At 40.6% G+C, this 144,179-nt stretch overlaps 1 protein-coding gene across 2 annotated transcripts; it reads right to left on the reverse strand.

Moving 5' to 3' along the window:
* Positions 1–4,442: 4,442 nt before the first annotated feature.
* On the reverse strand, positions 4,443–109,682 carry SLC9A2 (solute carrier family 9 member A2). 2 transcript variants are annotated; one of them, XM_063078633.1, is made up of 12 exons: positions 109,131–109,682; positions 80,059–80,522; positions 70,935–71,185; positions 54,635–54,852; positions 48,582–48,784; positions 31,706–31,795; positions 31,115–31,185; positions 24,696–24,854; positions 9,963–10,059; positions 8,615–8,746; positions 7,323–7,413; positions 4,443–5,944 (listed from the first exon to the last, which is right to left on the reverse strand). In XM_063078633.1, the coding sequence occupies exons 1-12, from the start codon at positions 109,423–109,425 to the stop codon at positions 5,574–5,576; spliced, it is 2,442 nt and encodes an 813-aa protein (XP_062934703.1). In that variant the 5' UTR covers positions 109,426–109,682; the 3' UTR covers positions 4,443–5,573. The 2 variants fall into 2 exon arrangements, with proteins under 2 accessions (XP_062934703.1, XP_062934704.1); XM_063078634.1 differs by lacking the exon at positions 4,443–5,944 and adding an exon at positions 6,035–6,755.
* Between the last annotated feature and the right edge of the window lie 34,497 nt (positions 109,683–144,179).

Here is a 144,179-nt window from a genome sequence, read left to right on the forward strand (position 1 = left end):
GTTGGAAAACCACTGGCCTAATGAACGGTATTTGTATCGCTTACAGATTGCAGTCTCAGGGAAATTAAATCTGCTCAATTAACGTTTGTGTTTTTCAAATTCTCTTGAGTAACTTCCGTACTTTTGAAAGTTACCAGGTTGAGCTACGTGAAATTGCTGTTTTTGTAAGTCAAAAATATCTAAATAATGGTTCGACTTAATATTATATGGAATCTTATCTTAGAGGTGGTATTCACCTTACCTGAAGTGTTTGTGAAGGAAATGTCCCCCTTCCCAACATTTTGCCAACCGTAACTGGTAAGTGCCGAGGAGCAGGTCCTGGGGCTTGGGTTCCAGGAGACGTGGCTTTTCCTTGAGCAGAAGGCACACCTCTGCCCTCCCATCTGGGGCATGAGCAAAGCTCGGAAAGGGGCAGAGTGTGCCTGGCACAGGAGTAACGTGCCAGGCTGCAGACCCAGGAGGTGGCCTTCTGACCAGTCAAGTCTGTGAGAGTTATGCCTGGAGACCATGGAAGGGGCTGGAATCCCTGGTTCTGTGCCCTGCTGCACACCCAAGACCACAGTAACCAGACTCTGCAGCCCCCGCTGCAGGAGTTTCTGTGCACGCCCGGAGTTGGGAATTGCTGGGCTAGGTCATGAAGGGCTCATCCTCCCTGAGCTGGGGTTGAGGTTTTATTGACAGGTGAGGGTGAACCACTGAAGATGCGTGCTGGACAGTGCTTGAGGACATTCGGGTTTTAGAAAGGTCCCTCGGGCTGCAGCAGGAGGATTAATTGGAAGCCGAGAGAGGAGCAGTCTGAACTTTGGGGCAATTTATCCAGATGAACAGGGACAAAGAGGTGGGCATGGGGATGGGGTAATCAGCTGGGAGAGGAGGGTGGGCCAGTGACACAGGTTGTGGCCCTTGGGGTGACTCTGGGAGGGCCTGTGGGTGACCCCAGATGTCTAGTCTGACAGAACTGGGGGCGAGATTAGAAAGGCTAATGCACCATCCCATATTAACTGGCAGAGAATATGTGTGGGTGTTCATGGGAGCTGTTTCTGCAACACTGAGGAATATGTTTCAAAGAGTTGCTTGGCATCTTTTCCTAAGGACACTTCTGTAAGATATTGAGAATCTATCAAGAGTGAGAGTAAGTACAGTAGGGAAATTTTCATGTATTTAGGCAGCTGTATTCAGAGAACACCTGTTTATTTGGAAGGCATAGTAAAAGCTGTCAGGGTGAGTCTTCACACCCCATTTCTCCCAAACTTCACAATAGCCTTTAAAAAGTCTCTGAAATAAGGTTATGCAGATCTAGCCAGGATGATGTATAAGGCAGCTGTTCTTGGAACAGAGTGATGGATTGAAAAAACTTTTTTTCAGTCCAAATTTTTTTTTCTGAATAACTTGCTCATTACATGATTATTTCTTTAATAATGAAATCCCTTTAAAATTGTAATGAAGTAGTACTGTTTATTCTAATAGTATTTTTAGAAGTCATTGTTGTATCCTGATGTATATTTCTATTCAGGGTCCAGAAATGCTTGAAAAAATTAATTTCCAGTATGCTAAAACATACCGTAATAGTAAAACTTCTGGCTTTTAAAACCATTATTTAATACCAAATTCAGTCGCATGTCCCCTAACGATGGGAATGTTCTGCGAAATGCTTTGTGAGGTGATTGTGTGTGGACATCATAGAGTGCACATCACAAGCCTGCATGGTATAACCTACGACACACCTGGGCTCTACGGTATACCCAGGACAATCTTACGGGACCACCGGCTTATACGCGGTTCATCATTGGCCAAAATATCACTAAGCGGTACATGACTGTATATACATAATCTAAAATTCATGCTGTACTCATGGCCAGTAAGTAGTTTTACAATAAAATCTCCTCAGAAGTAGAATTTATTTCTAATTAAGCCCATGCACAAGTATTAATGTATTTTAAAACATTTACTTTAGATCTCTCATTTTTCCCAAACAGGTCATATAACTCACCAGCCATTTTATAGATAGCTCTCTCTGAAAATAATAAAAATAAAACAAAATTCCTGTTTTCTTGATTCAATACACTGTAAGAAATTGTGCTAATTCTTATTTTTAAAAGATACTTATGGATTGTGTTGCCCCTTGAGAGGAGAAGATAATTATAAACGTTAAGGATGGAGTGTTAATTACTACTAACTTACCCAGCATTAAAGTGAACTATAAGGATTTTGTTTGGACAAAGAATTGTATTTTAATTAGTCTTGATTTTGATAAATAAAAATCCTTTTTTCAAAGCATCCACTGTGGGGGAAAAAAGTTAAAATGCCTATTAATGGTAGCAGTTAGCAACGCGGATGGGAGATAACCTTTCTTCGGGCTTATCAAAGAATCTCTTCCATTTTGAAGAGTTGAGGCTCAGGCACTTATCGAGACAGAACGATTTTTTGGTGTGATAGCTTACCTATCTAAACCTATCCTGAGTTTACTTAATGAAACTGAAACCATGTGCAATATCCGAAACAAACCTAATGTAGTAAATGCGCTCTGCTGCTGATCCCAGGGCCCGGCCTTTGTGGGTCTGTAGCTACAGGACTGGTTACGGTTTGCCTTAAGCGATCTGTTCTATGTGGCTGAAGCCCAGCCTCTGGCAGTGCCAGTCTGTGACATCACTGACAAGGGTGAGCATTTTCTTTGGGTCACCTTCACAGTGCCTGGTTAAAAAATGGGGTACAAAGTAGCGGCAAGCCACACACTTTGCCCCAAAAGGGAAGAAAACCGAAAAAAGCACAGATCACCATCTGCCCTGAGTCTGGCATGTTCTAGTTCAGGGTGACAAGGGAAGCCACATGCGGTGTTCAGGCCTCACCAGGAAAGGCCCACAGCTACTTCATCTGGTCAAGGGGATCTCTTCAGTCCCTCTTTAAAGAATAAGTCCAGTGTGCACTCTGAACTAACAAAAATATGAACGTTCTCATAATTGATTATGAAATGCCAGTTTTAACATAAATGTGATCTGGGCAGTACATCAAAAGTAAAACGTGCTGAGACGTGTAACAACTCTGCTGCTTTGTGCTCTTATATAAACAAACACCCCTACTTCCCAGTTAAAACAGCTCAGCAAAAGCTGAAGCAAGAAATTTCTCCCAGATATTTTGGGGGCATATACACAAACATGCTTTTAAAAGTATCACACTTTGGGGCCAATTTCTAGTTGTTTGCTAACTGGTGTAACTGTTTCCAGTACTCAGCCCTTAGAATTACATACAAAGCAGTAAGCCCTGACTTTTCACTTATACATAGTTCAGATCAAATTTGGCACAACACCGACGACCTATCAAAATTCTGTAGCCACGTTAAGACTTTGGTTGGATCAAGTGTTGTTCGCACTAAGGGAGTCATTTCCAAAGGGCTGGGGCCCTTTCTGTATACAATTTAGGTTGTCATGGTATTTAGTTAAAGGATCTCACCTCCATACTGTCTTCTATAGTGACTAGAATTTAATAGTTAGAAAAACTATAGAGAAAAATCTAAAGTCACTTATTTGTACTGCCTTTGCCATTCAACAAATAAAAAATTTAAACCAATAAGATGACTTAGATGTTCCTTTTCAGAAATTTACACAATGTCATCCAAATACTTTGACTCTTAATTAGTGAAAACTGAATTTGGTTTACCTGCTTAACAAGAAGTGATTTTAAAATATTCATTTTTTCTCCTTCGGTTCCAGAAAGTTAAACTCCTTATAAAAATGTCCAGTAATACAGAAAACCAGGAAAAATCAGGAAATTTACTTTTTAAAGTCATTTTCAATTTCCAACTTCCTTTTCAGATGTCATAAACCGTAACTGTCCTGAATATCTACTCAGCATTCTCAAGAATACCCACCACGTCTCTTGATGAATCATATTCCTATAATAAAATTCTATGTTAGTTTTAATTTCTTTTTGGCAGAAGAAATATATGTATTTATATAAATATCTTCATTTAAAATAGAGATTTTTGGCCCAGGATCCTAAGCTTATAGTTTTCAAATTGCATTCTGCACTGCTTTCCACTGAACAGCCTGGGAGAATTTAGAAAAGAAGCTGTGCTCTTATGAACTTGCACCTTGTGTGTCAGTCCTTCTCTCTGCCTCATGCCAACAACCTAGCAAGATCTTAGGACAGGAGAAAAAAGGGTAGATTTACTTTTCCACCTCAGTGGGGACACTGCTGGGGATTTGTGTCTTTTTGTCTGATTTATTCACGTCGTCTCCCCAACAGCACAGTGGGCACTTGTATCCTTTGCTGTATCTCTGGTGTGAAACCAAGAGACCACGAGTGGCTTCTAATATCCAAACCCAGAAATTTAGAGTTTTGTTCCAGTAAAGTTTTAAAGAGGTATTATTCAGGAAAAAAATTAATCTACAGTTTAGGAGACAGATTCAAATATTAATCTTTAATGATTATTTTCTTTCTGCTGTATTTTGAAAAACTATTCCAATGAGTAGAATCCAATTTCATATGAAGAATTTAAGTTACTACATAATTAAAGGGGGAGAGGTAACAAATTACAGACTAGTGCAAAAAAAAAAGAAAAAAAGAAAATAGGATTCCCACATTCTCCAAAGGGCTTCCTTAATAAAATTTAAAACCTGTGATCGCTCCAATTTGTTAAATATTGGAATATATTTATATAAATTGTCATCATTATCTGCCCTGAGCCTCTGACCTGGAGGCTCAAAGTTCAAAGAATGTTCTACATAAAAATTCTACTTAAAGCAGGTGGTTACAGACGGATATGAAAGGAATCACCTGCCTCCTCCTCCCAGTATTGCACAATATAAACCCCACCAAGTCGGGAACTTCCAATGCTGCCACCATGTCTATCAAACACCATAAGCTGGTACTGTCCAGGCAGACTTTCTCTTTGCACAATTTAAACGAGAAGGGGAGATGGCACTTATATGTCACCCCCAAATGCACAGTAGACAGAGAAACAAATTAAAAACCAGCTGACCCTCATTTCATAGACAGGAGTACTGGGACCTCCAGTATCTGCATTTGGGGAGGCAGGTCACTGCCTGGCACTCTTTTCCCAGTGTGAGTCATGAGCTGCCTCTGTCTCGGGCTGTACTCTTCCTGCCCTGAGCTTATGCCCCTCCTCAAGGAACCCCTTTATCCCTTGGAAAGATGTGCTCGGTACGTAGTGCCATTCTCTTAAAAACTGATTATAGATATGTACATTTTTTTCATAAATAAAATTTGAGGCATATATGTAATATATTAAAATTTTCACCAACAAGGGTGTGTTAAAAATTTCAAGTTCTATCATTCAAGTTCAATAAAGGCACACATTTTTTTTTCTTCAAGCCTGAAAATAATACAATGGCTACCAACAAGTCACAAGAGACATTTGGTGGGACTTTTTTCTTTGATTTTCTTCTTCTTGGGATAAAAATTCATCCCATGAATCAGTGGCAGGACTGTATCACCCAAAGAAAGTATTCATATACACAGAGAATTTTCAGCAAATTCCAGGGCTGTGTCAGGTCTCGGGGTGACCACCACGGCTGTGCCAGGTCAGCCACCCAGATCTGTTTTGGCCGTTTCCATCAAGGCTTCTCAGTCCCTGGTCGGGCTTTCCTGTTTCCAGGTTCTGATGCCCTCCGGACCAGCCTCGGTGGCGGCTTGGGTCGGTCACCTTCAGTCAAACTGTCTTCCCTCCCTGGGCCAAACTGGCCTTTGGAGAGAAGGGGCTGTCGTAGTACACCTGGCGTCTGGGTGCCCCCATCTTTGCTGCGAGGTGCTGGGGGGGTGCTGGGCTGCCCCCGGTCAGAATCAACATCTAACTCGTTCTTCCACTCCATTTTATAGGCCTGGGGGGCTTTCTTGGAGAACTGTTCAGGCAAGAAGCGCCTGGATCGGGGCTGCAAATTGAGTACGGTGGTCCCAGCATCTGCATCTGAGTCACTGCTATTGCCATCTGCCGCAGAGCAAGAAAAGGACAATGTGGGCAAGAACTTTGAAGAGAAGGCCTTACAAGCGACTTCAGCACATGGAACAGGCAACCGCTACACCCTGGGCCTCTGGGGAGAAGGGAGGTGAGAGGCTCACGCTACCTCCACGGAACGTCATGAGCCTCTTGCGTAATCTCTGAGATCAATCATTCATGTCCACAAGTGTCCATTCATGCGAATTTTGAAGAGCTTACTGTGTGGCAGACACTGTCCCAAGCACTGTTAAGTCCATTAGTCCATTGAATCCTGACAGTCACCCATTCTATGGATGGGGTAACTAGGTTCCAGGGATATTAGTAAGTGGTGGGGCTGGAATTCCACCTGAGACCTGCTGGCAGTACCGCCGTGATCTCACCTGCCCAGTATAGGAATGATCCCAGCAGCGCCCAGCTCAGCGTCGGGCACACAGTAAGCAGGGAGATGATTAATCACCCGCTGCGATGAGGATTCATGCCTTGATTGGAATCTCATACACAGCTGATTTCCTTTATATTTTCAAAAAAGGACCCATACACCAGTGCGCACTTTTCAGACAAAAGCAAGCCTGTTAAGAACCTGATTCAGGTGCCGGAGTTGTGTGGGTAAGACAGTGGAGGGGACGCTTGCCCAGGAGGGGAGACTCTTGGGAAGTGACAGCAGGTGGGCTGGACACAGGGGGCAACTCGGCCCACTGTCCTGAGCGTTCACTGCTGCCTCTCTTCCCTGTCCTCCATCCCCATCTCTCACCTCGCCCTCCATTACCACCAGCCACCACTAGACTGTCCTCCTCTGGGTTAACTAAACAAGCAAAAAAAAAAAAAAAAGTGAAGGGGTAATCATTGTTACATCCCGAATTTCAATAACATGAAATCCTAACAGTTCTTCTGAGGTTCATAGAAAAGGCTTGGACATCTATGTAAAGATTAGCGCCAGACAAAGAGATGTCAGATCTTATGACAAAGCTTTAATAATTACAGCTAGAAATAAAATATAAGATTGCCTTTATGAAAATACATTAGAATTATTGTAAAAATTCAAATACTTACACATTTGCAGACTTACAACTTTCTGTTTCCCTGTTCAGTAACCCCCGTGGTGACAATATTTGTTTTGCTTCATCATATAGAATCATTACAGAAAAGAACTGATTGCATTATCTATAATCTGCACAGAATGCCGCTCAAAAAGTTTGTGATGCTAATAAAAGGTCATCCTGTTATTATTTTAGATTTGCAAACTATTGATCTCATCCTTAATGATTAAAAATAATAGAAAAATTTCTCTATTTCATAAGCATTAGTAAAATTCAGCAGTTTTCTCTAAGAATGAAATTTAAAGTTTTTCTGCTGCAAGTCTATTCATTACCTGTATTAGAAATATTCTTTTTCTTTTGTAGCTTTTCTGGAAGCTTTGTATTTTTAGGTAAGGATAAATATCGGGAGTTTGATGTAGAAGCCTGTAAAAGAAATAAAAAGCATTATTTAGACTACATAAATGGCATTTATTGTATACAGTATTAGAAGCTGAAAATTTTATGGCAAAACTTGGTGTTAAAAATTAGAATTTTAGTTCTTGATTCCAAAATTATCTTATGAGGGGCTGGAACTATTGTATTTGAAATAACTAAACCCCTTTCAAAACATAATGGAGATCTGTACTGAGGAAAATGTAAATAAATGGGACCATCAGAAACAAGCTTGTTAAAACCACTGGGTGTTCTTAAAGAAAAGCTACTGAAATACCCTTTTATAAAAGTATTACTAGGAAGTCTTAAAACCTATTCGTATGTAAAAGAAATCTGTAAAAAAATTTAAAAAGTAGCTCATTGAAGTTTTATTTAATTTAATAAATCCTGAAAATGATAGAACAACAAAAAGTATTACTATAGCTAATTCACTGACATTTGGAATGCTACAGTCTCTAGTTTAATTAACTTTTAAGTGACACTTCTACACTTTGCACATAAAAACAGATAACCTCCTTGTTCACACATAACCATTTTGATCTCTGATGACACAATACAGAATATTATCAAAAATAAGATGCAATCCCTGCAATGTTAAAGCAGCGTCACAACATCCCTTTTAGATGGCTTTCCTTATCTATCGGCAATGCCGCTCTGCCGCCTTGCACCTCTTCAGAGAACACGCAGCCTGCCCACCTTCAGACCTCTGCACTGGCTGCAGCCTCTTCCTGGAAAGCTCAAATAGCACCTTCCAGATGAAGCCCGGCCCAGCCGTTCTGCTGAACATTGTAACTTGACTGCATCTTCCCTCTGCTCCCAATCTCCTTCTTCAGCTGTTTTTATTTTTTCCACAGCACTTTGTGCCTTCTAACATAACACATACCTTACTTATTCTGTCTATTGCTGGGAGCTTTCTCCCCCAAGAGAATATGAACCCTACAAGCATAGAATCCTTTGTCAATTTTGTTTACCAATGTATTCCAAGTGCCCAGAACAGTGCCTGGATGGAACGTAAGAGATATTCAACAATCACTTGAAAAGACATTATAATCAACTCCACCCCAGAATTCCTATGAATCAGCCCTCAGCAGCCACTGGAGCAGTAGAGCCGAGGTGCTACCAGCTGACCAACAGGCAGTTGTGGCTCGCCCTGGGAGGCCTTCTGCGTCCCCAAGGCACAAGCTCCAGTTACCCTGTGCTCTCGATTCAAGCTGCTGTCTTTCCTAATGCTCTCTCGCAAGCTGTGCCGTCGGCGGATCAGAATCTCCTTGGCTTGTCTCTCACTGGTGTCAGCTGTCAGATTGTGTCTGTTGTACGACAAAGTCTGAAACGCAAACACATAAGTGACATTTTACCAAAAAACCGATCATTTCCCCAGAAATTCCAAAACTTTACATTTTTTTGATTTGCACCTCAGCTAGGCACTTACGACTTCCATGCAGAGCAAAAACTTTAAAAAGTAAAAGTAAAAATGTTAACACTTTCAAAATTTGAAAGAATTCATTCTTTAATAAAAGTAGATGAATAAGTATTTTTTCATTGAAAAGCATGACCTTTACAAGTGAGAAAAATACTGAATTCATCAAGTGCCTTTTTGTACCTTGTATGTATTTGGCCATTGTGAGCAGCTGGGAAAAACCAAACACTCATCTCACACACTCTCTAATGAATAGGAATCACCGGTCTATATAAAAAGCCACTTTGAGCCACTTGGTGGTGCCATGCCCTCTCTGTTGTTACATTGAGAAAGCTGCTGCCACCAGCAGCAAAAATAACGTCCCAATATTTGAAGGAGTAAAATTTCTAAAGTAGGGCTGTACGTGGCATCCATCCATAGTTTTATAAGCTATATAGAAGTGTGCTTCCTAAAATAAATCATAATTAGTAATTAGGTTCATTTTCTGATAGAATTGAGATGTTCTTCTTGGGAATATCCCTGTGTCCAGAACTGTATTAGGCCCTGTAAAAGGATGCAAAGGTAACTTAGAACAAGACTCCATTCCTGCCTTGAGGAGTTTACCATCTAGTTGGGCACCTGAGGGCAGCAAAATAATATGAAATCATCAGAGTAACTGCTAAAATCATGTAGCACAGTATAAGTTCCAAGTGCTAGGGGTTAACAATGGAAATGCAGTGAAAGAAGTGACTCAGAAGATACATTAAAGGAAGAAACTGCAGCACTTTATGAAAAGCAAGGAGAATTAGATGTATTTTAAAATTTTAAGCTTAAAACTATTTCCTTTGTGAAAAAAATAGCAATGAATTCATTTCTGAACAGTTAACATATATTTCTTTATCTCCAAGCCTATAGTAGCAGAACTCCCAGGGGACTCCGGGGACTCCGAGGCTTTAGCCGCGACAACAGTGAGACCCTGACAAGACAGGATGCTGGGAAGAGGGGGCTGAGAGAAAAGGAGACAATGCCCAAAGTGGGACCCACTGAGGCTGGAGTCTGATGGGGCATCCAATTACAGCACAAAAACAGAAGGCATATTTTAGCCAAAGGCAAGTAAATATTTTGCTAAATAAATTATTCTCACTCGCTGACGGATTTGATAGAGATTCCGTGATAATATTTCTCGAATTTCATCCATTTCACCAGGTGTAAGCTTCCTTATTTTTTCTTCACGACACTCACTGTAAAAGTTTAGAAAAATAAAATTTTACCATTCAACAGATATTAGAATTATGAATTTTCTTCCTTAGAGGTATAACACCATTATATAAGAAGGAGAATCTTTGTTCAATAAATAGTACTTGGGAATTATTTAATATTTTAAAATAATTCAAAATTATAAAACTTAATGTCAAAATCATTCACGCTAAGTTTAATAATCAAGCACAAGTTTTCACACAGTCTGTCCATGCATTTTTTTTTTTTCCTAAGGAAGAAAAAACTATGGTGGCTTATATGAGTAATGCTATAACTTTGTTATTTCTAACACTCCATATAAACTCCATAAATAAAGTAGAATTGTTTTTTTTCTGAGAGAAACTTAATCAGCTATATTTTACTACTAAGGCATGGTCTTAAAAATTCCTAGATATGAATATGTGCAAACACACCATTATATATATATATATATATATATATATATATATATATAGTTAATTCTCATTATTTGCAGATGTCATATTTGTGATTTCACCTACTTGCTAAAGTTTATTTGTAAGCCCAGTATCAGTGCTTGCGGTGATTTGCAGTCATTCACAATCACGCTCAGAGCAGTGAGAAGTCTTAGTCTCTCAACACACCTTCCCAATGGTGCTGAGTGACGCGATGTTCTGCCTTGTTTGAGCTCACATACTGCAAATAATGTCATTTTCACAGTCTGTTTAGTGACAAGTTTTCACATTTTTATGCTTTCTGTTGGTGATTTCGCTGTCTGTAATGGCACCAACCATAGTGTTGAAGTGTGTTCCTAACCACAAGAAGGCTGCAATATGCCTTACGAGAAAATATGTGTTAGAGAAGCTTAATTCAGGCATGAGTTATAGAGCTGATGGCTGTGAGTTCAATGTGGATGAATCAACAATATATATTAAATAAGGTGTCTTTAAATAGAAACACACATAAAACACAGTTATGTATTAATTCGTTGATAAAAATACGGTAACCAGAGCCTTGCAGGAACCTAATCCTGTATTTCACCTAGGAGCAATGATGCAGTATTCAGAAATTTGTGTCCTAGGATATTTTCCAGAACATAACAACTGCAAATAAAAAGAATCAACTGTATTTATATATTTTTTACTCCAACTTTTTCCACCAAGGCTTTAAGGGAGTCTGCACAAATATATAGTACATTGAAAAATACAAGTAGATATATAAGTTAAGAAAACAAATTAAAGCTGGGAAAGTTAACATACAGAAATGCAGGTCTTGCAGTAAATGAGCCAAAGACACACAAATTAAAGAGCACAGTTTTCTTATATTTTTTTAAAATGTAAACTTGCAGTTACTATATACCAACCATAATATTAATTTCTGGGGTACAAAAAATGGTGCACAGTAGGTAATGGATACATGCAAAGAAATAAACATGAAGGTTTAAGGCCTCAGCAGGACAGACTTCTGTAGTTCTTGATGATTCAATTTTGCCTCAACCTCAATTGCTCAGATAATTTTTTAAAGAAGTATCTTTCTAGGTAGAGGTACTTCTAGTTTAAACAGCCATTCACGACTCTAGTCAGGTTTTTTGATCAGCAAAGTTAACTCACAGATTTTTACAACATAAAAGGTAATTAAGTAACAATATTTTTGATATCTGATTTCCTTTTTTTAAATTTAATTTTATTTTGTCAATATACAATGTGGTTGATTATTGTGGCCCATTACCGAAACCTCTGTCCCTCCGCCCTCTCCCACCTCCTTCCGAACAACCTCCTTTCTGTTCACTTGTCATATCAACTTCAAGGAATTCTAATTGTTGTGTCTTCTTCCCTCCCCACCAGGTTATTTGTGTATTTATTTATTTTTAGCTCCCACAAATAAGTGAGAACATGTGATATTTCTCTTTCTGTGCCTGACTTGTTTCACTTAATAAAATTCTCTCAAGGTCTATCCATGTTGTTGCAAATAGCAGTATTTCATTCGTTTTTATAGCTGAGTCATATTCCACTGTGTAGATGTACCACATTTCCCATATCCACTCATCTGATGATGGACATTTGGGCTGGTTCCAACTCTTAGCTATTGTAAAGAGTGCTGCAATGAACATTGGGGAACAGATATACCTTCGAATTGATGATTTCCATTCCTCTGGGTATATTCCCAGCAGTGGGATAGCTGGGTCATATGGTAGATCTATCTGCAATTGTCTGAGGGACCTACATACCATTTTCCATAAAGGCTGCACCATTTTGCAGTCACACCAAAAATGTATGACAGTTCATTTTTCTCCGCAACCCTGCCAGCATTTATCATTCACGGTCTTTTGGATACTAGCCCTCCTAACTGGGGTGAGATGGTATATCTCAGTGTAGTTTTTTGATTTGCATTTCCCAAATGCTGAGTAATGTTGAGCATTTTTTCATGTGTCTGTCGGCCATTCATATATCTTCCTTTGAAAAATGCCTATTTAGCTTTTTACCCATTTTTTAATTGGGTTACTTGTTTTTTCTTGTAAAGTTGTTTCAGTTCCTTGTATATTCTGGATATTAATCCTTTGTCAGATGTACATTTTGCAAATATTTTCTCCCATTCTGTTGGTTGTCTTTTAACTCTGCTAATTGTTTCTTTTGCTGTTCAGAAGCTTTTTAGTTTGATATAATCCCATTTTTTATTTTCCTTTGGTTGCCCGTGCTTTTGAGGTCATATTCATGAAGTCTGTGTCCAGTCCTTTTTCCTGAAGTGTCTCTCCTATGTTTTATTTAAGAAGTTTTATTGTTTCAGGGTGTATATTTAATTCTTTAATCCATTTTGAGTTTATTTTAGAATATGGTGAGAGGTATGTGTCTAGTTTCATTCTCCTGCAAATGGATATCCAGTTATCACAGCACCATTTGCTAAAGAGGCAGTCTCTTCCCCAGTATATAGGCTTGATGCCTTTGTCAAAGATCAGATAGCTGTAGGTGTGTGGGTTGATTTCTGGATTCACTATTCTATTCCATTGATCAGTGTGTCTGTTTTTATGCCAGTACCATGCTGTTTTAGTTATTATAGCTTTGTAGTATAGTTTAGTCAGGTAGTGTTATGCCTCCAGCTTTATTTTTTCTTAGAATTGCTTTGGCTATGCATGGTCTTTTGTTATTCCATATAAATGTCTGGATAGTTTTTTCCATTTCTGAGAAAAATGTCATTGGAATTTTGATGGGGATTGCATTGAATTTGTATAACACTTTGGGTAGTATGGACATTTTCACAATGTTGATTCTTCCAATCCAAGAGCATGGGATATATTTCCATCTTCTTGTGTCCTCTTTAATTTCTCTCAGCAGTTGTTTGTAGTTCTCATTGTAGAAATTTTTTACATCCTTGGTTAACTCTATTCCTAAGTATTTTATTTTTTTGGTGGCTATTGTAAATGGGCAAGCTATCTTGATTTCTCTTTCTGCATGTTCACTATTGGAGAATAGAAGTGCTACTGATTTTTGTGTGTTGATTTTGTATCCTGCAACTCTGCTGAAATTTATTAACTCCAAGAGTTTTTGTGTAGAGGCTTTAGGCTGTTCGATATATAGGATCATGATATGTGCAAACAGGGACAGCTTGAATTCATTTTTTCCAGTCTGGACGCCCTTTATTTCCTTCTCTTCTCTGATTGCTCTGCCTAGCACTTCCAACACTATGTTGAACAGGAGTGGTGAGACTGGGCATCCTTGTCGAATTCCTGTTCTTAAAGGAAATGCATTCAGGTTTTCCCCATTCAAGATGATACTGGCAGTGGGTTTATCATATATGGCTTTAATTATGTTGAGGTAGATTCCATCTATAGCTAATTTATAGATAGTCTTTATCATGAATGAGTGTTGAATTTTATCAAATGCCTTTTCAACATCGATAGAGATGATCATGTGGTCCTTCTGTTTGATTTTGTTGATATAGGGTATCATTTATTGATTTGCATATGTTGAACCAACCTTGCATCCCTGGGATGAATCCCACTTGATCATGGTGTATAATTTTGCATATGTGTTGCTGTATTCTGTTAGCTAGTATTTTATTGAGGATTTTTGCATCTATATTCATCAAGGATATTGGCCTGTAGTTTTCTTTTTTAGTTGTATTTTTACCTGGTTTTGGTATCAGGGTGCTGTTTGCTTCATAGAATGAGTTTGGGAGAATTGCTTCTGTTTCAATCTTTTGGAATAGTTTGTAGAGAATTGTTGTCAATTCCTCTTTGAATGTTTGGTAGAATTCTGCTGTGAATCCACCTGGTCCCGGGCATTTCTTTGTTGGGAGCCTTCTGATAACAGCTTCAATATCTTTTATTGTTATTGGTCTTTTCAGATTTTCTACATTGTCTTGGCTCAGTTTGGGTAGTTTATGTGTGTCCAGAAATTTATCCATTTCCTCCAGATTTTCAAATTTGTTGGCATATACTTGTTTGTAGTAGTCTCGAATCATTCCTTGGTTTTCAGAGGTGTCACTTGTAATATCATCTTTTTCATTTCTAATTTTTATTATTTGTGTCTTCTCTCCTTTTTTTAGTTAGCCATGCTAATGGTTTGTCAATTTTATTTATCTTTTCAAAAAACCAACTTTCTGATTTGTTGATCTTTTGTATCATTTTTTGGGTTTCAATTTCATTAAGTTCTGTTCTGATCTTAATGATTTCTTCCTGTCTGCTAACTTTGGGTTTGGATTGTTCTTGTTTTTCTAGTTCTTAAAGGCAAGTATTAGGTTGTTCACTTGCCATCTTTCCATTCTTCTGAAGTAAGCATTTAATGTGATAAATTTCCCCCTTAGTACTGCTTTTGCAGTATCCCACAGGTTTTGGTATGATGTATCATTGTTTTCATTAGTTTCAATAAATTTTTTGATTTCCTGTTTGATTTCTTCTTGGACCCATATGTCATTAAGTAGAATGCTGTTTAATTTCCATGTGTTTGTATAGTTTCCAGAATTTTGTTTGTTATTGATTTCTAATTTTAATCCATTGTGGTCTGAAAAAATACATAGGATAATTCCAATGTTTTTGAATTTCTTGAGACTTGATTTGTAACCTAACATGTGATCTATCCTGGAGAATGATCCATGTGCTGATGAGAAGAATGAATATTCTGAGGTTGTTGGATGGAATATTCTGCAGATATCTGCCAAGTCCAGTTGATCTCGAGTGTTGTTTAGATCTTGTGTCTCTGTGCTGATTCTTTGCCTAGATGATCTGTCCAATATTGATAGTGGGGTGTTCAGGTCCCCTGATATTATGGTATTAGTGTCTAATAGAGTTTGCTTTATAAATCTGGCTGCTCCAACATTGGGTGCCTGTACATTTACGATTGTTATGTCTTCTTGATGCATGAATCCTTTTATCATTATGTAGTGGTCCTCATTATGTCTTTTTATGGTTTTTAGTTTAAAGTCTATTTTATCAGATGTAAGTATAGCTACTCCCGCTCGTTTTTCATTTCTGTTTCCATGGTAAAACTTTTTCCATCCTTTTACTCTTAGTCTATGTGGGTCTTCATAGGTGAGGTGGGTCTCTTGAAGGCAGCATAAAGTCAGCCCTCCTTTTTAATCCAGTCAGCCAGTCTGTGTCTTTTGATTGGAGAATTTAATCCTTTTACATTAAAAGTTGTTATTGAAAAGTGTTGATTTACTCCTAGCATTCTATTGATTTTTGTTTGGATGTCTTAAGTATTTTTTGTTCCTTTCTTTCTGCTTTACTGTTTATCTTCTGTATTTGTTGGTTCCTTGGGTTGTAGATCAACTTTTTTTTTCCTCCTCATTGTTGGCATTTTTATTTTACTAGTGGGTTTTGATTTTTCTTGAGTTTTTATAGCAGTGGTAGTTATGTTTCAGGTACCAAACCCAGTACTCCCTTGAGAATTTCTTGTAAGGGTGGTCATGTGGTTTTGAATTCCCGCAGTTTTTGTTTGTCTGAGAAATATATTATTTGCCCTTCATTTCAGAAGGACAGCCTTGTGGGTTAGAGTATTCTTGGCCGGCAATCTCTGTGTTTTAGTATTTTGAATATATCATCCCATTCCTTTCTCGTTTTTAGGGTTTGTGATGAAAAGTCTGATGTTAGTCTGATTGGGGCTGCCTTATAGGTGATTTGACACTTCTCTCTTGCAGCTTTTAAGATTCTCTCTTTGTCTTTGAGTTTTGCCAATTTGACTATAACATGTCTTGGAGAAGACCTTTTTGGGTTGAATACAGTTGGGAATCTTTGAGCTTTCTGAATCTGAAGATCTGAATCTTATCCTATACCTGGGAAGTTTTCTGCCACTATTTTTGTTGAATATATTTTCAATGCAATCTCCTTTTTCTTCCCCTTCTGGAATACCCATGACTCAGATATTTGAGTGCTTAAGGTTGTCTAATATCTCTGTTAGATTTTTCAATGTTTTTAATTCGTTTTTCTTTTTCTTTTTTGTCTGCCTGTGTTATTTCAAACAGCCCATCTTCAAGGTCAGAAGTTCTATCTTTTGCTTCTGCAGGGCTGCTCGTTAAACTCTCTGTTGTTTTTTATATCACTGAATGAATTCTTCTGCTCCGCAAGATATGCTACATTCTTTTTCAGGGCATTGATTTCCTTGTACATTTCTTCTTTCAGGTCCTGTATACTTTTCCTCATTCCATCGTGTTGTCTAGCTGAGTTTTCTTGTATCTCATTTAGTTTCTTTAGAATTATCACTCGATATTCCTTGTCAGACATTTCAAGGGCTTCTTGTTCTACAGAATCTAGAAGTTGAGAGTTATTACCCTTTGGTGTTGTACTTTCTTGATTTTTCATATTTCTGGTATCTTTCCTTTGATGTTTAGTCATTGTGACAGGGGATTTCATGGTCCACTGGTTTGACACTATTGTCTGGCTAGGATGCTGCTGGGGCTGCCAGTTTGGCACAGCTGCCTCAGTGTCTGCTCGGTTGCCCACTGGTGCCTCGGGTGCATGGTTGCCTCAGGTCTTAGGGCTCTCCAGAGAGGCACCTCTCTAGCCAGCACGCACTCGGCCAGGCTGGGGATGGAGTTTGGCAGTGGCAGCGAGGCCTACCTGCTGGGTCGCATGCTGGCACCACAGGGCACATGGTCTCCACAGATGCTGGGCCCCTCCAGCTGGGCACCTCTCTGATCGGCACATACTCGGCCGGGCTGGGGATGGAGTCAGGTGGCGGCGGCGAGGCCTACCTGCTGGGTCAAATGCTTGATATCTGATTTTCTTGTGCAATGTTCCCACTAAGGTTTTATGAACCTATGTTTGCATACCTCTACTGACAAGTGCACAACTTACTCCCCGTTTATACTTAAATCATTTTTTATTGGAATATAAAACAAAGAAAAAAAAGTTTGAATCTTTTACATACACAGCTCAGTGAATGAACACAAAATGAACACACTTAGGCAACCACTACTCAAGTCAAGAATTGGAACAATAACTAGAACCCCAGAAACCACTTCATGCTCCTACTCCAATCAATCACTACTTCCCTCCCTCTTCACCAAAGACAACCACTACCCTCACTTATAATATATGGATTAGTTGGGCCTGAATTTGAACTTTACGTAAGTGGAATAATACAACATGTAGTCTTTTATATTTAGAATCTTTCTCTTAGCATTATGTTGAAGATCCATCCATGTAGGTATAGTTCATTCATTTTCATTGCTGTATAATTTTCCATTGCACAAATACACTGCAATGTATCCATTTTATTGTTGATGAATGTTTGGCTTATTTCCAACGTTTGGATATTACAAACAATACTTCTATGAATATTCTCATATATATTTTTTGGAACAAATATGATTATTAGCCACTCAGATATCCTATTGTGTAAAGTGCCTCAGAGAGTCTCTTGTCCATTTTTCCATAGGATTTTCATTTTTTTTTTTTTTTAGCTCTTTGTCAGTTTTATGAGAGGATGTGAGGCAAGTATCTCCTCCCACTCTGTGGTTTGCCCTTTCACTCCTGTAATGGTACTGAGACAAATTAAATCTAATTATTTTAATATAGTTCAATGAATCAATCATTTCCTTTATGGTTAGTGATTTGGGGGGCTTATTTAAGAAATATTTCCCTACCACAATGCTAAGAAGATATTCATCTATATGATCGTCATTGTTTCAGTTCTCACATTCAGATCTACAGCACACCATGCCTTGAAACAATGTGAGGTAGCAATCAATTTCACTTTACCTCCATATAGATACCTAATTGACCCAGGACTATTTTTTAAAAGGCCATTTTTCCTCCACTTCTTACACTGTAAATTTCATCATTAATCAAGTGTCCATATCTGGGCAGGTCTGTTCTGAACTTCCTGTTTTGTTCTGCTGGCCTATTTGTCCTTATATCACACTGTCTTAATCACATAGCTTTATAAGAAGTCCTCTTATGCAATATATCACACTGTCTTAATCGCATAGCTTTATAAGAAGTCCTCTTATCAAATAGAGTCACTCTTCCAAATTTCAAAATAGTCTTGGTTGATTTCAGCCCTTTACATTTTCATAAAAAGTTTAGGGCCAGCTTGGCTAATCATATACACACACTGGGATTTGCTTTGATCCATAGACTGACTTGAGAACCAAAAGATTTACAATTTTCAATTAGAGAAATAAGTGTTTCTCTTCTTTTATTAATATCATCTGTATCAATGTGTAGCTTTCTGTGTAGGTTTCAGACATTTTCTATAAATCTAATGATCATGTTTAATGCTGTTTGAAACTGATGTATATGTTTCATGATGCTATTCTAAATTAAGCATTATAAAACATATTATCTTCTGCTTGTTGATACTTATAAAAATACCACTGATTTTTTTTTTTTAGCCATGTATTGGAAACCTGGATAAATTTACTTATTTTGTCTATTTATCTGTAGGTTATTTCAGATTTTTCTATGAAAACAGTCAGGTTGTTTGTGAATAATGATGGCTTTATCTCTTCCTTTCCTATCCTTAATCTTTTTTTTTTCTTTCTCTGGCCTAGTGCTGGTAAAATATCGGATTTTAAATTTATTATTTGTTATAATTAATATTAAATGTTTCCATTACTTTTAGTTTGTTTAGATTTTTTTAATAAAGAATAAATACTGAATTTCATCAAATAATTTTTCTGCTTCTATTGCTGATAAATGATAATCTATGTTTTTTCTCTTTTATTTTACTGAAGTGGTGAAAATTTTTGATTGATTTTTGACTGTTAAACCATCTTCGGATTCCTGCAATAAGCCCTAAATGACTGTAATGCATAGCCTTTTTACATGTCTTTAGATTTGGTTTGCTAATATTTTCTTTAGAATTATTACAGAAATATTTGTGAAGTTAGTATGTAATTTTCTTTTCTTGTAAATATCTTTGTTAGGCTTAGTATCAAAGTTATGCTGATCTCATAAAACAATTTGGGAAGTTTTCCTTCTTTTCTTAATAGCTGAAAGAGTTTGTGTAAGACCAGCACTATTTATTCCTTAAATGTTTGGTAGAATTCAAACATGAAGCCATATGCTCTTGAAGTTTTCTTTGTGGAAAGGATTTCAATTACAGATTTATTCACTTAATACTTAAAGGGTAATTCAAATTTTGTATTTTTCTGTGAGTTTAATTTGTTTTTGTTTTTGTTTTTTAAATTTCTTAGCTTGAGTGCGTGGATTATTGATTTTCAGCCTGACTTCATTTCTATTTCAATTTTGTGGACTAAAGCTAAAAAATTCCCTTTTAAATATTTCTTTATACAAAATTTAATGTGTCTGTCATTTTCATTGTATTCCAATTCAACACATTTTCTGACTTTCATAATAATTTTTTATTTGATCCAAATTTTAACTTCTAAAATACAGAGATATTTTAGTTTTTATGATGTTTTATATTTTACTTTGTTTTTGATTCCCTTTTGGTAAGAGAATATACTCTGTATGAAACCTTAAGACTTGGGTATCTATTATTTGTGGTGTTGAAACCTTCTATATTTTTACTGAAATTTGGCCTGCTTATTCTATCATTTATTGGGGGGAAAGTGTTATAAAATTCCACTATAATTATAAATTTGTGTATTTCTACTTCTGGTTCGGTCAAGTTTTGTCTCATACATTTTGAGGTTATGCTATTATTTGTGTACTAATATAGAATTGTTATATCTTCTCGTAAAATGGAAACTTTATTATCATGATAAATATCTCTTTATCTCGAACAATGCTTTTTTCCTTAACATTTGCATTTTCTGATACTATTACACAAACTTTATTTTTTTCATGGTATATCATTTTTTTTATCTATTTGCAACTTTTTTATATCTTTATGTACACTATTATAACCAACATCTAGTAAGTTTTATATTTTTATCCATCCTGATCCTCTCTCCCTTTTAGTTGAAATATTTAGTAAGTTTATAGTTAATGTAATTACTTACTTTTGAGTTGGTCTATCATCCTACTATTTATATTCTATTCATCTTAACTGTTCTGATTTTTTTCTCTTCTTTCTTGCCCTTTTTGAATTTACAGTCATGCATCACTTAACAACAGGGAACGGTCTGAGAAATGCATTGTTGGGCAATTTCATCATTGTGCAGAAGTGTATATAAATTTTTCTATGTTCTACACATGCCACTAGTTGCATGAGTGTTGGGCTCTCTAGTTATGTTAAGTTTCTCTGTGCCTCACTTTCCTCATGTTATGTAGGGATTAAAATAATACCACCTTCACAAAGTTCTGAAAATTAAATTACAGGTAGGCACTGTGCCTGGAACTCAGTAATCCCTCAGCATGTGTTAGCTAACTGTTATTTTTCAAAATTTTTCAAAATTTGTTTATTTCATTGCACATTTTTATGGGGTACAGTTTGTTGTTTCAATACATTTGTATATGTATAATGATCCAATGAGAATAGTAAACATATCTATCACCTAAATACTTATCATTTCTTTGTGGTTATAACATTCAAGATCCTCTTTTCTGGCTAACTAGAAATATACAATACAATATTATTAGCTATAGTCACCCGAGAGCCCCAGAACTACTTCTTATCTAACTGTAATTTTATAACTTTGTATCCCTTTACCAACCTCTCCTATCCCCCTCCTCACTTGCTAACTGTTATTAACTATTATTTTACTATGGGGATGGGTGGCAATAATTTAAAAATGCAAGAATTCTAAAGTAGACAATAACACTTTCACTTGGGATTAGATGCTAATGTGTCGAATGCTTGGAGATCTGAGCTGCCTTTGGGAGGGTCAGCCCATGGGTAAGCCAGGCACCCCTCTTCAACATATTTTGCAGTAGGTTTGTTTACACTAGCATCAAGAGAACAGGTGAATAATGCCTTGTGCTACAACATTACAATGGCTATAATGTCAATAGGCAATATGAATTTTTCAGCTCCACTGTAATTTTACGGGACCACTGTCTGACATGTGGCCCACCATTGATCAAACTGTCATTACGTGGCACAAGACTGTATTTTATTTTGTTATTTCATTTTTCCTCTCTGTTGGTTTGTTGGTTACATACATTTTACTACTTTTTTTTTAGGGATCACCTTGGATTACAACATTAATCACTGACTTACAAAACTCCAAAATAAATTATTTTTTTACCACTTTCTGGACAACACGAAGACCTTAGAACACATTAGCACCTCCACATTTATAAGCTATTACTGTTGCTAATTTTCATTTTATGTACGTTTTAAATGCCACAGTTATTATTATTATTATATACAATTAATAATCTTTTAGATTTTCCTAAATATTGACCATTTCCATTGTCTTTAATTTCTTTATCCCCAAGCTTCTCTGTGAGATTCTTTCCTTCTATCTGAAATTCTTTAGTGTTTACTTTAGTGTGATGGTTTATATTTGTCTGAAAATGTTTTTATTCTACCTTTTTTGAATGACATTTTAATATGGAACTCTAGGTTGCCAGTTTCTTTCTTTCAAGATTTTGAAGATATTATTAATGTCCGTTGCTTTTGTTTAAAGTCGGTTGTCAGGTTTTTTTTTTTTCTTTTGCAGAAAATGGGTCTTCCCTGTCTCCCCCCACCCCCGGGTATGTTTAAGATTTTCTCTTTATGTTTGAATTTTAAGCAGTTTTACTAATATGTAATTAGATTAGATTTTCTTTTTTTATCTTATATGCTTGGGGTTTGTCATACTTCGTGTCCTTTGTCACTTTTGAAAATTTCTCATTCTCTCTTAAAATATTGTTTCTGCAAATCATTTCTCTTTCTTCTCCTTCTGGACCTTTTTACCTATACCACACATTTATTACTTTCTTTTTCATATTTTTCATGTTTTTATTTTTTCACTTGTGCTTTGTTCTGGTTATTTCCTACTAACCTATCTCCAAATTAATCAATTCTCTCTTCAACTGTGTCTAATCTGCTGTTACACCCATCAAATAAGATTCTAAATTCAGTTACGTTCTTTTTAGCTCAAGAATTTCTACTCAGATCATTTTTTATTTATACAATCTCCATGACAATGCCAAAAGTATCTGTGTCATTTTTTCCTTAAACGTATATTTTTAATTTTGATGTCCTGTCTGGTAACTAAATCATCTCAATCCCTTCTGTGTCTATTACTACTATCTGTTTTGATTCTCTTTTTCTCAATGTTCTAAGTCACATTTTCTTGTCTATTCATATTTGTGGTTAACTTTTGATTTGCCAATAGACATTATTTATGAAAAATCTTAGAAGTAGTTTAAGGCTCTTTATAAATCTTATTTTCCTCCATAGAGGATTTTTTTTCTCTCAAGCATTTATGATAGTGATACTATCAATCTCAGATTACTTCAACAACCATGGATTGAGATAATTCTAGGCTGAACTTCTTTCCTTTTAGGTTTAGGGTGTAGTGCTTTGAAGTGACACCCACAGTTAGATATAACAGCTTCTCCTTCTTGATAGGTCCTAAATTCCAATTTTATTCTCCAAGAACAATTAACCTGTCAAACTTCTGTTTAGCCTCTTAGACTGTCAGACGCCTTCTCTATAATCAATAGATAGTTCCCAGGAGAAAATGGCCCCAGATGCCAGTTCCATCTTCTTGGGCTTCCTTCTTCTCTTGTGCACTGACACTCCCCAGCTTTCAAGTCGATTTTTAAAATACATTTTTTTTCCTATTTATTTTCAATAGATGATTTAATCTGGAATAGTCAGTCCACTATTGCCACAAATACAACTTCTTATTACCTTCCTTACTGTTTCTATTTTCCTCTAGGGAAATATTTTAGGAAAGGTGAAATGTCAATATGGCATCCATTTATCCAACTATGAAGGTAGCCATTAATTTTGTTACCCACTTCCCTAACTCTAAAGCTTCACTTTTACTCGGCTTACTACCAGCTTCAAAATGAACTGTAAGCAGAGAGTAAAACTGAGATCTGCCTCATCTGAGATCATGAAGACAATGACTCTCCTCTGAAAAGCTGGATAACTGAGTAGATCATAAAATTTTAAAGCTAAAAGAAAGTTTAAAGATCAAGTCTAGCCAAGTTCAGGGAAATAGATGAACCAACTCAAGGTCACATGGTAAGTTACTTGCAGAACTGGGACTATAAGTCAGTCGTTGTATTGCTGAACTCACTGCTTTTTCTAATGAAATATAATGCCTTTACCTCCAAGCCATCTTGACCACTAATTCTTTATATCCTGGACCATGTAAACTCCCAATTTTACAGTGGACTTACAGTCCTAGTAAAAATCATAGTTTATATGACTGGGTATAATATGGAGCTTCCTCCTCTCTCACTTCAACCTTCCCATATGTAACATTTTAATTAGGTGGAATTTAATTCAAATGAGCTTCAAGCTCGTTGTGGAGGAAGAAATCAATGGCAATCTGTAATTTCTGTCACTTTTGTGATTTAGAAGGAATGATACTTACATGATAAAATAATATCACTCATCAACTTAGTGTTATTTTATTGATGGCTCTGCTACTGACTTATTGTGGGACTTTGGGTAAGTCACTTCAACATTCAAAGTCTTCATTTCCTTGTGTTTAAAATTAGGGAGACAGACTAGATCAGTGGATCTCAATACTGGCTGCATACTAGAAACATCTAATGAACTTTTATATATATATATCTTTGTCTGGGCCTCAGTACCAGAGATTCTGATTTAATTGGTCCAGAATGGGGCCCAGGTATCTGTATTATTTAAATGCTCCTGGGGTGTTTCTAATGTGTGGGCTGAGTTGAGACTCATTGCACGAGATGATCACTATGGTTTTTTCTAAGCCTTCAACTGTGATCCTGTGAATAATCTGTCAGAAAATAGCTATATAATTACGTGCATATTTATAGTAGCAAATATAATACACCTTAAAATACTCCATTTTACAATGCTTGCTAAGAGGGCTTTAGTTTACTTTCAATAAGCACTGAATTTCCCAGAGCAAACATAGTAAACAAATAATCACCTTAAACATGATTTTCTGACTAGCCAATTTGAAGGTAACATAACACAGCAATATAGCATAATATAATATAGCACCACAGACACATATCTAGGCTTTCACATTTTAACCAAAATCTGATTCTGCTGTGAGAAATTAAGGCATCTGTCTAGGACATAGGTAAATATATATTTTTTATTACTGGTTTCAAACAACTATAAAGACATTTAGTAAGACTAATTTTTATTTGCAAATCCATACTTACTTTAGAGATGTAAAAGATACAGTACTTATCATGCCAGTCTCTGCCATCTCAATGGCATGTTTTATTTCAAGCTTTTTATATAAGGACACAATGCTGGACTTGGGCTGGTTTTCCCGAATCAATAGCTTCCGCAGATATTTATCATCAAACTTCTTAAACCTGAGAATAAAGTCAAACTTTCGATTAATTAATACTGTGCTGACTAAGAAAAGAAAGGTTTTTATGCTACCAATAAAATTATTTCCACTACTTTCATGGGAGACTCTTAGAAACAGTATTTAGCTAGTGTGATCATTATGTACATTTTTACATGTGCATGCCTGTACATATGTGCATGTAATATATATTCTATATATATATATTTATATTTATATGGCACATACTGGTAAATTTTTGTATATGGCCATGTCATACCATTATCTAGCACTCACTAATGATATATTAAAATAGATATATTTCCCCATCTCCCATTTCTCTACTTCCTCTTTCAGCAAAATCACTCAAAATTGTGGTTGATATTTGCTGTTCCAGTCCTCTCCTCTATTCTCTCTTGAACATTCACAAATTAGGCTTTTGCCTCCAACACTCCATGAAAGCTACTCTCATCGAGGTCACAACGAACCCCACATGATAAACCCAGTGGTTAATTATTAGTGCTCATTTTTCCTGGCCTCACCTGCTCACAACACCGTCTTCATTTGGCTTCCAGGACACCACCCTCCTACCTCTTTCTTGGCCTCTTTCGTTGGGCCATTTCTTCTTTCTGCTCTTAATGTGGGCGTGCCCTGGGGCTTGGCCCTTGGTCTGCTTCCCTTCCTCCACTTACTCCCCCTGGCCATCTTGCCCAGTCTCATAGCTTCTAATCTAGCATCCCTATGCCAATTACTCTCAGATTTGCATCTCCAGCTCCAACCTCTCTGCTCAGCCTCAGACAGGAATATTCATGAATACTCAGCTACGTACTCAACCCCTCCAGTTGGACATCTAGTAAGCATCTCAAACTTGTCGTGTTCAAACTGCACTCATCTTCTCCCACTGTCCTCCCTGTCTCAGCTAATGAGGTCCCCACCAAATCAAAAACCCTGGTGTCATCCTTCATTCTCTCATATTTCATGTTATGGCTGAATCGTGTTCCACCCACAATTCTTATGTTGAAGCCCTAATCCCCAAGACTTTACGATGTGTCTATATTTGGAGATATGGCCTTTCCAGAGGAGATTAAGATGAGGTCATTAGGGTGGGCCTTAATCCAATACGGCTGGGGTCCTTATAAGAAGACGAAATTTGGATAGGGACACATAAAAAGGAAAGACGTCACAAAGAGGCAGGAAGGAGACAGCCATTTACAAGCCAAGGAGAGAATCCTGAACGCATCCCTCCCTCACGGCCTCAGAAGGAGCCAACCCTGCTGACACCTCGCTCTCTGAGCCCCCGGAACTGTGAAACAATCCACTTCTCACAGTTTAAGCCCCTCAATCTGTGAAATTCTGTGATGGCAGCCCCAGCAGCCTCATACTCCACGTCTGCTCCACCAGCTATTTCTGCTGCTTCCACCATCAAAACACATACAAACTCCAACCATCACCTGGTCCTAGACATCATTTTCTCTCACTGGATTCTTGCAATGGGCACCTAACTGGTGTGCCTGCTTCCACCGCTGTGGTCCTGCAGCTCCCTCAATGCAGGAGCCAGGGTGCTCCTATTAAACTAAGTCAGACGATGTGACTCGAGTCAAACACATGGCCGTGAGGCCCTGCACACTCTGGGTCTGTGCCATCATGCTCCTCTCCTCCAGGCAGCCTCAAAGGGTCCTTCCTGTCTTAGCCCTGTCAGCTGTGCTCCCACCTTCGGCCTTTATATTCATTATTCCCTCTAAGGGGAACACTCTTCCCCCAGGTCCCTGCAGGGCTCATGCATACACCTCCTTTAAGTATTTTTTCAACAGTCAACTTCACAAAAGACCCTTTCCCATCCGTGCTGTTAGAACTGCATGCCACCTCTCCCCACACATTTTCCATCTTGCTTCACATATGTAATTTTTTCGCTAGCAGTTATCATTTAAAAAAAAATTATTAATACTATTATTTTTTCACATTCTAAAATGTTGCAGAGCAGTTGGGGTGTGAGGGGGAGAGGAGAAGGGGGAAGGAAATAGGGTGGGAGGAGGAAGGAAGGGGGGCTTGGTCTAGGCCCATGGCACGCCCCTCATTCCAGCAGGGGAGACCAGAGGGGTTCTGGTGGCGGCTAGGTTGTCGCTGGGCTGGCTGCAGATGTCCGGGAACCATGATGGAGGCCCTCGGCCTCTTGTCACCCTGGCTCGGGAGCCTGGGCACTTCCTGAGGTGGCTCAGTGGTGATCACTGAGTAGCAGTTATCATTTTTAACATGTTATATAATTGACTTATTTGTCATATTTTTCATCTCTGAGTGCTAAAATGTAAGATCTATATGGGCAGAGATATTTTTTCTTCCTCTATAACCAGTGCCTAGAACAGTGCCTGGCACACTGTAAGCACATGTGGTAGAATTCATCATTTGGTCTCGATTCCTCCCTGTGTCCACTCCCTTTGCCATATCACTTGGTAATGTCCATGGCCTGGGTGACCTGTCGTGCCCTGTCCCTGCAACTTGGCTCAATATATAATGTTTTACTTGCTTTGGTCGATGTGCTATTGGCAAACTCGATGACAGAAGCAGAGGCTTAATTGGGCTCAAACACTGAAGCTTGCATCTTGTGCTTCTGCAATCACCGTGAGAAGGATATGCATAGAGTGGCTCCTTGTTCCCAAGACAAAGACAAACACCACATGAAGCAGAGACAACTCACCCCAGTCACACCAGACAAGGCATTGGGATCAGCTGGCATCTGGCCCACCCACCAAAACAGGAGCAAGAGCAGCCCAGATGAGCTGAATCTCAGCCTCCTGACTCATGTGCGGGAGTAACAAATAAATGACTGTTGTTTTGGGCAGCTGAGTTTTGGGGTGGCTTTTTATGCAACATTATTATGCAAATATATAAGTGAAATAGCATGCAATAAATTTTTGTTGAGGAAAAAAACAAGTGTATTACAGTGATCACCATAAGCACCAGGAGGTTTAAAGGCTCACCTGTGCAGTGAAAGGATTGAATGTTAACCTACATTCCTGGTACTAGTCCTTTGTTCTAAATACTGGAGGGCTCTGAATAATTAAAAAAGAGCCATCCTGAATGTGCTTTGTGATTGGCCACTACACTAGAGACTGGACCTACTTTTTCTACGTCTAGTTTGAATTTCATGTCCTGCCCATTGAACCAGGACTCCTGACAGCAACACATCTTTTTAAACTTCCTATATTATTATTGTTGTAGCTTTTCACTAGAGGTAAGCCAAAGCGAGAACACACACCAAGGACAACGGCATCTGGTCTACTTCGTGTAGGGACTGTGTGTCTCCTCTCTCTGTTTTATTTCCACACCTTTCGTTTCTCTGCCAAGCTACACACAGGTGTTCTCTTTCACTATTGTTAGATTCCTTCTGCCAGGTCTGAGAAATGTCCCTTTCGTTTCATTCTCAAAGGGTCAAATGCCTCAAGAATTCTCTGGTAGGACCACAGCGTAAGGATTTCATAGGAAAGGGAAAGATACCCATTATGCCTAGAACAATCATAATTTTAATGTCATTTTTAGTAACATCACCTGTTATGTACATACCAGAGATGTGATCTGAGCAGCACTAATTTTAAAAATGGAGTGTGTCAACCCCAAATCCCTCCAAACCCACTTCCCTGTTCTACCCCCGATACACAGTGCACGTGACAATCCAGGGAACTATTTGATATTGACCTGGAAAGAATCGTGCATGGAAATATATGAATGCATATGAGATTATCAAATGAAGTATGTACACTGCAGAGAACAATGTTAGACAGGTAACAGCATTACCTCTCAGACAGGAACCAAAGTTGGCTCTACCACCTTTAGCACTCACAGCCCAACTGGCCTGGCAGCCTATAGACGTCTGCCTGGAACACTCATGGGCCCCAGAGACAGAGCGTCTCTGCCTGAAAGACAAGATGCAGCCAGACTTTCTCCAACATTCCTTTGCTTGAACTCCTGACCAAACGCCCATGATCACGGACTTCACCTGTCCCCTCTTCTGACAGTTGCCCTGGGCCAGGAGACCCGATTCCTCCACCGACTCATATCTATTTTTTCCCTTACACAGAAGCAATAGAAATCTTGAGCCCAGTCTTCACCTTTGAAAGGGAACAAGCTATGCTGGGTTATGTCTCTTACCGGTCACTTCAGGAAAGGACTGATAGGATGCTAGAGAAAGGGAAAAGCGTGGTTAGGCTGGAAGGGAGAGGATGGGTGGGAAATAGTCATGCCATAAAAACAATGGAAGAAGAGAGGCAAAAGGTCTGTGTCACTGGCTAGGCACAGGCAAGGACCCATCTATGTCAGGAAAGTCCCAGGGATGTGAAGTAGGGTAGGGCAGAAAGTCATAGACAAGCATATGGGGGTTTCTGGTCTACCTCCTGCCTCCAAAAAAGTGAATACGTCCTAAGAGACATGGCCATTTTTTTTTTTTTCATATTTTTACAATGGATATTTTAGTTTGCTTTATTTTATGACCTTGGACTCCCATGTGGCTACCTGGGCACTCTCTACGTAAGTATAAAACACCTCCCTTTAGTCAGGAAATAAGGCCAAGTCCCAGGGGCCTCGCAACGTTACCAAACTGTGTTGTAACGCTTGCAAAGTTTGTTCTAGCTCTTGAAGTCTTTGTCACTCGTTGTATTACTTAATGATACCACGCACGTACGCACGCACGCACGCACACCACACACGCACACGCGCACACACACACCACACACACACACGCGCACACACACACGCGCACACGCACACACCACACGCACGCACACGCACACACGCGCACACACACACACACGCACACACCCCTGTTGTGTGATTTTTATAGGCCTGAATGTATGGCTTATATTTCTTATGTAGCCCAATGTCACATCAGCACATGTGAGCAAACAGGACACACTAAAAAATTCCCTTAGGTTTAATTATGTAAATTGGTAGGTTGGTCAACTTCACGTAAACCAGCAGTGGGAGAAAGGAAGTTTATTAGCAAGTCATAAAAGAAAAGGCAAGATCTACCACACAGTGTTTAGAACATGTTCTTCCGTCTTAAGGGACCAGCTTAAATGCCACCTTCTTCAAAAGTCTTGCCTAGCCAGTGAGGTGCTGATAAAGGTTTAACAAAGGGCTCTATGAGAAAAAGGCCTCAGGGCTGGCCACTTAGCTTAGTTGGTTAGAGCAAGTTACTGGTAACACCAAGGTCCAGGGTTCCACCCCTGTACCAGCCACCTGCCAAAAGAAAAAAAAAAAAAAAAAAAGGCCCTGATCTGTATGTAGCATTTGTCAGTTCCATGGCATAAACACTCCCAGCAGGGCTGATTCAAGTAACCATCGCAGATGGCGCTGAATGTGAGGTCAGGAAGAGACTCGTGATGGGTCCCACTGGCTGGTGTGAGGTGGCTCCAATGCCCCACTGTTCCTAACTCTGCTGTCAGAGTGAATCCTACTCCTTGATCCCATAACTCTGTTTTTCAGTTTATATTAAAGCATGCATCTAATTCTGCCTGCTGGACTACCTTTTCCATTTCAACCACAAGATCCTTGAAGAAAGTATTGAATAATATTAATCCACTAAAGAGCCTCTTACAAAAAGATAAATTGTGTGTGTGTGTGTGAGAGAGAGGGAGAGAGACAGATTTATATAAATGTATGTGATCTTGAAGATAATTGCAGCCTTTAAAAATATATTTGTTATTTCTGCTAGTCCCTATGCATCCTCAGGTACTCTGAATCGCTGCATTTGACAAAGCGCCTCACCACGTGAAGCTCAATGGATAGTAATGGGACCCCCAGTGGACTGATTGCTGAGCCCCCTTTGCAGTAAGGAACAGCCATGTGGCTGAGTCCTAGCCAATATGACACCAGTGGAAGAACTGTGTGGCAACTTCTGATAACTTTGGGGAGGACACAGCTGGCACACATCCTCTGTCCCTCCAGTATCTTTCCTCCCACGTGCAGTCCACAGGGCCTCACGCTGCAGCAGCCGTCGTGGTCCATGAGGCAGCCCTGGGAACGGAGCCACTCTCAATGGGCCAACTAGACAGAAGGGTCTGAGCTCCACTATATAACCCAAATTGCCTGCCTCTGGCTATTTACCTAAGAAAGAAATAAGCTTCTACATTGTTTAAGCTACACCTCTTACAGCTGAACTCTACCTTACAGGACATACTGTGGTACAACATAGGGAAGATCCACAACTCTGAAAAATAACACACAACAATATGTGTCCTGCTTCCAGGGTGACCCAGAGCTACTTCACAATATAATGGCAGGAGGCCACCTTACTTGTCTCTCCAAAAGTTGTGACCCCAATGTCCACAAACATCTTCAATCCCAGTCTTCACATGATCAAAAAACTAAAACAGAAAAAGCAGGCTCATTGATTAGTTTTTACCTGAAATCAGTAATTGTCACCCAACTTATATCATATGTAAACACCCAAAAAACTCTGATAGGTTCTGAGTGTTGTCTGTTTCACTGAATGCAATAAAGCAACAGTGCATCTTCAAGCACACAGGTGAAATATTTGTCATATCAGCATTAGGCAGTTCTTAGATGATTTTCCTCATCATAACAATCTGCTCATAATTTTGAAAAATATGACGTATGGTAATGATTTCTTAGTTGAAACATTTTCAGGTTGAAGAAAGTAAAAACAGGGGATTTCCTGTCCCTCGATTCATGCAAGAGTCTTGGAGAAGCGACCATAGGGCTGTGTTTATTTACTCCCCAGCACAGACCTGCCCCAGGCCTCCCTCCCCCTCTCACCCCTGACATCTACCTGGCCTTCAGGAAATAAACAACTTGGTGTAAAGCTGTTTAACTGATTCAAACCATTTTTCCTTTATTAAATTGTTACACTGTGTTAGCACCTACCCGACAATGGATTTCTTCACTGACAGCTTGCTCTTTCTTATTGGATCTCTTAACATCAAGAAACTCCACCAGTGGTCGGATAGTTATTCCCTACACAGAAAAAACAACTTTTTAAGTGACTTTTCTTATAGAATAAAGTTAAATTTTCAAGAGTAACATCTTTTCCTAAGCTTTGATGAGTAACAAAAGATATCCTGCTCCCAAGCTTTAACACAATAAATGGAACATTTTGTTAATTTTTCCTTCCTTTTCAATAGCTGGCATATTTCTAAAGGACCGTGTGCAGCAAAAAAAAAAAAAAAACAAAAAAAAAAAAAAACAATGGACAAAATGGAAGAAATTGAGAAATTATTCTAAGAAATAATAAAGCATTATCTAGTTCAGAGAAATCACCCCCTTGTTGTATTATACACAGAAAACTTCAATGATTCTTTTATATGCTCATTTATTAAAACAATTTTAACTGAACTTCTACTATATACATGTCAGGGGCTTGGGCATTTGTGACACAAAGTTAACAGTTAAGCATTTTAGCTCTGTAGTTTTACATAAAGTCAGACATATCCAAAAAAAGCTACAAAGTAGGCAGAGAAGGGATGCTAGAGAATATATACAGGGAGCAGGTCAAGGGAAGCTTCCTGCACAGGAAACACTGGAGCAGAGTCCTAAGTAAGAGGTGCCAGAAACATATATCCCAGCAGAGACCACAACACAGCACAGGTCAGCAGTAAGAAAGGGCACGGAATGACCTTGGGCATGCTCATAAACAACCATGGGAAATGGGGAGAATTATAAGCTATCCAGTAAACAAGAAGAAAAAATAGTCCTGAAGGTGCTAAAAGATGTCTATCTGAAATCTATCATCTCACTTAATAATGAAACATTCAAAGCATTTCCATTAGGGGTGGAAACAACACAGGCTGCTCCTTTTCTGCTATTCGTTGGGCACAGTTCTGCATGTCCTAGTCGACCAAATAAGAATAGACAAGGAAGGGGTAGGTATATAAATACTGAAAATGAAGTGACAAGATTTCTGTCACTCACAGAGGATCTATCTTTTTATCCAAAGATATCCGAGATAATTCTTTTTCATTTAAAAATGACAGGAAAGTTTAGTCAAGTGACTAACATAAAATCGACATGCACAATCCATTCCATGCACTGATTAAAAATGTAACAGAATTACACAATAACAATGAAAATATATATAAAGTTTGTATATATATATATATAAAATATATATGTAATAATATAATAATATAGTATATATAATAATATATATACTATATAGATACTACATGCGTATACAATATATATTCTCTCTGTTTATAAATATGTGTGTGTATATATATGTATAAATATAATGCTCTATCACAAGTGCATAAAACTGTTATGAAGAGAACTATAAAACTTAACTGAAGAATATAGATCTGAGTTTAAAGAAGACACACACCGTCCCTAGATGGGATAACAACGTCATGACGATTTTCTCTCAGCTAACGTGTATATGCAATACAATTCCAATAACACATTCCTAAGGACTTTTAACAGGACTTCAGAGGTTGATTTTAAATTAACCTGAAAGAATAAATGTAACCAGAAAATTTTAGAGAAAGGAGAATGAGGGGGAACTTGCAGATCATAAACTATCAGCTAACATACTTCAAGGTATGGGATACTGGCAGCAAAACAGGGCAGACGGGGAGGGGCCAGCGTACGTGGTGCAGGGAGATCCCCAAGTCTCTGTCCAGCAGGCAGACGGCCACCAGCACCGGGCACGAGAACAGGTGAACAGGGAAGGCTGCTGGGATCTGGGGGGCAGGGTGGATGTTTGGAGGCATGTTCCCAGCCATGCATTTGATTTTCCCCTCACCTCCCCCCACGTCTTTCAGCCTTTAAGAACTGTTTTTGTAAAGTAAACTGACAGACACACACACACGCACATTTTTTATCGGCAGTCATTGGTTTTGCTGCATCGATCCAGCTCTGGGCATTTTTTTAACTTCACTTTCATTTTAACTTTCTGAAGTGTGAACTGATTTTGACCAAATTTGGTATAAGACACATCTTGTGTTCTATTTGTAGTTCAGTCTGCCACTTTGAAATAACCTAGGAGGTAATCACTTTCCAATCAGCACATGTTCTGTAATTTTTAACTTATGCAAACAACAACGGGTGTAAACATGTGGTTTTCAGAGATGAGTGATTCCGCTGAATTCCAGATTCCATGGAGCTACTAGTTTAATAATAGCTCGAGGAAGTCAACAAAATCAATGCAATTTTTAAAACTATATAATATGCTCTAGAGACACTAACTGCTGTTCCACATGCCTTTTTCCTATCAGTGTTCATTCAGTAAATAATACGTGCATGCCCAGTATTTGTAAATACAGGATATAAAAGTAAAGATAGGACAGCAGGCCTGCCCCCATCCCTATGCTGGTTCCTTCCACTAGATGGATAATCTAGAAGTGAATCACAACTGATCACAAATAAATCACAACTGATCAACTCCAGGAAACAAGCGTGGCCTATCACATCACCCAGATCAACTCAAGTTTCTAAAAGTATAACTTATTTAAGTTTATTAATAAAACATAAAAATATTTGTTTGTCTAAACAGTTCTTTTCAATAGTCACTCCTTTTCTCTCTGAATTATTTGCAGCTGTCGTGTCATGCTCAGTGGGAATTATTGCTTCCTTTCCTCCACCTCTTCCTTTCTTTCCTTCTTCAATCCACCTGTTTTGCAGGCACAGTACATGACATTTGGGAATGCCCTACTAAGCACCCCAAGCTGGACATTATATTCGAGGAACATGGGTCTCCGGCTGGGAGGAAGAGATAGAGGGAGAAAATCTTTGAGAAGACACCTTACTTCACCATATTGGAAAATTCCTTGCTTAAGTCTCTGGGGAGCAACGTGACAAAGCTTAGAGAAATAAAATAGCTTGCTCCTGTTGAGGCCAAGACTTCCCCTTCAGCTCCTTGTTTCCTCTGGGACTCATCCCTTTGGAAGTTCGAATTTAGAGTTTCCTGCCTATCAATTGCTTGGGGCGATGGAATGGGTGACTGATGGATTGATAGCCTATGGGGGGAGAGAAACTATTTTAAAACTGGAAAATGAAGAATTCTTAACAAAAGCTCTAAGATCAGCTTCCGTCTGTGTGTCCATATGTCTCTGTGTCTACATGTGTTAAGTGTATGTGATATTTCGCTACCAAAATATATGAAAGAGATCTAATTAATTGGCTTTAAAAAACTAAACACTTAAATATTTTATTAAAAAAAAAAAAAAAAAGAGTGAGAATAACCTAACTCAAATGCTTTTCAGTTCGGGTAACCTGGGTTATTCTTAGGTGAGTAAGACTAGTTTACTACTTTTGTTTAATAAAAATAGCTGTGTCATCTTAGCAAAACAAAACACTCATGTACCATGTTTTATCAAGACAATTTCTTGTGTTTCGTGCATTTGAAATCTTTTGTCACTTTTTTATTTCCTAATGATTTGTGATCCTATTTAATTTAGTGTTTTAAACCTTTTCTTGATACACTTGCCAAAATCACATTCTAACAATTAAGACTTTTAATCTCAAACTAACTTTGAGATGTTCCAAAGGGCCCCAGAATTTCTCAAAGGATCCATAAAAGAGACATATTAAAACCAGTTGGGTTTATATGATAAGTTAAATTATATAGGAAGCACTGTTAAAACAAGAAATGATGTTTGACTTTTTATGAGTTGTGTGGATATGTTATTAATGTGTGTATCAAAACTGTATAGGGTTCCTGGGAATATGATATCTGATATGCCTTGGAATAAATGCTATCCGTCATAATTTGGGTTATTTTTAATTGTTGTATGCCAGAGAAATAACCCAATTTTCTTGTCAGTCTTATAACTCTTATCAAATCTTTAGCCATGGCCATTTTGAGTTTTGATGTCCACAGTTAAATGTTTTATTCTGATGTTCTTTCCAAAAGTGCTTTGCAAGACATTATAATCCTACAGTGTGTCTTCAAAGAAGTTCATAGAAAGAGTGAAAAGAACTCTGACAAGTGCAGGCTCCTAATAACTTTAAGTTCACACCAATGGACTGAATTCCAAAATTCTAACGAAGAAACTGATGGGTTTGTGAAACTGCTAGCCAAAATCAAACAGAGCAAGAATTAATCACATGAGACTGAACTGATGAAGAATTATGAGTTTTTATGGCTTCTCTTTTTAAACATTGCTAGTTCTTTTAATGTTTTGTTTTCCAGATGTAAGAAAACATTGTTAAAGCTATCTATACATTACATAAATTTGGTGAAGCGTACATTTTCTGTAAACAAAAATAGAAACATCTACTTTTCCTCTCTACCTGATCCCTCCAGAATTCAGAAACTATCTGTTAATATTCTTATTTTTATGGCAATACGGTTATTTACATAAGTTCAATAAAAATCTGTTCTCCTTAATAGGATGCAATTGGAAACATTGATTATATTGCCAAGGTTTTGTCTGTAATGCCATAATTGAAAATGTGCATAGAATGCCCAGCTTGAAGGGTTCCCACCCTTACAGTGAGTAAGTGAAAAACTGTCACATCTTAGCGGGCCCAGGAACCTCAACATATCAGATACAGTAGCAAAGTCTAATGTCTGCCTTGGTTTGGCTTTCTAGCATTGAAATTTTTAAAAGTCTAATTTCATATTCCTTGTCAAAATTTTCAGGCAGACCCCGTTGCTCACTCGGGAGAGTGTGGCGCTGGGAGCGCCACGGCGCTCCCGCCACGGCGCTCCCGCCACGGGTTCGGATCCTATATAGGGATGGCCGGTGCGCTCACTGGCTGAGTGCGGTGCGGGCGACGCAGGGCCAAAGTTTGTGATCCTCTTACCAAGGGTTGTGATCCCCGTACTGGTCACAAAAAAGAAAAAAAGAAAAAAAATTTTTTTCAGCAAAACAAATTTAAAAGGAGCCTATGTGGTTATTCCTGGTGCAGTTATGTAAATAACCTGTCAGATTGGTCTCAGCGTGATTATCTTTGGTAGAAATAAAGGTGACTGTAAAGAGAAAAATGTATGTTTCAAAAAAAAATTGTAAGTACTCCTGTTATTAGATTATAGCCCTGTTTACTATTTTCAGGTTTTTATTATCTACCTGTAGGCTGTGCTGTATTATAAATTCTAGTTTTCGCTAATATCTGGCTACAGCTCTTTAACTGAGAACAAAAACTATTCTGTCCAACTGAACAAGTCAACGTAGATTTCAAGGGACAAGTCTTGTACCTAATGCATGGGCCACACATGCTGTAACCAGAGACATTCAAACTGCAGACCAGGATGAGAAGTTGCTGACTTCATGCTGCGAACAGCTTTTCCCAAGACTGTAGGGACAAGACTTCTTATCAATATGTGACTCTTACCCTCCTTTATTTTTCCTTACTCGCGCCTTCCTCTTTCACTGAGCAGGGTCATGCTGTAGTTAAAAATCGCAAAATCAGTACCTTTCTGGGTAACTTGCAAATCATCGCTCCCTGCTTCAACCCAGTCATGGGATGCTAGGTCACCCACTAACTGAGCAGGGAGGAGTCCGTGCAGCTGCTCACCCTTCTTGCTGCACGTGGATAGACACATCAGTATTCCAGAGACTTGGTTACAAAAAAGTTAACGAACAGGCCACTTGGTAATGAATGGGCACGTGGTTAAAATGAGCAGACTCCTCTTTCGCCTGTTCGATCTTAGTTGGCTTGGTTCACGGGGACCCTGGCTGAGGAGCATGCTCCAAACTCTGTATTACCCTCCTGACAGTCATGATATTAGTCTCTCTGGTGGACTGTATTCTTTCAAAAGTTTTAAATGTTTATATGCAGCCATCCATCAATTGTCAAAAGGTCTCTTGTCAAATGGTTAAATGGACTGGAAAAACAGAAACACAAAGAAATGGATGGTAGTTGATACCTTAACTTATGACTGGCACGCTGAGACCAGGAACTCAGAGTGATAGCAACTGAGAGGAATGTGGTTGCCCTAAGTTTTGATTAGGCTCTCAGCTAGGTGAGAGCTTGACCAAAAGGGGGGAATTGTTAAATAAAAATTATGGGAGGCCACTGTTTTGGGCAAAGTTCCTGCACTAGGCCCCAAAGACCAGGCTAAAAATCAAAACAGAGTCACCCCAGCTAAGTTCCACATCACCAAACCTAAACTAAGTTGTGCTCTGACCTTCCAAGAAACTAGGAGAGAGAAAGAACAGCCACTTTGCCAAACAGACCAGCACAACTCTTCAACGGGCATGATAAGGAAGTTCCCTCTGCTTTAATCCTTACACTAAAAGGACAGGCTGAAGTAACCCGAGGTTTATTAATCAGCTATTTTCCCATTGTTCTGTCTCCCTGTCCCCACCTTACAAAGAAAGTAACTGTGAAATGACCGATCTGCTTTTTGTCCTGTGTTTCTGCTTTCTTCAGCCTTTTCTATTTACAAAACCAACCTTCTCAGCTCGGCTTATTGAAACACTTATTGTATTTTATGTAATGAAGCATTACCCTATTCTAGAGTCACAATAAATCCAACTGAGATCTTCAAATTTGTTGTGACATTGACGTATGACAACAGGAAATGATTACTGGGCAGTGAGAAGAGAGGAGATATTACTTGTGAAAAGCTCTGTCCAGGTGTGGGGCCTCCAGTCTCTCCAGTCCCTCCTGGGGATGTTCTTTCCTGGTTATCTGAGGATGTTCCTAAGGAGACCTTAAGACAATCGCATTTCTTTTGGAAAGCTTAGTCAGGTAAGGAAATTCCAGGGAGAGTCTCTCCCTGTGCTTGGGGTGCGGGGTAAAAGATAAGGTTAGAAGGACCTTGATTCTGAAGCTTATTTCTGAGGCCTTTTAATTTCCAAAGCATTCAGCATGCCAAAGCATCATATTTTGGGGAACAGTTTTCTGTGCCCCAATATTACCATCTACATAGGCTAAAAAAGTAAACCCCTTAGTTTTCCATGAAACTACTGAAAAGCCTATTTGCAAAGCATGAGTTAAATTTTCACTTGTCCATTCAACCTTGGCACAATAAACACAGCTCCGTCAGGCCTAGGAGAATGACTTAACAGCAGGTTCAGGGAGAATAACAGGGAGGTGAGGCTTGTTTCTCATCTTGTTCCATCTCTGCTTTCCTCATTCCCTGAATCTCTCTCCTCCCATTAATGTGAGAGGAAAAAAGGAATAAAAAAAAAAAAAACCAACTTCTGTCTGATTAAAATGAACATTCTATTGGTCTGTTCTTTTGGAAGAAACGGAGTTCTTGTTTTGTGTTGCTTGAATGAATTTTTACAAGAAAAAAGCAGGGTGGGGGGATACCTTGCTGATCTAGCAGACAATTTCCAGAAAAACTTAGAGAAACTGTTCTCATTTATTAAAACATATCACTATTACAGCTATGCTGTCTTTCTAAGGCCTTTCTCAAGTTACAAACTTGATCACGGAGACTGTAAACCCAGCTGTGCAAAGAGTATTTCCTTTAGAACAGGGTAAGGGAATGAAAGCCATAGAAGTGATCACTTGCATGTGTGTCCATGGTCCTCCTGTTTGCCCTTCGAGCACACAGCACACTGCACGGTGACGACTTGTTACGTCCATCGGTCCTCCTAGACCACGGCTCTCTGCACTGTCACCAGTGCTGCCCTGTCTACTGTACCATCGGATTCAAACACACTGCTGTGGCTCCCATCTTTGAAAGACAGAAACAAAAGCCATCCCTGGGCAGACGCTCTCCTCTGGCCACTACCCTCTCTCCCTGCCAGACCTGCATCTCCTGTCTCCAACTTCTCTCTTATCCTTTTCTCTTGAATCCAGTCTGTCGGGGTTTTGTCCCCGCTCCTGACTCGAAGTGCTGTCAAGAAGACGGCCGCTCACTCTACGTGCAGTGTCCCCCCCCTCTCCATGCCTGAGCTCACGGCTGCTTTGACCGAGTTGCTGGAACCCTCTCCCCTTCCTGCATACTTTCCTCACGTGCTTCTGGGAAGCCCTTTCTGGTGGTTTTCCTCCTTTACCATTCACCCTTTTCAGTCACCTGGGCTGGTTCCTTCAACATTTTCTTGGTTTCTAAATATTGGTATGTTTCAAGGTTCAGTCCTCAGACGCCTTCTTTTCTACACTCTTTTTATTCTCACTCCTCAAATAATTTCTTTCTGACTCATGCTTTAAAAGCCATCTATATATTGATAAGTCCCAAATTTATATCCCCCTCTGGCTTTTCCCATCAATTCCAGACTATGAAGGATCTTCAGGAAGTTCATCGACAAATCTGTATGATTTTTTTTTTTTTCTGACTGGTAAGTGGATCGCAACCCTCCGCACGGTGTCGTCCACACCACGCTCAGCCAGTGAGTGCACCAGCCATCCCTATGTAGGATCCGAACCCGCAGCCTCGGCGCTACCAGCACCGCACTCTCCCGAGTGAGCCACGGGGCTGGCCCCGTATGATTTTTAATTCCATCTTTCCATAAACTTTTTGAAGTTCCCTTGTACAACTGCCTATTCAACATCTCCACGTGCCAGAAATGTACACATCCTAAACTGAATCCTTGATTTCCCAGCCTTTGTCTGTGACCCAGGACTCTCTGCCAGCATCCATGAAACAGTGACAGGCTCACTTGTTAGCTTGCGAATAAGAGGACATCCCAGATGCTTCACAGTTCCGCACGATGATTTACAGAAAATTACATTCCTAATCCGCAACAGAGGCAAAAAGAGGCTGCCTTGAATTCCAGTCAACCTTGCTGTTTGATAGACTACAGATAATCACTGAATGGATTTACAGAATTCTGGGATTTGCTATACGATTACAGGGATTAGCTAAATAATTATTGTACTATAACCATTTTTCCTTCTGAGGAAAAGTATATTAAAAGTTTTCCTTCTTCTGTTACCATTTTACTTAGTAGCAAATCATGAAGTCAGAACCCTGTGTCAGGTGTTATACTTTATTTACATCCATATTTTCCCTACACTGCCTGAGATTTTACAGCTAAGTAAACTGAGGCCCACAGAGGCGGCAGGCACACAGAACAGCCTTAAAGTCCATGCTTTGTATTACTGGATTCCACCCTCCGTAATTATGAATATGATTTTAAAACATGAGAAACAGCTTATATTTTACATATGTAACATTATCAATTGTGATGGTTAATTTCAGGTGTCAACATGGCTGGATTAAGGAATTCCTAGAGAGCTGGTAAAACATCACTGCTGGGTGGGCCGACCCCATGGCTCACTCGGGAGAGTGCGGCGCTGGGAGCGCCAAGGCCGCAGGTTCGGATCCTATATAGGAATGGCCAGTGTGCTCACTGGCTGAGCATGGTGCGGGCAACACCACGCCAAGGGTTACGATCCCCTTACCAGTCACACACACACACACACACAAAAAATCACTGCTGGATGTGTCTGTGAGGGTGTTTTCAGAAGAGACTAGCATGTGAGTTGGTGAACTGAGTGGGGAAGACCTGCCCTCAGTGTGGGTGGCTCCATGTAACTGGCTGAGGGCCTGGACAGAACAAAATGGCAGAGGAAAGATAAAAGATAATTCTATCTCCCCCTCCTCCCCGGTCTCTCCTAGAGCTAGGACACTTTTCTTCTCCTGCCCTTGGACGTAAGAACTCCAGGGTCTCCAGCCTTGGTACTCCAGAACTTACACCAGCAGCCCTGGGTTCTCAGGCTTTCAGCTTTGTACTGAGCCATGACACCAGCATCCCAGGGGTTCCAACTTGCAGATGGCCTGTGGTGGGACTTCTCAGCTTCCATGAGCATGGGAGCCAATTCCCCTTATAAATCCCTTCTCATACTGCTCTCTCTATATACATATATCCTATTGGTTCTGTCTCTCTGGAGAACCCTGACTAGTACAGCAATCTCACTGAAAAGAAAATGAACTCAAGTGTCCAAGAAATCAGAACTGTTTACTCATTCCACATTCTAAAAGCAAGTCTATAATCTAATAACATGACAATATGCTTCATAAAGAGGCTACTTTCTCTAATTAGCAACATGATCTGAGCAATGTTAATGTTATATAAATTATGATATCAAGTAGCGATGGGCACAGGATGCTGTAAGAGCACTGGGCTGGGGATGCCTAATTTTATTGAAGAAAGCTGTGAAAAATAAAAAATATAAAATAATATATAAAAAATATATTAATAATAATATCCAACTTCATGTTTGGGGAATTTCTTGCATTTGCTTTATAAGGAACAGAAATAAAAGTATGGGTCTGGAGTCCACTTCAGGAAGCTGGACAAGCATTGACAGGTTATTTTTAGAATTGTCTTATAAAAAGATAGATGACTACTGCCTACCTTCATAGGGTTTGTGTAAGGATAAAATGAGATGACCCAGATAAAATGTGTAGAATAACACCCAGCATGTTTTACAGGGTAAGAAAAAAATGTAGCTGCTATTGTTACTGTTGATAGTTCCAAGAAAAAATGTCTAGTACACAATGACCCTTACTCTACTTCTAGTATTTACACACTGCCTACCACATAGCAGGTATTATCTGTCCTTCTTACACACTTCTCCACTCCTCACCCTTGCAAGTGAATTTGTCCCCATACGGCAGACCAGAAACTTTTCTGAGTGCCTACAGTGTTCCAGGCACCTTTCCAGGCACGGTGGGTATGACCATAAACAAGACAAACAAGTTTCCATGTTGTTATGGTGCTTAGAGTCTAGTGTTGGCCAACTGGGTAGATTGTGTGGTGCCATCAATTGACAAGAGTAAAACAAAAGAAGGAGCCAGTTTGGAGAAAAAATCAAAAGTTCCATTCTGAGGATATGTTAAGTTTGTGATGCCATTAGTTATCTAAATAGAGATATTAAGTAGATAGAAATATGAGTCCAGTTGGCAAATTACAACCCCCAGGCCATATCTTCCTAACACATGTTTATGTAGAACCTGTAAGGTAAGAACTGTTTGAATTTTTTTTACTTGCAATTTAAAGATTTGATTTTTTAATTAATGACCTTTGTTTTTTTGTACAGTTTTAGGTTCCCAGCAAAATTCAACAAGAGGCGCAGAAGGTTCACATGCACGGCCTGCCCATTACCAGCATCTTCCAGAGGGGTGCATTTGTTACGACTGGTGAACCTACACTGACTCATCATTACCTCCCAAAGTCCATAGTTTGCAATGGGGTTCGCTCTTGATGTTGTCCATTCTGTGCGTTTCGACCAATATATGGTGGCACATACGCACCATGATAAGGCCACACAGAGCATGGCTTCAGTTCCCTGGAAGTTCCCTGTGCTTGGCCTGTTCGTCCCTCCCTCCCCCATAACACTCAGCAACCACTGATCTATTTACTGTCTCCATAGTTTTTCCTTTTCCAGCATTTCATATAATTGGAATCCCACAGTATGTAGCCATTTCAAATTGGCTTCTTTCACTTGGTAATACACAATTAAGTTTCTTCTATGTCTTTTCATGACTTGGTATCTCATTTCCTTTTAGCACTGAATAGTATTCCGTCATCCGCATGCACCACAGCTTACGCATCCACTCACCTATGACATCTTGGTTGCTTCCAAGTTTTTGCAATTGTGAATAAAGCTGCTATAAGCATGCAAAAATTATGAAATAAAATAATAAATCATGTGTCACAGGAAATCATAAAATTCTATTTTTGAAGATATGCTAACTCAATAGTATCAGGTTGGAAGAGCTTATCATATGAGAAATACTGAAATACATTTTAAAGTTTAATAATAGGCCCATTCACACAGTTTGGATATGTTTGTCCCCCCCTTAGCCCACGTGGAAATCTGATCCCCAATGTGGCAGGGTTGGGAGGTGTTTAGGTCACGGGGCGGATCCCTCATGAATAGATTAATGCCTTCTTTGGTTGGGGAGGTAGTGAGTGAGTTCTCGCTCTATTAGTTCCCATGACAGCTGGTTGTTAAAAGGAACCTGGCACCTCCCCACCCTCTCTTGCTTCCTCTCACTGTCTGATCTCCTTGCACCTGCCGACTGCCTGCCATTTTCTCCCACGATTAGAAGCAGCCTGTGGCCCGCACCAGATGCAGCTGTCTGAATCATGAGCCAAACAAATCACTTTTCTTTATAAATTCCCCAGTTTCAGGTATTCTGTTATACCAATACAAAAACAGACTAATACACCCATCAACATAAAAGTTGTTATTTGAAAAAGAATACATAATGCTTACTTGAAAGGCAAAATTTTGTGCATCTATTTATAATTAGTTATTCCTACCATCCCATTAAGTATTTCCTTCCAGGATTCTTAAACTTAGTTCCTTAATTATTGATGCATCCTGGAAAAATGATCCTTTCTAAAGGGAGTGTGTGTGTATGTGTGTGTGTACATGCGTGTGTGTGCGCGTGTGTTCATAGTCTCATAAGAGCCAGTGGAAGGTAGGAGAATGGGAGGGAGAGGAAGCAATCAGAGTCAAGGAACCAAACAATGTGCAGGGATCAGTCTGCAATCTACGCACACAAAGGAGCAAGGCAGAGAGCAGGAAAGGAACCTAACAGCAGGGGTGGAGCCACAGCAATTCCTCTTTCCCATGGGCATCAAAGTAAGCTTGGCCGTGCCATCCTTAAACCTAATCAGAGGAAAGACTGATATCGGTACGCTTGCAGGCTCCAAATGTTGACCCCCAAATATCTCCACCACTGGAGGGTTAGTTTGATACGTTCACAATACCAGCTGTAGCCCACACATCTCAACTGTTCTGTGTTGCCTCCTTCTTTCTCCTTTTCCATCCTTTACCCACCTTCATCTCTCTCTTCCTCTGTACCCGCCTCTGCTCCTTGCCCTCACAGAAGACCATGCTTCTCCATCACAGGAGCAGGTGCACCATCTCAAACAAACCTCCTGACTTCCAGCCTCCCCACTGCCCCACATCCCGTGATCTCCCCGACTTTCCGCGCACCACACCCTAGAATTATCCTTGTTTCTGCTTTGGCTCACTTCTCACATCTGGTCTTGTTGAACAGTTCTCCAAATTAAAAGGGACTGCATCTACTTCATTATATCTCTGCCAAATCGTCATTTCTGTCCTAGACTACCGTGAGAACAAATGCCCAAACAGGTACCACTGTTTCAATTTTTGTCTTGTATAATCCATTCTCTCACCCTACAGGCAGAGAAATCTTTTTAAAACATGTCATTCCTCTGCTGAAAAACCTCATTACCCTTCAATTAAAACCACACTCTGCTTCGGGCTTCCGAGCTCAGCACCGTGGGGCTTCCTCCGTATTTCCAGCTCCACTCTCTCCTTACACACTCGGCTCTGGATTCCTGTTCCCGGGCTTTCCATCTCAGGACATTCACGTCAGCTCTTCCTTCTGTCTGCAGTGCTCTTTGCCCAGGTCCTAGCTGACTCCGTGTCCTGCATATCTCAGATATCTTCATAACATCACCTCCACAGAAAGACCTTTGCTAACCTAATCCACAGTGGCCGATACTTTCTTTCAGAGCAGAAATTCTGAATTTTCCCTTTCAGTATCATTAACAACCAGTCCAGCGCATAGGACATAAAAGTTTAGACCAGTGCTACTCAGAGTACGCTCTGTTCATTGACACTGTTCCAGTCAGCAGTGCTGGTTTGCAAACTATTTGTTACTAGTCAGCAATGAGATAATAGAGAAATCTCACCTCAATTAGGTTAGTTAACAAACAAAGAAGCAAGCTTATTTGTCACATTAAAAATTTTAAATACTGATATACATGATGCTGGTTCAAAGTGGGTGTATTGGCATTTAACACAGGCAATCAATATTTCACTTATGTCTTTTGGTTGAATCTCAATTCCAAACAGCCAAAAAGTTATGAATATAATAATGATATTCAATATTGATCATCTGTACACACATATTCAATGATCAATGTTATGCACTTTTGCAATACTTTCCTTTTTTCCTGCACAATGCTTGTTCTGGTTTTAGAAATGCAATTTTATGTCTGATGAATCTAATAACTAAAAAATCTAAACTTGCATCTTCTACGTCCTCTCTTGAATTACATCTTTCTTTGAAGTCACTCTGACGGTATTTTACAAATGGCTATGTCCATGATACTTGGGGCCGGGGAGTGGGGGGAACTGGTTTTAAACTGCAGATCATTGAGAAGTGCTTGAGTAGACAAAAGTGGCTGATGCATTCATCTTCTGATGCCCTACTTCCTAGTCATATTAGACTGACATAGTTCTATTTTTGCATTTGATACTCATATTTTACGGTTTCATCTGAGTGGACGGAGAGGAGGCTAGGAGCATTGACTAAGCCTTGGCAGAACCTGCCCTGGATGGTAAGAACAGGGCAGAGAGTCGAGGAGGAGGAGGTGAATCACTCACCCCTGCCCGGCCTTTCCCTTCAAGCATTCTGCCCTAGGATGCTCATGGGACATTAAAGTACTTGGACAAAGTTGATTCGACGTCACAGTTTTGCCTCAGGCAAGGTGTGAGAGTAACCAATTAAATGAGTTGTTACTAAGATCCCGGAAGTGCTGAAATTAAAAGAGACCAGGAAATTTGCTTCTCTACACCCAGAAGGTTCTATGGTGTTCCAGGGGACTCAAACCAACCCGGAATATTTGAACAAAAACTAATACATATGACTATACTGAAACTATTACTAACTCATAACATGGCAAATGATGTCTTCTTTAAGTGAAGTCAATATAGCTTACTAGTGAAGAGCATGGTCTGTGCAGTCAGACTCCTGGGCTCAACTTCAGCCTCAGTCATTTACAAATGTGTGTCCTTGGGTCAGTCCGTCTCTCTCTTTGAGCCTCAATTTGCTTAGCCGGAGGGAACTTGTCTGTACCTCAAAGGTTTGTTTTGAGCAGGAAGTGAGATGACGCACACAGGAAAGCCCGTGGGCATTCTGAACGTGCTGATGACAGACGTAACGGGAAGTGGTCATCGTCTTAAGAGAAAGTGGCATCTTCTTCACTTAGGAGAGGTTCTCCCGAGGCAGCCTTCCCCCGTGCTGGGAGGTATGAATGAACGGAGGCTGAACCGTCTCTTGGAGAACTGACCAGAATGACGGAGGAGAATCACCTTACAGTACTGAGTCCTCCCAGCACACCAGGCTCTCCACGGGCACTTCACTTAGGGGTGAGACCAAACTGATTTTGACTCCCTGCTCTGTCTTTTGCTAGCTGTGTAAACTTGGTAAAAATTACTTACCCTCACTTCCAGGGCCTCGTTTTCCCCATCTACAAAGTAGGGATAATAAACAGTGGCTCCTCCGAGAGTTAGGTGCCATGGAATTGTTGAGGGTTAAATGAGTTTACATCAGATGCTTAGATCTGAGTCAGGCACCTAGGAAGCATTCTGTGGCTAACTGCTAAATAAACACGAAAATAAAATGAAATGCCCTGGCTGTCCTCCTTCCTCACTGATCACTTGCTCTCCGTCTCCTCAGTTGCTCCCCTCTTCTGCCCAGTATGCTGAGGCTGGGCTGCCCCGGAACCCAGTCCTTGGTGCTCTTTTTTGGCTTCCTCAGTATATGTGTTCAATTCCTGGACAATCCCATACGGTTTGACGGCTTCAAATACCAGCTATCTGCAGTGACTGACCTCTTTCCTGAACTCCAGACTCAGAACATCTGCCTGTTCAACTTCTGCACGTGTGGATCTACTGGACACCCCTAACTGACGTGCCTAGAACTCAGCCACCAATCTCCCCACTCCTGCCTGCTCCGTGCACAGAGTCCCCATTCCCACTCCTCAGGGGCAATTCCATCCTTCTACCTGCTCAGGCCCAAACGCCTGGAGTCATCAGTGACTTGTCTTACCTCCACACCCACGTCTAGCCCATCAGAGAATGCCGCAGCATCCACCTCCAGGAGGGACTGTTCACCGACTGACTGCCCTCACCACCTGGGCCTGCCTGATGGCTGCGTGGGCCTCCACACTGGGCTTCCCACCTCTTCGTTCCCCCTTAACAGTCTATTCTCCACACAGTGACCAGGCTGATCCCTTGACAAAGTCAGAACATGTCACGGATCTGCACAAAACCATCTAATGGCTTGGAGAAAAGCCAAACTCATCACAGTGGCCTGCCCGACCCTAGGTGATCTAGAACTCCTAAGCTCCCTCACCTCACTCTCCCTTCCTGCTCCAGCCATACTGGCCAAGAACACATGGCCTTCAGGCCTTCATCCCCAGGCCATTTACCTAGAATGTTCTTTGGCTTAGCAAATTCCACCAAGTCCTACATGCCTTTGCTCAAATGTCATTTTTTTCACTGTTCCCTTCCCTAGACATTCAATTTAGAATTATAACCCCCTGCCCCTCACACTACCTTCACCATTACTATGGCCTGATCCCCTACTTTTCCTTTCTTGTATAGCATCTCTCACCTTCTAACATGTTCTATAATTTACTCACGTATTATGCTTCTTGTCCAGTGTCTGTCACCCCCCCCCTCCCAGAATGTAAGATCCCAGAGATCTTTTGAAGTTTTGCTCACTTATGAATTCTAAGCTCCTAGGGCACTGCCTGACACACAGAAGGAGTCCAATTAATATTTATGAAATGGATATCTGCAAAATATAATCTCCTAGGAGCTGGCATACCAACCCTAAAGAGGTCAGTTAACTGGCAGAGTCGGGATCTGAACACAGATCCACCATATTCTCTGCCTCCCAATATTACACTTGTTTCCATCAATACCTCTGTTTTACACTTGTTTCCATCAATATTGCTGACCACTGAACTCATGTCAACTGGCTGTCAGAAGGTATGTTTACTAGGTCGGAGAGCAAACCAAACGGCAAGGGTTAACACGTGTAGTTCATAAGTTTCCCGTAGTAAGTGTAGATCACTTAGCAGAGTTTCCTTAAAAACAAATTCCTCTGAAGGGCTCTACTCACCAGGACGAAGACAGTGAAGAAGATGACCACAATGGCAGCCGTGATGAAGAGCTTCTTCCGAGGAAACACGGCGGCAGGAAGGAGGAACACCAGCGCAAAGCAGATGGCACCACGCAGGCCTCCATAGGCGATGATGAACTGATCCTTGAAGGTCAGGGGGATGGTTCGGAACCAATTGATGACCTGGGTCAGGACAAAGACGCCTGCAAAGAAGGACAAACCCAAGGAACACAGACTGTGTGAGGCCAGAGTACAGAAATATGTAGACTCGTGTTCTGTGCTTCTGCAACAGGGCAGAGTATTTAAGAACAGACTCCAGCAGAGAGGCCTGAGAGCTGCCAGGCCCACACACCCCGAGGTACCTGCATCGGAGCAGGTAGGCACCCCGAGGGACTCCCAGCCCAGGCCAGTCCCTGTGGCCCAGAGAGGCCTGAGCCTCCTGCCCACAGGCACCAAGGCAACCATTGACAAATTGGCAGTCCCTGCAGGATCATAGCCAAACATTAGGGTCAAACAAGTGGACTATGAAATCCCATGCCACAGTGACTAAATACCGAAGGAAAGATACCAGAAATATTAAAAAATCAAGAAAGTACACCACCACCGAAGGGCAATAATAACTCTCAAGCTCTAGATCCTACAGAACAGGAAGTCCTTGAAATGATGGACAAGGAATTTCAACCAACACTTCCAAGGAAACTAAATGAGATACAAAAAACTAAGTTAGAAAACACAATGAAAAAGTATACAGGACCCAAAAGAAAAAAAGGAAAAAGAAATCAATGCCCTGAAAAACAATGTAGCAGAGCTTTCAGAGCTGAAGAATTCATTCAAGGAAATAAAAAACACAACAGAGAGTTTAACCAGCAGGCTTGCAGAAGCAGAAGAGAAAATTTATGACCTTGAAGATGGGCTGTTCAAAATAACACAGGCAGACAAAAAAATTAAGAACATTGAAGAAAATCTAAGATAGATAACAGACAACCTTAAGCACTCAAATATCCAAATAATGGGTATTCAGGAAGGGGAAGAAAAAGGAAATGGCATTGAAAACATATTCAGTGAAATAATGGCAGAAAACTTCTCAGGTATAGGGAAAGACACAGATCTTCAGATTCAGGAACCTCAAAGATCCCCAAACATATTCAATCCAAAAAGTCTTCTCCAAGACATGTTATAGTCAAACTGGCAAAACCCAAAGACAAAGAGAGAATCTTAAAAGCTGCAAGAGAGAAGCATCAAGTTACCTATAAGGGAGCCCAATCAGACTAACATCAGACTTTTCATCACAAACCCTAAAAGCCAGAAAAGAATGGGATGATATATTCAAAATACTAAAAGAAAAAGATTGCCAGCCAACAACACCTTACCAAGAAAGGCTATCCTTCTGAAATGAAGGACACATAGTATATTTCTAAGACAAAAACTGCAGGAGCTCACTACCACAAGACCAGACTTACAAGAAATTCTCAAGGGAGTACTGGGTTTGGTACCTGAAAAACAACCACCACTGCCATAAATACTCAAGAAAAACCAAAACTCACTAGTAAAATAAAAATGCCAACAACGAAGATAAAAAAAAGTTTATCTACAACCCAAGGAACCAACAAATACAGAAGACAAACAGTAAATCAGAAAGAAAGGAACAAAAGACACTTAAGACATCCAAAGAAAAATCAATAAAATGCAAGGAATAAACCAACACCTTTCAATAATAACTCTTAATGTAAAAGGATTAAATTCCCCACTCAAAAGACACAGACTGCCTGACTGGATTAAAAAGCTGGACCCAACTATATACTGCCTTCAAGAGACTCACCTGACCTGTAAAGACACACATAGACTAAGAGTGAAATGATGGAAAAAGATAAAACCTGAAAATAGAAATGAAAAACAAGCTGGAGTAGCTACTCTTATATCTGATAAAATAGACTTTAAACCAAAAACCATAAAAAGAGATAAAGAAGGCCACTATACAATGATAAAAGGATCTATCCATCAAGAAGACATAACTATCATAAATATATATGCACCCAACATCAGAGCAGCCAGATTTATAAAGCAAACACTAATAACCTAAAGAATGAGATAGACACTAATATCATAATAGCAGGGCACCTGAACACCCCAACTCTCAATATTGGACAGATCACATAGGCAAAGAATCAGCTGAGAAGCACAAGATCTAAACAGCTCTTTAGACCAATTGGACTTGGCAGATATCTACAGAACATTCCATCCAACAACCTCAGAATATTCATTCTTCTCATCAGCATATAGAACATTCTCCAGGATAGATCACATATTAGGTCACAAATCAAGTCTCAACAAATTCAAAAACATTGGAATTATTCCATGTACTTTTTCAGATCACAAAAGATGGATTAAAATTAGAAATCAATAACAAACAAAATTCTGGAAACTATACAAACACATGGAAATTAAACAGCATTCTACTTAATGACATATGGGTCCAAGAAGAATTTACACAGGAAATCAAAAAAATTATTGAAACTAATGAAAATAATGATACATCATACCAAAACCTGTGGGATACTGCAAAAGCAGTACTAAGGGGGAAACATCGCAATAAATGCTTACGTCAGAAGAATTTAAGGATGGCAAGTAAACAACCTAACACTTCACCTTAAAGAACTAGAAAAACAAGAACAATCCAAATCCAAAGTTAGCAGATGGAAAAAAATAATTAAGATCAGAGTAGAACTTAATGAAATAGAAACCCAAAAAATGATACAAAAGATCAATGAATCAAAATGCTGGTTTTTTGAAAAGATAAGTAAAATTGACAAACCATTAGCAAGGCTAACTAAAAAAAGAAGAGAGAAGACCCAAATAACAAAAATTAGAAATGAAAAAGGTGATATTACAACTGATACCTCAGAAATACAAGAAATCATTAGAGACTACTATAAACAACTATATGCCAACAAATTAAAAAATCTGGAGGAAATGGTTAAATTTCTGCACACACACAAACTACCAAAACTGATGCAAGAAGATGTAGAAAACCTGAACAGACCAATAACAATAAAAGAGATTGAAGCTGTTATCAGAAGGTTCTCAACAAAGAACATCCCAGGGCTGGATGGGTTCACTGCAGAATTCTACCAAACATTCAAAGAGGAACTGATACCAATTCTCTACAAACTATTCCAAAAGATTAAAACAGAGGGCATTCTCCCAATCTCATTCTATGAAGCAAACATCACCCTGATACCAAAACCAGACAAAGATACAACAAAAAAAGAAAACTACAGGCCAATATCCCTGATGAATATAGATACAAAAATCCTCAATAAAATACTACCTAACAGATTCAGCAACACACACACAAAATTATACACCATCATTAAGTGGGATTCATCCGAGGAATGCAAGGTTGGTTCAACATACACAAATCAATAAATGTGATACACCACATCAATAAAATCAAAGACAATAACCATATGATCATCTCTATAGATGCTGAAAAAGCATTTGACAAAATTCAATATTTGTTCATGATAAAGACTCTCTACAACTTAGGTATAAATGGAAAGTATCTCAACATAATTAAAGCCATTTATGATAAACCCACTGCCAATACCATTCTAAACAGGGAAAAGCTGAAAGTTCTTCCCTTAATAACAGGAACTAGACAAGGATGCCCACTCTCATCACTCCTATTCAACATAGTGTTGGAAGTACTAGCCAGAGCAATCAGAGAAGAGAAGGAAATAAAGGGCATCTAGAATGGAAAAGATGAAGTCAAACTGTCCCTGTCTACAGATGACATGATCCTATATATCGAACAGCCTAAAGCCTCTACAAAAATACTTCTAGAGTTGATAAATGATTTCAGCAAACTTGCAGGATACAAAATCAACACACAAAAATCAGGAGCATTTCTATACTCCCAACAGTGAACACACAGAAAAAGAAATCAAGAAAGCTAGCCCATTTACAATAGCCACCAAAAAAATAAAATACTTAGGAATAAAGTTAGCAAAGGATGTGAAAAATCTCTACAATGAGAACTACAAACCACTGTTGAGAGAAATTAGAGAGGACACAAGAAGATGGAGAGATATCCCATGCTCTTGGATTAGAAGAATTAACATTGTCAAAATGTCCATACTACCCAAAGTGATCTACAGATTCAATGCAATCCCCATCAAATTTCCAATGACATTTTTCTCTGAAACAGAAAAAAATATCCTAATATTTATGTGGAATAACAAGAGACCATGAATAGCCAAAGAAATTCTGAGCAAAAAAAATAAAATAAAGCTGTAGGCATAACACTACCTGACTTTATACTACAAAGCTACAATAACCAAAACAGTATGGTACTTGCATAAAAACAGACACATGGATCAATGGAATAGGATAGAGAATCCAGGAATCAACCTGTATACCTACAGCCAACTGATCTTTGACAAAAGCACCAAGTCTACACACTGAAAAAGAGACTGCCTCTTAAGCAAATGGTGCTGGGAGAACTGGATATCCATATGCAGGGAAATGAAACTAGACATATACCTCTCACCATGTACCAAAATCAACTCAAAATGGATTAAAGAATTAAATATGCACTCTGAAACAATAAAACTCCTTAAAGAAAACATTGGACAAATACTCCAGGAAGTAGGATTAGGTACAGACTTCATGAATGTGACTCAAAAAGCACACACAACAAAAGGAAAAATAAACAAACGGGATTATATCAAACTAAAAAGCTGCACAGCCAAAGAAACAATTAACAGAGTGAAAAGTCAACCAACAGAGTGGGAGAAAATATCTGCAAAATATACATCTGACAAAGGATTAATATCCAGAATATACAAGGAACTCAAACAACTTTACAGCAAAAAAAAAAACAAGTACCCCAGTTAAAAAATGGGCAAAAGAGCTAAATGGGCATTTCTCAAAAGAAGACATTGTGAATGGCCAAAAGACATATCAAAAAATGCTCAACATCACTCAGTATTTGGGAAATGCAAATCAGAACCACACTGAGATAACTTCTCACCCCAGTTAGGATGGCTAATATTCAAAAGACAGAATGATAAATGCTGGTGAGGTTGCAGAGGAAAAGGAACTCTCATACATTGTTGGTGGGACTGCAAAATGGTGCAGCCTCTATGGAAAATGGTTTGGATTTTCCTCAAACAATTGCAGATAGATCTACCATATGACCCAGCTATCCCACTGCTGGGAATATACCCAGAGGAATGGAAATCATCAAGTCGAAGGTATACCTTTTCCCCAGTGTTCATCGCAGCACTCTTTACAACAGCCAAGAGTTGGAACCAGCCCAAATGTCCATCATCAGATGAGTGGATACAGAAACTGTGGTACATCTACACAATGGAATACTACTCAGCTATAAAAAAGAATGAAATACTACCATTTGCAGCAACATGGATGGACTTACAAAAAATTATATTAAGTGAAATAAGTCAGGCATAGAAAGAGAAATACCACATGTTCTCACTTATTTGTGGGAGCTAAAAAATAAATAAACAGACAAACAAATGGGGGAGTGGGGAAGAAGACACAACAATCACAATTCTTTGAACTTGTTAAGACAAGTGAACGGATCTGATGTTGATGGGTGGGAGGCAGAGGGAGAGGGAGGGAGGAATCGGTAAAGGGAAATGAAAATCAACTACACTGTATATTGATAAAATAAAAGTAAAATTAAAAATTAAAAAAAAAGAACAGACTGGTCATTCCCCTTTTTCTCTGTCATATTAGTTCTGCCAGGCCCTGGGCCTTTGCTGCTGGTGTTCCAGGACAATGGGCAAAAATGCAGAATCAGGGAGACCAGGAGGGACTAATTTGACTTACAGCAAAGGCATGAAGACACTCAGAGAAGGAGGGAACATGTCAGGAAGTGGGGAGAAGAGGGGCAGGAGGAGGAGAAGGAGAGAGGAGAAGTTGATGGAGAAGAAGAAGAAGTGAAAAAAGATGAAAAAGCAGCAGCAAAAAGGGAGAGACAGGGAGACAGCCCTGCTCTGTGGGTGAGTGTGGCAGATGGGTGCTCGTACCCAGCGCTCGCCAGATGAGGCAGAAGGCCAGGGTGCAGCAGACAAAGGCCCAGTTCCACTCGTGGTTCTTCCCAACAGTGGACACGCCCATGAAGATGAAGATCAGGGTCTCGCTCACACTGCTCAGCATCTTCATGAAGTACTTGATGGTCGTGTAGGATTTCTGGGACACGTTTTCTTCCACGTACTTATTCATCGTCATTGCACAAGCAGTGATTCTGAAAGAGAGAATATAGCTTCTGTTTCATGACAGCAATGGTCCAAATCAGAAGACAAGAGTCAGCACTAAGAGCCAGATTATGGCTCTACCCTTTTGCCCATGGGTACAATATTATCAATCAATTTTTATAGGTGATTGTGATTTGCACATAAGCCTTGGAAATCCTGTCCCTGGAGGTCTTCATGAATACCCCTGGCTTGAACATCGCCGCTCTCCCAGCTTTTTAGAACTCTCTGTCCCCAGACACGCACTCTAGAAGGTCTGTGGACATCAGTGCCATCAGCTCTCCTTCCACTATCGCAAATAAAATAAGCCCAGAATAAACTGGAAACTCATTATCTTCCTATAAAACTGATTCATTCTCCCACATATACTCTATTCCTCTATTATCTAAAAGTCCTAAACTATCGCATAAAGTCCTGAACTTGAAACTGTGGTCACACTGATTGTCTCTCCCCGTCACACCTCCTTGGTGCCCCCACCCCACATAATTGGTCTCCACTTATTTTCGATTCTTCATCCTGAATCTCTCTTGGACCCACTCTCTCCTTTTTAACCTGATGCCTTAGTTCTGGTTCTCATTTCTATTTATCTATTGTATCCACTCCTGGGAAATTCAGAATGCATCAATAGGCTCTGAGAATTCTTAAAGGAAATAAAATCCTTTGCTTGTCTTCCCCAGCATTTCCAAACCTCTGGGCCCACAGAGACCTTTATTCCCACTCTCATGATATCTTCAAGTCCACACTCCACGGTGGACCCCTGAAGCTCTCGCCACTCTTCCCTCAGTCGCTGAACAACTCCAGTTTCACACCACCCTCTCTCCACCCCAGACCACTCCAGGTGCCTTGACTGCCCATAATTTGCCAAACGTGCCCATGCTCTTTGCTGTGCTCTTGCCTTCCTGCACACATGGGCTCCTCTGTGTCTGGAACACTTCTTCCTCTCCCACCAACTCAAATGTCACATGCAGAGGGAAATTTAATATGAGCTGGGTGACAGCTCGCACTGGGTCCCCTCTAAAGAGACACAGTTACTGTAAACTACCAGAAGGACTTCTTTATCAGAAGGCACTGTAGAATGAGATGGGAGGATGCAATTAAAGCAGGCCACCCTGCCTTCCTCTAGTAATAACCGTGCCATAAACTAATTGCTGGGCGTGATCTGCAAAGTTTTCCACATCCTTTTAACTCTAAAGCCACAATGGCCTATATGCTTGCCTCCCTCCCTACCCCAAAACCTGGTCCTCCTTATGCTGAGACTTCCACTGTCTTAAGGAAATCCCCCTACTGGGAGCACAAGGATAGGTGGAAGAACGCAAACTAGGGGTCCTCTCAGGTAAGACCTAAACAGGTAACCACAAGCACATTTCATGGCAAGAAGCAGACCTGCTCCTCACAAGAAAACAAGCGTATTTGTTTTGGTTCCCCATATAAACAAAACAAAGACTCCACCAACCTAAAGACCATGTGTTTAGCCACAATGTCACTGCCCCCAGAATGAACAGGTATTTCTTTTAGATTTACACGAGTGGAGAATGCAAAATTTATGTGGTTTACCAAAAAGAAAGAATGATCTTATTAAATGCACTAATAAAATTTAACAGCCACAATCACGTAGCAAAGCCTTTGCGTAGCTGAGGGCTTATGCAATAAGAGTCCACGTTAATAGCACCTTCCCTCTGTGCCAGCTGCCATGCAGACGCTTGGAACGGATTATATCAGTTAAACCTCATCACAAGTTTATGAGGCAAGTTCTCTTATTCCCAGTTTTATAAATGGGAGAGCAAAGGTGGACAGAGGCACAGTTACTAACGATTACGCTGCTCATAAACGACGGTGTCAGGATGTCAACCCTGGCAGTCTGAGTCAAAGCCAGCACTGTGAGGACTCAACTCTCACTCCTCCCCACCCTTGGTGAGCCCAGGGACCTCTGAGGGGGAGATGCCCTCCACTCCCTGCAAAGGCCTTGTTCATCCTCTCTCAAGCACTAGGCTGATCACATTTGTTTCCTACAGTTGATGTAAGAAACAACCACAGACTTAGCGGCTTCAAACACCACAGCTTTATCATCTTATACTTCTGGAGTTCAGAAGTCTAAAATCACTTTCAGTGGGCTAAAGGCAAGCTGTCAGCAGGGCTGCATTCCTTCCAGAGGCTCTAGGGGAGAATCTGTTCCTTGCCTTTTCTAGTTTCTAGACGCTGCTCACATTCCTTGACTCATGGCCACATCACTCTGACCTCTACTTCCCAAGTCACATCTCCTTCTCTGGCTCTGACCCTCCTACCTCCTGCTCAGAAGGATCCTTGTGATTAGATCAAGCCCAACTGGATAATTGAATATAACCTCCCTATCTTATGATCCTAACCCCTGATCACATTTACAAAGTCCCTTTTGCTATATAAGGTAACATATTAACAGGCTCTGGAGATTAGAATGTGGACATTTGGGTGCCATTATTCAGCTAACCACACTGCTTCTTGCATTCACCTGCCTCATGTGGTGTCCTGAACCAAATGCATGTCCAAGATGAGCGTGGCCTGCACTGCTCACATGCACTTGGTGACAGAAGCTAGTGGGAGGTCTGTCACAGTGACTTGACATGAAATACTGGAACCTCCTACAGCAAGCAAAAGATTGGGAACAGCAGACTGGGAAAGGGCATCTCTCCTACAAGCCAATAGTAGGCATCTGGCCAGCACATGCCTAAACATAAATCATCAATTAATCCCATTTCTGAAAATCTTCATATTTTCATTTTTGGGCTTATTTTGTCTTTAACCAGACTTTAAAAAGTAAGATGTGCCCCCAATACAAAATAATGTGGGCAACAGCCAGATTGGACTGATTAAGAATCTGAATCATAATACGTTTTATAAAGAAAAGACATATACGCAGCAACACAAAGGAATGAGCTTTTCTCAAATGTTGCCAAATAGAACACTTGTAACAAAAATTTATAATGGTTATATTACCTCTTGCAATTTTATAATCCTATGCAGAAGATGCCTCAGAAGGGACTTACTATAAAACATTTTAAATTACAAACATGGAGCCTAACGAATGCTGACGTTCCCACTGCCTGGCTTCTTCCCATCACCTTCACTTTGTAAAATAAAACATCAGCTGTAAAGTTGAAACTCCTTGGTTCCTCATACTAACCCCATTCCCTTCCCTCCCTCCCTCTTGGATTTGGATTTTTGGGGGGTTTCATTGTGTATCATTTAAAAGATGATTTTGATTTTTAAAAGGCTGAGGAGTCGTGTTTTTGTAAATGTTCTAAACACATCTCTGAAACAATATTCACATCATTCATTGGCAAAAAGTAATCTGCAATTCATTATGTGAGCAATGTAACAAAAAGTTCCTATTCAGAAACGATTGGAAACACAGCTTTTGTGTAGGAATTTAAAAATGAGTTAATTTTACATGACCGTCCATGGGATCATTTTCAGTTGCTTTGTATCCTGAACAAGACACCAAGAATGACGCTCCTCTTTGCCAGACACCTTGCTGTACCTTAATGAAGTTTCCTACCAGCGTCAGCAAGACGCGCAGCAGGGAAGAACACCCTGCGTGGGCACCAGAGGCCCTGGTGTCCAGGAGTGTGTCGTCCATGAAGGGTGTGCACATCTACGGCACTGAGGCGCCCTAGGGGTTGGGGGCAGACATTTCACACATTCCCGTCCTAGTCTGTCATACACAACTTGATGCCAGCTTGATGCACATGGCCTCTCGAGCAAAGGCCTGGAGGTGCTTTCCTTGCAAAGAGATTTTTTGTTGCAGTATACTCTGACCTGAAGTCAGATATCCTCGCCTCCAATAACATCACTAAGTACACAAAACAACAAATGAGCTAGTCTCCCTCCTCTTAAGGAGATACAGGTAAAACAGTCTGAGGAACAGAGAATGAAACCTTTTCTACCCCTCTGGTAGGTCATCTTTAGAGGGGACGGTCTTCATCATCACAGTAAACTTGAGACTCCTTCATTTCTCTAAAAGAATCCCAAGAAACTTATAGAGCTGGCAAATGGAGAAGGCTAGTGTCTGACTGTCCTTGGTGTACTATATGTGGCCAGAAGTTTCCTCGGGCACAGTGTAATGTCACAGCATATCACAGCAGCACACACACTGTGAAGAGGTGAGATTTAATCCTCTATCATCACATGAACACATGAAGATTTCGTGCCTGAAGTCCACAGCCTCACATCCTCATTCTGTAACATCAAAATGATAATGTCCACACCAAAATAATAGCCTAAATAGACTCTAGTCTTTCAAAAGTTCCAGTTGAATCTCTTAATTCTAAAGCTTCAAAATGAAACTATCGGTCTTTAATTTTCCCAATAGGACCTTACAGTTATTAGCTCATGTCATTAAATCATCTTTTCCCCCTTTCCATGCATCTTGCTTTCCTAATCTCCATATCGAGTTAATATGATTGTAGGCAGCAATTTAACATCAACCAACATGTTCTGAGCATCTATTCTGGGTCAAATTCTGTACTGGGGTCTAAAGATGAAAGTACACAGAACACGATTTCTACCTTCAAAAGACTGCAGTCTAAAGAAAATACAGAAACAGTGACAGCACTGTAACCCAGCACTACAAGTGCTGGCCACGGGAGGGGGAGGGTGCTTTGGAAATGCAGGAAAAGAGTGGCAACCACTGCCACAAAAGAGGGGTCATTTCAGCAAAATCATCACGAACAAGTGAGACCTCTCCAAGCAAGAAAAAAGAAGAGAAGTAATTCAAGGAAGAGAAGTGGGATTGTACAAAGGCATAGCGCAATAAACAGGTTGGCGAGAGATGATGTCAGGAGATGAGAACGAAAGAACTGAGGGGTCTGATGATGACAGTTACACGCAAAGCCAGGAGCTTTAACTTTGTTCTACAGGCTGAAGGGGAAAATGAGACATCATATCCTTGATAATATAATTAATGTCTACCTCCCCAACCCAACTGGAAGCTCCATAAGAAAACAAAAAGTGTTGTCAATGCTTAGCATAGTGTCTGCCATGTCACTGATGTGTTTTGAATCAATGACTACATGGAGGAGTTGTTAATAGAAAGAGCAGTGTGATAGGAACACATTAGCATCTCAGCAAGAGAACTCAAAGGACGTATGGAAGATAGGTTGCCGGGACAGGAACCTGCAGGTTGGAGGCGATTTGTTTCCTGCAATGGTTTGTCACTTTATTTTCAAAACCCATTGCAACACCTGGCCCATGTAACATCACGAAACATGCCTATGTTTTGACAGGTGTTAGTTTACATTCCATGGAACACCATGGAAGTAAGGTGCATATAGTATTCACTGAGACCTTCTGCTTTGTTATCATCTTGCCTCGCTTTAACATACATGAGTGTGATTATCACCAGTTTAGAGACAGAGAAGTGAAAGCACTACAATTAGTGGTTTTCACATACACCTGCAATTGAGGTTTTCTTCATCACTCTGTCACTCAAAATATGGCACAGGCAAAATGCAGGCCAGCTAAGACCACCTCAACAGTCTCTGGGGGGAAAACACACTTTATATTTAGATGATGTTTCATTTGATTATCTTCTATGGATATTCATTTCCTTTCCACCAGAATGCGTGCCCTGAGAGAATATAAGGTACATTTAGCATGGTTCCTTGCCTGTCGTGGTTTCAAGTACATGTTCAACTAATGCTGGCTGAGTCTAGTATAATGAAGATGCAGAGTGTTTCATCTCAATGGTCATGACCTTTAGGACCAAAGGGACTAGGCATCCATATGGAAGGTGGGCGGTAAAGGCAGATTTCTGATTGTGAAAATAAAAACAATATATCCTGTCTGTGTTTACAAGCATATGATAAAGCTGTGCCTCAGTTATTTCAGTTTATAAATACAAGTGGTTTTTTGTTTATGTGTTTTAAGAGTGGTCAATTCTCTAATTTGTATTCCCACATTAACAGACTCTGTAACCTGAACTGCTTAGATTAAAGTTAAACTGATAGAGTGTTGCAAAATTCTTTTGCTCTGATTCCATACCCTTGTATGATCTTAACACGCATGAATTCAATTGCAGGAAAATATAGCCCAAATAATAGCTGTGTAGGCTCAATTAAAACTTTGTCAAATATGAAAGCATATTCCACTCATCAGTGCCAAGCGTTACCAACGATGAAGACCAATCAGAAAGCTTTCCCTGTATTGATTAAAGCCAGGACTTGTGGTGACTCAGGGCACACTGCGTGTCCTCAGAATAAAGCACTCACTCATGTGAGGTAAATTAATTATTCCAGGACATGAATTTACTATACAGTGAATTGCCTCTTCCAGGAAACCCGACAACCAAGAGAAAGTGAGTTTGACATATGAGAAAATGCAAACAAAAAATAGGTTTTCAAAGGGGGATTTAAGCATAAAAATGGAACAATCTGTCTTAAAATATCAAAAATGAAACAAAGTAAATTCAAACTATCATAAATGCTGGATTCTTCATGTAGCCTGTCCATTTCATGGAGTCTCCAAATTTTTTCCCCTCGTTGAGAAATGTTTTCAATTCATCTCAACCAATGTTTATAGATCACTTACTGGCACCTAAAGCAGTCGTGGTTTTGTGGAGAGAGAACACACAAAGGACCACAACTCATCAAAAGCGTAATGAAGCACGAGGCACCAAGAGGAATCTACCGCCTCTAGCTGGCGAGTGTCCAGAAAGCCTCAGAGTGCAGAAAGATTTGACCAAGATCTTGACGATGGATTAAAGTTTTCCAGGTGGAGACCCCTGCTGTGTGTCAGAGGTGGGCTGCAGGTGGGACCTGGGTACGAGAAACAACCATGTAACAACCCTGCACAAAACGCATATGTGGAATATTTTCAGTGGTCAACATGAGCCCTGGGACAGCAGCACGAGTGGCTGCTTTCCAGGAGCTCTTACAACCCATGACACTTACAAGAGTCTTCAAAAAGTTCATGGATGGATTCATACTATCTTTCAATTCTATTTTTCCATGAACTTCTTGAAGTACTTTTGTATATTAAAGGAATGTTTCTAAAAGTATGGTCTGTGGACCACATGATTATTGGAAATCCTCGGGAAAATGCAAATGCCTGTGCCCCATCCAAGACCTACAGAGAACCAGGGTCTCTGACTGAGGCCTGGGATTCTTTATGTATAACCATCTTTGCAGGTGATTCCTGAATACTTCCAAATATGAGGAAAGCAAGCAGGAGTATAGGCAGAAGGTTTAGAGAAGGAAGGAGGAATGAGAAAAAGAGCTGAAACTGGGATCATTTTATTTAAAATTTTATTGGAGGATGAAAATAAGGGCTAACATGGGATTTGAGGACTACTATAGACTTAATTACACTTCACTAACTATTCTTTCTTCCCTTCTCTCAGTTTTTATGACCTGGTTCTGGGTGTACGTTCCCATCTTTTCTTGCCTGGACTGGCTAGTATGCATACATTTTTTTTTATACATTTTTGTCCTGCCCAAGTCCCCACCTAGGCACCTTCTATACTGGTGCCAGTGGCACTTCCTGATTCTCTTTCCCAGACAAGGAATCCTCAGCCCCAAGGGCAGCCAGTGACCTACAGCTTTTACCCCAGAGTATGATTAAAATATGATCAATTGTATGTGTGATGGTATAAAAAAGGTTTCAGAAGCATTCTGACCAGGTATTCACCATAAAAGAGAAATACAATTGTGTCACTTCCCTGCTTAAAGATTCCAAAGGCTCCTGGCTGCCTACAGAACAAAACAGGTCAAGACGAGGTGCCACCTTTCCCACCACCATGGAGTTCAGCTCCTTGGGGTGGCAGAACAATTCACCTCGTGCCTTCAATCACCTGCTCCGTCTACCCTGAACGCGCCTCTCTTCAACACTGGTGTTTCAGCTCAAGCATTGTCATTTCCACTCCACTGCGCTTTACTAGAAAGGACTGAGCCTTCTTTGACAACTTGTAGTCACACAGATTGGGACGGTGGGCTCACTCACAGTGAGTTTAATTTCACTGCTTTCCTCTGGCAACAGACCCTACTTCTCATACCACAGAGCTGTCGTGTGACACAGTCTGACCCAGTCACGGCTCTCCAAACCCACGGGCCATTCACCGTCCTTCCTTTGAAATTTCTTCTGAGAAGACCTGGCAGGGTAGATCTCACTTTACTCTCCAGTGAAAGAGTTACAGAGATATAAAGCCCAATTTGTCTGTGATCCTGGTTTCATGCTTTGGAGAAGGCTAGCCTAAGAGAAGGAAGCCATCACACAAAGGAAGACGAAGTTGACAGAGAGAGATGGTTCCATGGACACGGGAGTCCCTGTTCCCGTCACCCCGAGGCCAAATCCATACCTGTCCTCTCAACAGTTTATTTACATGAGTCAGTAAATCGCCCCTTCCTGGCTTGATCTGGTTTGATTTGGGTTTTCCTCCATAACCCACAGCTTCCCTTCACTGCTGAGCTGGGCTCCTGGCTACAGGACTCCAAATGACTCAAGTTCCCTCAAATAGCCAGGGATTAACTGTGAGGACACATTTGGAAAGACAGAATCTTGGCTACTTGGCCAGGTCCCCTGGGAACACTGGAAAAGTCAGACCTCATGTTTGAATGAGGTCAGGGAAAAGAGGCAACAAGAAGAGAGGGTGCACCAAGAGAGAGACATGGCAGCATCAAGAGGAGCTGCTCACAGCCTCTTCTCGCCAAGGAAACCAACAGAAGTCATCTCTGGGTTCTCACAGGGCCAGCTTCCTCCCCCGTGCAGAGAACTGCCGAGAAAGGTAAAGGAATAACAGGTTCTCTAGGGCAACTTTCATGTCAGCGGAGGAGAAACCTTGACCCCCATAAGCTGAAACGCTGCTCTGACCTCCTCATTAAGGGGCTGGAAAATTGATTTAAACCGTGTCCACATGTGTCATACTCAGAAGTAATAGCTGGTGGTAACTGTAAACTTCATTTCAGTATCAATTTTCTAGAAAATTTTTCATTAAAAAAAGAAAAGGTAATTACTTGTCAGCAATTATACAACACTTTACATTTCTGATTCATTATTTTGTCTTACAGCTTGGCCTACATATTACTAGAAAGTTACATTATTTTCTACCATATTTCTTGAAACATGCTGGCAGTGATATCACTTTTTTAAACGAACATGAAAAACTATCAAGAAACAGTACAAAAGCAAAGTGACGGCAGCACTGTCCAGTTATGCAAAAATCTCCTTTCTTCAGACAGACCTTGGATGGTTAGTTTTTAATTCAGAAGCTAATTGTTAAGTTTCATGTAATTTAAATTTCGTAGGAAAACACCATGTTTTTTCCTGTCTAAAAGATTCCTAACCCACTCATAAAATCCACTGTACTTTCTACCCTAAAGAAGAGTAGAATGATTAGTCCTAATGACAAGAAAATCAATATCAATATTGGATCTTTTTAGTTAAATGTCATTCTTAGAGTGTAAGAAATTGATTTTTATAAGCCAGTCAAATAGAGCATTTATTGTACTTATTAAGCATTCTATCAATTTTTCCTAGAAAATTAACTTTTTCATTTGTGTTTCACTTAAACCAAAATTATTTTCCCTTCAGTACAACTTACCTAATAAACCCAAGAAGAAACTCAGACATATGTTAGGAGATGGAAAATGAATGAGTAGCTATAAAATCTATCCCTGATAATCTTCAACAATGAAATCTATAACTTTACATGGAGCTTTTTGTTTTGTTTTCCTTCCACCAAAAATCAAGTATCTTTTGAGAGTACCTAGAATCTTTAATATACAGCCTCTATCAATCTTCTTCAGTCAGTCTGTGGAGCAAATACAGACAAAAACATATGAAAATAATGTTTTTAATGTTATTTTACCTCTAGAAGATTAAGCAAGAAAAGATATCATTTTGAATATTGAATATTATATAAATCTGCAACTTCAGTTTGCAAAAAATATGAAATCCACCCCTATCCAGGGAATCTGTTTTAAAGTACTTTGCCCGTTCCTGTAGGAGTCACAACTTTATCAGGAGTCGTCCCACCCCTCAACCAGGCTTTGAAGACGTTTATATCAAAACCCCTGGATGTGGACTGTGGGTAACATTTTCCTTTTCCCAAGGTGGCTTTAATTTGATGTCATCATTATCACAAGCCACCTCCGAAGAACCTTCCACCTTCCATTCGGTTTCTCCTTCCTTATTTCCTTTCCAACATTCCCCATTCTCAACTAAACACTCTTTATGAAGAGCATAATTACCACTTATGGAGGAAAAACAGTTCTATTTTTCCCAACTTTTTCAAGGGAAATAAAACATATTTCAACAAGTCTTCAAATATCTAAATAGCAAAAATTAATAGAGAGCACTGTAGTAAAACACTATCTAATAAAAATACAACAGGAGCTGTGTATATAACTTTCAATTTCTGAGTATCTACAGTTAAAAATGTAAAAAGAAACTGGTGAAGTTAATTTTTATACTTTATTTAATCCAACATATCTGACATATTGTCATTTCAACATACAATCCATATAGAAATCACTAATGAGATAGTCTACATTTTTTTTTTCCTACTAAGTCTTAAAAATCTGCTGTATATTTTAAACTTCAAGCATAACTCAATTCAGGCTAGCCACATTCAAGTGCTCAAAAGCCACACGTGGCTGGTGATTGCCACACTGAACTGGGCCCAGGAAAAAAGCGATAGCCTACAATTTTTCCTCCTCCTTCAAAGAACCAAGCAAATTCTGGGGTTCATCAATTGAATCTAGTTTAAGTGATAAAAATGAATGCAAATCATTAAAAAATCATTTAATTACGCTGGGTTAAGGTTTTTAATTTCAAATTCACGGCTGTCTTTTCTAGTCTTACCCTGTAGTTTAGACAAAGTGATGTAAAAGAAAACAAGATAATAAGAGCTTTTTGTTTGTTTCTTCATTTTTACTTTTTCCTGAATGTGTCCAGAAAACTAAGGGATACATGCTTTCTTTCCCACTGTTTATTTAATTTCCTGCTTCATTTCACTACCTCTCCCCTTTAGTGAAAAGAACAAAAGACACAGACCCAGAGATTAAAGGTACAGTCTTGGTGCCCTTCCTTCCCTCGAAACTCTCCACTCGCCCTGCTCTTTTTCATATTTCAATAGGTTGATGTGATGGTTAAGTGGCGTCACATGTTTGAAGATGTGTTATAAACGTGCTTTGGATGCTTTATTCATGCCCTGCACAATGTCATGTGTTCATCTTTTTTTTAATCTTTGAGAGCACCAGTAGACGTGAATTAGTCATTCTGACACATAGAGACATAACTTTATTCCCTTGTATCTTGAAGAGGTGGCCTCCTAAATACCAAAAAGGATAGAAGCTACAAAATGGCAAAGGCATTCTTTTTCTAATTATTCTTTCTCAAAGTTTAAAATAGATCACAATTATCAATTTATACAAAAAAAAAAAAAAAAAGAAGAAGAGAGAATATGATCTTCACACCTTCAGCAGTGACTACCTCCGTCCAGTGAGCTGGATGCAAATGCTCCTAGATTTCATTCCTGAACCTGTCATTGTGGAAATTCCCATTAAATTCTCATTTTAAAAAATTCATTGAAATGTGCTGGATTTTATTTTTAAAGAGGATATTGGGACACGAATTGGACTGGCCTGGTAACCAGAGACTCAGGGTCAAGTCTAATCTCCACTGAGTCGCCTGCAGCCGTATTTTGACCATTTGGGCCTTGATTTACTTATTCATAAAATTAGGCTAATAATCACCATTTCCTACTCTTTTTACAATAAAGCTGCTACAATAACTGAAACAATAGAAAATACATCCTCATACCAGCCGGCTGACAAAAGAAATAAACAGAATATACAAAAGTATCCTTGAAGGAAGAAAGACTAAGGAACTATTAATTCATTAACATAAAACTAAGAAATACCGGGTGCCTAATCTACTGTCTGAAGGTGGAGTTAGCAATTTTTGAAATTTCCGGAGCAGGTCAAAGAGAAAGCAGCCTTTCCCAGAGAGCTGCAAGATTCTGTACAGGCCGAGTGTGCTCCTCTCCAGGACAGTGTGTTTTCAATGTCCCATTAATTAGAGCCTGGGGACTGTGTGAGGTGCAAGGTGAGGACCAGGAAGCGCCTGATGTTCAAAACGCACCTTAGATCTTTTCTGTATGGATCTGATTTTTAGGGACCATTTCAGTCATCTGTTATTGTCCTTGGATATTGAAAGTAAAATGGGGTAAAACCCCCCATTATTAATGGGGCATCATCAGTGCTTTATCTCTAAACATTTTTCTGAATGAAAAGTTCAAAACACATGAGCCAAGACAAGAATTTCTAATCAATAATTATTAGTGATCTCTATATCCCCTACTATAGTGCTTTGCTACTTGAAGGTATCCAATTCTATTGATATGTGATATTTCTTGTTTAGGGGACTTTAGAAACTTTCCCTCAACTTTAGTTCTATTGCTGTGGAAATGCATTCTGAAACACACACACACACACACACTTTTCCTTACTGCAACAATTTATTCCAGTACGGAAATGAGCAGAAGAATATTAGAAACAGAGAATTTCTATACCCTCTTAGTGTCTGACCCTAAAGCCCTCCTAAATGCCCAGTAAAACATGAACATAGGACAATTCCTTAACATTAAATTAGGTTTCATAGTATCAGGACAGAACACAAGAGAAAATCAAAATCCAAGGATGCCCAGAAGTCATCTCTCCAAATAGCTTGCAAGAGAGAGGAGGAAGCGTTTCCCCTTTGTTTTCTTTTAGTCATTTTATGATTTATTTACAATAGCTGAAATATGGAGCCAACCTAAATGTCCATTGACAGACAACTGGATAAGGGAAACGTGGTATATACACACAATGCAATATTACTCAGCCATAAAAAAGAATGAAATTCTGCCGTTTGCTGCAACGTGGATGAGCCTAGAGAAAATTATGCTAAGTGAAATAAGCCAAACATAAAAAGAGAAATACCATGTCCTCACTTATGACTGAGTGCTAAGAAAGAAGGAAAGAAAGAAAAAAAGATAAATGGAAAGAAAGAAACAGAAAAAAAGAAAGGAAAAAAAAGACCATAATAATACACCGAACTTTCAGAAGGAGAGAACAGACCTAAAGATACTAGAGATCGGGGAGAGAGAGAGGGTTGGGGAGGGATTGGTTGGGTAAGGGGCATAAGAATAATTATAATTTGTAATAATTAATATGCTAATAAAATAAAAGACAGAGGAGAAAAAAACAGAGTAATTCCACCTCAAATTATTCAATTTACTGGCTGTCAGTGAAAAGCATATAAAACTACAGTCTCACAGCAAAAACAAACAGTAGTAACCGTAGGTTTTGTGAATACCTGAGATATGTGGCTTCTGATGCCTCTCCAAAGAAATCAAGATACTGCAGTCCTGCCTAGTGCTTTCCTACCTCAAAGACTGCTTGCATGCTGATTCCAAACCCAGGTCTTCTGTTATACAGAAGACTGCTTCTCTTTAATCAGACTTTTTTATGAACTACCTGCTCATTAAGTGGTCTCACTCTAAGATAGGCTGCCCAGAAGTCCACCCAAGACAAAGCTGACGTCCAGGAGAGTTACAGGATCTGAAAGGTAATCAGAGGAGGAAGGAAAGGCCAAGCTTCGCAGCTGTTCCTCGAATGGTTAGAGGGGACGCCACCTCTCCCTCAGCTCACCTGCTTCCCCTCTCTGCCTATTTTCCCTTCTACATGGCCGCACATTTCTCTTAAGCAAACTAGGGAAAGTACGGAGCATGCTCAGAACCTCACCTGCCTTCACTGCCATTAACCTTCAAATGTGTTTTTAAATGACAAATGAAAGGGTACAATTAGCATGAAGTATGACAGGAATTTCTAAACTCAGTGCAATTTAAGCTGTAAAAGAGGCACTCGTGGATGTGCCATTTTCATTGGATCATTACACTGTATCCCCTGGGTTGACTTCTCCAGGCAAATACGGCAATCTGCAACGTGGAATGCACGCCACACACTTCAAGGGCGGGGGCTGGGGGTGCATGTGCACCTGTGATGTACAGCGTAAGAAGGCGTCACACGTGGTCAGGTTTTTGAATAGCACACCAATGACTCCATATCCTAAAAGAGTGTCACTGCTGAGAACACGCGCACTCCACTAGAATCTGTCCCTTCATTCGCTATCACAGGATAATGAGCGTGCACAGTCACTGTAAACGCAAAAATGTTTACGCCTCCTGTAATGTCTTATTTAAGGACTCATTCGTTATTTTGTTGCACTCGGGCAATGGCAATATTACTGTAAATGTGAGAAAGAAATTTTCTCTACACTTCGTTGTAAAATAAATGTTTGCTTTGAAGCTGGAAGAAAAGGTAAGGTTTTCTATCCACACACAAACCATAGGAGAAATTACCTATGCTATATCATATGCAGCCCTATTTGCCTCTGATTTCCAAATTTCCAGCTCATGTAAACCCGTGATCTCATCTCCGCAAGAGGCCTTCCCACCCCTGGGGACCCCGAATCTCACTGACATTTCTGCTGCAACAAATTCCAACCCATCTGACTCTTCAACTATCCCCCATACTCTGGCTCTCCACAGACCTCAATTCTTTCCCTTGAACATCAGGCAGATTGACAAATTTAGATAGCTACTATGTGGGTGTTCTAGAACATGTATATCACATATATGGTCAGGAGTATGTAATACACCCAGACTCACAATGCAATTCAAGGTTCTCACACAAACTGTTGCTAGAACACCTCTGGGAAACTAGACACTAAGTCTCGGCCCCACACTCCTTTTAGAGACCTTGTAACTAGCTGATCACACATTTTCAATGACACTGGTCAGAGAACAGTGAGGAAACTGGAAGTCATACAAATGATATGAATAGCAACCAGGAAGACACGGGACATTTTATTACTGGGTCACACTGGATTAATGTGTTGCTTTATTTAGGTTCTCTGTGAAACTGAGCACCACCCAACCCTAGCTCACAGCTTCCACGACAATGGGTTCCACCCTCCTAGCAGAGTGGCCTTTAACTCCTTCCACCACAAACCTAATCTGCTTCAGATACAAAAGTTCTAATATGAGGCAAAAAACAAAATAGTCCTCAGCCAAAAGGCTAAGGAAAACCTAAATCAGGTCGGGAGAGAAAATTTCAGGAAGAACTTGGCCTGTGTTTACAGCAGCAAAACTCTAAACAGGTAAAGCAGGTCCTAGCACACAGCCTCGTGTCTACTGAGCTGCAAATAAACATTTCCAAAGATAAAAGAAAATGTAAAAGCATCCATTACTACGTATTTCTCACTGACCGTTTACAGGGTGTGATCATTATATAATAGGCTTGTTTTGGGAAACTACAAAGACACCCACACCTAATGAGTAGCCTCTTTCAAAGTGACCCTCCAAAGGGTAACATGGGATCCAAACACTACCGTTCTTTCACCCATTCACAGAACTTCTTGAGAATGTCCTTCAGAATCAGCTAGTGAACGGTACCCTCACCGACCTTTAGTGAATAAACAATTTGCTTTCTAAATTTCTTGCTTTATAATCATAACTCTTTATTTGAAAAGCTAAACAAAAATTACCTGATCGCACACTTTATTCATTGAATTTTGTTTTGAATGACTCTGAGCTACTATTTCCAATTGAATCTATCATATAAAATATTTTTACTATTAAGATTATTGAAGTGAATATACATAAGCAATTCCGGAACGTGAACTCGAGAGCAGCTTGGGTGACGCCTTGCTGGAGGAAGTTCACAGCCTGCCGCGTGGACAATGCTCAATGAGCATCAAACTCATAAAATTGTTGGGGCCTGACCAAGATCATTCCCAACGGTGTATTGTTATATTTCACATGGGACCCAAGAAATAACTTTTAAGTGGTTTTACATCTTAGCACCAGATCATGTTAATATAAATTCAGCTGATACATATTTTCATTTCTTTGTAACAAAAAGAAAGATTATTTTTAATTGTTCTTAAAAGAATAAGAAAACCTATACTTTTATGTAACTTATTCGACTTGAATATCTTAGCTTAGAATACATGAATGCAGTGAAACGTAATTACCAAGAGCTCTCAGCAATGAAATACTTACGCCATGATGCCTGAGAGGTGAAACATTTCGGCTGTTATGTAGGACAAATAACTGTACAGGAAGACAAAGAGTGGCTCGATCACTCGGATATTGTGTGTGAAGCGGGTCGTAAATGCCGCTATGAATCCCAGGAAGATGCCAATCAACACCCCACCGATTCCCACAACAAAGAACTTAGCAATTCCCGCAAACACGTCGATGGTTTCAATGGTTTTCATCTGGCAAAAGGACTTGAACAAGTTGTACAGGACCTGTAGGAGAAAGAAGACACGCTGTCAAGTCTGTTCCAACACCATTCTGGGCACAAAAAAATCTACCCGACCTTTTCCTAAGTACATTTCTTCTGTGTGCCCAAGTGGATGAAAAGTGGCAGTCATGGGGTACTTATTTGTCTCACATTTTAATATTGCAGCTTTAAACCAAAAAAGCTTTAATAAAAGTATGTTGTCAGAGAAACTATTCTAAAAGTAAGGGAGAGGAGATTTTAAAGTTATTGTATAACTTATTCCTAAAACATTATTTTCTCCAGGTATCATCTGAAAGATCACTTTAAAATACTCATTTGCCATCCAGCATAGGCCACTCGTATTATCACCATTACTTGGGAGGTAGTACACCACAGAGAAAGCTTGTCAGTGATGCTGTCACTGTATGTATGTACTTCACAAGGTCCTATTGTGGAGTCACGCCATGTGATGACAAAAAAATCTGCTCTGAGCAGGTCAGCTAAATTGTCGTGCCTTGAGGGGTCTGGGATAAGTCAGTAGCTACATCCACCTGTCCTGGAAAACGTTATCATAAGACCATTTTTACTTAGAAGCAGACATGACAGCACCAGAAGGCCATAAAACAACCTAGAATGTTTCTTGTAATCCTAACCCTAGATCCCTGCATGGAAGAGGTAACCTGGTAACAATCCCAGATCTACATAGGGACACCAATAAAAACACTGATGTAATGACAAGGGGGGATCCATTTTCTCTCTTTTGATTCTTCTCACTCTTGTGATTATAAAATGCTGAGCTCTGCTGGTGCACTTCACAGCACATTTCTCAGGGTGATGTGACCTATGCATTTCCCCAGTTGCACTTGTCATGTTGGCTCAATAAATCCTATGCTTTATATGTTCGTCCTCACTTTCCCTTAGGTCAACACATGGAAGGGATCCACCCATCAGCACAGGTACCCAACCTGAGGGAGTCCTCATCCCAGGCCACTGGGGTCCTCTCTCCATATCCCAGCTCCTCACCTCACCCACATGTCCCACCTCTGATGTAGCATGAGACACGAAGGAATTGTCTTAAAGCAAAGAGGAAGCAAACTGTGTGTGTGTGTGTGTGTCTGTCTGCTGTAACTTCATACATATTTTGTGCTTTAAAGTAATGTGACTACACTGTTGTTTAGTTTCTTTCCATTGTCTTGGTGTAATTAAGGCTTGAAGAATGCGTGGCACTTCAATCTGCTGGGCAATATGCTTTCAAACCCACTTCTGGTGCCACTGAACCCCAACACAGGAAGTGATCGCATAAGGCCTACGACTTTTTCACAAAACCAGTGAGAAGTCCAGCAGGTGGCCTGCTTCTTTTTCACTGTGACATTGCACCTCTGGGGGCATCTGGAATCTCCAGGAGATATGGAGTGAAGGCTCGACTACATCCTCATTTGGCTTCTGAGAAATTCAAATTTTTCCCATTTGTCCAAAGTCAAATAACACAAAATGTCAGAGGCAACGTTAAAATCCAGGTCTCCTGACGTTCTGGTTGAGTTGTTCAAGGTTCAGCCATGGGAGAGTGAGTCAGACTCCTGTGAACCAGCGTGTGCTCCAGCAAATGCCATCTCACTCTTTTTCTGTACTGGGGTGCAGAAAACTGCTCCCCAAACCATGGTGCTTCGGCATGCTGAATGCTTTAAAATTAAAAGGCCTCGGAAATGAGCCTCACAATTAAAGTCCCTCTAACCTTGGCTTGTTCCCCTCACCCCAAGCACTTATCTAAGAAAGCTTTCCAAAAGAAATGCAATTGTCTTAAGGTCTCCTTAGGAACCTCCTCAGATAACCAGGAAAGAACAAACCCAGGAGGGACTGGAGAGACTGGAGGGACCCACACCTGGACAGAGCTTTTCACAGGATTATATCTGCCTCTCGGTCTCACCCCCAATAATTGTTTACTGTTCCTCAAGAGAATCATCTACATTCCTCTCCTTCCCTCTTGCCTCTGATGATTGTTATATAAACCTCTGCACTCCACTAGGAAATTGGGAAATTACCCTCCTGTGATTACCCCATGCATTGCCCCTCCCACCACATTAAAATAATAAATGCATTTTCTTACCAATCGAAATTTGTCATTGATTTTTATTAATGAACCGTCAGGGGTGAAGAGGAAGTTTTCCCTTGGCCCCTAAGCCTACTTCGCTTATGGTCATTTATACACCCTACTGTAACCAAGTGACCAACTCAACCTGGTCCATTATTTAACCACTTCATAAGCTTTCCTGCAGGAGCAGAGCAAAATTTGCAAGTCATGCAGCCTGTGCATGCACACTAGAAAAAGCCTTGCCCTCCAAATAACACCAGGAACCAACAGAACCAGGGAGGCCAGGACACGACCAGAACCTGAAATTCGTGAGTCTTTTCAGAAGCAAGAGGTCCTTTGTCCACGCAGTTCTGGGGCTGAAACTCTGAAACTCACCATTCCTTGCCTTTCCATAAATAGCCATGCTTAAAGCTCACCCCATCAAAACCTGCCCCACCAGTGCTTCCCATACCAATCCGTCCACTGCCCATAAAAGGCTGACGTAACCCCAGGTAGATGGGAGACAGATTGGAGCTTTGCCTCCTGTCCCCTCACTGGTCGGCCACACAATAAAGCTCTTTCTTCTCACAAAAGCCAGTGTCACAGAGTTTGGCTTTCTGTGTGCACTGGGCAGCGAGCCCATTGTTTGATTATACTACCACATTATAGATTTTATATCATCTATTTTCTCTTTTCTGCCAGATTATAAGCTCCTTGTGGTCAACCAACACCTTATTACAATTTACATCTTCCACGTTGCCTAGAAAATGACAACAAATGTGTGGTTTGTTTTAGAAAAATAGTGGATTATTCCTTAGAAAGTGGTGGGATTTTCCTTTCTCCTAATTGTTGGTGCAACACGGAAGAGCACTTGGTATCCTACCACCAAGAAATGCCTTAAGAGAAGAACAAAAGAGACTCACTCCCACCAGGACTTAAATGTTCTGAAGGCATCATCGTTTGCCAGACAGAGAGGAAACTGGCTCCAGGCAGCAACCACTTCCCACTTGCAGCCAGTGCTTGCTGCAGGCATCGGATTTCATCAGCATCAACATGCCATGCGTGCTTCCAGAGACAGGATCAGAGACGGGCTGTCTACACCCCCTGCCTCCAAACAGCCAAAGCCAAGGGTGACAGTCACTGGCGTCCCAGAGGAGAGAGGTAGGTTTCCCAGCCAACTGTTTCTGCATTGACAGCCTCCCTCCTGGGCCACTTGGGCATGCCACATGGGTACCATGGTTCTGTCCCCAGACTCCATAGCTTCTGCCCTACCTTCCTCCAGCCTGCACCGGGGAGTGTCATCTGCCCCCTGCTTTAATCCCCCCACAGACTCTACAAGACATACTTCCTTAATGGCTGCCATTCCATTGTCCACTCCAAAGATTAAAATCTTTGACTGCCTGACTTTGGGAAGGCCTAACAGTCTCAATACACAAGTCTGCTCCACAAAACACATTGTATCTATTCATTGCTGCCTCTGGTTTTCTTTCCTGTTGTTTCTCTTGGCAGAAACTCATTCCCCAAACCTGGGGAAACTTTGTCCACCTTCCAAGGTGCAGCTGAAGCTGCTGTTCCTTCCAAGAGGAAGGACTCCTCCAATCCTTGTGAGTCACCCTGTCCTCTGACCTCTTGCAGCACAGACGATCTCCTGAACCAGCATTTTGTGATGCGCTGTCTTGGGTGCTGCCTCAAGTGAATTCCTCATTTCCCCAACAAAATTAGAAATTCCTTTCACACAGCCCTCATCTCTTTCTCCTCCTCTCATTCCCCCACCCACACACCATTTAGAACATGGAAGTCGCCTTCATGGGAAGCTCAGGTACTCTCACAGCATAACTGGCACCAGCAGATAGGTCATACATTCATAATCCTCCCAAAACTATTATTTTCCTGGCAACTCATCCATCAAATCTATCAAAGGCACATTCTGTCTTAAATATCCATTTAGATTTTGCAAAGAGCAAAGCTGAATCACGGTCACTTCACTGGCAGCACAGCAGGCAGAAGCTCCAGTTTGATCGATCTACTGCCTGAGATGCCGCAGCAAAGGCAGAGCAAGTATCGTCTGTAGAAACATCACTTTGACAACCAGAAAGCTTTCCACAGCCTCCTACCTGTCTTACGCTGAACCTGATACCTTGTGATCAGCACATGATAAAATTCTTTTAGTTACAACTGACCATAATCCCATAGTTCATTCCAGTTAAATCCTGTAATTTTATCACAAGGGAATCTATCCAGAAAGTGCTGTGGAGTTTTAATTTATATATGATATGTATTATGTATACGTACATATATAACGTATGTGGGCTACGAACATGTCTCTAGTGAGTCTGCACAAAGTTAGCCTCAACTTGACACGTGTTTCTAGGAGATTAAAATGCCAGTGATGCCAATTTACTAAATTTTATAATGAGCTAATTTGAAAGCTGAGTACTTTCAAATCTTCCAGATGATCAAAAGTCGACTTCTTATAATTATTTTTTAAATACATAAATATATATTAAAATTAGGAATTACATATTTTGAACTTTGGTTTAAAATGTGCACTAATTCAGTGAAACCATGTAAAGCAGGAAAGCAAACTATGCAAACACAGTTTATCAGAATAGCTCTGTTCCAGAAAAATAGTGTTTAGGTCACTTTTTCTTATGCAAAACATAAAGGATAACAATTTTTGCATAAAAAATTTTAGACCTATTCTGCTATTTACAAAAGTGAAATTAAGGTTCAGTGGTCTCTGCTTACCCTTCAATTCCTAAAGTTGGATTCCACTCCACAGCACACAGTGATGGGCCACTGGGCACATCGCTCGCTTCTCTCAACGGAGCCAACTCTCCTTAACCAAGCCTAGTGGCGGGAAGATCAAGGAAGCTCTAAGTCTTCTTGGAAATTTTATTAGAATACTCATGGTTGTATTAACGTGTTTTACAAACGATACGGAAATTACCATATGACTATAAGTCATTTGATTATGCACTACTGTGGAAATGGCAGGACTTCTCAGATAACTGAGAACCTGAGCAATCTTTGCCTAATAAGGGTGATTTGAAAAGTTTTTGTAAGATATTTGTTATAAGGGAAAACACAAAAATACTATTTAAAAATCACACCATTATTTTTTCAATTGTTTACCATTTTCCAGTTAATTTTAATCCACTCTAGCACCCACACAACACCATGAAAAAGTTAATCTACAATTTATATATAATTCATATACAGTTTATATCTTATTATCAGTTTCTCTTGCTTTGAGACACTTCTATGCTAAGTTTTCTTCTCTTCAACTTTTCTAGCTCAATATTGAATTTATCACAATTTGAGGAAGGAATTAATTGCCCTTACCTACAATTTACCCATCCTCCAGACTGCACTTTAACATTAATCCTTCTATCTGCAACTCCTAGAGACCCGTCATTTTTGCTGTATGCATCATGGTACATGTCTTCAATACCTTTCCCTATTCCATGAGTTACTTAAAACTCTCCTAGGGATAAGACTGGATGAATGAATCAAAGAATCTTCCATAAAACATTTCCACCTCTGCTCTTTGAGGGTACCTGATTAGGAAATAAAGTTATCATTTTTTGCACCATTGTTCTAATTATTCTAACACATGCTCAATTCTGTACACTATTCAGCCAATCCAGTGAGAGAAACAGCACGTATTTTGTTCTGCATTAGGTAGGCAAACCTCCAGCCATGCCCTCATCTCCTGTGGCTTTGAGGGACCGTTGACTATCCACCTGGGGTATGTAACTTACCAAGGAAGGCTCTTTCATATGAAACCATTACAGTCCTTCTGACTTAAGGCTCTGGCCATGGACAAGGGCTTCCACCTCTAACTACCAGCCATGTCCTTTCTCTGTCCTTGACCTTCCCTATTGGAATGGCAGGCTCTCAGTCTGGCCCACTGCCCTCCCTGGGTCAGCCCTCCCTCTCTGTCCCTGAAGTTGATAACTTGTGTCTCTTGAGAGGAAGCACAGGATATACCTCTGGATCACCCGCTGCCTCTGCATCACCCACTGCCTCTGCACACTCTACACAGTGTCACAGTCAGATCCTTTCCTGAAATACGATCCTGGACAAACTCGAAGAACAGACCACTGAGATGTGTGAATGATAAATTTTATTTTTTTTTTTTTTTTTTTTTTTTTTTTTTTTTTTGTCGTTTTTTCGTGACCGGCACTCAGCCAATGAGTGCACCGGTCAGTCCTATATAGGATCCGAACCCGCGGCGGGAGCGTCGCCGCACTGCCAGCGCAGCACTCTACCAAGTGCGCCACGGGCTCGGCCCGAATGATAAATTTTATAAGCGGTGGGAACACAGTGTAAAGGCACGGTGTGTCATTCTGAAACCACCCTGACTTTGCTGAACTGTCCTAGAAGGAATGCAGTAAGGTGTTTATCTTTCTCTGTAAAGTTTCCTTTACACTAAATAGATCCACTGCAAGGATCCCACACTTGAATGTCTGCAATCACCCTCAACAAGGGTAAAATTTACATATCAAACATAAGTCACCGTGGAAAACTTGATGCCTCAGGAAATTGGAATGCGTAATAAAATGTCTTTACTGTTATGGCAGTTTCCCAGTTAAAATTTAATATTGGTAAGTTAATGACTAATCACTGCTGGTCAATAATGGAATATATAAAGTGGATTTTGTTACTTGAGTGAAGTAACAGCTGTCTTAAAATAACTGCCTTAGAAGCTATTCTAATAACTGTAAGCAATAAATTACCGATACTTTTTTTACTACATAATAATCTCTGCATGGAGTTAATGAATGTTGGGCTCAGAAAACTCATACCCTAAAAGAAGGCCTCAGAAGCAGCCTCAAAAGCAAAGTTTTCCTCTAACCTTCTCCTGCCCTCCAGCTCCCAGCCTTACTCTCTCCCAGGGCAAGCCATGGAAACTTCAATCCCTCTTCCCCAAGGTGGGTCACAGAAACCAGAACCACTTCTCCAAAGCCAGCCACAAAGACTAAAATTATACTCTATCTTCCCCGCCTTCTGTCTTGGAGCTGCCACAAAGAACTGCTCTGCCTACCTTGATGATTGTAGGTCACAGACCTCCACTCCAGAAAGGGTCCTGCCCTTTACGCTGGAGGAACGAATGCTACACAAAGGCCAACAGAATGTGAACCAACAGGCCTTGCTGTGCTTCCCCACTCAGTGCACAAAACTAGATCATACCTTTCTTGTCCAATCAATCCCATTTCCACACGGCTGCCCTGTCTCATAGAAGGTAAGCGCAGAAGTGGACAGTTTTCCCTACATCTTTGGGTCTTCATTCTGAGGGCTTCTGTGTTCCTTAAAACTATGATCAAATAAATTTGACATGCCTTTTTTCCCTATTAATCTGTGAGTTAATTTTTCAGAGAGTCTTCAGGAGGCTGAAGGGAACGAGGTCTTCCCTTGGCCCCTGCATAAGCATCCTTAGAGATGGTATTTCACTCAGTTGTGGATTCTGCTTTGGCAGCAGAAGACAGGCTAACAGAATAATGCTGGTTTCTATGAAGCCTTTTCAATGAGTCAGGAATAACATTTAATAGGAGTTAATGGAGAAGGTAATATAAACGAAGTTACTTAAACACACTTTAATCTTTCTCTGCCTCAATTTTCTTACCTGCAAAATGGGAAGAATACCTACTTCACAGGTTGTCATGCAGAACTGACACCAGGAAGCATTCTCGGACGGCTGATGGCTTCCATTACTATCGCCTTTACTGCTACAGAACCGTAGCTAACATGAAACAGCTTCACGAGCCTAACTAACCTGTTCAGCAATCCAGGATCCCTTGAGTGTTTTCAACCGGTGCAGGCAGAGCCCTTTGGAGGTCTGTGGGTGAGGGGACAGGCTCCCTCACCCTTTCTCTCTTTCCTTGCCAGCATTCAGAAGGCGGAGTGGAGGTAAATTCTGCTAACGCTAAGATCATTACAGCCTCTGACTCTAATTACATGTCAATTAAAAGAGAATTTAGAGTAGTCTGCATTTTCTGAAAAAATACCCACTTATCTCAAAATGATGAGGACCAGAAATGTGCTGGCTGAACCGAGGCAGAAACGAGCATGTGACAAAAATTTGCCTAAACTCACAGACACAATAAATAAACCACCCCCAGCTGGAGAACCTCACTTAGTAGGTGTTATCGTTTCACATGCACTATTCACATGGCACGAGGGTACTTCAAAAAGTTTGTGGATATGTGGATATTTTAAATAGAATTAAAAGATGAAACACTGGTTGGGGCCCAAGTTGTAACATCAAGGTCAAGGGTTTGGATCCCTGCACCAGCCAGTTGCCCCCTCCACCCACCCTGTAAAAAATAAAAAATGATAATACGCATATATACATCTTTCCACGAACTTTTTGAAGTACCCTCATATATTGACAGCATTTCTTCTAACAAAGAATCCTAGGGCATGACATCCTTTAAATTATAACCAAAGACCTTCCCTTGTGAAAATGCCAACATGATAAATCCTCAGAGGCACAAAGGCCACAGTCACTTTTATGCTCCTCTTGTATAAACAAGGTCTTGTAAAAAGGGACCAGCTACACACTTTGCCGGGGCCAGCGCAAAATGAAAACGAGGAGCCAGTTGTATAATAATAAATAAAAAATAAATAATAAATCAAAAAAGGTATTAAGAATTTCAAGACAGGACATCAGAGCATTAAACCAAGTGAGGGGTCCTTCTGAGTGGGGACGCCTACCTACTGACCATGAAGCCACGCTGCTTGCAGGAGCCACCCCCGCTGTCACTGTCAGAGCTGATGCAGATGGGCGGTGGGCCAGAGTGATGCAGTGGGCATGTGTTACTCACCACTGTCACTGCGTCATTCAGCAGGGACTCTCCAAAGACCAGGATGTACAGCTGCTCATTGACATGAATGTTCTCGAAGACCGCCAGCACAGCCACAGGATCCACAGCGGAGATTAAGCTGCCGAAGAGCAGATTCTGGAGCAAGGTGATGTCACTGAGACCAAATGCTTCGATCTGGCAGATACCAAATAAAGACACCCCAATGCCAATGGAATTCCAAAGTGTCCCTACCACAGCATACCAGAAAATGGTGCCAATGTTCTCAAAGAACGGGCGAGTGGGCATGAAATAGCCGGCATCAAGCACAATGGGCGGCAGGAGATACAGGAAAAACACATCAGTCTTCATGGCAGGCGGTGACTTTTCATCAACACCAAAAATAATCCCTCCTAGTAGAAGTCCAACAATTATAAGGAGGCAGCTCTCAGGCACTATTGTGGGCAACTTGTGATAGAGATGGAAGCCTGTTAAAAAAGAATAAAAACACAAAATGTGGGTTATGATGCTGGAATTATGGAGAGGGGGAACTGGTTCTCTTTGACAGAACCACTGGGTCCTATTTCAAATTCTCCTAGGTCACTACAATTGGTTACACAATTGGATCAGATGTTTCCCCTAGAACTATGCACAAAGAACATGTAGGCACAAATTTAACTTTAAACCAGAATTAGTATGCTATAGGTACACATTATCTGTACAGTGTTTATTTTTCTAACCCCCTATTAATTTTTTCTTAAATATTCGGGCTGTGGATATGGAATAACACAATGCAATTTTATATTTGAAACCACTTAGTGGTTTCCTGATTTCCAAAACATTTTCAGATATAACATCTCACTTCATTTCATCCTCATAAAAAAAATAACACTTTCGTAAAAATTGTAAGTGAAAACTGAGACTCAAAGAGATCTCAGGTTTTACCAAGGTGGTTGGTCACAAGCCACTTTTTGGATTACTATTGGCAGCTCTGGCATTCAGAAAAGTTTATACCTTCTTTATGTTTGATTTCAGATTCTTTTATTTGGAATACTGAATATGTTTAATTTTTGAGATGTTTGCTCCTTCAGAGACAACCAGCTCAATTCATCAAGATGCAACATGAGAAATATAACATGAGAGAGATAAACATGCCAGCCATGACTGCCAGTCACAAAGAGTCCCAAATCAAGGGAAGAAACAGAAGTGTTTACAACTTACTCTAACACAAGGCAAGGTGTGATCAAGCCCCAATCAGTTGTTATGGGAACAGAGAGGAGGAGGGAATCTGCTGAGGAAGACATTTGGAGGAGGTGGTGCCTGGGGAGGGCTTAAAGGACAGACAGGCACGAAACACGCAGAGGCAGGACGAGGCTTCTGGGAAATGAAGAAGTGCAGGAAAATATCCATCTCCTAATGAATGGTGGTGCCCAGTGTGGCTTTAAAGGAGAACATGTTAGGGCACGACTATAGCAGGAAAAGGAGGGAACTGTGGGTGGGGCCAGCACATGGGGCCGAGGTGCAAAGTGACTTCACACAATAAGGTCACTCGACAGGGCTTACGTAGGCAGAGCCCTTACTTACAAGGCAGCAGTGAGTCATCCTGAAGCCATTCAACACATTCTACAATTAAGGCAGAACAGGAGAAGGCTATGGTGTGAACGCGTTCCCTCCAAAATCCAGGTGTGTCAACGTGGTGGTATTGAGAGGTGGGGGCCTTTAAGAGGTGACAAGGCATGAGGGCTCGGTGCTCATTAATGGGATTAAGTCCCTTACAGAAGAGGCGTCTCACAGCGTCCTGGGTGAGCTTGCTCTTCCTCTCTCACTCGGCCCTCTGCCGTCTGCCACGTGAGGACGCAGCAGGAACGCCCTCAGCAGACCGCAAGTGCCAGCACCCTGATCTTGGACTTCCCAGCCTCCAGAACTGTGAGAAATAAATGTCTGTTCTTTGTAAACTGCCCAGTCCGTGGTATTGTTACAGCAGCACGAATGAAGACAGAAGTTTATCTGAGTTATGTGAAGGTAATACTAAAATGAAAGAGTAAGTCCTTAGAAACTTAAAATCACAAGTTTTAATAAGTAAATCCTTACGAGCCTACAAACAGGACTAACACCACAGCACTTTGTTATAACTTCTTTATCTTTATAATCAAACCCTCTGTGAGCCACAGCAATACATTCGTCATAACCTGAAGAGATTTAGAAAACTAATTTCTAAATAACAAAGTGAACATCTGCATCCTGGGCATTCAGATCACCTCTCCAGCGGTGATTATCTCATTCTGCACTACAGCAGGCTCCACTAATCGGCAGGGAACGAAGGCAGCCAACAGCTCCAGTGCTCTTTACCCATGACCTCTGCTGGCCCGCTGACTTCGCTGCTAACAGGTAAGTAAAAAAGTCTCCTGACAGCCACGTCTCTGTCCCCTCATGCTAACTCCTGCTTCTACACACAACTTCCCCTGTATGCTGAGGGCATGCCAACAGTAGCCGCTCTGGTCTCCTGGGATCCAAGTGGAACCACCTCCTTTCTGGAACACAGCCCCAACCTGAAAGTTTCTTGCCAAGAAACTTTGAGGCCACCACCTGAGGACTGCCACCCCAGCTTGAAACCCAGCCCTCCCACTCTCTGCCTGTGAGTGTGGATAGGTTACTAACACGCCCAGGCCCCACTGACTCACCTGTGAAATAGGGCCAAATGCACCTGCCAGGCTAAGAACTATAACGACACTGTGCCTGCAATGTCACAAGTGCCCCCGGATTATAGTTGCCTCTCCCTCTTCTACATAAAAAAGCAAGAGAAAACAGGGTAGGGGCCAAGGGAACACTCGCCCTTCAACACCCTAAAGGTTCTCTGAAAAATCAACTAATTAACTGAGTTAATATGAAGAAAAGGCATAAGAGATTTTATTATTTTAACATGCTGGGAGGCGGCGATGCCCTAGAACCCACTGGAGGCATGCTGGAAAAGGGGGGGTGAGGCCTGTTCTGGAGGCTCTCATTTCCTCCTCTTGCTATTTTCTTTCCTTTCACTGACCAGTGCTCTCATGTGGGTCGGCATGTTGAAAGGACAAGCTTCTTCCTAAAAGTGGAGGGTGGGAAGCCAGGTGGATGGGGGGAAGGAGGGAACAGAGATGGCTCAGATGCATGGTAGAGGCCAGTGCCACCACACTCAGGCAGTGTGACCGATCCTGCTGGCACCCCAAGCAGCAGGAAATGACCACTGATCAATCAGCAAATAGAATGCAGCCATATACATGCAGGACACGGGTGGAAGGAGGGGGCCCTGGGACAGAGAGCGTGGGGGAGGCGTGGAGGAAGCGAGAGGAGGAAGATGTGGTAGTAGCAGAATCAGAAAAGAACAGCAACCAACCTGGGAACATTGCTGAAGGACTCCTGCGTTTATATGTTTTTAAACTTCCTCTCCTTTCTTTTATCAATGCTTAGGTCATTCAGAACCAACCAGAGGACACTTTCTTGAGATAGGACAGCAATCACTGACTTTGCCTTTGGTTAATACAAGCAGAGAAGCTGCACCCTGCAGCAAAGGGTTTGGTGTGCAGGCGGCTACGCTTTCAGGAGCTACCAGAGTAAAACTCATCGGCAAAATAATTAGTGACAACAAACAAGAAAAGCTTCTTAAATTTCATTGTTCACAAAATAAAAGAAATAAATCAATTACAAATGTGCGTGCATTTATGCCCCCCCAAGTATTTCTTAAAGGGGAAATGAACGTGAATAGGTGGAATTTGCTTACCAGGATCATCATCCCACCTAATATTATTGAAAAATGTATCAGTATTAACAAATATATCATTTATTAGGAAAAAAGTCAAATGAACTTTTTGGTGATTTTTACAACACTGAACATGAACTATTTATGGCAGGTACAACCTACTGTGTAGTCCAGAGGTCAGCCAGCTTTTTTTCTGAAAGGGCTGGGTAGTAAACCTTTTCATCTTGCAGGTCACATTTTCTCTGCCATTGCAGTACAAAAGCAGCCATAGATAACACACAAATGAATGAGTGTGGCTGTGTCCCAGTGAAACTTTATTCATGGACATGGAAACTAGAATTCCATACAATTTTACATGTTCTAAAATAGTCTTCTTTTGATTTGGTTTTAGCCACTTAAAAGTGTAAAACCATTCTTAGCTGCAGGCTGTATTTGGCCCCCCAGGAGTGTACCTACTCCTCCTGGTTTAGTCTGTTCTGCGTGTTTATTTCCTGCTAAGTTCTGTATATGGTGTTGAGCATTGTACCTTGTGCTATTCAATTTTTATTGCTAGTATATAAAAGTACGAGGAAGGATGCTTGCAAAATGCATTATTTTATCTTAATTGCAATAAAAATTCACTTAGTGAGAAGGGGAATAGAATTAAAGGTCTCATACAAAATATATACTAAAGACGTCCCTCTCAGAGTGAATTTATTTTAATTTCTCTTTGCACACAAGTGTTGAAATTAATGGAACTTAAATACTAAAGATCTGTGTGTAACTAAGTATGATGCAATTAATTCACTATATTTTCTCATTACACCTAAAATAATCTATTTGTCAAATTCTTGGGAAAGAGAAACAACACAGGAAGCTTCTAGATAGCAAGAGCCACAAAAGAGCAACAATGTAAACACCTGAATCAGAGAAAGACACTACCACTGCCAACAAAAGCATACAAACCAAGTTTTGTTTTTCTGTTTTTTAAAAGTTCTAATTAACAAGTAGCTCAACCAGAAGGGAAAGGGAAAATTAGGTCTCAAAGTGAAGACAAACACAAACGATCTAATAAAGCTCTATATTTTCAAAGGACTTGAAGACAAATGACATTTATTGGAGTGTCAGAAAGCCCATGTGAAGAACAAGACGAGAACCCATGGGTGCCTGGTGAGCACCCGCAGACAGTGTGGCTGTCTGAGCCAGCGCTAGGTTCGGGGTCGGTCATTCTCAAAGCACGCCCTGAAACACTGGATTTAAAGTAAAGATGGTGTAAAGTAAGTCATGCCTATCTGGCTGGGGTGGATATTTATGAACATCATTAAACTCATTTTTAAATATTAAGAAAAATAAACAAGATCAAACAAGCCTAAAATGCTGATTTTATGCACCACACTTCACACTGCAACCAAATACATATTTTTAAAAACAGAAGTCCAATAAGCAATAGACAGTCAGAAAAAAGAGAAAATAGGAAGAAACACCATATTAATCAGAAACATCATAAAACTGTTGTCACTACAGGATAACTCAAGTGAACAAAAACTGAATAATAGAATTCATCTCTGAAAATAGAATAGTATTGAGAAAATAAATAATACACATAAAAATAAGCAAACAAATAATGCATAAAATAAATAGAATAGAATTCAGTAAATAAAGCAGAAATAACGGATCTACATCAAGAACTTATTAACATATGTATATAGATTTGTCTTAACATTTAGTGATATGCTGGGACTGAAAGACGCATTTAACCATCACCCCAACAAACATAATACAGCTATGAATATAGAGTTTTTTAAAAAAATCTACACTTAGGTTTACAAAGGACTTACAATAGTAAAATAATTTTTAAAAATGAAAATATAAATGAAACATTAAATAATTGTTGGGATTATTCCAAAGGAGAACTTAGATGGCGTTTAATTTTTCCAAATGGCTTGGCCACTTACAAAGAAAAAGAAAAACATGATGAGGTCAGTCCGTCCACGATGGACTTGGATGTTTCCTGAGTAGCTTCAGTGTGCAAAGCTCTGAGGGGTTCCCAGTTGAATCATGAATGGGCCCAGGCTTCAGAGAGCTTTCATCTGGTACAGAAGACCACAGACAAGACCCCAGATAATTATAATACAAGATAGAAAGTGATGAATGCTATTTTTAAAAAAGGAGATGGGGGGGTTAATTCAGATTAGAAGACCCAAGAAGACTCTGTGGACGAGGTGGCATTAACATTGCTGGATGTGGATTGTTCCATTACCAGGGCAATGACGCACGCACGGAGGTTTGAGGAAAGGCTGGGCACCGTGAGGAAGGTGGTGGGACTGGTCTGGACACCAAGAGTGTAGGGCAGAGAGGAGGGGAAAGGCTGATCAGATGGGAAGGAGCCACACTGTCGAAGGCCCTGAAAGCCCGTCTCTGAAGACCCACCTCTTCCGTGGGCAAGTGGGAGTTAGTGAGGAAGTCTCATAATCACGCTGTCTTCTGCCCACGAAGCCACAGGGACAAGCCCCTCTCAAGAGACAAGAGACCAGAGACTGGAATTTGTAAACAAGGACCCAGTGAAAAAGCTAAACCAGATGGATGTGGAAATAAATAAGAAGTTGTCTATAAACATCTGACTTAAAGAACAGCTTGAACTCCAAAGGGATCTGTACATGATCTCATAAATGACAGTCTGGAAAAAGAGCCACTCAGCACAAGGAGGGGTTAATGACAGGATGTAACTACGGAGCAATAAAAAAGAACACCTACAAATAACAGAAGGAAAAACTCTCTGACAGCTGGCATGCTATATGATTAGGAAACTGAAGAAAAGCTTTGTGTACCAGGAATATTTATTTCTGTTATACATGATAGGGAAAAGTTATAAGCAATAAAAACGTTAGCCTCATCCAACAAGTTTTTCACTTAATATATACTTGCTGAGACCCTACTATGTGTTAGGAACCATATGAGGCACTAGGAAGACAGCCGTGCATTAAACAAAGCCTCGGTACTGGAGGCTGCAGTCTAGTGTTGGGAAACAGAAAATAAGCAAATCAACCAATAAACACACAGGAGCAGGTGGTGATGAGCACTCAGAGAAAAGCAGGGAAGAGCGGGGGGGTCCTCTGGATCGATATTTTACATCAATGTGGTCAGAAGGGACATTTAAACAAAACCCTGAATGAAATAAAGGAGTGAAACGTGGTGGAAGAACTTTCCAGAAGAGGGGGGAAAAGAACAAGGGCAGCATTGAGAGCAGCTGTGCAAGGAGGCCACTCTGGCTGGAGCGTGGGGAGTCAAGGAGGACATGGCAGAAAATGAGGACAGAGGGAGAGAAAGAACACCAGAGCATGCAGAGCCTGTGGCCATGGGAAAGACTCTGGGCATTTTCTGAGAGCAAAGAGGAGCCATTGGAGGATTTTGAGCAAAGGAGTGTCATGAGCAGATGTGGAGTTCTAGAGGGTCATTGTGGCCACTGCTGAAGAATGGAAGCAGGCGGACCAACGTGAAGTCTTTCTCGGTAATCCAGGAGAGGGACGGGGTGGCTTTCCTGAAAGTGCTGGTGAGGAGGAAAGGAGGTCGGAACGTGCTGTGACCGCTGCTGCTGCAGAATGTGCTGCTGGCCTGGATGCGGATGTGAGTACAGGATCAATACTGCTGCACTCAAACAATCGGTGGAGAGCGGGGTTATCTACTGAGATGGAGAACAACAGGAAGAAAGATCTGAGAGGAGAAAAGCAAGATGGCAAATGCCAAGCAGAATCTGCTTGAAAAATATCATGGAGCTGAACTAACTGATGGTGAGATTTAGTTAGAAAAAATGGCAGACACTTTCTATAGGACGCCACAGAGGAGCTATTGCTTCTTGAAGGATATGCTGTCAGACCGACCAACACCACTGCCAGACACACTTTTTATTAAACCCATAATGAATCACAGGGAGGAACACAGACTGGGGTGTAGAGGTACAAAGACGCTGCACAAAGTAAGAAGCTGTACGACGATGGGGAAAGCAAGCATAATTCAAGCAGTGTTACCGGAGCAGGTAGACAAAGACAAATAACAAACACACATACATAAGTTGCTCTTTTTCCCCTTACTTCTACAACTGTGGAAAATTTCAAGAAGGTCAGAGTTTAACATTAAAAAAAAAAGAATCTGCAGAAACAGCAGGTAATCCTATGCTGTAATTGTCTCACTTCCTAAGAAGTTAGCAGTGATGAAAGTAAAGGAGATTAATATAGAACACAGATATGCCTGAATGAAACTTTTTAACGTCTGGTCAAAAAAAAAAAAGTTTAAAAAATGAAGATATTTAAAAAAGAACAGACTTCTGCTTCCAGGAAGATAGAGTAGATGTATTTTTCTCTATTCCTTCCATTCAGGACACCTAAAAAGTCTAGACGTGACATCTAAAACAGACATAAGATGTCTCTGAAAGGTGGAGAGAGGAAGGGAGCCTGCTGGGACCTCTGGACTGAAGAACCGCGTGGCAGCGAGTTCTCCGGGTACTCTCTACGCCTCTGCTATCTCGGACTTGGAGATAAAGAAGCCAGAAACCCAGGAATGCCAATGGGCGCAGACCACCAAAGCCCCAACATTAGCCTGCTTTATCTAGGACAGAGCCAGCCTGGCAAGACAGAAATGCTTTAGACAGTGACTGCTCTACTCCAGCCAAAACCCCAGCAAAGTCTGAGTGGGGTGTCAAGATTCCACCCTCAACCGAGTGTGAGGAACACCCAACCCAGACTCTTTATTGGGGTGGGTCAGAGAAAAATAAAGATGGAGGCAGGACTTCTCTTCTGGGTGATCATGAATACTCCCCTTCCCAGTGAAGGCTACGTGGAGAACACACACTTCCACCATCTTGCAACCAGGCAACCCACCCCTGAGCCCTGACTGACAAAAAGAGAGACGGCACAAATTGTCAGTATTGGGAATGAAACAGGGGCCTCACTACAGACCCCGCAGACATCAAAAGGTTAATAAGAGAATACTATGAATGATCCTACACACACACACATTTGAAATCTTAGCTGAAATGGACCAGTTCCTTGAAAAATGCAAACTGCCACAACTCACCCAGTATGGACGAGACAATTTAAATAGCCCTATAACTAACAAAAAAAAATTAAAAACTGAAATTGTAATTTAAAAACACCCCAAAGAGAAATTTTGAGGATCAGATGGTTTCACTAGTGATTTCTACAACATAACAACAATTCTACACATCCTCTTCCAGAAAACAGAAGAGGAAACACTTTTCAACTAATTTTATAAATCTAGCATAACCTTAATCCCCAAAACGAAAGACAGCACCAAAAAAAAAAAAAAAAAAAAAAAAAAAGCAACAGACCACTATTCTTCATGAGTATAGACACAAAAATCCTTATGAGAATATTGGCAAAGAATTCAGCAGAATATAAAAAGAACTGTCCACCATGACCTAGTGAGGTGTATTCCAGATGTGCAAGGCTGGCTCAATATTCAAAAATTAATCAATGTAACCCATCAGATCAACAGGCTAAAGAAAAAAAAAATGACATGATTATATTCATGCAGAAACATAATTTGACAAACAACATCATTTCATGATTAAAAAAACAAAACAACCTCCCAGTGAACTAGGAATAGAAAGGATCTTCCTCAGCTCCGTAATGATCGTCTCCAAGAAACGGGACTGAGTCCACATGCCACGTTTTAACCACCACGCAGAAAGGGGGCCTGCTCGTCTTCATAATTCCAAGGAGGTGCTGGAGTCAAGCGCGTTGAAGAAATGACTGAACAGTCTGTAAATCATTCGGTGGAAATCTTGCATATTACAGGAAAATCATTAAGATTCGTCCTTCCTGGCAACTGGTAAATAACTTACGCTACGTGTTCTGGCGTTCTTTGGCTCAGGGCATTTCTAAGCCCTCACCATGGTGAAGGGCACCCAGCATAAGGACACAGCAGGAAGCGGTGAGACAGGGTCTCCGGCCTCACGGAGTTTAGCCTATGGGGACCCAGGACATCAAGCCGGTGACTGCGAACGCCACGCTTGTTATGGAGACGAAGTGCAAATGACAACGACGGCACATCGCAGGGTCCCTAACGTTACCTGCCCCATGGGAGAGGAGAGGGTCTCCTCCACCTGAGAAGTGAAAAGGAGCAGGGATCGCCGAGCCAAGCGGGGTCACAGGGTCTTCCGAGCAGAGCAGCAGCGCACGCGAAACTCCCCAGGGCGGGCACCAAGAGTGGCCTCCAGGGGGCGCTGCAGGAGTCGCAGAGAGGGAGGGCAAAGGGGACGCGTGTGTGGGCCTTGTCCCCCACGGCTCGGACTCACCCACGGCAGTGGAAGTAACAGCACCGGACACGGGCAAGGATAGGAGGAAGCAGGGCGCTTTCAGGACCTGTCCTCCGGGACATGGTGCCGAGGCCCTGAGCTCGCAGATCCAGGAGGGTCTGCTGAACCCACTAAAACACACGTTCACAGGGCTGGGGGAGAGTTTTACCCACTTTGGGGTTAGGATTCTCAAGTGAAGAAATAGGATAAAATAAAAAATGATCTGCAGACCACTGAGAACCCGCGCACACTGAAGCAAATCCTCCACCCATCGAACTGGTCATCCTCCAGCTGGATTAGACATCCCGCTTGGTGCAGGCCACACATTGTCAAAGGATGGATTTTCTAAGGAAACAAAACAGGTTCACCAAATAATGTTGCATATAGTATGCAGTAAGTTGTGACATCTAAGAAAAATCTATTTGGTCTCTATCCCCAGTTCCTGGCACGGAGCTGCTGAGACCCTTGTAACTTCCTGAGCAATAAGGGTAACAGGAGCATCTTTAATTATAATATTTGATCTTAGTGTCTGGACACAAGCTCTTCCAAGACCCTTGGACTCTCTGGAGTGATGAGGGTCTTTTTGCATGCTAACGAGATGGCCAAGGGCTGGGGGCCGGCCCCTAGCTAGCTTCTGGATGGGACTGGTCACCAAAAAGACCAAGGCATGATTAGAGGTTGGGACTTGCAGCCCCACCACACAAACCCTGAGCAGGTGAGAGAAGCTGGAGGTTGAGTTCGATCACCAATGGCCAATGACTTAATCAGGTGCCTATCTGTTGGAACCTCCTTAAAAACCCTCAAAGGTGAGCTTAGGAGAGCTTCCAGGTTGGTGAGCACATGCAGAGGCTGGGATGGTGTTGCACCCAGAGAGGGCGTGGAAGCTCTGCACACTTCCCCCATACCTTGCCCTACGTGCCTCTTCATCTGGTAGTTCATCCATAGCCTTTACAATAAACCAGTAAACTCCTGTGCTTTCCTAAGTTCTGTGAGCTATTATACTAAATTATCAAAACTAAGGAGGAAGTTGTGGGAACCCCCCACTTATAGCCAGTTGGTTAGAGGTACAGGAGGCTCAGGACTTGAAACTGGGGCCTGAAGTGGGGGCAGTCTTGTGGGACTGAGTCCTTACACCTGTGGAGTCTGACACCAACTCTGGGTAGTCAGTGTCAGATTTTGTAGGACATACCCAGTTGGCTTCCACAAAGAACTGAAGAATTGGTAGTTGGTGTCAGAAGTGTTGAGAGTAGAAAAACATGAGTTTTTTTCTACTATAGATTGACAAAAAAGGCAATAAATAACAAAGCTTCTAACCTGTCCTTGAATCTGGCCGATCTCCTTTAGGGATTTCACGCTAAGCCTAAGGAGGTGCACGCAGGTGTGCTGTTGTAACTGGACGCTCCCCTGACTGAGAGCTGAAGATCTTGCATGTCACCTCTTATCACAAGTTCTACAGCCCCAGTTCCAACTTTTCCTGTTTCCATTAATCATTAATTTTGTTCTTTTATTTCCCAATGGAATGTACAGCCAACGGGTTTATATCTGATTCCTCTGAAGTTTTATGCTTTTATCACTGCTGATAATTTCCCCCTTTGTCTTAATTTCATTATGGTTGTAAAAGCTACACTGTTCCTCAGTAAAATCTTCACTTTTGCCAAACACAAAAGAATGAATTCTGCATGATTCCACTTACATGAGGTACCTAGAACAGACCAATTCATAGAGACAGATTGTCACACAGAGTTTACCAGGCGCTGGACAGAGGCAAGGAGCAGATACAGAGTTTCAGTTGTGGAGGATGAAAAGGTCCTGGAGAGAGACACTGGCAGTGGTCACACCACACTGCAAATGTACCGAAAGTATACTTGCACAGTGTGCAAATGCACTGCCACTGAACTGTGCACTGAAAAATGGTCAAAATGCTAAGTTTTATGTATATTTTACCACAATGAAAAAACTTCACTTTCATTTTTCTGTTTTCTACTCATTGTCAAAAAATAATAGTGGAAAAGCAAAATGAAATATTGACATAACTGCATAAACACGGCTAAACAAATAGGCAGAAAAGGTGATGCTGATCCCGTGGAACTCTGCCGGTGAGCACAACCACCGTGCAGTACAATCCAAAATACCCACTGATCCACTGATCCACAATGCCAACTGGGCCTTTGAAAGGCAACTCTGTGAGCTTTGAAAGACGATGTACAAAGCATGGGCTGTTCAAAAATAAGAAGCAAAATGTTAAAATTTTACAAAAGTGCTCGTAGCAAAATGACAGAAAACAGAGAAATAGTTGAGCAAATTATAGCATATTAACATGATATGGCAATCTACTGCAGCGTGCATGTCTGGTACATCAGTTCTTCCATGGGTTTATCTGAAAGAATGATTACTCAATGGTTAAAACATGAACAACTTCTCCTTAGATATTCCTTCCTGGCCTTCCCACTTTTATCAATGCTCAGCGTATGTCATCCATTTATATTTATTTATTTCACTCTTCGTAGCATGATCACTTTCTGAGGACCGTATTCATTTTGATCCATATTAACCCGATTGACTGTAAAACAAATTCCAACTGCTCCTGAGTATAAGTATCCCATGCAATAGGCTCGGTTCCCTTACATATAACCAGGTGCAAATACAGGAAGCAAAATTTTACATAACATGAAAAAGTCTAAAGGGGAGGTTGCAAACTGGCAGGCCATGGGCGAACACAATCTGCAATCTTATTTTGTGTAGCCTGTCTAGTGGTTTCAGATATTGAGCTCATCTTCAGAAATTGAGAGGTTCTACATATAAATTCTCCTGTCTAGTTTAGTGTGATAAATCAGCAGAACGGGGCCCTCTGTCATCCACCTCATGCCAACTTCTGCAATCAGCCAGAGCTGGGAAGGGGCAAGAGTTGGTCCTCCAGCCCTCAGATGTGCCCACAAGGCGACACTGGCTGCTATGTGTCTAGGCCTCATATCCAAAAAGCCAAGCATCAGACACTACTAAGTGTGCAATGGAAATGGGACAGGGCAAATCCTTCTATTCTACACCTCCTCATCATTCTTTTTAGATTCCTGACTTCAAATCTCAACCACAGCAATGAGAACACAACACAGGCACTGAGATTCCACGAACTACAGGACAGGTTTCCGATGCCTTAAGTAAGCGAGGGAGGGCTCAGCTCTTCGGAGACCAGGGGTGCCTCCCTGTTCCTATTGGGGGCCCACAGATGGCACAGGATTTGACTCATGCCCTTGCCTCATTCCTGCCTGCACTAAATCCTCTCTTCGATCTTAGACCCATTATTTACAGTCCTGTGCTTTCAGCAGGATAAGACTGGTTCTCAGTATTGTATTTTCCTCTCCTCAGGAAGTTGGGCCTGAGGAATGTGCCTATGGTTCAATGACTTGGAAAAGTACTTGGCTAAGTAGACTCTTCAAATATCCATAACTAGAAATTCCATATTTACTTTTAAATGGAAACCTTTTAATTACTCGTGACAGCCTTGAAAGTTGTGTGTGTGGAAGTGTGTACGGCCCATGCAGGTAAGTATGCACACACAGGGTCATCCATAAGCCCTCTCGGTAATGCTGCTTCATGGAAAACACTGTACCCAACACTGACAGAGCGTTTCCCATCTTACCAAAGGAGGCATCTATTGGGCAACAAGCAGAGGCAGCCAGCAATGCTGCTCTCAGCAATTTGACATGGAAAGAAGAAAAAGACTCTATTTCTCTGGATTTCAAGGAAAATCACAATTTGAAAAAACAGCACACTGTCCCTTACAATGTCAGGGAATTCTTTTGTGCCACACCATCAAGGTGTTCTGACCTTAACAGCACTTCTGTAGCCCTCCGATCTCTCTCCAAAATCCATTCCAATGAAGTGACGATCAGAGGCCCTGGCTGCTGGACAGCTGGCTGCTTTTGTGGTACAAAAGCTCACTATTTTTCCAGGAATTTTAAAGGACACTAACATGCAAGACACCAGCTAATCAGTAATACTAAGTGAAGTATAGGTATTGAATTCTTTTATATATTGTTCTGCAAAATGCAAATCGCTTTCTTCCTTTCCATGTAAGGAAGAAACTGAGTTTATAGTTTTAGAAATGACAGGGGAAGAAAATAGCAAATAATTAAACACCGTACTTTTCTGTATATAATCTCACTTTTATTTAGTTAGTCATGGTTTTAAATTTTATACTCAATTGTTTACCACTAACTGGCTTTCAAAATCCAAAGCTAATTATATACTTTACCATTTTGGCTACTTCCTGCTAAAGAGACCATCTTAGACTAGCCTGTTAAGTCCCATTCTCCTTGTTAAAGCCAGAAGTGGGATAGTTAGAGGAACGGGGATAAGAGCCACCACCTGCTTGCAAAGATGTTCACTTTTTGTCATCAGCGCACTCAGATTCCCTGGCATTCAGTAGAAGAACAATGCTAGGTTTATGTCATACGAATTCTGCAAAATGCTCCACAAGCACAGAGCAAGGAAAGAGAAATACCCCTGCGGCATCCTCTAGACAGCCCGGAAATCATAACTGGCTTAGTTGTACCAGCACTGCAACTCTGCCCCAGGAAATAATAATGATGACACTGGGCAGTTTTCAAAGCATTTCTGCATATCTACCTGGGTGTGAAATATGTACCTCCGCAAGCAGAGAAAACTAATCCACAGATGCCAGGGGAATTTCTAATACAACCAGCTGGGAAACAAGATCCTCGCTGTTAACATACTGAGAGCTGCCCTTGGACATGAAGAGTATTCTTATTTAGAAAAGTCCTGGACTCAGGTTTCATGTGAGATAGAGCACAGAGTCATCACGGAACTTGTTCTTGAATCTCTCAGGACTGCAAATTCAGGTCCTACAGCTGTGAAGTAGACTCCACAGCCCTCTGGGATTCCAAACATCTTAAATTTACTGAGTTTCATCTCCTTGTGGCTCTGGGCCCCCCACTTTTTCTTTTTCTGTTCCTTCTCCCCTCATTTTAGAAACAACATTGATGAAGGGATTTGGCCAAGAAAGGATTAAGTTTGAAGAGATTGTTCTGAGGGTAAAACTGCCCTGTCATAGGTTTTATTTAGGGGGAATTAGAGTCCAGGAGTAAGTAAGTTTGGTGACCGTTTCTTCACCACCCTTTGCACAGAGCCACATCTGTGGTGATAAGGACTGTGGTGCGCCGTAAGCTAGCAATAAGCCTGTTCATGCCCGCCAACCGTTGAAAGCAATTTTTACTTTATTGCCCCAGATGTTAAATCCTAGGATTTGTCATTCTTTCAACTCATGTGTTACAAATGATTTATGCCAATTTTGGTTTTGTTACTTGCACACTGCTATCATTAAGTTGTACATGGTTTCCCAGGGAGTCAACCCCACCCACCCAACCACCTTGTGTGGAAGCTTTATTTTGTTTGGTTTTTATTGCTTCAAGAGCCTGCCTTCTAAACAGATCTACCACTTGCTTAAAATACATAGATCAAAGCAGAGCAAAGGACCCACAATGGCCTGTAATTGCTACCTAATTTCATTTTTCAATTAAGTGGTTGCTAACACTCAACTACAGTCAACAGTTATTTGCATGGCAGGGAAAATATTTGCACACTGGTGGCCCATGCTAAACTAAGCAACTACCCTATTTCATAAATTACACTATTTTCTAAACTTCGAGGAATCACAGTCTTTTCTTTCACTTTCCCTGACTTCTGCTTACCAACCCAGTGGTCTGTGCACATCCACCTGCCCTCCCATTTGCCTGTGTTTGAAAAGAGCAAGGGGTATTGATAAGCATCAGGACTTGTGCGTCTTAAGGATTCATGGAGATTCTCATGGTTCCATCATTACCATAATTATGATGTTCCATTAAAATATTTGTTAAACCCACTAACAAATTAAGAGCAAAAATGGAGGACTGGAGTCTTACCAATTATATACATTTGTTCAGATTTAGGAACAGTAATGGCTCCCCTGGTTTCAATTGCCTCAAAACACAAAATTGAAACATCAAGACTAAATGGGAAAAAAAAACTACCAAGAAATCAGCGGTAACACAAAACAAAATAAAATAAAGACTCTTGTGAGGATCAAAAGCACATGATAGATGTAAGACAACTGAAAGTATAAAACAGTGTTATTGGGAACGTACATACCATTAGTTACAGAGACACAGGCCTGTGCGCCCCGAGCCTCTACTGAGGAGGGAGGGACAGCGAGCCAACAGCCAACTCATAAATAAATCGTCACCTGTCAGATAGTGATAAAAGCTCGGAAGAAAGCAAGCGCAGGCAGCAGGACATAGAGAAACTGGGCCGGAGCCATTTCACACAGGCACATATGTCTTCTGGTTTCCCTTAAAAATGCCAGCTCCTCAGGCTGAAGTCAGCATCTTCTGTACCCTTCCAGACACTTCTCAAGAGAATGCAAAGAATGATGCCATTCTCATGGGTACACAGCCCTGGCATGTGGATGCTAACAATATCTCCTCCCTTACCCTGAAGACCAGGAGTTTCAATCAGATAGAAAAGAAGGGGCCGCAATTTCTGCTTATAATATGGTGACGAAGAACACCGTTTGACAGTTTTAAAATAGCAATAATTACTTTAGGCAGCACTTCACTTTAAAACGCTTTCCAATTTAGATTCCTAAAGAAATCCTGCTTGTACAAAATGTGTAAGAGGACTTGGAAAGCACCTGCTGAGAAACACATTTCCACCACATGTGAGTTGATGTGTCTGCAGACCCTGAATATACCAAGGAGACCCAGAAGCTCTGGGCTTTCCAGGAAATGTGGGGAGAAGCATCCAGGAGAAAGCCTGCTCCTGCAGGGGGTTCTCACCTGACCCTGAGCCTGTGCACTGAGCCTCTCTTCTGCCCTTCACCTATTATCCTGGCTGTCCACCCTTCAGTGTCCAAGGCAGAAATATGGGATAAAACAAAGGATGTGCATGCTAACTTACCAAAGTAGAAATAAATTATTATGTCTTAACTTATGCAATATGGGAAACAAATATATATGATTTGGAAGGAAACCAATTCATAACACCCACAGCAGGAAACCAGAACACCTAGACAATCTAACAACTTGCTGTGGAACAGATGGACAAAATAGACTTTCATGGTATGATGCTATTATGCTTTGAGGAAGAAAGCAAGAAATCTGTTCTAGTCCAAGGCTGTCCAAATTTCTAAGATAAGATATCAAGTTTTATAAGTACATTGACTCTATCCTCACAACCTAATACGGAAGCTGCTATTATGATCCCATTTTACAGGTGAAATAACAGAGGTTAGAGAAGTTAATTAATTCACTCAAAATCCACAGCTAGTAAGTGGCAAGGCTGGGATTTGGGACACCAGAGTTTCAGTTGCCACTCAAAGTATGTCCAAGAATAGCAAATGCATTGCAAGGAGAGTAACCAAACAGATGATCATCGAAAGCAGGATATTTGAGAGTGAAAGGTCACACTAATGACATATGTGCCAGGACAGCAAAAGTAACTCATGGATGTCATGGACACACTGGGATGTATGGTTACAGTAATTGCCACATGATTAAAGTGTGGTGAAACTGAAAGTGTCCCTAAATATTGTTCATTTATTCATTTTCTCACTAATTATTTATTGAGTGCTAACTATGTGCCAGGCACTGCTCCACACAGTGAGTCAAACAGACAAAGTCCCTTCTCCCATGGAGCTTACATCCTAATGAATGTCATCTATGTGTGCATGTTTCTGTATGTGCATGCTTGTGTGTGCAACTCAATACGTGTGCATGTGTGTGCAAGAGTGAAGCATACTTCATGTCTTTTCTCCTGTAAATCTGCTGGGGTTGTACTTCGGCCTGTTAAAATCTATATGGTAGCTCAAATTACATGAGTTGAACCTTTCGTTAAACCTTAGCATGTTAAATATATAGTTTGAAAGCATTAAAACCCTATATTCCCTAAGTCATGGGTGGTGGAAAAGGCTACCCCAAGACTCAGAAGTCCTGGGCTCACACTCCAGCTCTGGTACTACTAACGAGTTCCGCCACCTTGCCATTTTGTTAGCTCTTTCTGTCCTACCCACTGTACAGAGTTGTGGAGAGGTCACCCTAATCCTAACTTTCAGGTCACAATTTGCTTTCATGTATTATTTTCGTTGGTCCTCCTCACAGTGACCCTGTGAAGGAGGCAGGGTGGTGCTATCAATGTCCTCTGATTTTACAGTGGCCACCTGAGACTGTTATATGAGGCGAGAAGGTCAGCACGAGACTCAAGGGCAGGCTTCCGGCTCCACATCAAGAGTGGGTGAGAGGAGGTGCATCAAAGTGCCCTGGAGACTGTAGACGGAAGCATGGCATTTAACACTCCTTTCCATGACAGGCAGGGTGGCAGCGACACAGCAGAGTGATGAAGAACTAGCTGTGGATCCGCCTCCACCACTTGATAGCTGTGGTACCTTGGACCGCTGACCTAAGCTCCCCAAACCTGTTTCTTCATCTGTTTTTTAAAACTGAGGATAATAATGGTGCCTACCTCCCAGAGTTACTATGGGGACTAAATAAGATAATGAATGTAAAACACTCAGCCCAAATACTTGGCAGGGAATAATGCTCCATCCTTGCTAGCTATTATTATTTCATTAGAGAAACTGGGATAGAGGGATTACGCAGTCTCACCCATCTCCAGTCTCATCCACCTCCACCTCCAATGCCACAAGGAAACATGACACTGGCTGCATTACACAGCTCAGGCTTCCCAGCCTGTGGATCCCTAGGAAACAGGCCCAGGAATTTGGAATGGCAGAATTACCAATGGCAGAGTCACAGAAATATACAGCAGTGGAGTTCTTTTACTACCCTGTGACTTCCTAAAGATCTGTTTATGGACAACAAGACCTTTAAACTTCCTTAGCGTGCTTCCCCATGCACAGCAAGCATGGTGTGATCTGATTCAGTTTCAGGTGAAATCTCTAAATATAATCATGAGTCTGGTTTTTCTTTTCTGTCTTTCCCACGTGAGCCTTTGTATGCCAACACAGAGTACATAATACCCTGAAACTCACCTATAAAAGAAAACTTTTTCATGGCCACAAGAAGAACTTCTGAACAAATTCCACTGCCCTCCCCCTGGAATTACTGGAGGGGAAAAGAGTACAAGTCATCTTCAAAGGAGGGATGAACTTAACAAATCAAGATTAGAGAACCTGGGGACAGTGACGAACAATGTACAGGGCTGCAGCAGGAAGCACATCATTATGATTCATTGCATTTAAGAGATGTAATTGCAAGAGAGTAACCTGTAATTGTGCATGGATCATTTAAAATAACAATACACCCATGTCTACACATCACTTTGATACAATAAACACATGATGCTTCTCTTGCCTTACGTTTCCCTAGCTGTAAAAGTAAAAGCTTTGTTATAAGTGATTTCCTCTCCCCTGAAGAGAATCTCATATTATCCTTGTGGAAATAGTAAACAGAGAGAAAATATATATTTCCCTACTTTTATTAATTAAATGGGAGAATCAAGTAGCTGAAGACTTGCCAAGGAGATAAAACCAAGTTAATGGCAGAACTGAATTAACAACAGCATCTTCCTACATCTAATGAAAAATTAGGTCCCACACTTCCTCAGCTGCTGAGCTGTTCCTCTCCTATCCAAGCACAGAAATATAGAAGATAAGACAGGGCAGTGTAGTCACATCTTTCAGAAAGAAAAACTGGGAATTATTTTCATCTCACATTAAAGACAAGCCATTATGATATTCTATGAGCATAAAATAGACACCAATTTTAAACATTATATATATATAAAGCATTTCTTTAAAAAGTGCCACGTAAAATGTCACTGAGATATCCAGCAATATAGACACAGATAGCACTTCCTCTCATTACCAACATATAATATTAATACAAAGCTAAGTTCAAAATAAAGAAAAATGTCTAGGATCTAAGGAGAGAAATCAAAGCAAGAGGATTTCAGTAGGATTTCAAGCCATAATGAACCAGAGGAATTCCAGACATAGATGCATACCCTATGTGCTAGAACCTGGCATTTCAACACCTACGCAAGGATAAGAATCTGACTTCAGAACACTAAAGACAGGTCTCTTGCATAAATTCCTGAGTCTCCAAGAGCTACTTTGTTCTAAATAAATAGTTGAGAGAGACAGAGACAGAGAGACACACACACACACAAACAGAGAGACAGAGAGAGAGAGAGAGAGAGAGAGAGAGAGAGAGAGAGAGAGAGAGAGAGAGAGAGAAATGCCTGTAGTCAGGGAATAAGGGAAGGAAATATTTCAACACCTTATGGCCTTGGCCCAGAGGAAAATTCCCCTGTGAAGTATAAAACTCCAGGTCTATACCACATATAGGTATAAGGTGTTTATCTATAGTTCTAGACTCATATAGGAAAACCAAGCTAAGAAACGAATTCTAAAAATTTATAAAACTGTAGGTACTATCAAGGTGGACACTGAAAATCATTCTGTAAAGAACATTTTACAATTCAAGAAAAACAGACTCCTAGCAAATAAGAATCTCCTGCTGAAACTAAATTCACAATAAAAATTACAATGTACGTAAGAAAATAAATATCGAAAATGGAAAGTCAATAGATGTGATAAATATAGGAATTAGCACCCCAAGAACTAGACATAACAGAACAATCTGAAAGAGGCTATAAAATGAATATAGTTTAAATGGGTAAAGGAATGAAAGAAGGAATAAAAACCATAATTAAGTAGAACAGGATGAACAAAACATGATACACTTGGAGGGGAGAAGCTTAAATAAAAATACAGTTAAAATTAAATAGCCAATATGTAAGTTAACCACAGATTACAAACACACCAAGAGTAATATGGTAAACTGGGAAAAAGATCTGGTGAAATCATCAAGAAATATAAAAAAAACGGAAAGAGAAGAAAAACATGAAATGGCAGTTAAGAAGCACAAAAACATAAACAAGTTCTGAGCAAGAAAAGTAAAGTGAATCCATATTTAGACACACTGAGAAATGAGCAGAATATCAGAAATATCTAAACAAAAAATCTTAAATGCAACCAGAAACAAAAGTCAGATTAATTCCAAAGGACAGTGAGAGTAACAACATAATGCTCCAACTAAAGAGGGCAGAAAGTAATGAAAGAATATCTTACACAGGATAAATGATACCTTCAAACTCTTTAGTCAGGCAAGACTAAAGTCCCTGAAGTATCCACTACAGAACACACTTCACTAAAAAGAAAACAATCTGGAAGGGAATGAAAATGATTGGGAAACATGTATGCAAATCTATGCAATCACTGCTTATAAAAAAATAAAAACTAACTTGAAGAAGTTAAATATAGATCAGGTCTAAATTACAAGGAAAAAATTAGAATTTTGAAATAGGCAGTAAAATTTTTTAAAGTTCAAGTATTATTCAGAAAGAGGATAATAACAATAATGAAAATAACATATTTTGCTATGTTCCAGGAATTATTTTAACATTTTATGTATTATAATTTAATTCTCACAATAGCCTATGACATTGTACTTTTATTGTTCACATTTTATCACTAGGGCAACTGAGCCCAGAGAGTTTAGGTTATGCACCCAAAATAACCACAAAATATATAGGTAAATGTGTCTAAGATGTGATCCAAGGCAGTATGGCTAGCTCCTATTAAATCAGACAGTCATATTAAAATTGAAAAGTAACAAAAAAATAGAAATAGAATGGATAATATAGCACAGAAAACAAATTTTAAAGACTGACCAAGTGAGAAAGGAAAAATGAATATGTCAAGTAAAAGCACAGTAAACAGAGAATAAAATAAGACTAAATATAATGTTATTCACAATAAGTATAATCACATTTCTCTTTTTAAACTACAGTGATTAGAAAACTTTAATTAAAGATACAAAATCTATCTGTATGTTGTTTAATGAATGCTACAGGTAGAATATGTCCACCAAAAGTTAATGTGTTGGAAACTTGACCCCCACTGTAACAGTGTTAAAAGGGTGGGAAATCCAATTATGGTATTTGAAAGGTGGGACCTTTAAGAGGTGACTGGATCATGTGGACTGTGTTCTCATGAATGGAGTAATCCATTCATGGAGTAATGAGTTATTACGAGTGTGGACTGGAGGCTTTATAAAGAGAGCACATGAAGGAGTTCTTGCCATTCTCACCGTACGATTGCCTATATCACCATGAGACCCTATAGAAAATTCCCACACAGAAGAAGGTCCTCACCAGATGCACCCCTATACCATGGATGTCCTAACCTATGCAATTGTAAGAAATAAGTTTCATTTCTTTATAAATTACTCAGTTTCAGTATTCTGTTATATGTGACAGAAATCTGACTAAAACAATAAAACACATCTAAATTAAGAGTACACAGCTCATTTAGTAGTAAAGGTAGGATAAAAAATATATTTGGAAAATGCAGATGTGGAAAACACAGACACAAAATAAAATACATGTGCAAAATCTAGTTTTACTTTGAAAGCAATAGTAATACAAGAAATAGACTTTGAGCCCCCCCCCCAAAAGTATTGGACATAAAGTCGTTAATAACTTAAAAGGAATAACTCGCTCAGAAGATATAACAATATTGAGCCAGTATGTACCTGACAACACAGCATGAAAATATACAAAGCAAAAATTGACAAAATTACAAACAGTAATTGCCACAATTTCAGAGGTGATGTTAACATAACCGAGAAACTGATAAAATAGCATTACCGGTTTTATGGCTACTTTATCAGTTTCTCATCTATGTTAACATCACCTCTGAAATTGTGGCAATTACTGTTTGTAATTTTGTCAATTTTTGCTTTATATATTTTCATGCTGAGTTATCAGGTACATACTGGTTCAATATTGTTATATCTTCTGAGCGAGTTGTTCCTTTTAAGTTATTAATGACTTTATGTCCATTACTTTTTTTGTGTGTCTCATAATGCATTAAAGATTTTAACACCTTATTTAGAAACTTGACCCAGTCTTTCTGTGTCTGTATATGTGTACATGTACACATAGAAAACCATGCACCCAATAAACAGAAAATACACATTGTTTTTCAACTATACCTGGAATATGTAGTTTAAAAATGGCCACATGTTAAGCCATAAAGTACAACTCAATCAATACTAACAATCAACATTATGCCTTTCTGCCCAAAATGCAATGAAATGTAAATGAAATTAAAGATAACCACAAATCTCCATGTTTATTAATGAAAAAGCAAAGTTCTAAATAATTCTTGGGTTAGAATAAAATATCATAAGATAATTTTAAAATACTTAGAGCTAAGCAACAGGGAACACTTTACATATCAAAACTATGCAATGCAACTAAAGTAGGACAGAAAGCTATATCTGTAGCCTTAAGTACATATACTGCCATTCTTCCAAGATATACCCACCGTTTGGATCATAAGAATTCATCATTAAGATGAATTTCATTTAATAATCCTGTTTTAGTTCATGAGGCATTTTTCTTTGACTTGAGGAAGACCAAAATGGGATTTTATGAACTTTAATTTGGAAGCAGAGGACTTGAGATGAGATCCATCAAGCAGTCATATTTCCAGCTTTATCACTGATATACTATATTAAGTTCTCCTCTAAAAACACACATGGTTTGCTACTTACTGGCAGTAATGATCTCATGCAATTTATTCAGAAGTGTTATTTCACTTGTTTCATTCCCCTGAAATCTGTTTTATCATTCTCTTTATTGTTATTATTATTTGCAATAAAAGTGAATTTACAAAAGCTTTGAGTATCATCAATACATTTAGTTTATGACATAGTCTTAAGTATACAGCATTATCATAGCTTTGAATTTAATGAGAACAAGTAAATAGCCATATTTTGGAGAAATAGATGAAGGGAAAATAGATTATTAGGAGTTATAACTAAGTAAACTCTTGAAGTAATTTTGTCCATTATAATAAGACTGATGCCATTTTAGCATAAGTGCAATACCAATTTTGGAGCTCAAGAATTCATAAAAATATTTACCATTAAAACTATCAAAAATACTACTAATTACATTTTCAGCTATTAGTGTTTTTTTCAGGGATTATTTACCCCTCATAAAATGGGAATCAACAAACAAGTAAATTCAATAATTAATAAGCTAAGCTAGCAATTTAAGAATTTTAAAAATATAACAGAATAAACCCAGAGTAAAGTAGGAGTGAGTAAATCATAAACGTAAGAGCAGAAACTGATAAATTAGAAGTCATCCAAAAGCTAATTCTTTGAAAAAATAGAAGACAGATAAACTTCTAAAAATTTTGATCAAGGGAAAGAAAGACAAAAATAACAATATTAGGAATGAAAAGGAGAGTATAAATGCAAATAAATAGAGATTTTTTTTAAATCATAGAAATAACTTTCCTTCAATAAATTTAAAAACTCAAGTGAAATCATGATTTTCTAGAAAAATATAAATTACCAAAATTATTCCCAGAAGACACAGATAAGCCAAACAGAACCATAAATATTAAAGCAGTTGAATCATGGACGAAAATCTATTCATATACAAACAACCAAATCCACTTGGCATCACAGGTGAGTTTTTACAGATTTATAAGTAACAAACAATTTTGTACAAAACATTCTTTGAATACTTCATAGAGCTTCAACATCCATGAAAAAATTCTGAAAGAAAGAATCTCATGAATGATAAATATGTTGACATTGTTAAGCTGATACAGAGTATCATTTTCAATTGGTAAAAATTATCTGCTATTATTTTAAAGGTATAAAAACACTTCAGTGGTAGAGTGTATTGCCAGATTCTAGAAGACACCTCAAAGGGTTATTAGAAAGACCATGAGAATGCCGTTGAGGTCACCCTTCAGACACAGACAGAAAACAAAAACCGTCGAGGTAGCCCAATGGGAACAGATGGAGGTGTTGAGAGAGAAAGGAGTCAGAATTCTTTGTTTAGCTTCAGTAGGAGCTATCGGATACCACCAGGCACACCTGGCTTTAAAAGTTCATTTAACATGACATGTGGTTCAAATAATAGGTGAAGACCATAAACTTCACCCACTGACCAACCAGTTGGTGAATATGCTTCAGGAAAACCAAAGACAGAGAAACAGACCAAGAGCAAGGATAAGTTTCTCCAGAGATCTCTGTAATTCAGGCAGACATGAAACGCTTACGTTTCATATTTCAAATTCAGGGCAGCCTGGAGCCCAGAGGAGACATCTCCACCGGCCAAACTGCTTTCAGTTTTTCCCTTAGAATACTAAGAATATGATTTATTTACTTTCCAGACAGCAGGATGAAGGGAAGTGGAAAATTTCGCATTCTAACCTCCTGGTTAGGAGCAAAAGAAATAGAAAGTGTAGGTGACTGGTGACACCAGGAAGGAGTGGCAACCAGGCGAGGCCCACAAGATACCTGAAGGAGCATGTGGGGAACTCCAGGACAAAGAAGGGAGCTCTGTTACTTTAGACATCAGGGGACCCAGTGTTCTGTCCTTGAACCTTTTGTGTACACCCAAGTTGACCCAGGTTAGCCTAAATCTCACTGGCCCGCTTCATGGGCAAAGAAACCAGAGGAGACAGTTTAAAACACAAAAGGAAATTTTTCTCCTCTTAATTCTTTGGCCACCTATTAGTTCAGGCTGTAGAACTCCATCCCTGTGTACAGGATTTACCAAGCAAAGTATGTAATTTTTATTGTTAAAAAAAAAAAAAAAATCAACAGCTGCCCAAAATATAAATATTCAAAGTGAAAAAATAATAAAAGTTGACACGTGTGAGGACCTAAGTAAAAAACAAATTAGGAAACATTTCTTTCCAAAATTTTTTAAGCTTTTCTAAGGTATACATTTTAGGAACTTTTATAACTACAGAAGTACTTTTTTTGACCAAATAAATTAGGAAGTTGATTTTCCCTGATAATCAGGTAAAACAATGGAAAGTTAAATCATTCAACATTTTGCCAAAAATGCATTTTCTCGCTTCTATTATATTTCTGAGATTATATTATGCTGCCATCTATAAAACTATTCTGAATTGAGCACCAGGCATTATTTAAACCTCCTACAAATGTTATTAGGGGCCTCCACTTAGAGCAACCTGTTATCCTTGTTTAGATTAATCACTAGCTATTCTCTGGGGCAGGTAAGCTCGGTACACTAGGTGCATGGTATAAAAGTGCCCCAAATAGAAACCATGGCATTTTTACATGAGTTAACATTTATGTTAGCTTATAGTCTCAAGTCCCCCTGCACAGCTTAATTCATCTTCCTTCCCACATATGAGCAACTTGTCATATTAGCCACCCCAAAATAGTAGCTTTTCCAGTGCAGAAATTATGATAGAATTTGAATGACTAATTATTTAATGTGGTGGAAAAGTGTCCCACAGCACAGGACAGTCTTGCCCAAAGCCAAACAGAAAGTTCAGGGGGTGGGAAGGGGTATTGGGGATTTCTGGGCACTTTGGGCTCCTCTAAGAACAGAGCTGAAGCGGCAGGACAGGACTGGGCTGTAAACAAGATGAATCTAGAAAAGACCCCAAGTACCAGTTTATTAGACTCTAAAACTTCACTTTCTTCCCTGAGAAGTATGCCTTTCACCCTACCCACAGCAGTCTCCACTTGGCTGCTAAGACCCCTCTCTGGATGGGAGACATGAGCACCTATGCATCTATGCATCTATGTCATCTCTGCACCACCCCAGGTGAAGAAAGGAAAGATAAAATAGCAGACAGAGAAGCTCAGAATTTGGGGGAGGCAGATGGATCAGGAGGACAGCAAGTACAAATGTAATGATTTCCATAGTAGAACACAATACAGGGAGTGCAGATACTGTGGCAAGTGGAAGAGGGATGGGCCAGGGAGCATAAACGTGTCTGAGCTAAGAAAACTGCGAATGAGCAGATATATACACCTGCAAAGGGTAAATACAATGGGCTGAGATATACACAAGCAAGCATGAATGCCCTTTAACAAAACATACAACGAAAGAGATACCGTCAAATAATATGAATAGAACATGACAGAAAGAGCAAGTGCGAAAAGGCAACCCACAGAATATGAACCTTGAAAAAGGCTGAGACTAAGACAGAAGGCGAGAAACACGGAGGCAGCTCAGGACAGTGGAAAAGGAGCTGTCATGCCAGAAACAGCATGATCACTAATGCTGCTCTTATCGCACGCCTCAGCCACTGCTACTACTGATGGCTACTACTTATGCTGTGCTTACTAAGTGCCCAGCACTGTTCTAAGGATGTTCTCATTTCCTCATCAGAATAGGACAAACCTCTAGGACAGACACGAAGATGAGACACCAGACAGCCCTGGCTGGAGTCTGGCTCACCATCCACCAGCAAGCTCACCTCCTCATTTCTCAGTTCCCTTCTATATGAAATGGAGTCATCATACCCACCCAGAATGGTGGTTGCAAAAATTAGAGATAATGGACTTAAGTGCCTACTAGAGGCTGTTATTAGTGTAATTAATCCGATTACAATAATCAGGAGTGAAGAACAGAGAAAAGAGTTGGCATAGAAATGGCAACAGAGAAGCAGTCATGGAAACAAGGCACAGAAGCAGATCACAGTGATGGAGACCCCAGGCTCATAGAGAGCCAGAGTGAACCGAGCACTGCACTGAGCTCCCCACTTTGGGTGCCCCTGGGAATAAACCCTGAGCACCAGTTTCCTACACTCCCTCCAGGGCATAAGGCACTTGAGTTTGTTATCAGAGGCAGTGAGTTTATGTGACGTGCCTCTCTGTTTGATACATGGAGAGGTCCGTTTCCCTTATCCCATTTTCAGGTGAAATTAAAACACAACCGGTAGAACCATAACAAAACCAGGCGGTTACAGACTGCAAAGTCATTCATCTAATTAATTCAATTTGACACGGAAGGTTCGCTTCAGGCTTACCTCCCACAACTTTCCCCCTTCTAGAAACCAGCCCTTCTGCCTGCTTTGCGTTCCCCTCCCAATGTATACCTTTATTCATTCCTCTCTGGAATGCCGTTCCCTTTCGTCTCCAACTGACAAGTGCAAATGCTTCCCTGGCCTGAGGAAGTGATCCCTGCAACCCTACCGCCATAGTGGCTTCCCTGAACCTCTTCCCTACTTCAGCTTTTCCTGCGCTATAATCACAGGGGTGCCTGCCTGCCTCTGCTCCCTAGTCAATAAGCTCCCTGCCATCCTGGGGCTCACCTCACGAGGCGAATGCATAATACATACGTAATGCATACATACTTTTGACCCAACGACTTTTTCGAGTCATTACAAATAGTGGTTAATATATTTTTTAAAAATTAATCTTGAAAAGCTAGAGTAAAAATAATACAGAGCACCATGATCATAAAACATCAAAGTTGGGAAGGGGCGTGTAATGAAGATGAGAAAATACATTCTGAGGTTTCTGCTTTCCAAATGAGAGTCAAAGGTGGTGTGAAATGTGGGTTGATTATTTTTAAATATGCATCTGGCCTCACTGTCCTCAGTCACCTCTAAAGCAAACAGCTTCCTGTAGAGTAACAGCCTCGGCCCCAAAGAGGGAGGAAACAGAGCGTTCCTGTTGCAGCTGTAGGCACTCAGGTGTCCCCGGTCCCCTTCCATGCACCGCCTTAGTCAGGCGCACAGCAGGGTCAGTGTCACTGCCGGGGCGCGTCTCGCCCCAGCGCATCCAGGGCTTTCACCATTTTAGCCTCAGTGCTCGCCTGCTCCTCTCTCCAACTAGGTGACACTGCCACACTTCAGCTTACTCGCTTCCTCCGCAGTAAACAGGTCTCAGCCAACCTCGGCACAGGGCTGTCAAACTTGCCCTTCAATGCAGAAGAACCTGACAAATCACCAAGTTTGTATGGGCTGATATTCTACGGCCACTTCAAGGCCAATGTATACTTAGGAACCAAAGCGTGAAACTGTTCTTCCCGGGGTCCTTTCTCAACCACAAGAAGCTGCTCTATCTGTTGCCCCTGCCCTGGTCCACGGGGAGGTGGCCACGACCCACAGGTCGACTCTCTGACGGGTCCACTGTCCCGGCGTCCCCCTACCGACTCCTCCTCCCCCGGCCCCGGGTGCAGCCCGCTCACCGATCTTGGCCAGCGAGGCCAGCAGGATCCACAGGGTGATCTCGAAGGGGATCTGCACGTGGGGGTAATCCAGGGTGAACACGGGCAGCCGGCTGTCCTCGGACGCCGTCGTTCCGGGAGCCACCACGCTCGCAGGGCTGGGCGGGCTGGAGCTGGTGTCCAGGGCCCGCGGCGGGTCCAGCAGCGTCTCCGCCAGGGCGCCCGCCGGCCCCGCCACCTGCAGGAGCAGCAGCAGCAGCGGCCGCAGCGGAGGCGACCGCGCCGGCAGGCTCCGCCCGATGCCAGCCGGTTCCATGGGGTCGGCTCCGGGTGCCACCGACCCGCCGAGGGCTCAGCACTCTGGGCGCTCAGCGCATCGCGCTGGGACAGCACCGCCCGCTCGGCCCCGCGCAGAGCCAGGCAGCCAAAGCCACCTGCCACCGCCGCGGGGCCGGGTCTCTGCAGCCAGCGGGCTCTGTCCCCGCTGCGAGCAGGCGCACTGCCCTCAGCCGTCCTCCTCCGCCGGCCGCCGGCCCATGCCCTGTCCGCGGCTCGCCGCCGCAGCTGCAGGCCCTGCCCGGGACGGCGCGGGCGGGCGCGGGCGGGCGCGGGGCGGGGCGGGCGCGAGCACCCGGCAGGAGCACCGCGCACCTGCCGAAGCCGCAGGCGACGCAAGGCCCCGTGGCCGGGAGGGCGGCGCTGTGCTCCCTTCTCGCCCTCACCGCGCCTGAGACCCGCCACCCTCCAGCCGGCGAGCGGTGGGTGGAATCGCCGAGCTGCCGAGTGTCCTGTGGCTGGAGCTGTCCCCGCCCCGGAGGCAGCGTCGGGCGTCCATCCAGGGAAGGGACCGGAGCGACCCACGCGTCGCGCCCTTTTCCTTGCAGGCTTCTGCGAGGGGACACTCCGGTCCGCTGGGCACTCAGGGAGGTGTTGCAGGCTGGGGGTCGGGAGAAGCCAGGCCAGGAGGGCAGAGCTGCTGTCGCTCCTGTAGGACCTCCTGCTGTTACCCCAGCCTGGGCAGCCGCTGAGGCCGAGACTCAAGGGAGCTCCCCGGATGTGCACCAAGTTTAGAAAAGCCTCGTTTTGCTGCCCGAGACCACACGTCGGTACAAAGTATTCTTTCTGCACACAACCCCCCTGTGCAGAACTCACTGTTCCCACGCCCCCACGGAGTCCTTTTCTTTTCCACCTCGTGCTGCTTTCACTCATGGCAACACTGTCCCTCCCCCAGCTCATGAAAAAGAAAAACATCTTTCTCTGCTTTTAGGCTTGGAGGTGTACATTTCCGAGAGCATCCGAAATAGAATTATTTCGTGGAAAACCAGTGATTTGCCTGGCTCAGATTGACTTGCTGCTCTGATTACAGGACCGGCTGTGGTTAGGAAAGCAGGAGGGAAAGCTCAGTTCTTCTGCATGTAAAAGACCTTTATCCAGCTGCAATGGTCTCTCGTTCCTGCTGCAACTTTGTCACATGCAAGGGCGTTGTTAACTGCATTGGTTGTAATCTTACCTCCCAGCACGTCTATCACCGGAAACTGACACGGACAAAAAAGTAGACAAGTTGCCACTCAGTTGACTGTAACAAATTTCCCTTGTGTTTATGAAATGAAATCCTTCTGGTTTTTTGTTTGGTTTTGTTTTAATGTGTCAAAACATGCCTCCTGCTGTTAAACAAACACACCAGGCAGTTCGACATTCATAGCAAATTTTTTTTTCAAAGTTCTAACATAGAGAATCCATGAGATGTCAGCAGAGGATACAGGAAAAATCCTCCACGTGAATAGAAGCAAGTCAGGAACATCTTTAGACCTTGAAAGGAATGCAGGGGCAAGCCCAGGCTGAAATGGGAAAAGGATTCTGAGAGATGACGGAGCACTTTGATTAATATTTTTGCACCTGTTTTTTTTTTTTTTTTTTTTTTTGAAGTGCAACAGGATTTAATTTAAAGATTCCCCTTCCCTTCTCACTGGAAACTTATTATAGTATGTGCCTTGCATACCCTGAGAAAGGAGCAGCAGATAGCTAGATAGGTTTTCTTTCTTCTTTTTTTTTTTTTTTCTTGGTTGAGAATCCCCATGTGGCAGGCTCTGTGCCACTTTACTTGTACATTTTGTAAATCATCACAAAACCCAACAAAAGACACGGACATTCTTGGATCCATTTTATAAGTGAAGAAAAATAGATGCAGAACTGTTTAGAAGCAAACAAGCAAACAGACATACCTAAGTTTGCAAATCAAATAAGAGTCTGGAAGGAATTTAGCCCAGGCCTGGATGAACCACACTAAGCATAAACCATGTTCCAGGCCAGCACTGCTGTCATCTCCCCCTCCTCTCCGTGGCTAGTTGCCCGTAAATAGAAGGTTACTCTCTCAGGTGATGTAAAGTAGAACAGTGAAGAATATGTTAGTGATTGTTCAAAAAATTCATAGCAGAATAAAGTTTTACTTATAGTAAGCAAATCAGGCCAGTTCTACAAGTTTAATGAAACAACAGTAGGGCAAGGGCACTGTCTAGGCGTTTGCGTCACGCAATGCTTTTAAGAATGATCGTGCATCATGAACAAGAACATGAATGACAGATCTTACACCCCTGGGGCCTTACCGCCCATAGAAACTGTAGAGATTACAGGCTCAAGTTATCACTTTACTTTTATAAATCTATGCTCCTGAAGTTAAAGGTTATGAACTTTTTCACACATTTAGGAAAAAATGCCCTTTTATTTCTTCTTGTAAATGGAAGATGATGGACTCAGTTTTAAAAACACTTTTTTTGTGTTTTCCCTAAAGCAAATAAGAAGGAGTTAAATTATGCCCTGTGCCGACACTGACTTGGCTGAGCCATTTTTTCAGAAGGTACTACGCCTGGGAGCTCAGGCCCTGAAAGTGATAGCACCATCCATGACTGTACCCAGGACTGTACTCTTGGGGTCTCAGCTCAAAGGTAACTGACTCAAGGAAGTTTCACCTGCCCCCTGCTTTCTGGACTAATCAGTCACCTTTAATGTCCTTTAATGTCCTTTGATAGCCCCCATACCTTTCCTTCTCAGCTCTTAACATTTTACTTTTCTCCCACTAAAAATCTCATGAAGGTGAGGGCAGTCTGTCTGTCTGACTCACTCTTTTATCCTTAGCTACTACCATAGTGCCTGGAACACGGCAAATACCCACTAGTATATATTTGATGTATAAATGTGTGATCTAACCAGAAATCAACAGCTCTCACACCTTAGGGAAAAGGCCTCTCTCATGATTGGGTCAGTTGTAGGATAGACGTGAACATTCACAAGTTTCACATGAAATGTTTCCCTCCAGTGATCCCTGGTTCATATTTTGGGATCTCACATCTCTTTTTTCCTCTTCTACCCAAATGATGTGCGAATCCAATCACATTACAGGATTTCTAAATATTTTCATAAATAATAACCTGATTTGAGATTGACTTTCACATAGTTTAGACGTGTTTCCTAGGAACTTAAGAATCCGCTCAGGCAAACTCCTAAAACTTTTCTTCCCTTTAATTTAAAGTGGTCTGTTAAAATACTAATCTAATGGATTCTTTTAATAGGACTAACTCTTCTGAATCAGAAAGCCATCAAGCAGGCAGTATCTTTCACATCACTAAAAATCACAAATGATTTTGGGATACTCTGGGTACAAGGGAAAGAAGCCAGGGGAAAAAAACTGAATTAGCTTAAGAGGACATGCATCTTAAAAAAAACAAAAAATGGGAGCTGCACAGAGATTAGGTTCATCGCCTAATAAAAGACTCATCTTAAATCCTACTCCTCCCTCACCCTCCCACCCTGCACACCCACCCACCATGCACTGAAAACCTCTAGAGGACAGGAGGTTTAGCTTTGTGTCTCTTGCCTCACAGAGCTTGGATCTTAGTGAAGGTTGTTAAGTGTCAGAATCCTGGGAACTTCTTCATGAAGGAGCCAGCAGAGGTGTCCGCATGCCAGCAAACATGTTCTTCATAACAACTTCAGAAGATTTAATGTGTTATCCCTGTTTTTCAGATGTAGAGTGGAGGCTGACAGGAAGCGAACTGCTCATTAGTGGCAGTGCCCCACCCCCACCACAGTGGGGCACCAGCACTCTCTCCAGGAGGTTAGCACCTCCCTTAATACCTAGTGCACAAGCACAAAGCAGGCTTGATAAATACACAGGGACTAGGGAATGGCTCCTTCCTTAGATACTAGTATAGTACTCACAATAGTATCTAAGCACAGTTAGATACTAATATATCATTACTATTTACTATTTGTTCTTTGCACATTTTTATAATATTCATATTTTAAGTCCCCTTCTTTGAAATCTACATTGTACAACCAGGTACCAGGTGTGAGAGGAGAGACTCTCTGTCCTTTAAACTCTGCCGTGTATTATCTGAACTCTGACATTCAATGCACTCAGGAAGCAAAAAGATAACCCATAGGAATTCCTGAACAGTATCCCACTATTACATGTAAGGCACACTCATTCATCAATTCAACAAATATTTGTAGAGTCTCTACAATTGCTAGGCACCTGCAACTAAAAGTTTCTTTGTACCTTTGAGGACCCAATAAATGAGAATGCTTCCAGTGCTCGTGGCAAAGATGTTTCTAGAAACAGGAATAGAAAGCAAGGAGTAGCTTTGCAAATGTATGTTTTGTTTATTATTCTAGAATTTAATCAACTGCTACCATACTGGAAATAGAGATCTGTCCAAACCCAATCCTAGAAATAAAGGAAGCAGAGTCAAAAATACCAATCTTCACTCAAGCACGTTTATCCACTTCCCACCACTCTTTGACCTTAAGTAATTCTTTAGAGCTTTTTGAGTTTCCATTTTTCTGTCCAAAAGTTATTCTAAAAAGCATGCTTGTGCAGATCTTTAATAACAGTTCACCTCTGAGAAAATCTTTTCAGATGTTTGCAATGTGAGCAAGGTCCAGACTGTACACAGAGGACTGTTACTATAGTTTCCTAGTAGTTCCCCAATGGAGAGGAGGAAGAACTAGTAAATATACCTCTTCATCTCTGTGCTCCCTACAGTTCCTGAACTTCTACTGTTCTTGTTATCAGCCTTAAAAGTTGAAAACATCTAAAAGAGAAAACCTTTGTTTAAAACTTAATGTTTGCTACATTATGTCTTGCCTATCTTTCACTATGCTTCTCACCCATCCATCCAACCATCCATCCATTTATTTATTCATATAACCTTAAATTAAGTATTTATTTAGCTTCTTGAGAATCTGCTATATGCTAAGCATCCATTCCTGCAATAGATACACAGATGGATCACATGGATCTTGCCCTCAAGAATTGTAGAGCATGACAGAAAAGATAAAATAATAGCCATAGCTAATATTTACTGAGCTCACACAATGCAACAGGCTCTTTTTCAAACACTGTTATCTTCCATCTCTTTAAATATTTATAATTAAAAAATTATAAATTATAGATATTATTAGTGTACCCATTTTACAAATGAGAAGCTAAAGACAGAAAAATTATGTAACTTTGCCCAAGATCACCCAGCTAGTAAAGATTTGAATACAGATAACTTGACCCCAGAAGCTACACTCTTAAATGCTATGCTATAGAAGAATGATGTTGATGATAATGATAGTGATAATGGTGATGGTGATGGCGATGGTGATGGTGGTGGTGGTGATGGTGATGGTGGTGGTGGTGATGGTGATGGCGATGGTGGTGATGGTGGTGATGGTGGTGATGGTGGTGATGGTGGTGATGGTGGTGGTGGTGGTGATGGTGGTGATGGTGGTGGCGATGGTGGTGATGGTGATGGTGGTGGTGGTGGTGGTGGTGATGGTGGTGGTGATGGTGGGGGGGTGATGGTGGTGGTGATGGTGGTGATGGTGATGGTGGTGGTGATGGTGGTGATGGTGGTGGGGGTGATGGTGGTGATGGTGATGGTGATGGTGGTGGTGATGGTGGTGATGGTGGTGGGGGTGATGGTGGTGGTGATGGTGGTGGTGATGGTGGTGGTGATGGTGGTGGTGGTGATGGTGGTGATGGTAGTGATGGTGGTGATGATGGTGGTGATGGTGGTGGTGGTGGTGATGATGATGATGGTGGTGGTGGTGATGATGGTGGTGGTGGTGGTGATGGTGGTGGTGGTGATGGTGGTGATGGTGATGGTGGTGGTGGTGATGGTGGTGATGGTGATGGTGGTGATGGTGATGGTGATGGTGGTGGTGGTGATGGTGGTGGTGGTGATGGTGGTGTTGGTGGTGGTGATGGTGGTGATGGTGGTGATTGTGGAGATGGTGATGGTGATGATGGTAGTGGTGATGGTGATGGTGGTGGTGGTGGTGGTGATGGTGGTGGTGGTGATGGTGGTGGTGATGGTGGTGATGGTAGTGGTGATAGTGATGGTAATGGTGATGGTGGTGGTGGTGGTGATGGTATTGGTGCTGAGTATTAACATCTGTTCCAAGGAATTTTACAGTACAGGGAAAGAAATTATTAGGACAGTAACAGGAAGGGAACACAAAGTCAAAGAAAGAAAAATGTGTAAAAATTAGAGAAATAGCAGTATATTTGCATAGTGATGGGAATAAGCCAATGAAAAAGGGAAAAATGGATGACTTAGAAGAAAGGAGGGAAATTACCAAAGCACTGTCCTGTTAGATGAGAGAGACGGTATCTGGTGTGCTGCGGAGGGATTAGGCTTGGCTAGGAGCAAGTTTTTCTCACAACAGGAGAAGATGGGCACAATACAGGCTGGTGAGCAAATGTGATGAGAATTTGATAAAGTTCTGGTCTCTTTGCTTCAATTTTTCAGTGACAGGGAGGATGGAGAAAGAGACACACTGGAGTTTTGGGAGAAGGATGAAAATATGAAATATTTATCAAGAAAAATGGAAGAGAAAATGACTCAGGGAAATAAATCCTAAATTCCAAACAGAGTTAAGGGCCCACATGAGATAAATAACAATGAATTTAAAATGGGGCAAGCCAGCTAAATTGTGTGTTTTCTTCCTCCATATCTACTTGCACAGGTGTAGGCACAGAGTGGGCAGAGATCAGATTTAACCTACACTGTGGTTTCACCAGGCTTATTGGAAGGGGTGTGATGGTTGAGTGCTGTGCAAAGGAGTGATGTAATGCTGGGTCATGGAGTTTAAGCCGGGTGAGGAGGGAGAGAGGCTATGGTGGGGGTATCTTCTGCTTAGGTTCAGTGGATTTCTGGTGCCAGTGGCGGCAAAGATTGATGTAGAAGGAGTGACCTGGAAAAAAGGAAGATTAAAGAGTGGAATGTTTAAAATTTGGATTTATTTACCTTTGAGTTTGTTTATTTTAAAGTATACTTTGGTTTATAAGAAAAGAGCTAGAAAAGGTGAAAATAGTCATTTTTGAGGTACATTCATCCATTTATTCATTCAACAAATGATTATTCGACTGACCTTTTTTTAGATTTTGTGGTAGACACTCATAATTGGAGAACATAAAGTATTTTACTAGTGAAATTCGTTTTCTCATGGTTGCCATAACTTTACATGGTAGCTTAAGCCTGAAGAAACTTCTGACTCTAGAAGCTGTTGAACAGCATGTACGATGCTGGCCTTGTAAGGTTACATTTGTCAACCGAAGATGTAGATCACAAAGGGATTTTACAAAGGGCCACAGCATGGGATTTTTTTCAGAAATCTTCACTTGAGTAAAGTGTGCTATTTATATTAAATAGCAACATCTCTAATCCAAGCATATACATTTGAAAAACTATAAAAGTTTAGAGGAAGATTTAAATACCCTAAAGTGCTGAATTCAGTCAAGTATTTCCAAATAATTTCCAATACTTAATTTGAGATAGAATTCATGTTGTTTTAAAAAAAAATTCACTTTGGACTTTCTCTAGAAACTATTTCCTTCTGGGTACATAGAGTTTGCTTAGAGATAGCTTTGTCAGTTCAGGAATTCTGAGGAATATTATAAAGAGGAAAATCCTTGCAGATGGCTTCATGCAGCCCTTAATTAGTTGCTTTCAAGACGTGCCATGAGTCCCTGCCTGTGTCCATTCATGACCCCTGTGTGTTACTGTCCCATCCACGTATGTGCGTGCCTTCCATCCACAACTCCAGCTCCCATGGAGAAGATGCCACAACTCAGTCATGGGGCTTGGAGAGATGGTAGAACAGAGTCACGCTCAGCCAGCGTTTGAATGAATGGAAAAAAATCCGTGAATGGCGTAGATTTGCTCTCTAGTTATTTTCTACTTAATTCTCAGAGTGGTCTTTTTCATTCTGTTTGTCACTGTCGAATGTTTGCTCCGTGCAGTTTCACCTAATCGCTCCTTTTGTCTTTCCTACATGCTTTTCTCATCCTTGAAAAGTATCCAGATAAAGAAAAGGAAATGGAGCCATATCATATGCATGTTCCAGCTTGGAACGGCTTTTTCTCCTCGACAGTCGTGGGATCCCCCGCACACACTGTGACTCTCTGCCACTCCAGGCTCTCCTGCTTACCTGAAAGTAGCTGTGTGATATTCCAAAGATGGTTAACCCAGTGGTCACCTTCTGAAAATGTGGAACCAGTCTTCTTCAAGCAACTGGTGCTTTTTCTAGAATATCTCTTTTCTTTTTTTCACACAATAAGCAGAATAATGGAAGTTTTCCACATCACGCAGAGTGGGTCCTTTGAAGCAACACTTCTTGGGGTGTTCTGCCACAGTCCCAATCTATCACTAGGCAAATGAGCAGCAGCATCTCCAGCAAGGTGAAGATGAGCACAGATGCAGGCAGTCACCGCAGTTATGACTCTGAATATGTCCCTTCAGGTCCCAGTGCCAGTGACTCAGCAGAGTGCCTCTCCACTTACACCCAAGGGGACAGTCCCCTCTCCCCTCTTCCCATCTCCCTGCATGAGACATGAAAGCGTAGGTATAAGATATCAATTGACTAGATGAAAAGGAATGAAAGGGTTAATTTATGTGAAAATCTCAGTGAAAAGTATGAAAGCAGTGAAAATTACACACAATCGTTCAAGTGAATCCCGATGCCTTTACTCCTATGAGGAGGGTACTTCAGAAAGTTCGTGGAAAAATTGAATTAAAGGGTAATGCGAATCCTTCCATGAACTTTTTGAAGCCCCCTCTTGTGTCACTCTTTCCAATGAAGTTGTTGCAAAGCTTCCTTCATAAAATGGGACATTTTCCATTCAAATTGTAACCTTTCCCATCTTTATAAAGTGAAACTGTAAGTGCAGTCAACTCTACACCTGCTGCCTGAGTTCCAGGACCGTGCATAGTTGGTCTCAGTGACAGCGACAGTACCTGTTGCACAATAGGTCCTCAATGAATGTTTCCAGATGAGTTAAACCCTTGTATTTTAAATCATAAATGTATTAAAATTAGATCCCAAATGTATTCTGACAATGGTGGATATAAAATGAATGAGCCTGATGAATAAGAAATCAGAATCATAGGAAACCAGGACAAAGATATTTTCTACTTCCACATCTAAGGTTTCCATGTGTTCTCTGTTGAAAGAAAAATCACAATTTAATGCAGAATAATACTACACATTACTTCTAATCTGATGAATATACTACTGACATTTTCAATTTTTTAGGTTTTTAGAAAACAGTATATATTTCCTATTTATGCCACAAACCCAGGGAGAGAACATTTTGTTCTTTCTTGTCTTAGAGAATTGAGATAATTCAGATACGTTGTTTGCAAAGATACCAATGTGGCTTCCATACAAATTATGATTCAAATATTAAGAAAGTTTTACTCCCTAAGATTAATTTTAAATGCATATTTTATAATATTTATTTTATATATTTAATGCTCTTCTAATACAGATTTAATTTTCAGAAAAGTATAGTAGTTTCAAAGAGATAACCATAACTTAGGCCAACTAACTGGTATAGTTTCCAGTATTAAAAGTAATAATAATAATACTCTCCTATTGTACTGTAAAAGTACATGTTCCATAAACTGGAAAAACAGACCATGAACATCCAAACCAAGATTCATATATGAAAGCAGTATGCATCATCAAAATAAATGACTCAAATGTGCAAAATCACTGACCCTGGAAATGAAATTTCACATTACAGTGAGGCTCACTAGGAATTTTAATGAAGCAGTAAAATTATCCTTCTATAAATAATCTTTTCTGGAGTAATTGACCAAATATTAGACTCGATGGTTTATCAGTGCTTATTACTGTTACTGTTCTTTGGTGATTCAATATAAATTTTGTACCTATATTTGTCATATTTTGTCTAGAATTATTCTTTAACTTTGCATTCTTGAATATCTTTTTTTTCCCAAGAATTCTTTGAGAAAAAAGCGATATGCACATTCTAATGAAGGAGTCATAAACCAAACACGGTAGTTATCATGAATGTGTACGATTCCTACATGCATCCTCACAATAACTTGCAACATGGGCACACTTCTACAGCTTCTCAGACTTTAATTTCTTTATTTTTTCATTTATGAAATCAGAGTAATAATGCCTACTTTAGACAGCTGCTGTCAGGAGTGATTATGGAAATGTACACGTAAGCACCTAGCATAGGTCTGTACAGAGTACACACTAAATACGTATTAACTCCTACCCATACGGTTTGGGGAGGTCCCTCCCAGGTCCAAGATGCTCTGTGTCACATGATGCAAGGCCTAATAGCATTAATATTGGTCAATAACTCTTGGGCCCTATATGAATCCCAGGGAATCATAAGAATATGTATTTAGATGAGGCCTGCACAAGGGGTGCCAGTACGGACTGGTAGAGATGTAGCTCCTTCACAAAGGTGCCTAGAAAAAGAAATTCTTCATCTTTATGAATCCAAGGGACTTAAATTGTCAGTGATTTAAGAAGTAACTTGTGATCTTACCTCCATTTTCTAACTTCTTGTAGGAACTTCCACAAACCATCGGAAGTTGGGGAGGGGTGATTGCGCAGAACACCAGTCTACACCAGGTACTCAATCCACCATCTTCCTTTGGATCTGTAGGTATGTTGGACATCAGGAATGGCTAAATCCTATTGGGTATGTAAATAAGAAATTAATTTCAGTTCTATTAGGTCTACTTAGTTTTAAATTCAGGCCTCTTCAGGTTTAAGTTCAAGACTAAATTCATGCCTACTCAGATTTATTTCCAACTACTCAGGAACTTCACACAATTGCTAAAGTCGGGAGTTAATGGTTCAATTCACCAGGAACTCTGTGCAGCTCTTGAAGATAAGGCCTAGTGGAAAGGAATTCCAACAACACTATTGGGAGCACTCACACTGTGACCATCAGTGGGGCTGCCTGTGAAGAAGTCACACCCAGCCTGGGACACTGTTTTCGCAGATGTTCCTACTTAATAGTTACATAGGCCAACAGGTGTGAACAGGTGATCCAGCCTTATGCACTGGAGCCAAATGAATCACTGAAATGGAAAGGGCTCAGAAGGCCTTTCAAGAGTCCTTCTAGGTGGGTGTGACAGCCTCTGCAGTTCTAAATAGTAGAATTAAACAAGGAAGTGTGACATCCACATCCCAGTTCTAACAAATAGCATCTTTAACTCCTCTCCTTTCATAAACTCAACTCTGGGTGTCTGACTGGAAGAGGAAAAATGACTGAAGAAGAGAGAGGTGGGTCTTCCTCTTATGGGGATAGATTGTACACACATACACATGTGCATGTACACATGAAAACATGAACACACGTGCTCACATGCACACATGCATACACGCATTCCCAATCTTTTCCATTCTAATACCTGCATTTACAAGCGGAGAGAACAAGGTCCTAAAAGTGCACTGACTTGCTCGAAGGTCAACGTCAAACCCAAGCAAAGAGCTCTGGCCTCCTGGCTCCCAGCTGGGTCTCTTCTTATTTGGTTCAATAATCCTGGTACCTCGATGGTTCAAACAGGTTAGTGTACCTTAAATGTTTCCAGGTAACTATCTGGGATTGACTGGTGTATACATTGACTGTGTGTGTGTGTGTGTGTGTGTGTGTGTGTGTGTGTGTGTGTGTGTGTGTATGTGGCATAAATAAAAATACTGTGAGAATAAAACATAACTGAAGATGTTGGTCAGACATAAAGAGATTCCACACTATTGGACACTCTTTCATTATGAAATATTATATTTATATCAGGGTAAATGAGATTTAGGAGGAAAGAGTTAGCTAAGGACAGAAGAGAAATTCAGATAATTTTTCTGATCCCCAAATAATGCAGGAACAGAAGAGAAAGAATTGTGAAAAGTTCTTGTCCATGTTCCATGAAAAATACAAGCTCACTCAGAAGCTGAAATCAAATCTAGCTAAACCCAAGATACTTCATTTTGCAACACACACACACACACACACACACACACGAACACACACACGAACACACACACACACACACACACACACACACTAGCTCAGGCATGACCTGAATTCTCAGCAAGGAAGCCAGGCAGGGCCTTTACTGACACCAGCACCTGCTGTCTTTCTTGCCCTATTTTCTAAAGACACCCACAACCCTGCCTGCCCATCTTAGGGAGAACAGCTGCAGAAAGGAGGCTCCAGTGACTAAGCACAGAAGCAGATGGAGCAGAGTTCCCACTGGGGAAGCCGAGCAACAAAGGTCAGCTGTGATGAGAACCTCCATAGATGCTGATAAGAAGGAAACAAAATCAGAAAAGAAATCCCAACAGTTTTTTCCCCTGTTCTATACTTATTCATTTACTGACTCCTTACTAGTTTTCAAACTTTAGGTACCTCTCCACTGACAGGTGAAAAAACTTTACATTATCTGGATGAATGAAGGCAAAGGAACAAAATGGCCAGGTCAGTTATCATGCTTTCCCCCCTAATTGCCTGTAAATTAGCTCACTTTTCCACCGGGTGTCTCCAGCAGAGCCCTGACCTTCAGTATAACTGCAGTGAAGGCAGCCGCTCTCCCACTCCTGCAGGACTCTCTCGTCTTATGTAAAACTAGACAGTTTCATATTATACATTGTATCTAAGGATGGAATGCACATTCTTACATTTACTTATGTCTTCACATATTCCCTATGTTTATGTGTTTTGTCTTCCCCTTTATATTTTGGCAAAGAGAGTGAGAAAACTGAAGTTCTCCTTTAGGGTGGGCAGGGGCTGTGCCATGTGTTTTCACAGGACTTTTAATGGAATGTCTGTCTCTTCCTTCCCAACCCTCTTCCTCCTCCTCCTCTTCCTTCTCTCTTTCCTTTCACACATACACACACATGCACATACGCACATACATACACACACACGCACACACGCACATACACACATACATGTCCACACACACCAGCACATACATACACACATGCACATTCACACATACATACATGCATATGCACATACATACACACATGCACACACATACACCCTCAGCTGGAAGCCATGTGTAATTAAATGACTCCATCTAATGTTAGTGTCTGTCTAGATCCGTCTCTCCATCTTAAATATTGATATAAATACCCGCATCCCCATAACTTTCCCCCATCTGAACAAGACAGAACGTTTCCTTTTTTTTGTGATCCAATCCAAATCTAATTCCAGGGTTTTACTGTATTTTCAGCTGGTCTGAAAACTCTCTGATTACTCTCAACTTCTTCATATCATTAACACCATTTGCTGTGGTCCAAAAGAGAATACATTACAGGATCTAGGCTTACAACAATAACAAGAAAAACTTGGAAGTTAGACAACACAGGGAAAATAGAAATGTCCACTTGCCTAACAATAGTAGATGGGTTGTGTCCACAAGAACAAATATTTGGCTATATTTAAATCATTTTTAGCAACTGATGGCAATCACTGCCTGACTGAGTCAGAGTTAGGTTTAGTGTGAAGAAAAACAAAACATACAAAATATTTTGGCTCACCCGCCCTGTGCACATCCAACCCAAGGTAAGTGACTTTACTTTTGAAAAATGTGCCCACAGTACAGTCCAGTTCTTACTATTTAAGAACCAGTTCTTTAAAATCCGTTCTTAAGAACTGTTGCTTAATTCGCTGACATCAAAGCTGTAAAACCAGTTTCTCTCTTAGGCTATAACAAGAAGACAAGAGCCGACCTCTGTAAATCTTTTCATTAGGTTTTGTAATTGTCTCCATAAGTAGACCTACGTTCTTCGACTGGTACATGAGTTCCAGCTTTTACACCTAAATTGTTCCCGTTCCAACAACCCATGACCCATTGGTCACAAGAAGCCTCGTCATAATTTATTAATCTAATGGTATCCTTATGTTTTTCACCAACATCTTGATTTTTGTCCTGACATGTATTTACACTCACGGAAATGGTAAACGGCTTCCTCAGGCTGCTTGTACCTCGATCCAAAATCTATGGTAATGATGCCCATTTAAAGGTGTTTTTTCTAGTTAGATGTAGTAACATATAAATGTTGATCTTCACACATTTTTCAAATAGTTAGAAAATATCATGGTAAATTAGCATACTGCATAGATGTGTCCCTAGGTACTGGGACACAGGGAATAAGAAAAACCAATATATTCACTATCTCCATTGACATCACCTGAAAACAAACAAAAATAAGGATGTCAACAAGCAACAGCAATTAAATGTGCATTGTTATGGGAAAACCCACTTTTATTTCATTACCATTGACTAAAAAGTTGATTATTTTTGAGAGTCATCAAAACTAACTACGTTCTGAATCTTTCATTCAATTCCAGGAACGTGTTAAAATTACAGAATTAGGAGTTGATTTAAAACAAAATAAATCCAATCTACACAAATTCCTTGCTCAACTGTCCTTCTGGCACCCAAATTGCAAAACACTTACCTGGATCAAACCAAACGTCTGACTTGTCCACACCCAAACACCGCTGGAAAACAGCACAGCTATTAAGATTTGGGACATGATAAATTCATGACATCCCACTACTCCTGGGCCCTCAATGTTGCCAAGAAGATAACTGGGTTTTCTTAGTTTCCTTTCCCAATTATTTTTGTTTTTTTTCAAACTTTCTCTAGTTCCCTTAAACATAATACCTTTAGCTCCTCCCCTATACTGTCCTACCCTCCTTTTTCAAACAAAAGAGAAACTTTCAAGAACTCTCTCCCATATATGTGTTTAGCCACTTATCTGCATCTACACCTGTCGTCTTCTCTTTCCCTACTGCTTCTTCAGAAGGGGTGACTCAATTCCTGTCTAAATAGGACAGGAATGTTGTTCTCCAATCCGAGCTCCAAATCCCATCCCCTTGGGTTGTATGGAAAACCTCACTACACTGAATATTCCATTGCTCTTTGCTATTGTCTCTCCCTCCGTACAGGCATCCACATTCCCTCCGTAGCATTAACAGGAGCTTTGACTGTACCTTCCTAGCCTCCGTGGCAAGGTCCCCTCTTATGTCCACCCTTAAATTATTGAGCTGTTTGTTGATGTTCGTCATTATTCTGTCCTCTTACTTCTTGTATCCTCCATGAGCATCTTCACCTTCTCCCCTGATGTCCAAATCTGATCATGGTTGGGATGTGCAAATTTACCATTAGCCCTAAATTTCTACTGAATTTCAGATTCATACTTACAGCTAATTGCAAAACAGTGCCTCCTGGATATATCACAGTAACTCAATATTTTTAGAATATAAAATTGGATTCTTATCTTGCACCATACACACAAAGTAATGCAAAATGGATTAAAGACTTAAGTGTTAAGACCTCAAACTATAAAAATCCTAGAAGAAAACAGGAAAAAAGCTTCATGACACTGGTCTTGGTAATGATTTCACGGATATAACAGGCAACCAACACAAAAATAGACAAGTGGGACTACATCAAACTAAAAAGTTTCTGCACAGCAAAGGAAACAATCAACTGAGTGAAAAGGCAACCTACAGAATGGGAGAAAATATTTATAAATTGTATGTTAGATAAGGGGTTAGTTTTCAAAGTATATAAGGAACTCATACAATTCAATAGCAAAAAGTTAATAACCTGATTTAAAATGAGCTAAAGGTTTAAATAAACATTTCCTCAAAGAAGGCATACAAATGCAAACCCAAACCACAATGAGACATCACCTCCCACCTGTTGGAATGGCTAATATGAAAAAAAAGAAAAAAAAGACAGAGTGTTGGTGAGGATGTGAAGAAGTTGAAACCTTGTGCACTGCTGGTGGGATGGAGAATGGTGCCACCTCTATGGAATGCACTGTGACAACAACTCATAAAACTAAAACTAGAACTGCCATATGACCCAGCAATACCACTTCTGGGTATTTATCAAAAGGAATTGAAATCAGGATCCCAAAGAGTAATAGCACTCTCATGTTCATTACAACACTATTCATAATAGCCAAGATGTGGAAACAACCTAAATGTCCATTGAGAGATGAACAAACAAAGAAATTGTGGTGTATATCTACAATGGAATATTATTCAGTCTTAAAAAGAAGGAAATCCTGCAACATGCAACAACACAGATGAACGCCGAGGACATTATGCTAAGTGAAATAGGCCAGTCGCAGAGGAACAAATACTGCATTACTCCACCTACACGAGGCATCTAAAGGAGTCAAACTCTCAGAATCAGAGAGGAGAATGGGGCTTGCTAGGGGTTGGGGGTATGAGGAAATGGGGTGGTGCTGACCAAGAAGGCATAAAGTTTCAGTTACACAAGATGAACAGGTTCTAGAGATCTGCTGTGCAACATTATCCCTATAGTTAAAACTAATTTTTCAGTGTACAAAACAATACTGCACTATACACTGAAAAATTAAGAGGGTAGAGCTGATGTTAAGTGTTCTTGACAAAATAAAACAGAAGTTTAAAAAAGAGAAAAAAAATTATACATTTCTCCCACAAAGCCAGTGTGAACCTTTCTCCTAATTCTTATTTCATTAAATGCAAGACCATCTATTTGATTGCTCAAGAAACTTTAACATTGTAATTTTTTTCTCACTCTCTTTCACATACCACATAAAATCAATCCCCAGGTCTTCTCACTGTGATTCCCAACTACCGCTGGAATCCATTCACAATTCTCCACCCCTGCAGTACCTACCCCTGTTTGTTCCACCATCCCCTGTAGCCTGGAATACTGCAGCAGCCTCCCCACCTCCTGTTTCTCCACTTCTGCCATCCACTCTCCAACTGTGGCCACAGTAACCTTTCCATCTGTAGTGGATTTGGATTATGTACCCTCAAAACTCACTGAAGCTTGAATTGCATCCCCCAAGTTTTATGTATTAGAAACTTGGCCCCCACTCTGACTGTTAAGAGGGTGGGAAATCCTATTATGGTAATTGAAAGTGGAGCCTTGAAGAGATGATTAGATTGTGGGACCATGCCACAATAAATGGATTAAAAATCATGGTCAGGGGTGAGGTTCTGAGGGCTTTAAAAGGAAAGTGCATGAAGAACTGTCTCTCTCTGCTCTCTCTGCTTCCACCATCCTGCAATGTGAGACCCCTGGGTCACTGTCACCACCACCAGATGTTCTTTGAACTTCCCAGCCTCAGAAACTGTAAGCAATAAATTTCATTTTCTTTGTAAATCACCCAGTTCCGTGTATTTTTTTATAAGCAACAGAAATGGACTCATACACCACTCAAACTCTATGCTGCGTCTGACTACTTTAACTTCTAAGCCCCCCTGCCCTTCATCACCTCTTGCACATGTTGATGCACCTCTTCTCCACCTCTACCTCTTCAACTCATATTTGTTTGCCTTAAACTCATAGCTTAGATGTCATTTTCTTTGTAAAACCTTCCTTCGTGCCATGAGTCTGGGTCAACTGCCCTTCCAATAGACTACTATAGCATCCCGTTGAATTAAATTTTCCTGCTTAGTTGTGTGTATCCACTTCTGAATTGCAGAAACTGTCTGTCTTGATTACGACTGTGCTCCCACTCTTCTGAGTATCTATGCTATTTTTCCCTACCTCTCAACTCTGGTTTATTTTTTATTTTTTTATTTTTTTATTTATTGAATCATAATTGGGGGCTTCCAGTCAAGACAGTGGAATAGATGGTGCCTGGCATCAGTCTCTCCCACAAATCAACCAATTTACAACTATTAAACAGCAACGACAGCCAAGCTGGGCCACTAGAGCTCAAGAGAAGAGGAGGAGAGATCTACAGAGTTCATGAAGGCAGGATAAGCCATGATAAGAGAAAGAAAGGACCACTCCCACCATTTCGAATCCTGCCCACTTCAAGGCTGGAGCTGGTGAGCACACAGAGCAAGAGCTGGCAAAAGCTGCAGCTGTGCTGTTTGTATGTAGTTGCTTGGAGATGGCAGGGTGTCCACTAACAGGGTTTCTGTGGACCCACATAGGAGCAAGGAGCCACAACAACTGAAAAAAGGAGCCACTCAGAGTCCAGTGAGTCATTGCAGGGGACTGGCACACGGCCTGCCCCATGGGAAGTGTTTGGAGTAGGGACAGTGGGGGAGATGTGCCCACCAGGGGAACATTGGGGCACAGCATGGACAGCTGATCTGTCCTCCAATCAGCACAGGCCCACTCTGTGTAGACTGGTCAGGTATATAGAATGGCTGGGGGTACGGTTTGCTGAAAAGACTCAGGTCCAGACCAGAGCTTGTACACAACCCGGGTGTACTGGATCTCATGAGATCCAGAAGTACCTATAAAGTCAACCATTAAAACCTGAGCTGCACAAAAAGCCTTTCCCAGGGAATCAGCAGCAGAGCAGCGATTTAGCTCAACCACAGGGTTCAAGTGCTGGTCCCCACTGGAAGTTCCCACATTTTAGAAGCAAGGAAAGGACAATCAATTAGTTCCAGTGCAGAGTTTAAGTGGTGGGCACAGCAAACAATCCAACACAGAACTGAAAGAAAAAACAAAATGCCCACAGAACAGAGACAGAGTTTGATATTAACTAGTAAAGGTCTCACATCACCAAAGAACACCTGTGAAATCTAGAAGGACAGGAAGCCCTCTGGGCTCCCAAGCCAGGGAGGGGGCAGAGTCTGGAGCCTCAGCCATGCACCCCCGACACCTGCAACCAGCCCAGAGACAACCACTGAACCACTGCAGGAAGTGCCCTGGGCTCCTGAGCTGGGGCAGTGGGGGGCTGAGGGCTTCAGCCACAACCCCCTGACATCTGCACCCAGCCCAGCAATGACCAAGCCACTGCTGGAAGCCCCTGGTCTCCCCTGCAGGAATAAGGGGGGTGCCAGAGGCCTCAACCATGAGTCTCCTCCTTCCTCCTTCTCCCACCATCTTTCCTTCCCCCTCCCCCTCGATTCCCCCCAATTGCTCCACAACATCTTAGAATGTAAAAAAATAATATTAATAAATAAATGCAAAAAATGAAGAAATATAATTGATTTTACATATCTCTGGGATATAGCATGGAATATCCATACCTGTGTGCAATATGTGATGCCCAAATCATGATAATTAGTATATTCAACATTCCACAATGTAATCATTTTTTTCTGGTCCTTTACCAGTTTCTCGCTAACCCCCACTCCCCCTCCCCTTTCTCACCTCTGGTGGTCTCAGTTCTGTTCTCTCCTTTTAAAAATTCAATGAATTATTGTGATTATTGTATCTTTATTTGTTTTTTTAAATTTGTTTTTTTTAGCACCCACTTATGAATGAGGACATGTTAAAATCAACTCAAAATGGATTAAAGACTTAAATATAAGACCTGAAACTATAAAAATGATAAAAGAAAAGAGAGGAGAAACACTTCAGGAAGCAGAGCTGGGCAAAAACTTAATGAATAAGACCCCAAAATCGCAGACAACAAAAGAAAAAAAATAAACAAATGGGATTATGTCAAACTAAAAAGCTTCTGCCAAGCAAAATTAACAGAGCAAAAAGACAACCTACAGAATGGGAGAAAATATTTGCAAAGTATGCATCCAACAAAGTATTAATATTCAGAATATACAAGGATCTCAAAGAACTTAACAAAAATAACAAGTAACTCAATCAAAAAATGGGCAAAAGAGTTAAACAGGCAGTTCTCAAAGAAAAATATATGAATGGCCAATATCACTTAGCATCAGGGAAACACAAATTAACTCCGGTTTCAACCACAGGTGTGCTTTGCTCCATATATCGATGTGAAAGTAACACTGTCACTCAGAGTCTAGAACTCGAGAAGCCTGCTAGCCGTCTTGAGCCTCCAACACACCGCAAGAAGCATATGCCTGTGCTAACCTGTTGATTCCAGAATGAGACTGAGAGAGCCGTGGAGCAGAGCCGCCCCAGCCACGATGCTTCAGCTGAACCCAGACCGGCTCAGGTGACACCAACTGACTCGTACCCTAGGTTGCTAAATAAAGGCTTATTGTTCTAAGTCACTGAATTTTGGGGTAGTTTGTTAAATAGAACATTTCTGGTGATAACTGACTGATATATGTGTCTGTCACTTGAATATTTGGGCCTAGCTATTCTAGAACATGGTTATAATGTTTACTTGCCATTGTTCATTAAGACATAATGATGTTTTAGAAAAAGAAACTTGCAATACATATATCTGACTAAAGACTTGAATTGAGGACACATAAATAACTCATAGAAAGCAATAATAAGACAAACAACCCAATTAAATATGGCACAAAAAAATCTCACCCCACTACACTTGAATAAACATTTCACAAAAGGTATACAAATAGCCAACAAGCACATGAAAACATGATCAACGTTTTTAGCCATCAGGAAAATGCCAATTAAAACCACAGTGAGATTCCATCTCACATACACTAGTGTGTATATTATCAAAAAACCTGACAAAACTAGACATTACTATATGAGGCAACTGGAAGGCTCATCTACTGCTGGTAGGAGTATAAAAATGTCCAACCACATTGCAATTTTTTATGAAGTTAGGTTTACTCTATGACCCAGAAATTTCACTACTACATATTACCCAAGAAAAGTAAAGACTCTATGTTCACAAAAAGACTTATGGAAGAATGTTCAAGTAGCATTATTAATAATTGACTCAAACTGGAAACAATCCAAATGCCCATCAACAGGAGAGTGAATGACAAACTGTGGCTTTCTCATTCGGTGGAGTCGTTTCAGTAAAAAAAAAAATGAACTACTGACACAAATACCAATTTGGATGAATTTTAGAACCATTATATCAAGCAAAAATAAATAAATAAATAAGGCACATACTGTATGATTCAATTAATATGAAGTTCAATACAGGCAAAACAAGTCTATGTGTTAGAAATGAAAACACTGGTTTTCTTGCGCTGCAGGCGGTGCAGAAGTGCATAGAAGGGGATGTGAGGGGATTTTCTTGGGTTTTGGGAATGCTCTCTGTCTTCTCTGTGGGTGGTAGTTGAATGAGTGTTTACAGTTGACTAAAAAAATTTAGTCATCAGACTAAATACTTAAAATCTTAAAACCTAGGTCTTTTATTATGTTTAAATTATACATCAATAAAAGATTGTTCTGGCCAAAGGGGGCATGGCAGGGCTATATAGAGATATATAGGAGAGAAAGACAGCCAGAGAGACAGAGAGACAGAGAGGGAAAGATGTGGGGAGAGAGAGAGAGACAGAAAAAGAATCAGAAAGAAATAATCAAAATTTAAAACCACACTTCAAGGGAGCAGTTGCTGTGTTATGTAACCGTATGACAAGGAAAGGTGCTCTTCCCACACAAAATTTAATAACAAATAAAAACAGCACCTTTTACAGAGTAGACATGGTGTTTGTGAAATGAATAAATGAATGAGTGAATGAATGCTACAGAAAAGGACCTAGTGCTACATTGAAAAGAACGCTGAAGTACACGCAGGGCACAAGAGACTACAGCATGGCACAACGAGACATCACTGCCCAATGGTGCACAGGTAGTACTCTCAGGACTTTGGGTTTCCTTAAGCTGCGTGGCGTCCTGCTCATGCTCTATGCCCAGCAGAACAGCAGACCATGGAGAGCTGCAGCTACCTACCTGCTACTGGTGTTTTAATTTGGTACAGTCTTTGCCCTGCTTGCTTCCTAGCTAGGTAGTAAGCTAAAATGACAGTATTTTATTTAGCTGTGAATCTTTATTTTCACTAATCTTTGAAGCCAGAGATCAACAAAGTTCAGTTCTCATCACTCTGTTCCACATTCTAAACCTTGCACACCATTTACGTGTGTGAGTGCATGTATGTCCTTCCCATTTTATATCACGGTGGTGTAATATTTTTGTTAAAAAATGCCTGGTCGGAATGAGAGCTGATATTAGTGCTCTCTAGATGGGTTCACTCTAATAATTCTCCTTTTAACATTTAGACTTACTTTGCTTGATACCATAGATGAATTTCTGGGAAATTATGTGTAAGCCAATTATGCAATTCTTTTCATGCATTGCAAAGACTCACTATTTAAAGGTTTTGCTACTTAAAGAGATATTATAATGAACCCCTATGTGATTGTGGCAGCATTTATGGTTGCAAGCAGAAGTAATACACCGAGTTTCTGGAAGAGTAACTGAACCCATTGGAAAGACACCCGGGGCTCAGAGCATGAACAACTTCTATTCCAAACCAGACCATGGCCACAGAGCTCTGGAGCACATGCAGCAAGAACCACAGTCAAAGTAACACACTGCAGCCACCAGATACTCACATAGCAGCTGCTACTGCCATGGGTGTGAGGCTGGTCTGTGACTTCACCTTTGGGTCACTCTCTCACATTTCAGTGTTCATGAGGGGGTCCGACTGGGTAAGTCACATTGGATCCCCTGTTTTGTGGGAGTAGGGGGGATTTGGACCCCACAGATCCCATAGAAAGATCTGGAGTCTACCCCAGTGACCCACAATGGGGTCGTCCTCAAAAGGGCAATCCTGAAGCATCTGGAAAGTGTGAGAAGGAGGTGAGCGTGGGGGATGGCTGCTGGGCAGCTGAAAATAGACAAGTATCAGCTACAACTTCATTCATAATTCATGAATTTCAAACTGACACAAGATGGAGATGTCATTTCTTTTACATGTTAAGACTGAGGAAGATGACAATGTTCACAGTGTGTATTGTTACTAAGGGTCCTGGAAAGCAGTCTCCCATTCTGTGGGTTGGCATATAAATGGATTTAATTTATTTCAGAGACAATTCGACAATTTTTATTACACTTAAAACTGTGGAGTCTCTTTGAACCCACAATTGACCTTCCAGGACTCTACCTATAGTGATACCAACATATTTGTGCAAAACAGATCTTCGAGGATGATCTGGGCAGCATTGTTGATAAAACAAAAGGTGAGAAACAAAATACGTGTCCACCAACATTGTCAAGATGGGAGACTGTCTTTAAGGACACTGATTGTGTTGACGGTGAGGAAAAAGTGAATTGTCTCCCATCCTGATTACCTGTGTTAGTTACATCGAGAAAATGCAAAGTTTATTTCATACTAAAATTAATAGAATAAGTTTTTAATGATTAAAGTAGCTATATTTATTCTTCCTGATATCAGCAATTAACCACGATAGGAGCAATTCACCTAGAAAGAAGAGAAATCAAATGGCTTTGATGATACACTTACTTCTAAGCATCAAAATTTAGTTCTAAAAAGTGGTACTAAGCAGTTTAATAGTGTTTAGAAATATTTGTGTGAGCTTTATTTTAAGACACTGAGTATTGTATTGCCAGATCAAAGGCATTTGAAGTAAAAACACTTTAAAAAATTTGTGTAATGTCATTTTTGTCAAACATCTTTTTATCAATAATTAATTCTTTAAAATATATTCGGAATAACTAGGTTCTTGCAATTTGTTATATTGACAAGAAGCTCTATCTTCAGATATTAAACTTTGTCAGTGCCAATCATTTATACGTCACCAAAAACAAACAAACAAAAATAAACAAGTAGACACACTGGTGTTCCACAAATTATTTGTAGGTGAGCGGTGATGACCTGTCAACATGGACAGTTTACATGTATTTTTAAGTAAAACCTCCTCCAGTCCTCAACTCCCCCAAAGCGCATTCCATTTTTCCATAAAGCATTCCATTTTTGAGTGTGATACTCTGGATACTAAAAGTCACTAAACTATAGCACTGATGGGGGCTGGTCCCTGTGTAGTATCATATATTTTGATCAGTGCTATCAGCATGCACAGATACACAGATTTTCATTTTGATTATGAGGGTTTCACCCAGATTTAGCAAATAAAAATCCAGGTGCCTCATTAAATTTGAATCACAGATAAACAATGAATAATTGTTTAGTGTAAGTATGTCTTGTTTGTTTATGTGGAATTCACATTTAACTGGGCACCACACGGGAAGGAGCAATTTAAGGAAAAGCCCTATGAAACTGCGCTAAGATATTGTTAAGGATGTAGTTTATTCTACCACTTCATTTCTTTTAAACAAAGGAACTAAGCGTGCTTTGTTTCTGTTGTTGCTGTGTTTCTCATGGTCTTAATACCAGGAAGAGTCGGTCTTCTGTGAAACTCCTTTGCTTTTATCTTACAGAGCCTGGGAGGCTAACTTGACCTGGTTCCTCTTCGCACCTTGGAAGGCTTGGAGCCAGGCGTGCTGCATGCTCGCTTGCACGAGTGGACGGAGAGACCAGACATACGCATCCTCTTAACCTCTTTTCTAGCTCCGTTTTCTGGCCCCATCTTTGGGTTCCTTCCTTCTGTTGCTTCTACTTTATTATTGTTATCTTCTTGGGTTTTGTATCATTTTTAGCACTCCTCACAAGTTTTGAGGATAGGGTGTGTAAAGAAAAATAAATAGACTAAGCCTGCAGTCTTTACAAAAATAGTTTGATAGTTTCATACGAAATTCTTTCTTTTGAATTCCACCTAAAGTGATGTTGTGGCTAAAGCTTTATGTACTGCCATTTGGAAGTCTAGCCCACTGTGAAGGCGCTCCCATGGCTGAAGCCCCCCAGACGGCAGTGGGCCAAGGATCCAGCATGTTTTCATTCTTCACTCAGAGAAGATAATGTTTCAGTTTTTCGGCTGGTATTTTATACTCTCTTACTTTGTTGGCACCTCTAAAATCTTCACGGTTTTGTTCAGATATTTGTATTAATGTGACAGTTCTACTCAAATACGTACCCCACCTCCTGTTTGTTCTTTAAACTCAAAGTTATCGGCATGCAGATAAGCAGTTTTATACCTTCTTTTAGGTGGGGAAATAGGACCACAATCCACATGGACATTTTATGTGTAGTCCCCTCTGAAAGTTGAGTTAATTAGGCAGAAAGTGAACTGATTCAGTTGGTGCAAAGGTTGAAAATGGAACGCTAATGAGTTTAGAGCTAGATTCTCCAAATTAACTCTTAGCTGGCTGATCGCCTATAATATCAGTGTTTATCCGGTGATAATATTGCTATTTGAAATTCTTTCATAGGTTTTTTTGTTTATTTTGTTTTTTGGGGGTCTTTTTGCTGTTTTAAAAGTTATTTATTTATTTATTTACATGTATATTTTTACATTTTAAGATGTTCTGGATCAGTTGAGGGGAGGAAGAGAGGGGAAAGGGGAAGGAAGTAAGGTGGGCAGAGGAGGAAGGAGGTCTGGTTGTGGGTGTCAGGAGGCATGGCTGAGGCCCCAGGCCCTGCCCCCTCCCTGGGTTGTGGGCCCAGGGGGCTTCCAGTCCTTCCAGGTTTTATAGGTGTTCTTTGGTGATGGGAGACCTTTACTAGTTAATGTCAAACTTTGTCTCTGGTCTGCGGGTATTTTGTTTTTTCTTTCAGTTCTGTGTTGGATTATTTGCTGTTCCCACCACTTAAACTCTGTACTGGAACTAATCTGTTGTCCTTTGCTTGCTTCTAAAATGGGGGAACTTCCTGTGGGAACCAGCACTTGAGCCCTGTGGTTGAGCTAAATTGCTGCCTTGCTGCTGTTTCCCTGGGGAAGGCTTTTTGTGCAGCTCAGGTTTTACTGGTTGACCTTGTGAACACTTCCAGGTCTTGTGAGGTCCAGTACACCTGGGTTGTGTGGAAACTCTGGTCTGGGCCTGAGACTTTTCATCAAACTGCACCCCTTGCAGTTCTGGGTTCTTGACCAGTCTCCACTGAGTGGTCCTGTGATGATTAGGGGGCAGATCAACTGTCCTTGCTGTGCCCCAGTGTTCCCCTGGTGGCCCATCTCCCCTACCACCCATACTCCAAACACTTCCCATGGGATGACATGTGTTGGTCCCTTGCAATGACTCACTGGCCTCTGAGTGGCTCCTTTTTTTCAGTTGTCTGTAGCTCTTCACTCCTATGTGTGTCCATGGGAACCCTGTTAGTGGTCTTGCTGGCCTGGGAGCTACCAAGGCCCTCTTCTCCCCTGCTGCCTCCAAGCAACTCCATTTGAACGGCATAGCTGTGGCTTTTGCTGGCTCTTGCTCTGTGCACTCACTAGGGCCAGCCTGGACACAGCCGGGGCTTAAAATGGTAGGAGCAGTTTTTTCTTTCTCTCATCGTGGTTTCTCCCACCTTTATGCACTCTGTAGGTCTCTCTTCCTCTTCCCATGAGCTCTAGTGGTCCCAGCTTGGCTGTCATTGCTTTTTAATAGCTGTAAATTGGTTGATTTGTGGGAGACGCTGATCTATTCCGCCATCTTGACCAGAAGTCTTCTTTCATAAGATTGAGTGTTCTTGCGTTTAATTTCTTCAATAGTTATCACCTTAAACATGTCATCAAAGGCAGCCTCTTTTATTTCTTCTTCCATCTAGGTTTCACACCAAGCAATAGGGGTATGTGGGCGGTTAGAGGGAGTTGAAGAGGTGGGTACAGATCAGTGACTTCATGCATCAGTACACAAACAATAAGAACAAATAAAATAAAAGGAAGTTTTAAAAACCTACCCTAAAGCATTGTGACTTTTTCCTTACAAAATGTGAAGTAGAATTTTTTGACTACCTTAATTAGAATGCCTCAGATGGTTTGCAAAAAATCATTGCACAGTATGAAATATTTAATTCCTTGAATGAATACAGACTACTGCAATTATTTAAAAGAGTGAATTTCAGCTTGGGCTCCTGGAATATGGCCATGGAGAAAAAGAATCAGACAAGCTGTTAGGAAAAATGCTGAGCCAAGCTACTCACAGAGACAGATCAGTGGTGTGACTTCCCTTCCCATTTGCTCTAAGCTCATTCATACTTGATATAATTTCCTCTTGAGTTCTGAGATTGGCCATAGCTCATAGTTCAACCTCAGTTTGACTGTCAAAATAACTCCTTTCTTTTAGAAGTTTCTCACTGCACTTCCTGGTTTCATCAACAGAGGTCACTGTGGCACTACTACTAATAACAGTCTGTCCCGCCAAACAATAGAAAAATGCAGTCAGTCAACAACCATTTATTGAAAGGTATCAGACACTAACTACTGCCAGCCATAGGGATAAAGAGGTGTATAAAGGAGGCAGTCTGACATTATCGAAAAGTATAGGAGTAGAAAAAGAGGATAGAAATAAACATGCTAAAACAGTAAATACGGGCCAGGTCATTGGCAAAAGTGTCCATGTCCTATTTTGATCTGGGACTAGAATTTAACAGCAGTTATGTAAAGTATCAAACATGAACAACTTTTTTTCTAAGTCTAATTAACTTGCATCATTTGAATCTTCCCTATATTTCTAAATGCCTTGCAGGCATTTCTTTAAACAAGCAGACAGACAAAAGAAATCCTCACGAATTGTCTCCTTTGAGAAATGACATAATATGTGTTGTTATCCATCTTTTATGAATAGAAATCCCTACAGCAGGGAATAGTCAAACCCTGTCCCTTCTCTTCCCCTAAAGCAGTAAATGGTTCTCAACCTTGGTTGGGGGTCTCTTAAAACTCTCTATGCTTAGACCTCACCCCAGACCAATTACATCAGAACTCAGGGGTGGAGGCATGGGCAGCCATTGGTATTTTTCAAAGCTCCCAGCAGATTTCAATCTGCAGCCAAGACTGAGAGCCATGTCTACAATGTCTTCTGTTGTGCCCATCAACTCTGGTTCCACCACTGAAAATGAGATTTTATGAATGATTTTTTTTTAAAAGTCTATTTCATGGAAGAAACTGTCTGACAAACAGAGGGTCACTTGCTTCTTAACAACAACAACAAAAAGCATGGATTGCATGCAGGGCCATTGTTGCGGTTGGTTTTGAGGAAACAGTGCGGGCCGAGCTTGTAGCCTTTGAAGGCTGCCAACAATTATCTGTGGGTCGTGTGAAATGAGCCCTATGTCAACACAGTTGAAGCTGGTTTTTCTGAGTGGCTAACTACTTACGCCTGGTTAAATAAGCAAACAAAGGTGGAACAGGGCAGAGTTTGATTAGGTTTGTGTTCACCTAAAATAAGTGGCCTCCCTTTCTCCTGTGTTTGGGCTAGAACAGAAACTGTCTCCCTAGCCCCAGCCCTGGTTTGTAATTGATAACAGGTGCTGATTACAGGCAAGTTCATGCCCAACATATTCATTGGTACTCATCACAAGTATAGGTACATGAATTGATTTTTACAACTTTCTTCTTAAGTGAAATGGCTACTCTTCTTTGACATGAGCTTTAAGTCATGAGAACACTAGCTATATAATGAGAATTGGTATTATTAAAAAGATTATTGTAAAATTTTAATTTTTTGAAACCTGTGCTGTTTATTTTTAATGCTAAAAATATTCTCCACTACATTATAAATAAAGTATGTGAAAAGATAGTTTGCCTAAAAAATGTATAAACATAATAAAAATTGTTCAATGTAATTTATAGTGAAAGATTGGAAACAAAAGCAAACATGAAATTTTATTTCCTGTATTAAATTATTTCAAAAATTATATTATAGCACCTAGTGTTGGTGAAAATATAAATAGAACTGGTATATCTATTCATTGCTGAGGACCACATAAAGTAGCAGAAAATGTTTGAAAAAAATTTGACAATGGTTACATAAGTTTAAAAAATTCAAAATCTAAGTAATATTAGCCTAGTTAATAATATAGTATAATGTAATATAATATATGATTATATATTATGCTAATAATATATAATACACAGTATTTATAATATTATGTTCAAACACTGTGAGAGAAAAAAAATTTTTAATTATAGAAACATTTGTAAGTACAGAGAAAATCCACAAAAAGTAATATCTCTTCTTGAAATTAAAATTAGAAAATAGAGCAAGGCAAATATTTATTTAAATATCCATAAATTTGGAAAAATAATGATAATAATAAAAATAACAATTTTTGGAAAATAATTGAATCTATATGTCTAACAATACATCATGTAATTATATCTATAAGATATGTTGAACATGCTAAAATCTTTAATGATTTAAAGATTATCTGTGAAACAATATAGAAACAGCTCCTGCCACACGTGAGGTCAAGAATGAGCCAACTCAAAGCTCACGATTGTAACGACGAGTTAAGCTGTGGGTGAAGATGAGAGAAAAACAAGCAGCCACCACCTTTGCTATGATAGAGGTGGTGATGATGACGGAAGCGAAGGTGGAGAGACAATGTGGGGGGACTTAGTCAGGGAATATCCGAAATGAAACAGAGGATAATATCAGAAGACAGATATTTGTGTCAGTAGGTTAGCCAGCTGTAGAATGCAGGTTCATCACAGAGAGGAACACATGTATGCAGGAGGCTTGCTGGGGAAGTAAAAATAATCATTTCGTTGAGAGAAAAATCCATACCCTCTTACCCAGTACTTCGTTCATTCAGTCACTCAGCAGTGTCTAGTGAACAACTACTTTGGCCGCACACTCTTCCAGGTGCATAGTTTTAGTGGTAAGACAGCTTCTGTGTTCGTGAGGCTCATATCCTAAAGCATGAAGCAGAAAAGAAGTGGTAGACTGATAGAAGTGCTACACAGAATTAATATGGGGTGGCGACGTTCCCAAATATTATTAGATTTAATTACAATAAGAATCTTATGAAGTGGAAATTGTCAGCCCCCTTAAAATTAGTTTGGTTAAGGAGTAACAATTGTGACATCAACACTCAAACTGAATCTCACTCCCGGGAGGAACTTTGCAACAGAAGAGCACGAACCAGCAGGAAGAGGAAATTACAACTCCTTTAAGGACGCATCAAAACCACAGCTTTGTTCCCCTCTCATTTCTGTCCTTTAGGATTCTGCCTGGACTTCGAGATTTGGTATAAAATCCCACCTTCCCTATTCAATAAAAGCCATGTCACTTAATGAGGAACTATTTGCTTAAGCGCGCCAGTAGGGCTTGGGGACACAGTCAAATAAGTCCTGCTCTCTGTCCTTAAAGAGCATCAAGTCTAGTGGAGGAGACCAAGGGATGCACTTGAAAACCATGCTGGGGAATCAAGGCCAGCTTCCTGAGGGAGGTGTCATTTGACAAGGGTTTTGAGGGGTGAGCAAGCATCGAAAGTTCAGAGAAAGAAGTGTGGAATGGTGAAAGCTGCTCAGAAGGAAGAGTGCAATGGTAATAGAGACCTTACTATATTTATTAAGCTCTTAAACTGGCTGTCATATATTTTTAATGCAATAATCAAATCTTAACATAACATTAAGATCTGTTGTCATCATCTCTATTTCAGAGGTGAAGAGACAGGTATAGAACTGTTAAGAAATGTGGCTCTGCACCCTGACTTTTATCACTAGGGACTAACTGGACTTTTCTGTCTCTCACAGTGGTGAGCCCCCCTCCTAAACCACAGCCCATTCTGCTGGCTGCAGTGTCTGGTCATTTTGTGCTCATGGGTATGTTCTGTCTCCCAGCCACACTGCAAGCTCCCAGAGAGCTGCACAATGTACTCCTTGTTACACCGTTCGCGGTGCTTTACTGACGTGCTTCACGTTACCTGCAGACTCAAGAGGAAATGTCTGATTATAGCTGACCAGTAATAAAAAAAGAAAGAAAAGAAAAGAAAAGAAAAAGAAACTCCTTTGAGAGAGATGATCCGAGTCTTTTGCAAATGTTACAGATTAGTCTGAACATACTTAATTTTTCTTAATTATCTAATTATTTCTTCGTTAACATGAGTTAATGTCTCAAGAATGTTCTTAAAACCTTTTATGTGATTTATTTGCTAATAAGAAGTTGCCTATATTTAACCCATAATTTGTTGGACAACATATTTCTTTTGTGTTCTTAAAATTATCTCCTCCAAGCTGTGATGTCTTTTTAAAATTTTTTTTAAGAAGGTAAGGCCAGGTTGGTTTTGCTCTTACCCACATGTTTTCAATGCCCCATGGTACCACCTGGTTCTACCAGTCTGCGTCTATGGTCTTATCTCAGGAATTTTTGAGTTTCCAGAGATACAGATTCTAACCTATTTACTCTGCCCCACATGAAACCATCTGCACCACTTTGCGCAGTTTCTTTTCTAGATCTGCTTTGTTTTCATAAAGTATGATAACCATATCCACATGACGTCTAGGATCATTTTCACAAGTGTGCAAAGATTATCCTAGAAGAAATGAGGATTAGTTTCCCATGTGACTTGCACCTGCCCAAAGAATGTAAGTCACAACCAGGGACTCAATTAGGCACGAAGAAAACAAGGCACAACAGAGCTTAGCCCCCCGGGAGGAAGCAGGTCTGAGTGTGAGCAGCATGGGGGAGGCCAGAAAGCCAACTGAGCCCTGGAGACAGAATTGCTGAAACAGCCTAGAGATGAAACGAAGCCCTCTGGTTTACCCAAGATCAGATACTTTCTGTATTTCTCAAAATGCAGAGTGCTAGGCCCCAGCACAGATTTATTGGATCACTTGGGAGGAGAAAGGAGGAAAAGTGTGAAGAAATCTGAGCTTTTAACAAATTCCCCAGGTGATTCTTATGCACAATGAAGTTTGAGAACCATTTAGAGAAAATATTAGTATAACGAGCAAGCACTGTTTTACATGACTACCCTTGCTTCTAAGAAAACATTCATTGTGTCCATATGTCCAGGAAACAACCTTTTAAAACCATTCTGCTAGTCCAGTCACTTCAATTGAAAAGCCTCTCCCCACCAAAAAAATTTTTTAGTTGTGCGGCAAAATCAAGACGGCACATTTTCATACCCCTTTCGACTACGATACTCTCTAGACTGCTGAGATGTAAGCACTTTCTAGTTTTTCTTTTGATAGGTTTCAAGTCAGTTCTAGCTCAGCTAAAGCACTGGTTCAGACTAACGTCTGCGTGGGTTTGGATTTGCTCACTCATGTGAGCACATCATTCTCTTTCGGGAAGGCTGCCCTGAGAATGACAGGGAGGTCCCCTGTTCCCTCACAATCCCTTTTCAACCATTTGGATGCCTGAAATTCATTTTTCTCAAATAATGCTGGTGCTCTGAAAGGTCTAACACACCACAATGGAAGGTGCTTATTCAGAACTTTCCTGAAAACGTATTTTGATAAACTGAGGAGGGGAGGGGCATGCAGAGGAGTGAGGGGGCTGGATGGCTTTGACCTTGGACGCTTCGTTGTTTCCCAGGAGGAGCCCTGTGCTTCTGCCACTTCTGTCCTCCAGATGGGAGGGAACAGCCATTGGAAGATGATGGCTGGCGGGACCAGAAGCACAGCTACTGCAGCTGAAGCAATCACTAGCTCCAAGCTGGCCCTTTGTCTGAAAGGAACAGAGGAAAGAGTGTTTCAATTTACCCAGATAATAGATCAAACCAGGGAAAACTGATTAGTCCATGAAAGCCTTTAAGCCCAAACTATATTTGCTCTACAGAAAAGAAAGGAGTTCTATTTTAGCTATTCTGTACCTCCTCCCTGAGCCGAGTTAATGAAGGGTCACTCCAGGATTTTCAGAGTTTTCTTTGGTGGCTTCAGAGGGAAAAGATAGGAGGTGGCTTTGAACAAACAGGAACCTCACCCATAAGGCCAATCTCATATTTCAGCCTCAGTTCTTTTGCCAGCTAAGGCACCGCCTGGAGCAGGGAGTGGCCCATTGTGCCAGGGAATTCACCCAGGGAAAGACAAAACCCCAACACGCAAAAACTAACAAAAGATAATCTCAGAAATGACTAGTCACCCTGGCTTTCAGAGAGAAACATACTCTAAACATTAATTCTTTATCATTGAAGATAACAAGACCAAACATCAGGGGAGAGGAACCCTACAGTGGAAGGACGGCATGTGCTTAGAGCTAAATGTTGGCGTTCTCAGGGCTAGATCTTGGCGTTCTCCTAATTGAAGACAGGGCTCATCTGCAGTCTTGTGAAAGTTTTCTGATGACTCCCGAAACCTCCTCTGGCTTTCTTCTAGCTTACAGCCTGACAGTGCCTACCCATCTGGAAACTCTGTCCCCAAGTGATTCTGTCCTCAACTCCCACACTGCCATCCCCAAGTCTGAAGGCATTTTCTAGGAGGATTTGAAGAAGAGCCAATGGAAAGTCAAACAGGCAGAGAGCGTAGTATGAGATTAGTTCATACTAAGTAGGTGTGTTTTCCAGGTCTATATTGTGCATGGAAAAGCCATGCAGAGGTTTACTTTGGTTTTAAAAAGCTAACAAGTTTACTAAAGTTGGAAATTTAAAGTTACAAATTTCAAATTCAAACACCCAGTTCTTTCTCCAAACTTTTAAGCTCAGCTTAAAAAGCATATGTCTAGAAAATTTTAACAATACTTTTAAGAGTACCTTTGGTTAATGTTCTGTCTACTTTATAAACAGGGAATCATCTCAATATCTTAAACTGATTTTTTAAGTTTAATATATCAATGTTTAAGTCAAAGCCTTCCCTATGAAAAAAACTCTTAAAAATTTGATGGGTAAAACTTATAATTATTAAGAAACTTGAATTCTGTTAAGCTTTCCCTTACTATTTTTAATCTTACTAAAATGTTTACTCTAAAAATTATGAGTCTATCTCAATTGCTTAAATACGTATTTTAAATTGGAATTTTAAGTCTCCTCTGTTGTCTCTGTCCATTTAAAATTTCAAGCAATACAGATACCTAAATTATCAATCATGCACACATTCCTTATTTCAAAGATATTAATACCACAAATCTTATTCTCTCAAATATTTCCTATATTTAGTTTTAATTCTTCCTTCCATTGAAAGATGTTCACCCATTAAGGAAACAATTATGCATTCCACACAGTTTGGCGGTTCCTTCCCTATGTGATTTTAGGTGGTGCCTTCTCAGCTTGGTGAGTTTCTTACTAACCAGAGATTTCAGGCAGGACATGACTGATGCTTGTCTCTGACCCTAACAGGCCATATCGGACCTATTTGTGGAGGCTGGATCAATGACTCCATTGCTCAAAGGAGATCAATCAGGGAGTCCCAGACTCAGAACTAATGATAGAAGGATTAATTACTTGAGAAAGACCCCCAGAAGTTGCACCATAACTCACATGGTTAATTAGATTTTGTATATCTTTGGCTCCTAAGATTTTTTTTCATCTAACTCTAAGGAACATTGGATCTAATGAAATCTTGCATTTTTTTTTCAAATATTTCCTCTCTCTTACTGATATTAAATGATATTTTCTTGAATGTTGACTCCTTTCCCATGGCCTTGTCTCAGTACTTGATCTCAGTTTTCACAGTCACTGTGCCAACATTGAGAAGAAGTCGAGAACAGTGTTGAGAGGCCACAGAGAGGGCTATTTGGGCCTGATTTATTAGAACATCTATGGACAAAAAACTAGAGAAGTCCTTTGCTAAGAGCTGAGCAATACTTCACTGGTCATTCCAAACCTCATTTTTTTCTTTGAATCCTTGCTGTAGTTATTTTCTATAATACTTGTTATTATCAGAAGTAAATGTGAAGGATCATTTTTAAATGAAGCTCAAGAAACAGAAGAGCCAGTTATTTTGTTTCACAGGCAGGATTTTCTGTATTCTAAAGGACCAGGTAGATAAAGGGAATTGTCCACTGGGAGCAAAAATTTACTGCCCACATAACTCTACAGAGAAGTAGAGTTTGGGAGATGTCCAACATGAGGCAGAACTGGATGAGTTCTAGCAACTGGCAGCATAAAATGGGAGGGAACACCACCAACCAACCAACCACCAAAAAGTAAATAAAAATAAAACACTGGTGACCTTAGTCTCAGATGCCTGAATTACCTGGTTCCAGTACTTATCTGCCACTTACCAACTATGTGATCTTGGGCAGGTGATAACCTCTCTGATCCCTGGTTTATTTGTTAAATAGCAACACAACCTCTCTTCCAAACAGAGACATGGAGCCCAACAGGGAAACTTGTCACACCTTAGGG

The sequence above is a fragment of the Cynocephalus volans genome, chromosome 14 (assembly GCF_027409185.1).
Source record: "Cynocephalus volans isolate mCynVol1 chromosome 14, mCynVol1.pri, whole genome shotgun sequence".
Taxonomy (NCBI): domain Eukaryota; kingdom Metazoa; phylum Chordata; class Mammalia; order Dermoptera; family Cynocephalidae; genus Cynocephalus; species Cynocephalus volans.

Bases quoted from the DNA above. Each gene is read 5' to 3' on its own strand.
- SLC9A2 (XM_063078633.1), bottom strand. From the start codon at position 109,425: ATGGAACCGGCTGGCATCGGGCGGAGCCTGCCGGCGCGGTCGCCTCCG. The intron at 48,785-54,634 runs GTACGAGCACCC...CCTTCTTTGCAG, and splicing joins CCTCATCTGGCGAGCGCTGG to GCGTCTTTGTCCTGACCCAG. The intron at 24,855-31,114 runs GTAAGGTGGCCT...CTTTATTCTCAG, and splicing joins CACAACTTTTGGAGAGACAA to GTTTAAGAAGTTTGATGATA.